The sequence below is a fragment of the Melanostigma gelatinosum genome (genome assembly GCF_949748355.1).
Source record: "Melanostigma gelatinosum genome assembly, chromosome: 4".
Classification (NCBI taxonomy): domain Eukaryota; kingdom Metazoa; phylum Chordata; class Actinopteri; order Perciformes; family Zoarcidae; genus Melanostigma; species Melanostigma gelatinosum.
The window spans coordinates 24446570-24566193 of record NC_136637.1 but is presented as its reverse complement, the minus strand read 5'-3'; the positions used below and the strand labels follow the sequence as shown (position 1 = coordinate 24566193).

Genomic DNA, 119624 nt, shown 5'->3' with positions numbered 1-119624 from the left:
GGTTTTACAGTAATTTCATTAGCAGGTGTCCACTTTCCAGCACCTCAGCTCTGGCGTGTTTGACAGAACATCCATTTAAATTGGACCGAGAGGATTCAGGTTTTCAGCGCTGAAGGACACATTTTAGCAGCTCGGTCCAAGCTGTCGAGTCTGAGGAGACATTTTTCTAATCGTTAATTCCCAAGTACTTTCTGTGACACCCTGTTCCCACTGAACCCATTAAGATGCAATCATAAGCCCTTGTCTGAGCTCAGGGCTCGTTCACCGCTATGAGCTGAAGTTACTTCTTTGCATAAAAAGGATTTCGTGTGCAGTAATTCAAAACCACTGCACTGCTTTCATCAAAAAGATGACTTCTTCATCTTTGTAATCTTGCAACGTCTGTCATTCCTGTTCCATTTATCTGTAAAGGCAGACAAGTTCTCTTTGGGGATATACTGCAATCGTGAAAAAGTTCTTCAAACGTAAAATGTAATCTTAAAATCTCACTTCCTTCAACTGCCCATGAACTGAATCAATAGCATTTGATCCAAAAACCACTTAATTGCTTTTGAAAATGTCCTTCAGTCAAGTGACATTACTTTAAACAAAGATATATTATTTGAAACAAAATACAGCTGCCCGCCCCCCCCCTTACACATATTTCTCTTTGTTCATTTTAAACAAATGCAGTCATACAATTCACTCATAAACCGTTGGCGCTTCAAAGACATGTCATTTATAGCACAAAAAATATATTTTTCTGTTTTCGATTTGCAAAATCTTTATTTTTGGTGGAAATCAAAATATGTGCTTTTATAGTTTTGGTTATTGTGATCAACTGTTCCATTACAAAAGGATAAATGGTTCACACACATTGTGTATTTTATAATCAACTAGATCACATTCCTGACAGGATCGTTCCATTTTACATCCGTTTTTCATCAAAACTCATGTTCTTTTTTTAACACCAATTTTCTTTCCCCCTCACACCAGAAACCTGCTCTCTCCATTTCCTCTCCAGCTCTCTCTCTCTCTCTCCCTCTTTTCCTCTCCCTCTCTCACACACCATTGTCACACAGCAACTAACAAAGCCAAGACAAACAGGAACTCCAGGATTATTCAGTCATTTTAATCAACATCTTCTTCACTTTCCTTCCCTGAATGGCTTCGGAAATGTTTCCACTAAACTGCTGAGTCTCCGTCAGGCCTTACGGCGGGATTAGAGCTCAAATTACTGACTCTGTGGCTCATTTAATCTCTGAATCCACAGACCTCGAAACAAAAGTTGCATGCGGACATGTCCAAGTGATATGATAATAGCATGAAATGAGAAACACATTTCAAGAGCGAGACTCTTTCCAGTGCCGCGGTGAGGCTTTCATGTGTACCGTTTGATGTTGCAACACAGAGGATGTGAAAGGCGCGGCCGCAGACAAAAGTAAAGATGTTCTGCACGTTGGACTGAGCGATCAGTGAGAGCGAGAGAAGCAGTGGCAACAGTATGACATACAGAAGTAAGTCTATTGTTATCTCCCTCTTCTGTCTGCAAAACCATGTGGTTAACAACACGCCATGCCAGTTAAACATCTTCTTAGACACTATCACTGTCTGCTGCCAGATAGCTGTCTCAGACTGACTCCAGTTGTGACCTGTTCCCACAACATCCAAACACAATGTTTCACAAGCTCACTCAAGAAATGAGGGCGACCATCAAGATATGTGATGCTGATCAGTAGCAGTGGGATCCAGGACTTTCACATCGGCAGCTGAACAGCATTGCATTCATGTGGAACTTTTGTCATTGAATGAAAGTGCTCTGTACTGAGTACTGTGTCGAGCGTACTGCGTGCAGTGGCTACAATACTACCAGTTAAAGCAAGAGACGAAGTGGCAAATACACAAAAGGTTTGCTTGGCTTTTGCGGCCGCTTTTTTTGCGCCACCAGGCAACAGCCAGCTGTTTGCTAAATAAGGTAATACATGCATAAAGCCGGCGGTCCAGTCCAATAGAGACAGAGCGCAACGCATCATACTTTAAAAACCACGCCCACCAGAGGGGAAGACGATCGCCGCCACAATATGCAACCACGGGCTGAAATAACAAAGTGCCTGTAGCTTGCTAACAACAACATTCCACCATATCACAAGTTACATTGTGTCAAACTGCTTGAGCTTAACGTATAGAAATATAGTTAGCCTAAAACTGACATTTGGACAAAACTAAGGCATTACCCAATAATTAAGAATAGAATCAATTAAAAGTCAATGGGTCTCATCCTCTGCTGGTGACTATGAATGTCTGTACAAACACTCTTGGTTTTTGGGAAATTTCCATCTGGACTGACTGACCAACTGACAGACCAACCGCCAGTTTGCCGCTATCATCTGATTTTGAATGGTTATACAAAAAGTATGAAACAAAAACATATTTAGTATATCTAGCTGCATGACTGCAAGAGAAACTAATGAGGGAGCAACGCCACCAAACACTAGACTCTGTGTCCCGTGTGCTCAAATGACTTTGTAAGTGCTACTCCGTCAGCTTCCTTTGAGACCCTACCATATCAAAACAGAACACAGTTATCTCTGGGCATGTGCCGCGTGGTGAGCGAGTGGCCGGTACATTGGCTTGGATGTGACTTTCAATCATGGTGGCGTGCCTTCGACCCAGTAGACTTCGCTAAGTTCAGCTCCGGCTCATAAATCAACCGACTGTCTCGCTGAGTTGGCGGCAGAGTTCGTAGCTCCCCCGAGTGTCATGTGTGATTTAACCCTCTGCAGTCAGAGTAGGCTGTTCTCATCAGGCCTCTGTGTATAGCCACAGTGGTCAGCAGGGTCACTGCTTTGTAATACACCTCACGTCTGTGCTGTTTAACTGTCAGCAGGTCAAGTTTAACATGCTGCACTGCTCTGTTTTCATGCCTTTGTTTTCGCAAATGATGGTTATTAATCGTCATTATGTTTTGCAAAAGATTTTTAAAAAGTAGAGCGGTAGTAGTAGAGATCTTTTCCTACAGCACCATCATCAGTCGTGATTTTCAATTCCGACCAATAGGCAATGGCCCCAAAATACCAACATTCCCTCAGCTGTACTTTGTGTTATGCACTAATTCGTAAATGTCAGCATGTTAATACTCTAAACTAAGATCGTGAAACATACTAACTCGGCCAACCTGGTTGTCGTTGTGAGCATGTTAGCGAGCTGACGTCAGCATTTAGCTCAAAGCACCACTGTGGCTATACGTACAGAATAGCTGGCAACTTTTAGTCTTGTGGAAAATACAGTTACTAAATTTAACCATGCGGGGGTTGCCTCCATGTTTGGAAATAAACCTGCAAAAGAGCCATCTCGGATGCCTCTGGTAGATAAAACGATGCAATGGCCACGATGGTGTCCTTTAAGGATAAAACATGACAAAGTGCTCTCTAATGTGCCCTTCCAGCAGAGACAATGTGATGCAGCGCCCTCTATGGTGGCTTCACAATTGGAAGATGCTATGCAGTGCCATAACGGCTGTTCTACATGCTGGTGCCCCATCGCATGCAGCCCTTTATATTTGCTCCTCAAACAGCCTCAGACACCACAGTTCTATCACAAATGTTAAGGTACTTTATATACAAAATAAGTGAAAATGTGTCTATTGATTCAGTTTGTATCTGCGTGGTGGGGCACACTGCTCCCAGTATGCCCTCCACTGGGAGCAGAGCATCAGAGCTCACTCAGACTCAGGCTGTAATTCATCTTCTATGAGGCCAGGTGGAGACTGGAGGCTGTCATCGTGATGTTATTGATGGGCTGCACTTGAGCCACAAGGAACTGAGCTGTGCTCTGAGCTTGGTTTGTTAACAGAGATTACTCTGGGGGAAATCTTGACTCAATAAGATGATAATATCTTGGGATACAATCTAAGACGATGTGTAATGATGCAGTGGAGTAGTTAATACCAAGCTAAGGCATAGTAGGTGGGTAATGATATGATCATCACACTGTACACACACATGGCAGCACAACTCATATGTCCTTTGGCAGACCAAACAGAGCTCGGGCAAGAGCATAAATAAATCTAGAAATGAAAGAGATGAAAGGTTATTTTCTTTTCTCAGTCTCAAACAGTAGATTACAGAATAAACCTTGACACATGTTCCGGATCAGCTGAAGCAGCAGAAAATTACCTCTCAAGACCTTTCATGGGCGGACTGTTTGTGTATTTCTCTCTGCGTGTGCGTTTGTGTATTCAATCATAAGGGTCATGCTGTTTGATGTGTTCTTTGTGTGTGTGTGTGTGTGTGTGTGTTACAGTTCAGTCGTACAAGCCGTGCTGTTAAATGTGCGTCGCTTGACCGATGTGTGTTTGTGTGTATTTTGTCATAGCAGCCATGCTGTTTGACATGTTTCGACTGTGTGTGCATGTATGGATCTGTGTTTATATCAGTGTGTGTGTGTGTGTGTGTGTGTGTGTGTGTGTAGCGTGGTAGCGCAGCCTGCTTCTTGACAGGCTCTGGGCCTGTTGACAGCTCCTCTGCTCCCTGTCAAGCACCAGAACAGCTCTATGTGTGAGTGAAGAGTAGCTGCAGGAACGATGCCCAGAGAGCAGAAAGAGGTCTGGAGTGTGTGTATGTGCATGTGTGTGTGTGTGTGTGTGTATGTGTACCTGTGTCGCTGTCTATGTGTGGCTGACTCCACAGCCAGGTTGTTTTTATGGAGACAGATCTTGGAAGCTCCCACCGCCTCCTCTTTCTACAAACCATTAACTTTCGACACTTGAAATATGGCCTTTAAGGCACTATATTATGTCTGCCTTCTATCAATATAGAGTCATCAATCAGACCTCATCATCTCCCTCTCTGGCATCCCTGCGTCTCTTCACATCGATTGCTTTCTATCACCACCTTTCTTTCCCTTTGTGATTCAACTCTCGTAATTTCCCTCTCCTCCCTGCTCCCTGTCTCTCTTTCCTCTGGTCACGTCTCATATTCAGGAGACTGTATATCCACGCTGACACGTGAACTTAAGTCTTTGCGTTTGACGGAGCAGACCAGCCAAGTGTTACAGAACCGCGCACTGATATTGAAAATAAACAGAGCTGAAAAGCCAAGGAGACGTGGGGGGGACAGAAAAAGAGACTCAGAAAAGAGCAGATGATGGAGAGGAAGCATGGAATGTCATATTGTGTTACCAAAACAACATTACAGAGTGGGGGGGGAAAGGGGGCTGTCACATCATTCTGGCCTCTCTCCAACGGCCTTACGCTGCTCTGACCTCACCGCCGAAGTCCAGTGTATTCATCACAGCGATCGAAGAGCTTGTGAAGGCATCACATGGTTCTCTTTGACGGGGCGGCTGAGTCAAGATGTGTGCCCTCGTGTGCCAATGCTTCTGTGAGTCACAGGAGACCACATTGACCAAAAGGATGCCAACACACAGGTCAGACATGAGAAGAGTTTTTATACTTCAACACACATATTTAAGCCACATGTCGCTCCTAAACAGCCGTTGAGTTAAATCACGAGACAGTGGCTGTTTTTCTGCTGCGTGCACACTTTGTGGGGTTCTTTGGACACCTGGCTACACAGATGTGGGTAAACAAAGCTCAAGTCAGCCTGTGACTAAGACTTCCCCCTCAAACACAATTACATCCAACAGAGGCCACAGCAGCCGAGCTACAATACCGCCACAGACACAAGTGCTAGACATACACCAAAAGAAAAAGAAAAACTGAATAAATGCAGGAAAAACACGGTTAGAGTTTCACTGCCACCAAACTGAACTCTTTACATCCGAGCAGAGGGAGCCTGCACTGACTCAGACGCAGAGCCAGGCTTTTCCTTTCTCCAGTCAGCCCTGTGAACTCACGTTACAGAAGCAAGGAAGAGCACCATGTATGAAAACAATGTGGGCAGACGGTGGCTAGACCTCTGTTGCTCTTTAAGCGTCATATCTTCATACCGAGACGAGCTTTGATGCCACGAATTTACTGTACATGTTGCATAAAAGCTGTTCGGGCAATAAGTTCATCTTCAAAGAACCTCATTAGAGCAAATGGCCATCTTCAAAAGACGGTCAAGTCCAAATCCAGATTATTCTCGATTTAAGGAAGAGCTCATCAGATCCTTCATGTGTGGTTCCTTCACATCAGTGCAGACCAGAGGCTTTGATTTAATGGTATCATAACACATGCTGCTTATACTGTGTTCCCCATCACAGCCAAGTGCCTTGCTTTTGCACCGGACGCCTCTGTTGACCCCCCGCTGGATAAACCACAAACAGGACATTGACAATGAACACCAAAAGTATTATACGGACCAACAACTATATATATATATATATTTATATATATTTCCATCATATTATGATATGAATACATCTATTGTCCAGTGCTGAGATTTGCAGCAGCATCCCAATGGCTGTTGAAATGACAAGAGGGGAAACATGATTATTTCTCCATATCTTATTCTTTCACCATTCGGGTAGCCAACAGGTAGCTCTGTTTAGCAGCAGGGGGGGGGGGGGGGGGGGGGGGGGGGGGCTTTACACTCCTCCACCTCTCCTGCTTTGGCTCTCAGGGCTAAATGGGGCAACATGAGAGGGAAGATAACAGGGGGTTCCCGATATGGATAACACAGTTACTCACAATGATCAGTGGGAGAGAACGCGTGTGCATCATGGGGTGACTTTGATGTGAGAGCATTATAAGCTCGAGAGAATAAATATAAGACGTGGCTCTCTGCGGAGGAGAGTCAGCAGGAATGTGTGTGTTTGTGCAAAAAGAGAACGCAAGTGAATAATATGATGGAAAGTGTGTGTTGGACTAAAATCTCAGGACAAACAACACCTGTCATCTGTCTGTGTATCTACTCTGCAACACATATAATCTGGTTGGTCCCAACACTGCTGAATTACAGACATACATTCTGTTGATACAAAAAAATAATAATTTCTACGCTTGAGTAAGCTACATGCACTGCTCAACACGCACGGCTTCAGGAAACACTGGTTTGAGATTTAATAGGGCAGTCCCACACACTTCATCATCATCATCACCATAGCTGTTATGTCATGCATGCAGTCCACAGTAAGGAGGTGATGGGGATATAATGTGAACAACAAGCCCCTGTCGCCATATCGCCTCATCTCATCTTTCCCCTCCTGCTTTTGCTCATTGTGGATGATGAAGACAGACAGACAGCCATCCACCGCATGTGTTGACACGCCACAGGGGACGTCACTGCAGAGAAAACATCTTAATGCAAACCTGCAGACCTGTTGCCACTGAACACCGTCTAAACCAGTGTGTGCTTCTTCCACAAACACTCGGCGAAAGCCTCAGACACAAACCTATCATCGGGGAAGAGATTCAGACTCTGGGCGATTTAGCTTTCTCCGACTTATCTCTACCTGTCTCATGTGACCGGGCTTAAACAGACTCATATCAGAACCCCTTCTGACATTATTTGACATATCCCAACCCCTAACATTACCCTTCTCCCTCTCACCTCCTGTCCCGCCCCTTTTCTCCGGGACGTCCGGAAAGGGAAAACCACAATAACATTTCACCGGAGACTCAGTCAATATTATTCCTAGACATCTTCAAAGCGTGACAGAGGATATTGGAGCCCGAGCGAGAGACGGGTGGAGATAGCGAGGGAGTGTGTGTCTGTAGTCCATCTGAGAGCAGAGACAACAGACAGAGACAGAGAGCGCTCAGTGTGGACAGCCAGTCTCTGAGGTATGGCTGCCTAAAGCTACGAGCCACTCCTTCATATCCATTAAACCCACATTCTCTTTGAAGCGCTATCTTTCTGCCCTCGGGTTCACCATCTCTCTTTGTGTCCTTACCTTTGTCCCCACTGTGCATAATGCTCATTCTTCCTCACACCACTAGGGGTCCCTGTGTGCATAATAAACAAAAGGGTTTGCACACGCTTCCAGCCTCAGTTGCCGCTATCTCTGTAGTCGTTTCACACTTCCTCTTCATGTGGTGGGGTAGTAGTGTAGCAGTGGTAGTAATAGAAGAAGCACCTCTATCATTACAGACCAATAGACAAGTAATGATGCTGAGGCAGGGAGTTAATGTTGGGGTTTTGTGGCAGGACTTCTGCACAACATCAGACAGAGAGACGCGGAGCCGCAAGGACAAGTAGACACAGGATCCTTAGTGCTGCGGGGCCACGAACATTAAGAAGGTCTCTTCACTCTCTCTTTTCCTACTCCCTATACCTCCCATCTGGGGTACAATAACGGACACACTCAGGAAAACATATACGCAAAAGACAATACAAGTGTTGGAAAGCACAAGTATCGTCAGGGTTCAGTTGCAGATATACTTTAACAATTTGAAAATACCTTTAGATCGGAATGGGCTCTTTTTCTCTCAATTGCTCCATATAACGCCTCCCCAGATGTGCGTTACTGCGGTCCGCCAACAGAACATTAACTTTAAAGTCTTCGTTCGTCCCCGGCTATACGTGCACTATGCTGTAAGCGCTGGCCCCCGGCCAGGAATCTCCTGCAGCCAGCCGCTCATGAGCCCACTTCTAACCGGCCAAGAATGTGGAAAAGCTCTTTTAAAAGAGAAGCCCACTGCAAGGTGTGGTTACAGCAAGTACCTGAGTCCACAGGTGGCCATATTAGAGGAGACGAAACCGCTAACTGAAATCCCACACCTGTCTCGGTGCAAGGAGAAGAAACAGAGCAGCGAGGGATGAAAAGATGCAATGAGATCCACGTGGCTGTGTCGTGTTATTCCTGTTGCGTGCCACTTTCACACATCTAAAAACCTCTGAGGCTGCATTCAAGTCGTCCATAGTGCAGATGTGTAAAACAAAGAAATATTGACTGTTCAGCCTTTCAGATTCGCAGCGCTTGATGAATGGCGCCCAATAAAAGAAGTCAAAGGGTCAAAGGGCAGAAGTGTCACAGTTTTACAACGTGAAACTGTGTTAAAAGACAAGCGGATCAAAGACACTTAGCAGAAACGCCCAATCCGTCATCTGAGCGGACAACACAATCAGCGTACGGGGACGGTCGGCCACTAACAAAGCTGCCCAGTAACACAAGTGAGCGCGGAGTGGTGAGAAGAGGAGTGGAGAACACGGCCGAGGACAAAGAGCTGCTTGTCCGAGGTCTGTCATGGAGGGGCCCGGTGCCACTTGTTTGAGGGGTCTCCGTGATAAATGTCCCACTACTTGACTCTGTCACACTGTCTGCCACTTGGACAATAACTGAGATCACAGCAGAGGAGTGGAGCGTTGACATCGCGGCCTGCACAGATGGAGCGTTTATTTCAAATCCGCCCGCTCCACATCGTGACTGATACAGCTTAAGAAGAGCGCTGGACTGAAAATAAATAAAACACTTCTCACAGTTGTCTTTACTTGGACTTGTTTATTTGTGAGCATTAATCACGAATATAAGCAGCAAGACACAAGTAAGGCTGCAGGGCTGTCAAACAGAGAAGGACAGAGATAAATGTAATCCTCCTGGAGAGGAAGCACATGACAACATGTGACACATTGCTTATTTACCTCTTTGGAATGACTCTGTTGAAAACCAAATAAAAGAAAACCGTGGGCTGCCAGCACTGTGTATGCCAGATACACGCTCTGCGTTGTTGGTCACAGTTTTCTTTAAAGAGCTCCGGAAATCCGGTTCAACTTTGAAAGAGATGAGGCTGAAAAGGATTGTTTCGTTTGTCTCATTATGAATAGAATTTTAAACATCTTGAAGCTGCAAGAGTTCAACAAATAACACCACAGGAACGGCAGTATGTAAAATGCATTTCATCAAGCTTAACAAGTTTAGTCACAATTGATTTCTTAATTTGTTTAAATAAAACTGAGAAAAATAAAATAAAACACGAAGAAACTCTATAAACTTCCTATTGAGTGTCTGACATTAGCCAACAATATGAAATACTATATAGTGATACCATAAGACAGGAATGAGGCAATGTCCAAACTCACAGTGCAGGACGTTAAGAACATTCATCCACCACTCAGCATTCTTTTCGGGTCTGTTTTTTGTGGTGTTTTACACACGCAAACCTGTCATCCCTCTCTGAACCTGCGGTGTGTGTGTGTGTGTGTATTGGGATGGGGTAGGGGGCTACTCGAGTCGTCCCACCTCCCTCTCTTCCAGTCAAGACGCTCCTAACTTGCAGAGCGCACTGCGCAAACTCTCCAAAGAGTTTTCAGCAGCTCCCGCTTCAGCTCTGCACCGAGTTTTTAAAAGTCAGAAAAAGTTTCAACAACTAAACTCAGCCGCGGAGAGCGTCGGGAATGGTCCTCCAGCGGCGCGGCACATGTGAGCCGAGAGGCCACCGGTAACGGTTTCTTTCTTTGTTTATTTCAGAGGAGAGACGGGGAAAGGGCAGTGAGAAGAGAGCGTAAAGGAGACATCTGAGGGCTGACTTGTCAAGAGTGTCATAAAACCTCGACACGATGGTCTGTCTGCCGGGATTCAGCTTGGTCTTCCTGAGCGCTCTGCTGCACACTGCGGCACCCTGGGGCGCACACCGACCGGAGAGACCGCGGCAGTGCGACGCACCAAAGTCGGTGAGTCGCGTTGTTGGGGGGGACTTTGTCATTTAATTGTATCATTCTACCTCTCTGTTCTCCAGAAAGTTAAGACACTCACACTTGTTGTCGACATCCTAAAGTGTTGTGTCTTTAAAACTTGCAGTTGGAGAATAACAGTGAAACGCACTTTCAGCATGTTCATTTTGGAGAGGAACTTTACGACAGGATGGCACAATCTCAAAACATTTATCATAATTACGCTCTACAACGAGGCCAAAGGTTACGACCTTTTACACATTTGAATATACTTTTTATTATAAGCTAGGATGAAATTCTAACTTTTAGTTGCATTATTAGTGAAAATGGTTGTATAGAATGTATAGCCTATAATAATATGAATAATAATAATGGATTTTCTACACTAATATTATTATTGTGCAGTGATCAAACACTGCAGACTTGTCTTCAGACGTGAAGAGATTCAGATATTTCAGAACTGGCTCATGAAATCACTTCCAAGAAGAGACGCGGGCCTCAGAATTGAAAGCAGTTGCCAAGAGAAATTGTTGAAGCTCGCCAACTGTATGGCTGTTGATGTGACAAACGCAAGAAGGGAACACCCACCGCTGACTTTACTTCATTTGGAAAAGTTTCACTGACCTTTCAGGCGTGATCGTGTTTCAGCGCAACGCACGAGCCCTTATTAAAACACTTATCTGCGCATATTGGTAAAATGATGGATGTGGCTTGAACTCCTTACCGCGAGGAAGTGCAGCGGCGCGGAGCAGCCGGCCATACTCCAGCTCAGTTCATGTGTCCGTCTGCATCCCACCGTGAATGCATCCTCTGCATGAAAGGGGGAAAGTTTATTAAAATCATGACATCCAACACATTTGCCTTCTGGGGTTCAACACGTTTTTAAATGATGACACTTGTGCGCACGGGGTCTTTTCGAGATCACAGGCTGTTGTTTCATTGGTGCATTATATCCTACAGGCGGATAATGGATCTGTTGTCAGAGATCACTGAAGACTTCGTGCTCCTTCGCTTCATGTGATTTGTAATGCGTCAGTGCAGCGGTCTCTGTTTTCTGTTAGGAGTAATTACCCCCATAAAAAGGAGCCCTTGCGCGTCAAAGCTCTCCAGAAACGTCCACGCAGCTTTAGCAGAAGTGGGGATCTCCCCTCACCCCAGGACACGACCACACTTTCCACGTCGAGAGGTCTTCTTTTCTGGGGTGTAGGCCTTTGCGCACACGTGCAAGTTAACGAATGACAAAATGCTGCACATGCACACACACACACACACACACACACACACACACACAAAAAAAGCTCTGCTCTTTAAGTTTCCGCGTCTCAGAAATATGCCGGAGAATACAGTAATGCGTTTTATGCCGCATCTAAAGCAGCGTGTACTGCTGCCTGCCAATGTGGGAATTAAGTTAGAAACACACTGTTCAAACATTTAAGTGTGGCTGCAAAGAAGACACGCTGCTCTGAAATTAAAGTAGCACTCTTGATTTGTTTTATGTAGAGAGAGATTGCGCCAGAAATGATGAATGAATTGTAGTTAATTATAAAGATATCAGGACATCCCACATGAGGACTCCACTGAGCTTTTGGCAGCAATTTGAAACGTTGTATTTGACAAAGGCAACGTTGGCAGCGTGCAGTATAATTGGAACCCATGTTGAAGGAAATCTTGATTAAATTTGAGGAGTAAACATTTTCTAAGAATAACTTTATTTTACACTAATGGGTTTCATCCCTCAAATGCCTGATTACACTGTGTCCCAGAAGCCAGGAGTTTGATGTTGTTTATAGAAGTCAATTCTTTTTTCATATTTGAATAATGCCGACATCAAAGTCATAACACATGCACAGCACATCTGCAGAGCACTTAACAGGAAACATATTTGAAACGCTATGCGGCCCTCACGCTCATTTAGAATGGCTGTGATTATTTCATTTCCATTGTGACATTGTTCTGTATGAAGATAACCGCACCAGACAAACACTTCCTGTGATGTAAACCGTAGAGGACAAAAACGTGCCGTACTTCAGGCTGTCAGCACCAGGACTCACTGAACATTTCACAAACAAAAGTATCACAGTGGGCTCAGGACGGTGAGCAGGTTTCTTTCAGCTTTTTTGGCTTTTATGAGCTCCAGTGCATGTGTATTTGCACTGCAGCCTTCAAAATGCTTCCCAGCCCGAAAGAAGCTTTGGCAACCGAGGTATGCACCTAAACAATACACGGGGGTCTGTTCACAGCGCAGAAGGCCCCTCTATAAACCTCCGGCCCGCACCACAGCAGCAAACTCCGAGCTGACTCGACTTCATACCTCCCCTGGCTGCCGTCATCTCAAAACTGTTTTTCAATCTTGAACTTGTTGACCCGACCCTGTAAGCCAGTAAACCACAACAGAGGAAAAATGTGTCCGCTTTAGTTGAATTTCTCTAAATGATGGTTCTGGTATTTTTTTGTTTCCTTTTGCTCTCTAAATCGTTACCTCCTTTTATTGTTTCTTTCCTCTGCCTCCTCCACAGCAAAGTGACATGAACTCTTTCCTGTGGAGAGTGAACCGCGCGCCTCCTCACCCACCTTCTTACTTATTTGGTACCATCCACGTGCCCTATACACGAGTCTGGGACTTCATCCCCGACAGGTCCAAGCAGGCCTTCTACAACAGCCGCAATGTGTTCTTTGAGCTGGACCTGACCGACCCTCTGACCATCTCCAAGCTGACCAGCTGCCAGCTGCTGCCCCACGGGGAAAACCTGCAGACGCTGCTACCTCGAGACCTGTACCGCCGCCTCAAACGCCACCTGGACTACGTCAAACACATGATGCCTTACTGGATGACCGCCGACCAGCGCGGCCGCGGCCTGTATGCGGACTACCTGTTCAACGCCATTGCGGGGAACTGGGAGAGGAAAAGGCCGGTTTGGGTGATGCTGATGGTGAACTCGTTGACGGAGTGGGACGTTCGGTCCAGGGGGACGCCTGTGCTGGATCTCTTCTTGGCTCAAGAGGCAGAGAGGATGGGAAAAGCGACGGGGGCGGTGGAGCGGGTGGAGGAGCAGTGTCACCCCCTCAACGGGCTGAACTTCTCTCAGGTAAGAGGAGGAATGAACGCTTGTTTATATTCTCATTTTTGCATTTGATTACCTGAGGAATAGCAGGAGAAATTGCAAGAACGGGGCACGAGTAGATGTAACTTTTATTCTGCTTGTAGTAAAGCAGGCTGAGCTCCAGAAAATGTGGGAGAAAACAATATAAGGAGAAAGAAAAGTGATCAAAACCTTTCTGCTGGAGACAGCTTTACGGTTATGGATGTCCATCCACCTCACTAAACAAACACTCAACAGCTGAATGTGCAGAGAGGGTGTCAGGCTGAGCGATGCACACGCAGAACGGATTACAGGAGGTGAGAAGAGCAGAGAGCTCTCTCTTTCATTAATGCAGACTGTATGTCTGGCGCTCTGCAGCATCGTGGCGCTCGCGCTGTAATCGGAGACTGAAAGATGAACAAAATAGTCGTATTACTTGATGAGCAAAACAGCCGACCTCAATATCTTGTCTGATGATAAATACATGAAGGGAACATGCATCTATTTATATGATTAGTCAGTTGGAGGTCACCTACGCTGGAGACCGTTTTTCCAACTGTGGGAGGTCCCACGGAAATCTGTGAAGAGCATCAACAGCACCCAGAGGATGCTCCGTTCTAATTCATGTTCTGATGCAACATTTGATCTAAATTAAAGAGGAAAAAAAACCATCTCGGTATGTGTATTCATGCAGCACTCCCAATCACGCACATGTGCAGTGCATGCACGGCACACCGCACACGAAGGCACGCTGTACGCACGCAAAGCTCCATACACGCACATTGGCGGTGGCTTGGCCTCCGTGTGACAGCTCTGAGGGCTCCGGGGCTAATTTGAGAGGCAGTGGGCTCCCAGCCTCTCCTCTTTCATCAGCACCTCCTAACTACGCTGTCAAAGTCCCGCTGCATGCCCCGCACATGCCTGGGAGCTTTACTGCCCCTGGAAATAAGCTCAGCGAGGCACACTGTGCCTCTCAGTAATACAGAGGAGACGTGCTATAGCCGTTAGGAGGGCTTTGCAATCTGTAGTCTGTTACGTCCTGTAGACATGGTTTCCTGTTATCTTCCTGAGTTGAGGGATTCATGCCTCCTGTCTTTTTTCCTCTCGTCTCAGTCCCTGACACTGATCTGTATTTATTGTGGCGTGGCACGGCAGTTGCCCCGAAAAACAACACCGTTTTAAATAACATCCTAACACGGTTGAGTAGCAGAACAGTGTCCAACTTTAGAAAGCTGTGTTTATGTTCCCTGAGAGCTTCCATTCGACGATAAGAAGCCCAATCTATTGATCTCCAGGGAAAAGAGCAGGCACAAGGGATGGTAACAGTTTTACAAGACAGGTGTTCAAATTCAGACAAGAGTTTTGTTGCCATGGAAATCCAGTCAAAATTGGCTCACGGATTACACCAGAGCACAAGGGCCGTTGGATTTCCGAGCTTCTAGCCCCCTCGTTTCCAGATATGTATGAGAACAATTCGGAGCTGAACTGAAGCTGACATGGCAACCATTATTCTCAATTATAATAATTTGTGATTTCATCTGAACACTGTGGTTGATTGATTCCCTCTACGCTCGACTGTAACAAGGATGAGGTCAGAAGGATGAATAGAGGAAGGGTCGAGGAGAAAATGCGTGGGTGGGAGACAGAAGAAAGAGAGCGAGAAAGGCTGAGATAGAGACTGACTGGGGGAAAGAAGAAAGTGTAAAGGCAGCGCAGACTGATTGTGCATCATCTCACCGCTAACGCTAATCTGAAACATGAGCAATGCTCAAAGGGAGATCTGAGTTGGGAAACGTTCCAAACCCTGGCAGCCCACAGATTATTTGTTCCCAATAAAAGTAGTTGCTTACAATATCCTGTAACTTTGACTCCGACGAGGGGCTCTTAGACACATACGTGCCGGTGATTCATCATCTGACACATTGTAGGTTTCTCATAGGCACCTGGTCCCAAGTAGACGGGTGGTCTTGAGGCACTGGTCCAGGTCTACAGGTTAGCTGTTGCCGGGGGGGGGGGGGGGGGGGGGCTGTGACCTCACTCTCTGCGGGATGGGAGGAGGTGGAGCGGGCATTTTAAAGCAGCGATCTCCAGTTAGCAGCGGTGATGTTGGTGCTAGCGTGGGAGGGGACGGAGAGACGTCGAGTGTGCCAGAGCTTTCTTTAGACCATTGTGGTCTAAAGAAAGCTCTGTCTGCCTGAGACCTTTATGGTCTCCTCAGATCACAGAGAGGTGCGGGCGACTCTGTGCGAGGCAGTTTAGAGTTTGTGGAAACAGAGGCGGGTCGCGGTGCATGGTTCTTCTCCAGTTCTTTGGAGGCCGACGCAGGTTGGACATCGGTGCCGGCCGGCCGGCACCGATGTCACAGCGAGTGGGAATGGCTGGAGAAAGCATAGTGGGCTCAGAGGGTGCGAGCTGCACAACCACAGCAGCAGGAGGTGACTCCTTTACAGCCGCTTCCCTCAAGGGCCGATCAGTGAATTACCATCATGGCTTATGTATCGACATAAATACAAATAATAAGGAATCAGAAGATGGAAGGTGCATCTACATCTTGTGATATTGAGTACATCAACAGTCTCAGTCACAATGGTACAATGCACGGTACCAAACCCCAAAGTCTTATTTGTATGTTATTGGTGTTAAGATGTGGACCAGGAACTGCTCTGGTGCAAAGTTGCTTTTGGGAAACTCGAGGGGGGGGGGGGGGGGGGGGGCTCCAGCCTGTGGGCCTCTCTCACTCCCACCAAATAAACACCCGTATTTATTTTCTCTGGGTCGCGTTGCAAGCGGAGGCCACTGGCCCATGTCGTAGAGAAATTACATCATATCGGTGGCGCCTGACTCCTGGGCAGGGGTCATGGGTCACGGCGGGAGGTGGTAGTGGAGCCGCGGAGCAGCAGAGCGGTAAGGAGACCGGCAGTCTGCTGGGGGTCAGTCTGGGCACTGCTGAGCATAGAATCTCATAGAATACCTGGTCCAACCTCTCAACAGGATGACTTTCTATTTTGCGCCATGATTTGTGCAACTGTGTGTGTGAGTAAGAGAGAGAGAGAGAGAGAGAGAGAGATGGCTGACAACGGTACACCCCACGGCTGGAGAGGGGAGCGGGTTAAGGTTTTAAGGGATGGGAGGGTGGATGTTTGACAGAATCCAGTTCCCTCTCTGCAGGAGGGCGTCCTCCTCTGTTTACAGCTTCAGTGACAACCTGACATGTCTATTTCAATCAGTTAACCTCCGCTGTCAAGCTGAGGCTTTCTGCTGTGCTGACACTGCAGCCTCATGCTTTGGTCACGCTCTCAGGCCTGGAGATGTGGCTAAAACATCACAACAGTGTATTTCTTTGTGGTAAATTAATATAAAATGTGATTAAAATTCAGTTTTTCCACAGATATGTCGAATGAAAAGAGCACGATAGCAACCACTGAATGTACACACAGTGGTCATAAAGTGAAACTTCTGTCTGTCTGGGCCAGAGACATTCCCTTTAACTGTGTTCAGACACACACGGTCTGTGTTTCCCATAAGTCGCTATTACATCATATGATATTCAATTTGATTGGCATCGGTGTTTGCTTTTCCAATTCAGAGTGGACCTCACAGAGTATATGGCCTTATAGGATACAAATCATATTTGAAAATGATTTTAAAAAACAGTAAAAGTAAAACACAGCACATATCCAGGAGGAACGTCTTCCTGGCTGTACATGCCACTTATTTGATGGGCATTTATGGTAAGCGGTGGGTTTAATATCGCGAGCCCAGCGTAGGGAATGTCTCCCGGCCGGGGCGAGGGTTGCTAAGAGTAACAGCAGCTCTGAAATCAAAATAAGATTCTCATGTGTTGAATCAAATCATGCAGAATACTTTGCGTTGTGTTCTTTGGACCGTGTTCACCTAAACAGGACATCGTTAATGGGAGGAATTAAGTAACGTCCAACCTTTACCCATGTCCAAATATTTACATTCCGTGACGGGTGTGCAAGTTTGGGTTTTGAAGCGGCGTGTTGGCCACAGAGGCTGAACTGATGGAGAAAGCAACTCTTTGTCTGCTCTCTGCTCTTCTTTTCTCTGACCTTCCCACTCCCTCTCGCTCCCTATCTTTCTCTCTGACATGTCCCGAGGCTTCTGGTCGTCCCATTGCTCATCTGCACACACGCCAACTGGAAAAAGAGGAGGAGGAGGAGGAGGAGGAGGAGGAGGAGGAGGACTACCTTTAAAGTGTGCTGGCGACATGTATCCCCCTCTTTAAGCATGACATCTGAGGGTGTTTCACATCTAAGCTATAATTACCTGTGCAAATATGTGGACAACTGCGAGGCAACACGTATCAGGCCGATCATCTGGTCCTGTCGGCAGTCTCACTGTTGCACTAATGACTTAATAGGCCCCTTAATGACCAAATAGCCCGCTGCCATCCAGAAGCACTGAGACGATTACGTGCTGGCCAGAACACTGCAGGCTGATGGCGAGATGGAGGGCGGTAGAGAGGCTGGATGTTATGGACGCTGAGAAAACAGGGGCACTGTGCACTTGACAACTGAACAAATCACAATTTCTTTTACTGGTTTCATATTTTTGCGAGAAAAAATGAGGGAGAAAAAAAAAGGTTCAAGCTATGATTGAGTTAGAGAGCAAGGCAGCAGACAAGAGCCGACAGGAAGCTGGTGCGGGGCGGCTACAAGAAATGTTCCACTTAAACAAAGTGCCACAATTTGAGCATTTCCTTAACTGGAAAACTCGAGTCAACACGGGCTATCACGATAACTCTCTCCACTCACGCCGTTAACGGAAGTTGAAAGTGGCAAGTTCAGCGGCAGTGAAGCGTGCAGGGAAAGTGGGAACATAAAAAAAAAAAAAATGGTTTCTTTATTCTGAAGACTTCTTCTGTGAACCACTAAGCCGACTGTGATCCCCGCGGTCCTCCATAAACCCGCTGCTGTGTCTCCGTTCAGTGAATCCAACACGTCCCTCGTCACACTGAGTTCTGTCCCTGAGAGACCTGAAGTAATGACTCCACCACATTGTCACTGAGCCGAGTGCCTCTGAGGTAGTGAGCTCGTGAGCGCGGCGGGTCGAAGTGCTCTTCCATACTTCAGTCTTCAATGTGCCAAATCCTTCGCCCACATTCTCCCTTTGTTGGAGGGAATGAGCGTTCCTTTCTGCTCGAGCAGCCTCGCGTCACACTGCGGATCCATCTTCACTCCGCAGTCATCATCCCTTCAAATGAGTACCAAAGCACACGCCTACACCAGCACACACACACACACACACACACACACACACACACACACACACACACACACACACACACACACACACACACACACACACACACACACACACACACACACACACTCAAACTGTACTGTTTCTGTATAATTACATTGTCATCCTAGCAGTGGAAATTGCAATAAAGTGAACGGTGTTTGAGCGTGTTTTCCTGCAGACACACACACACACATTATATTTCCACAATACATATTTGCTCATCACAACAAGGGAAGCTGCAGTCGACTGTATGGAGCTGGAGGTTATTTTCTATGGGAAGGGCAGGTAGTTTTCCAAGCAAGCTGAGGTCAATCTCAGGTTGTCTGGGCCAGAGGCTGATTGATCACAGACAGGAATGTGACTGACTGATTTCCTCAGAGACCCACTTGGCCCCTCTGGAATGCTGTTGTCTTTTGGGACGTCGTTGTTTTGTAACCTTTGCTTAACCAGGTTAGCCCCCTAAAACCTGGGGTCATCGTATGCGTCTGCGATGTGATGTGTGCGCCGCGTAAGTCCGTGCTTCTCTTTAGATGCTCTTCATCACTCATAATTACATTCTAGCTTGATATATTGTATCTAATTTTGACTTTGAGATGAGGCTTAAATTAAAATAATCAGCTCGTGAATACATGGAAACACTTTTTTTTTAAGCATATTTGTCTTTGTAGCAGGTTTTTTTAGGCTAAGTATATATTTTTCAACAATACTCGCGTAACTGTGAGGTCGATGCCCAATAAAACACACCGTCCTAAACAAACGTTTTTCCCCACGCATGCACATCAGGCAGAGATAACATTGCTGTTGTTAAGGTTTGGTTAGGCGCAGGCATAGAAACGACTTGGTTATGGAAAGATCATGGTTTGGGTTCAAATATATTATCGTGGTCTAGTTAAAAGAAATAAATTTTGACTGTTTGCAGGTAACAGGAAGTACACAGTGGGCTCCTCAAAGTTCAATATTTAGTTGATCCATCCAACTAGATTTTGTAGCTCAATAGATTGTCGCGCTGTTTCCTCCGTTGCTCCTGACAGACAGCAGTCATAATTCCTACATCCTCCAGAGGGCTTTGTCACTTGAATTCAAACAAAAGTCACTTTTGGTCATTTTTTTCTTTGAGGGACGGTGAATAATCTGCTTCCTAACATGTACTGCTTTGGTGGTTCATCATCGTGTAATCCTGAGTTCCTCTTCCTCAGGAGTGCAGTAGCAAGAACTTTACACATAAACAGACACAGACAATTGGGGCTAAATGGGACGAAGTAGTGAGAGTACCGTGCACATATTTCTATCCACACCATCTACCTTTAAAAGCATTGAGGAACCAATTCTAAGCACAAAACAGCCATAAAAATACGGCATATTAGTACAAAGAAACATAAAGAGTGTAAGAGCAGCACCAGACAAGTAACCGGACAACGTGGCGTATCAGTATCGCCCAGTGTGGGCCGACACGGAAGATTGCCAGTACGCCATGGCATGCAACTTTCCATGTCGGATGTTTGGTGGTCTGAGATGAACTCAGCGTCCCAGCCTGCCTGTGACATCAGTCACACATACTACCACACCTCACACACACACACACACACACACACACACACACACACACACACACACACACACACACACACCGGCCAACGGTCATAAATAGGGCCCAGCAGAGAACAACTGCGTGTGTGTGTGTGTTGTGTGAGCCAGGCTTGTCGGGGATTAGGTAGCATTAGCAGAGCCCTCTCACTGAACCCGGTTTTAATGTGACCCATGCGTCTTCTCTGCGCCCTCTGCCTTGTCCCCATTATATACAACCCAGTGGAGCACTTCAGCTCTCCTTTTTATACCCCAAAAAAACCCTTCACTTTCTTGCATGATCCTGCAAGTCCAATGTTTCAGTTCTGCTTTTAATGTTTATTTACCCAGTCAGGCTAATGGGGAACATGTACGTCATTTGTTTTGGCTAATTCTGCGTGTCACACGTTCACTGAGCTGTGCACATTCACACTTGGATCAGTCCTGTATAAACAACCTGTAAAAACACTCGGATTCGACTTTAGTCTCATACAAGAAGTGCTGATTTGGGCCAAATGTCGGTTTTTCATGATTAAACAATCTGACATTGAGAAGCGCCGCTTATGCCGTGTCAAGATTGTTTCAATCGAACTCCGTCAGAGAAGAGAGCCGAGAAGAACAACAAAAAAACATTGATGTGTTTTAAGTCTTGGTCTGCAAAGCAGTATTCCCAAAATCAGTATTCCGAGCAATCATAAAGGCTTTAACCACCGACATACCTGGCCCAAAGTAAAATGTTCACCTCTCTGAAAGGCTCAAGCCGTAATTACATTACACTTTGTCTCAGGAAGCAGTTGATACTCCTGCTTGGCCCTGTAAACTATTGATTTCACAGCCAGTGGTCGAAGAAGTACTCAAATCTTTTACTGAAGTAAAAGCAGCAATACCACAGTGTAGAAATACTCTGTTACAAGTATAAGTCCTGTACTCAAAAACTAAGGTGCAGTTGGTGAAGGTAATTTGAATTGTTCTATATACTACCAGGTAGCTTGTGAATTTACCCCCGGGGATCAATAACGTCTTAGTTGTTAGTGGGCACATAAATCCTGTCATCCTGCAATTGGGGCGACGCCCATTCCACGTCTCTCCATGTAAGAGGACCTCTCAGTTGAAGGAGGCAGACAGACGAAACAGCAGGCGAAGGCAAGAAAAGACCGCAGGTAGAGAGACGGGGAGGCAGGAGACAGGCTCCAGAGCCATTAACAAGTCTTCAGACACAGATGTTCTCGTGCAACCACAAACAGTTTTGCAGGGGTTAGATTACTGCACAGATAAGTGAAAGCACAAACACCCTCACAGGTCAAACAAAGCTGAGTCATGACAAATGTGTCTGTGGACACTTTCATCCTCCCGTTGCAGAAATGTTCTCGGTCACAACCCTTTGTAGCTCCTCCCTGTAACACCTAACTGGACGGGTGCATGTATGAGTCCGTCTTCATCGGGTCTAGATGTGGGTGCACATTCCTGTGATGGATTTGAATGCATTACACCAGGTTAGTGTAGATTAAAAACAGCAAAGTGTCTCTTTAAAAACGGATCCCAAAGCAGCAGCTGACCACCTGGACAGGCAGTAGCCCTCACGTTGCTGCGGCCTTCATCGCGAACCCTTAAGACCCCGGTCGATACATTCGTTTTACTCAGTAGCTCAGAGGATTTCAAGCGTTTGTGCATTCAGGCCTCTGTTTCACCTTTTCGAATTAGGGCTCCCAGAACTTTCTCTGAGCCGGATTGACAGACAGAGCCGATTGCCCTCGCCCTCTGGACGACCCCATCTCTTTGGCTGAAGCCCCAGAAGCCCCCGTCCCCCCCCTCCCTCCCTCCCCCTCCTCACCAACCCCCCACGGCACTGCGGTTGAACATGACTTTCTCAGTTCCTTGAAACGACACCGGCCTGAGTCAATTCGATTTGGAAAATTTGGCCTGAACAAGATAAGCGGTTCAGCAAATACGGATGGAGATTATTTCTAGTTGTTTTTTTTTGCACTGTAAAATGAGTTCATTATGTCAGGACAGTGACGAAGAGTACGCTAACGCAATATCCAAACACTTTACTGCACTCTTTCTGTAGTTCTATGTGAAAACTCCGATCCATCTGCCGCGTAAAAATAAATAAATGATCAAATCGGCTGCCCTGCTTTTGACATGTGACCAGGTCAATCCCGACCACGGGAGAATGGACCCAAAGAAAAAAGGAAAGAAACATAAAAAGGGATTATGAGAAAGAGAAGTGGAGGAACAGCAGCAGGGAGCGAGGAGAAGCAGAGTGACCCCCACGCCACTCAGGCAAACCGGGAAAGAGAGGAGAGGAAAATAAAATTGTTCAATTTGGTGGTACTGGGAGAGAGCAATGGCAACAATAACAGAGGAAACCTTCCACTTTCTCCACTCAGCAGTTTCCTCTGTGCCAAAATAAAAAAGACAACAATGAAAGAAAGAAATAAAGGATGCTGCTGTGAAGTTTCTCTTTCTTCTCTTTTGAGTTGTTTCTCCTTCACATCACGGTCAATTTCACCCGTCATTCACCAGCGCAGTTTTTCCCACACAGTTATTTTACCTTTCCAAAGGCATACGCTCTCTTGGCGTCTACTGGAAGAATGTAAATATAATATCCAACATATGGCAGAGTTTATGCGATGTAAATGGGATGAGAAATCAAATTTACTTCGAGAGTCGAAGCGGGACTGTGGATTCCTGAGTTGCAGCCGCTGTTTAGGGAGAGCCGAAATGATGGGCAGCTGTAATTGAAGTCACAATCTGAGTGGGAGAGCTGGAGATGGAGGGGATGGGATAGAAGTGAGAGAATGGAGGAGAAACGACGGGTGAGGTGGGGAGAAGTTAAGAAAGAGGGGGCTCTCGGATCTTTTCTCCTTTTTCCGCTTCGTTCTCTCTCGTCGGCGCGTGCATCACGGGACGACGTGTAATTGGCCTGTGGTCACACCAGAGTTGTGCAAACAGATTAGCGGGGAAATATGTCAGCCCGAAGGGGCCGCGGAGGTGAATGTGTGTGTTGTGTGGATCACAGATGTGGGCCTGTGTGGGAAATGGTTTGATGGAGTAAAACCTTTATTAATGATGAACAGCCGGAGGAGCGGTTGACTTTGTCGCAGACAAATTTGTTGTCGTGGGCACGCGGGGCATGTCTGGAGCTCAAGTCTTTATGCGCAGTTACACATGCATATTGAATATACATATTCACTCATACACCGATTTTCAACGCTTCATTTGCACTCACCAAATTAAATTATGTTTGCACTCCGCTCATATATTCCAGAGGTTCTGTGCGGTTTCATGACACTTGAGGATACAAATCCTTGTTTCTGCCACAGTGAGCAGAAGTTAATAGTGTGATCCTGGTTTTCCTAAAACCTCTTGTGGCTCACACACTGTAGCCCATCTTCCACCTTTTTTATATCATGAGGGGTACTGCTCGTTGTAAAGCAGTAGGCTGACAGTTTGGGAAATGCACTCATTCAGTTTTAAGCTTAGCATAAAAACAGCTTTCCTGGCTCTGTCAAAAGGTTCAAAAAAATCTGCCTACCAGCACCTCAAAACATCACTAATCAACACATTATATCTATAGAAACAGAGCGTAACAATACAATATGCCGTTTTAAGAGGGCTGATGTGCCGATCCATTTTCTTGGCTGGGAGAAGTGACTTTCTGAAGTCTTGCCATCGCTGCAAAGTCGCCAGGCCAACCAGTGGAGGAAAAAAGAAAATAGATATAACGTGTTAATCGTCGGGGCTCAGAGATGCAGGTCCTAAGGGTCTTACGATTCCCATGAGGATTCTTCGAGGTATTCAGAGAACAGACAAGAAAGAAACTGTCCATTGGTGTTCTCAGCTAAAGTTGACTCAGACAGATACGCGAGTTTAACTTGTCAGAAGGAAGTCGGTGTGTAAGCAGACACAGTTATTGGTTTCTGATGCCCCTGTCAGCGCTGTGCCAGACCACCTGCCTTGGGGTAAGAATAGCATCCCATAATATACCACCCAATGTGGCGGGCAACTCTGAAATACTTCAACCCCTTTATGTCTTTCACTGTTAAGAGACTTTTATTTTCAGCATGTGTTGCGTTTGGGCCACTTTTGTGTTACTTTCTAGCACAGGATATAAATATTTATACTTTGCAAAAGTATTTTTGTTAGTTTTATGGTACCAAATAGGCCCCAATACTGATCCTATTCTTATCCTGTAACACATATATTTAGATTCAGTGCGACACTTTCAGGGGATAATATTTTCTCTGATAGACATTGAATAAACATCCATAAATCTGCTTAGAAATCAGAACTTGCCTGAGAACCATCGCAAATTTTAAGTTTTCTTCAGAATCAAAGTAATTCTCTGACGGGTGTGTGTACATCTGTAGCTGCATTGTAAACAAGAACAGCTTATCGCTAATTGGGCGTACTTTTAATGCTGCTGATTGGGATAAAATAAAGAGCCCAAGTTATAGCTAACAGTCGACTCCATGGCAGCATTATGCCGTACATCAGAGAGACTACTGAGAGTTTGCAAAGTACTTTTTAAGAAGGCCCTTTTCCTCTGGTTTGGTCTGGCTGCATCCTCATAGTTCACAGTGGGATTTGTTTTTGTCATGCATGGCATCCGTCCCTGTTGTTCCACACTTAAGTATGATGAGTGTCCGCCAGTGGTGAGGAGCTCCACAAAGATATTTCCTTGCCATTTGTCTCTTGCGGATGTGGCCCTCAGCGCCTTATGTCACGCTGCAACTTTACGGCATCTGATAATATGAAAAATATGGACTGGGCGCTTCGTGAGCCAAGCAATGTTCTGGATCGCCGAGAACAAATCCCATGTTTTTGATAGGTTTTTCTGCTGTTGATTCTCTCAGGTAGTAGTGTCAACGCCTCGGGCGGCCGACAGAAGCCTGACGGACAGATGGTGAAGGTGTGCGTGCCATTGTTGACAGCCAAAAGCTGGATCTTTGTTTAAAGCTCACAGAGAGCGAGCGAGTATTGGAATGGAAACACAAGTTTATTTTATCAGCTTGCCAAAATGCGAAGGGGAGAGTGCATGAGAGAGGCAGAGAGCGAGAGAGAGACGGAGAGGGAGGCCAGGCCTCCTCAAAGCCTCTTTAGTCAGCTCTGGTGACGGCCAACCCAAGCACATGAGAGCAGTGTGAATGGCTTTTTAATGCCCGCTAACAGCCGGGGTATTTAGTGGGATGATGGGGGATTGATGAGGGGATACGGTGGAGGATGGGAGAAAGGATGAGTGATGACAATGTTTAGACACGAGGTCCCAGCTGGACAACAGTGCAACGCCGCTGCCCTCGCTATGTGCTCGATACGGCTGCAGGACCGAGCGGTCTGGGTTCCACGGCGGTATTGATCACAGTTGTTCAAGCTGCGGTCTGTTCTCTGACTCCAACCTCATTTATCTTGGTCGTGTCTCAGTATTTTGCCTGAGACTGACACAACTGTAGTCTAAATTACATGGAAATCACAGGCGTAATTGCCTTCATAGCTCTGCTGTCTATAGATGAATGTCCAGCTGGCTGCTGATTATACACTCACTTACATTGGATTTATATGCTGTTGCGAAATCCTCTCCACAAGTATAATACATAGCCCAATATCAAATCCTGACACATTTACATCCTATGGTGGCAGTGGTATGAAGGAAGGCACTAGCGTATCTTTGACTCGACTTGGACTTTTGTTTGGCCTTATTGAAGTTGATCGCGACCGCAGCGCTGATTTACATTTTCCTACAGCTGCTCCGAGACAAAAGGATTCCAGCGCAATAGCTCTGCCTGAAACCTAATACGCCTGTAAATGTGTCTGTTTGTTGAAGGAAGGCGTAGGAGTGTAATGATCACGAAATTACTTCCATTATTTATTTTTTGCGTGTCTGGAGAATTCAGTACATGTGATATGATTATATATTTCGACTAAAGACAATGGTGTGTGTGTGTGTGTGTTTGTCTGTTAGGCTTTTCGCGCTTGTAAGTATACAGATGTTGAATCTCCCTGCAAGAAAAAAATTGTATTGACCTTCACTTATAGGTTTATATAATTTTAAAAAATGGTGTGCTAGCTCTACAAAACAGTACAGTATGTAATTTGCGTGTTGGGTCACACGCGGCATGTAATGGATTAGCTTTACGCTGCATCGCCAAGGAAGCAAGTTGAGCCAAATAAAGGGAGTCAATTGCTGCTGTTGGAGAAAACAAACTTGCGTGTCCAAAAGGTTTCAATAAATGACAACAAAGGATTTTTGAAATCACTTCATTGGTCTCGGTGTCATAAAACTCAGCATATGTAATGAATAGCTATGAAAAAGAAAACTGAGGAGAGCCAGAATGCATAGCTTTCATGTTTATCAGAGGAGGAATACGAATGTAAGAAACTGCTCAGGTTGTGTAAACCACATATACTTCACTATCGTACCTAAACCCGGCTGCTGTTTACACAAAACGGCCCCCTGACTCAAACAAAAGCTGGAAGGCTCCACGGAAACTATGGGAAGAGAAGATGAGAATGATGACAGGAAAGAAAGAGAAAGGCGGTGGTGAAGGAAGCGAAAGAAAACAAACTGAGAAATTAAAAAGCGCTTTTTCATTTTGAGTTCGTATTTTTCAAAAAGAGGCTTCGTTTTACTGCCTACTGACTTTGAGATCCAGATGTCTGGTAAACTGTAAAACAAATGCCTTTCCTGAGTCTTTCTTTGTGTGTGTAATTTTATACTTTTAAAGTCTTTCAACGAGACTTCTGTTATTTGTTTTTGAAGTATTTACTTACTCTGTTACTTGTGTATGAACCAACCCCAAAGCTTGGCAAGAGAATGATCACTAATTCATCATGTATAGGCCAACACATATCAAACCTGTAGTGGTCTGCCTGAACAGAGAGACCAAACCCTGACCAAACCCCCCCCCCCCCCCCCATGCCATTTATTAAGCTGCTCCTCCTCACACCTCACCTACACCCACCACCCCAACCACAGACAGATTTCTCAAACAGTTTCTCAAAACCATCAGCAGGAGTTTTTGGGTTGGGAATGTACCAAGCTTTGGAGAAGTTTTCAGGCAAGTCTGTAGGAATGGTGGAAGTTCCCCCTCACTATGAGCGATTTTCTGGCTTTTCTTTTAAAAAAAACAAAAAAAAACGAAATGCTTTTCTTGGATTGGTTGCAGTCGTCAGTGCCCCAGTGATTGTGGATGAAATCATTTTGAAGGATGTCTGGTTTGGGTTCAGCTTTTCTGGGGCAGCACTGCCCACCCAGGAGGACCTGCTGATCTGGCTCTTGTAAAAAAGCAACTCTAGTCCACTTTCTTTCTCTCCCAGAGAAACACAAATACATTCCTTTTAATCAGCCGTGGGTTCTTCGAGGGCTCATTTGGAAGGAATGTAATTGAAACGTAAGGTAAAGTTGTTCGTAAGCTAAATGTGCTACGCTTGATTTCTCTGTCCCACAGCTGGCCTTTGATATACCCGAGAGGGATCTCCAACAGTTTAGATGAAGACACGATTAATAGAGGCGGCGTGGAGCAGGGCTTTGAAAGCGCTACGCTCTCCGTGAATAGTAAAACGCACGCAGCGCGGGAGGTATTTCAACAAGTGATTAAATACAAACTCTCCGATATCGTGAGTGGTCCTTGGCTCTCACGTCCTGTCTCTCTTCTTTCCTTCTTGTCCGCTGCTCTCTGGAATGCTGAAGGGGGAAAAGGTCCCGAGTTCAGCTCCTCTGAAAGAGGATCCAAACCGCGCGCTAACGAGAATGCCAAGCCTAACAGGGACTGACAGCTCATCGCGCTGAGAACTGCTGTGTGTAAATGTGTCTGTGAGGGTTTGGGGGGGGGTCGGAGCGTGCCAGATATCTGTGTGCATTTATTATGAGAAGGCAAACATCCCTGGTAAAGCTTAATAACTCGCTCATTTTGTTTCTCGCACGCATGCATGCAGGAATGCACCCGCATAAACACACGTGACGACGGGTGTTGAATTGCGCACAATCGCACGGACGCACTGTTCACATGCATCAATCAGTCAGTCTCCCACCATCCCCATCAGCTAACTCCATCCTAGCCGCAACCGCCAGCTCCCTCCGCTCCGTCTATCGGCGCTCAGATGAAAAGCAGATGGGTCCGAAGGGTAGCGAGAGAGAGAGAGACAGGAAGAGGAATACAATGGGCGTAAAAGTCAGATGAAGGCTAAGGGGTCGGAGTCAAGAGAGACGAGAAAGTGCTTCAGAGAAATTGTCCGGGGAGAGAGAAAGTGAGAGGCGAGAGGGAGATAAAGGCAGCTGAGGGGTCAGGCTGGGAGCGAGGGAACAGTCGGCCATTTGCACATGAAAGGAATCCCACCAATCCCCTCAATGATAAACATGTGTCACCCGTCCCAGGACTCGGCTCTATTTATGTGTGCGTCTGCGTTGTTCACCGCTACACTCTTGACTGCCGACACTGGCAGTGCCGAGGACGACACGCACTCTCAAATACGCACCGACACCTCGTCCGCCATTGTGGAAAACATCAGGGGAAAGTGTTAACTGACACAAGCCATCACACCCTCGACACACAACACCAGAGCCAGACAGCGGAGCGCTGCATCTCCTCCCGGCTCTACTCCACTTCTATCCTGCAGTGCTGTCCTCACCTGCCATCCAACGTGCTGCTCACTTACACCCTCAGAGAGGAGACAAAATAACTCGAACACCTTGTGAAATGGGAAACAGAAATGACGGAGTCTAAATTGCAAAAAGAAAAGAGTGGTGCAGGTTTGGTGACATAGTGACAGCTTGCACGACACTGCTTGTATGATCACATCCTTCCATTTTGGACTTTAAACAGGCAAGATGGTTTATAATGGTGCAATGCATCATGGGCGGCGGCCTTCTGGTTTATACGCAAACAAAAACTGCATCATCCCTGGTTGGAATCTGACTGAGGTTCTTTGCTGCACGTGCATGGAACCCTAATATATACTGTATGTGTCCCTTTGTTTGTTTGGCATATGAAGTCATCATTTTTGACAATAGTTCTTTTGACTAAATAATTAAATTTGCCTGTGCATAAATGACGTGGTCTCTTCCGAGCTTTCTTATTTGGCTCACAGTTCTTTAAAAGGTCGGCCAACATGAGCCAACATTACAATCTGGATTTCCAGGCTTCGTTTATAGCACAACTGCGACTGGCACTCAACCTAATATGACTCACATTTGAAAGAGGGTTTGCTGAGTTAATTGTCTTCTCTCTTAAGTGTTGACAGTATTTTGTCTTCTGGACGCTCCTTCCCATTTCCTCTCCACCGCGGCCCCATTCATCTCCTCTCATACAGTCATCCTGGGATCTGTGCAGTAAGGGTTGAGGTCCCCTCGCTGCCAGAGACGGCGGTTGAGAGAAGGGCCTCTGTGGCTCGCTGTTGACTAAACCACCTTCTTGGGAGTGTTGCCATAGCCACTGCCAGCCTGGCCCGAAATGAACCACGTGGGGGTGCGGACACGGAGAGCAGGGGGTCGGTGAGGGAGAGGAAATGAGGTGGAGAGAAAGGGATGGTGGCCTGAGGAAACGGGAAGAAAGAAGAGACGCTGGGAGAGGGAGCATTTTGTTTTGGCGGGATAAACATTCTTGAGCTTGTTCCTGTTATTTGAAAGATAGTGCCCCTGGCCTGTAAACGTCAGTGTGCGTCTGAGGGATTTTGTTTCATCTTTTAGGTCCGTGATGTGTTTGTATGTGTATGTAAGTTTATACCAGTGTGTGTTTAATTGTGCGTTGCTTCCTTTATGGTATTTTCACAACAATGGCTGTGGTGGACAGGGTATTTATTTGTGGGAGCTAAAGAGTACAATCATTCCTTTCCATTCTTCTGTTTAAGGCATCTGTCAGCAAGCTCTGACAGTGTGTGTGTGTGTGCGTGTGTGTGTGTGTGTGTGGCCATTGAAACCACAGCTACTCACCCGTAACCACACACTGCCGATTGGGTCACTGGCACACACTCATGCATGCAGGCGAACACATAAACACTCACAGAGACACACACACACACACACACACAGACTGTGGCACTGGTTGATGTGGCTCCATTTCTACTCAATTGCCTTTGACAGATATTGTTTTCAGTGACCCGCAAGTTGATAACATCATGTCTGTCTGTGTGTGTGTGTGTGTTTGTATGACACACAACATTCTCATTCTAACACACTGGAGCCTCAGCCTCGACTTCAGCACTTAATTACTGTCACAGTCGATGTGGAGCTGTTACTAAACCAACAGTGATCTAGTAAAATCCCGGTGTTAATTAAGATAGGCTTTGGCTCAGCAGGGAGTGTGGTGAGATGGAAACAGAGAGCTTGGTGTGAAAAACAAAAAGCACTCGCATGTTTAGACAATACCATCAGTGATACACATAAATATACACGGGAATAATGACGCGATTATTGTTTTCAGTTCAAGTTAATGCACCAAGATTAGTTTTGTTGAATTGCGGTTCTATTTTACAGCACGGAACAAAGAGGGCATCTCTTACAATCAACAAAAGAGATAAACAGCTCTGGAAACTCACAGCAGCTTTGATAGGAAATGGTTTCCTGTGAGGCGAGAGCATTGAGCTGAGGTGTGTGGATGCGTGTGTGGATATTAGTTTGTGTTTGTTTGTGTGTCTGTGGCTCCGGAGCCAGTTCAGTTCAGACAGTTGGCCTGAAGTCTCAGGGAGTGTTATCAAGAGAGAGGTAACACTGAGGTTAGGCCAGGTATGGGCACTGTGCTCACATGAAGTGTGCTGTAGCTGTTCGGTCATCTCTGTTCTGTGTCTCCGCACCATCAAACTGGCTTCTGAAAGGAACCAGACCTTCGGTTTTAATCAGCTTTTTCAAAGCTGCAGTTTTTCCAGACTCAAATGTGGAACATGGCCTGTCCACGTGTAGAGTCAATTTTCAATCCTGCGCTCTCAGTTTAAGAGTAAAGGTTTGTCTCAAAGGTGTCGTCGCACCAGCATTTTAAATGGGAAAAATTTGGTGGCGGATCCAATTAATTCCAGTGAAATTGAGGCCGTTAGGGGATTCGCTCTCGGGTGAAAGTAAATCCAAGATAATTTTTTTGCATCACATTTAATTTAAGTGTACTTTGATCTGCAAATTTGCGCCGTTGACCAATAGCAAGCTGTCCTGACAGTGCTGACCATTGAGGGGATGCAGGGGCAGAGAGTCCAAGATGGAAGTTACCATCGTTGATTTACTGTGTTGCACTAGTCTCTTTGCTTTAACCTCGGAGTATAAACTGTTCCACAAAAGAGAAACTCTTTGCAGACAGTTCTGAGACAAGAGTTGAGGGTACGAACACGTCTTTGATTAGCAAACTAGCTAATTTAACAAGCTAATGGGTTCGCTAACTCAGAGCTTTATTTTCGATTCTCAATAACATTTTATTGAAAAAAATCTTGTACAAAGGTGAACAAAATGTAAATAAGTGGAGATAAAATAGAGACAATCTACTGCATTGGACTAGCGCTAGCCCAGCCGGCTAGCACGTTAGCAGTTAGCTTGATACCGCAGTTCACCAACTATATCGCTGTTCCACTTTCTGGTGTGGCCAGGTATTAAGATTGCAGTTACTTAAAAAACTTTATTTAATGGTTTAGCAACACTTTAAAAGTGATCTTTTGAAGAAAAAGTCTCTGAAACTATATCGGTCAACAGCCTAAAATGTCTGAGTTAAGGTAAGAAAAGCATATATTCATTGAATTCCATGTTACAGAAATAGTTTCGGCGATAGACATATTACATTACATAACACTTAGCATTGTGCCGATCCCTGCTACCTCCTTTACTAGCTGTTTTTCCAAAAGGTTTTATTCTTTGCCTTCCAGTGAAGACAGACTGCAGAAGTTGTAATCTTATTTATCCGGCGCTCCTCCCGTCTGCTCCAGCATCCCCCTCAAGCCGTGTGGCCTGTTTGATGATTTGCGGCCCATTTGAAGCCACAATCATGTGATCTGTTGACCACAAACCCTCAGTATGGCTGACCAAGCCTGCCCTTGAGCTGTGTGGGTTGCACAAGCACATACACACACACACACACACACACCATATGTGTCACTGACAGACACAGGAAAAGCACAGAAATACACACATACACAGACAGATATATGTGTCCATATATGTACACCTCACACCTACTGTACACACACACACACACACACACAGAAACACTGAATTATAGGTCTTTCCCATAGGCTGATCCCCTCTGTCAGAAGCCTGTGCTGAGCTGCGGTGCAAACCCAGTGTTTTCCTTAATAGAGGGTATGGGTGCTAAAACTATTAGAGGCAGCAATCATAGTCTTAATCATATTGGATTTCTTCATACCAAGCACTTTCCCTGGGAGGCTACAGGGCTGAGAGCTCTGGGCGGTTGGAGGTTGCATGAATATGGAAGTGTGTGTGCGTCGCAAGCAAGCCAGCAAGAAAGAAAGAGGGAGAAACAAAGACAGTATAGTTAGACTTTTGCCGTAGACATCTGATTATGTATCTGCATGCTTTTGAGTATGGTAGTTGGTGGCGGTTAGCCGGCTGTGGTTCAGTTGTGTGTTTCCAGACATGGATAGGCTTCAGGTTAGACTTAAAGCATGCAGTAACATCACCACAGTCCTGATATCAAAGACAATACAGAGATAAAGGAAGAGCCAAGAATGTGACAGAGAAAAAATAAAACTGGTTCTGGAAACCATGCAGAACCAGTTTTATCGGCGCACACACAATATGTATGCAGCAAACAACAAGGGAACAGAACAACAAGGGAACAGAGAGTAAGACTACTGCTGTTCGTGTCCCGCGTAAATCCAAAAGTCAACAACAACTTACTTTAAGTTACGTAAAGTACTTCACTTTTGTAACTCTAACCCCCGAAAAAGTGGCGACCAATAGCCGACCAAGCGTCCCGACGTGTTGGGAATGAGAACGCACACAAACACGACTCAAGGTTGGAAATAAATGAAAGCCTTGGCGTAGGCTCAAATCAACAGGGCCGAGTGCCTAAACTGCAGATTTATGAAATAATGAGAGTCTTATGAAGGAAGTAAAAAGCCCCGCGTCTCTGATGTGACAGCCAGCACTGCTCATAGTCAAGGCCGGCGAGAGGAAGAGCTAATAATCTACGGCCAGCATTACTGTATCCCCTCCACCACAGGCCGTCCAAACCACTGGCAGCATAGTGGAGTTATTTCCCATGTCTATGGGCTCTCTCTCTCCGCCTTCACCGCCTCCCACTCGGGGCTTCTGTGAGTGAGTTTGTTTGTCTGTTTTGCTCTGTCTTTATGTCTATCCTGGATGCCTCTTTTTCTGGCCTCCATCTTCCTCAAACACAGACATAAATACCGTCTCTATACTCGCAAACACACTCCTGCACTTACACAAACCCCTGTTTTCTCCAACCCTCCCTCATCCAAAATTGATTTGCTCTGGTGATGCAAGCCGAATAATTGATGGGCTTCTCGTAAAAATGATTCTCAGTTCGGTTTTCAGCACAGGCCTGATGTCTGCTTTAGTTGTCAGTATGAACAGGTTCAGTTCTGAACCACAGTAATGAAGAGAAGCACATTGGAAGCCTGGCTGATGTCCTAACTTCAAAAATCTCTCTTTTCAGTTGATACATGTTTTTTGTTGTTGTCTTTTTATCCCAAATCTCTTGAAGTAGGGCTGGGTATCCTTTTAAAAATAACTATGCCGGAATCAATACCAGTGCTTGTGGCGACTGGCTGTGAGCAAAGCCATACGAATAGTACGGCAAGTGAGCAATGATGAGCAGTGACAGGTCACTGCTCGCTCCGAAAAAGAGACAAACTGCTTTGTATTTTAACGGCTTTAACGGCTGTTAGCTACCACATTCACAGCTTCGATGGAAGTTTTTTCGGATAAAGCTTCAAACGTCCTCGAACAAAATTCTCAATTTGATTAAAGTGTTTCCTCCTTTGTGTGTGGCGAGAGAAAAGAGTTTTTGATCGCAGTGAAAATGTTTGTCAACGCTAAACGCCAACAAATATGTATCGCAACAATTTTTTTGGAGAAAAGAATTTGGAGCGGATTGAGCTAAAAAAAAATCTCCTCTGCGCTCCGTACAAAGTCCTTTCAGTGTTCAGGAGCATCACGATTCCTCTAGTCAGTCCAGCACAGTGTCCTTATAGACTGCTGTGAGTCTGCTATTCATCTGCTTCTCATTCACACGGAAAGAGAGTGAAACAGAGGAGAGAACGAAATGTGTGTCTGCATGAGACGCACCGAGACGTATCTCTTTGTTATTGACAGGTCACTGCCATGGTGTCTGTCTGTTCATATTCGAACTTTAACCCTTTCACAGCCTATTTTTAGTGAACGATAGTTAATTGTAACATTGTGGTTGCCATAAAATGTCTTATCGAACATTCAGTTGTACTTGACTCCACCCTCTCGTGTTGCAAATAAAACCAAAATGGCGACGGCAAAAATGCGGAACTCGAGGCTTCAAAACTCTGGTCCACAAACCAATGGGTGACCACCACAGTCTATGGTTCACACACACACACACACACAGACACACACTCCATCCCTGAACAAAACCCAGCCTGTTCCTGAGCGTGAGCTCACCAGTAGCAGTATACAGAATGTGGCATGGCAGGGGGTTAATCTCCCACTCATTACTGTAAGAAAGGATGCAGCCATTAAACATTTTCCAACACTAAAATTACTTTTTATATCTGTCAAACACATCAGAAGTCTCTCTGGTGGTCCCACAGTTAACTGCTGGCAATAGTTGGGAAGGTTGTATACATTTGTGTGTGTGTGTGTGTGTGTGTGTGTGTGTTCTTTTCCACACTTCATCTGAGGCAGCTTGTTCTCATCAGGGAGACAATTTGGACTCTGCCTCCTCATGGATGTGCTGACAAAAGCTTTTGAAATGACAGAGCAGCGTGACCCTCACTTATAGTGTGACCCCCCCCCCACCCCAAATCTGTTATGACACTCACTCCCACAGCTATACTTCTTGTTCGCAGGCTGTATCTCGAGGTACACATTACAAGTTTGCTCCGTCTCTCCCTCTGTTTTTCTGCAGGCTGAATGTGCTTGCGTGAAATTGAACATTTCTCCCTCTGATTTGCCGTGAAATGGTGCGCTTGTGTGGGATTACGCCGCTTTCGCTTCAGTATTGAGTCTTTGAGAGGAGAGGAGAGGAGAGGGGAGGAGAGGGGAGGAAGTTTGGTCCACTTACTCCTCTTTCTGCAGCTCCATAGACAGAGCACTGTGCAACTTGGATAAACTCCTTAGTGCAGACAGACACATATGGAAACACAAACACACAGTGTCCACATGCATGCGTATACGGGCAGTGAGTTACAAGTTTGTCTGCGTGAGTGTGTACCAAGTGGAGCACAGGAGGGAGGCAGGACATGAAAGCTAAATAAACAGAGATCAGTTGCAGTGGTGGACGGAGAGCCGCCACCGAATGAAAGAGAAGAGAAGGAGGGACGGGTGGGAGAGGGATGAACGGCATACTCTGGAGATTTGTCCTTGAGAGCGCATAACCTGGGCGGGTGAAAGGGAGGAAGGCTGGTGATTGAGGGTTTGAGAATTGATGGAAGATGAGTTGTTTTTGGAGGGATGTGGACAGGGCTGAGGATGGAGGGGCTTCGGGAGGATGGAGAGGGAGGGTGGGGGGGGGTGGAGGGCATAACTGCCCAGCTGCCCAGACCTGTTTGACAGAAGAAGAGGAGGAGGGCAATAGGTCTGCTCCCTCCTCTCTTCTTTCTACCTCTCCTGGTTAACTGTAAACATCTGGCCTTTTGGACTGTTATGATACTTTTACCCCCCCCCCTCCCCCTGTGTCTCTTACATTTGCTCTTCTTCCTCCCCTCTTTTCTTCACATGCCATCTCTCATTTTATTCCATCTCTCTCACTTAACATTTTCTCTCCTCCTCCACTGAAACACACGTGCGCGACATGCAGATGTTAAGTCAAACATAAAACCTTTCAATCGCATCCCTTCAATATGAAACATGCTTCTTTTATAGCTGAGGTTACACTCAATGCTACTAAAGAGTCCACTCCTCTGCGGGGGAAATCCAGTCTGCCTGTCAAATAGCGCAAACAAGAACAATTCGGTCTTGGGTGCTGGCTGAGGTGCTCACACAAACTCACGGAGGAAAAAATCAGTTTGACAGACATTACATCATTTGAACATCGTTACGATGATGTGTGATGATCGAAGGCTGCAATCACCTGGACCAGCGCCTACTATAGTTTGGACGGTTGATGTTTCTCAATCTGGACCCAGTTTTTACCCCAATACACAATTTATGTTCATGCAGGAGATTATGTGCTGCTCTCGTGTTTCAGCCGGACCTGAAAAGAAAAGGACAAATCATTCTTTGGGAATTATTCCGTCTAAAGCCATTAGTCCGACCAAAGCAGACTGAGGGAGATAAGAGAGAGTGGTCGGACCCTGGTTAGGGGCCGTGGAGGCATGTTTTAAACATACACGGCTGTTTCTGCTCGCTCCTTTCTCATGCTGCGGAGAAGACCCAGCTCATCTGGTTTGGATAGCAGCACACATCATAATGGGAGCCGGATAAATCCGATGGAATTCAATGAGAGTTTTTCCTCTGAAAAAAAAAGAAAAGAGCAGACTGTGAAATGTGTTAGGATTAGAGGAGGCCGCGATGTGGACTCGGAGCTTTGAGGGCGATGCGGTGAGAGTGACCTGATCTAGTGTCGATCTTAGCAAGTTCTTTAATGTTACTTGCCTAAAAACAGTTGAATAAATCTGATGGATCTGAGGGCGGGTGAGATCATTTCATTTGTTTCAAGTGCAGTTTATTTACATCCGTGCTCTCTTCGAAAAAAAACCCCCAACAGATCCTTGAAATAAAGCAGATTACACCATTAAGAATGATGGAAATGATACTTGACCTAACACAAGGACTTTTTCTTTAGTTCTCAGTGATTCCAAGAGGATACTTTCACACCTTCTGCTCGTGGGCATTCAGGGCGAGGGACCAGCTGTGTGCTTTGTCTGCCCGGATCAAGTGATACTTTATTATTTTCTCTGTTTTCTGTGGCGGCAGGAAAGCTGGGATGACTGGCGCAGCGGCAGCACTGCCAAGTCAAACAGCAGGGTTTATTTGTGGACAAGTGTAGGGGCGACCCCCCCCCCCCCCCTATTCACTGGAGACTCTCATTAAGAGGAGAGACAGGAGGCTCTGGGGACTGGAGGGGCGTATACAGTATGGGGTGTGTATGGGTGCCTATTGGTCTGGTTTCATGGATGGAAAGAAGATAAACACGCAGAGAAGAGCAAGCGGAGAAAGGGGGGATGGTAACGGATAGGAGCAAACTTTATTCAGAGGAATGAAGGATGAGGAAAACACAAGGAGGAGATGGATGTTTAGAAGATTTGTACCATTCCAAGCTAAAAGTGGGATACTTCCCGTCACTAGACACTCACCCCCTGCCTCAGAGAGGGAATAAGACAAGACGGAAGGAAGCAGGAGGGGGGGGGGCTTTCTGTGGAAGCTGGGAGCAGCAGGCCTCTGCCACTGGGATTGTCCCTCTGGTAATCCCTGGATTTCCTAAACTGAGACAGGGGGTAGACCAGGCCCGGTGAGAGACTTAGTGAGACAGAGAAAGAGAGGGAATGAGAGAAGACAGAAAGGAAGTGGGAAGAGAAAGAAAGGCGGAGACAAAGGAGACACAATATTCACGATATCGGCGCTGTCTGAGATGTCCTCTCTTTCATTTTCTGCAATATGTGGTTTGTATTCAGGTTGTTGTTCAAAGAGGAATGTGGCGTGTACAAGTATTGGCGTGTGTACTTATGCGTGGTTGTATATGTGAGTGTGTATTGTGGTTTATTTACAGGGATACGTTCGAAAAAAAAGCAAGGCTCTGGCTTGCCGTAGCTCATGCCAGATGTGATAAAGTTGAAAGTGGTGCTACCTTCAAACAAGGAAACGATACACGCAGAAAGGCGCCGAAGGGCTGTAAAACTATTTTGGCAACGCTCTGACGACGGAGGTCGAGACGGATTACACGATTCCCCCGGAGAGAAATGAGAAGGAGCGAGTTGGACCCGTAGGACATCAACAGTGAAGCTATCGTGTGAGACTGTCCAGACAACTTTGATGTGGTCTTGTGTGACAACGTCTTTCCAGCCTAATGTATCCAAGGTGCTTTTCAGTGCTGGCGTGAACTAAAAGGTCAGACAACGTCGGGCTTTTAAGATAGCCCTGCCACTGCTACATGCACATCTAAGCGTGAAGTCATACTGGGATAGCACCCGGTTAACGACAATGGACACATGGGTGTTTTTTAATGAAATCTTTCATGGCTCTCGGCCTTGGCTGTGGAGGGGAAAGTACGCTCACGCAAATTGGTATCCACCCTTTTTGGGGGGGGGGGGCTGCTCTGTGGGGAACGGGGATGAGCTATCGCACTTCTCCTATTCTTGGGTTGCCCTGGATGTTATTTCAACTCCCTTTCTCCCTTTCCTTCGGTCACCCCAGGGTGCTGTGAACCCAATCCCCTCTTACCGTCTGCAGCCCAGGTGGGGGAGGCTGACTCGGCCCAGAGGAACCCAGCAGTGCGTGTCCTGGGTCAGGGGTCGAGATCCTCTCTTTTTCAGGCGATGAAACACAAGCTGCTCTCAGGGAGACGAGAGCGCTGGAGGGGAACGCACAAACCTCAAACTGTTTGTACTGTTTCTCTACATCGGGGGCTGATTGGATAACCAGAGACAAAGACAGAGAAAGAACGGAATTCCCCATTCTGTTTGAGTGGATGGAACTCAGAGATGCCAGAATATGTTTTAAATGTTCCATATACTGGATTCAGAGCATCAATATAGCAGCAAACAGCTATTTGCAAAGACGTTGTGGAGTACTTACCTGAGCAGAGAATGAAGTCTCTCTCGCTCTGCGTGTGTTGTTATCTGAGCTTCTCTGTGCTTTGTTGACATAGGCGGGCCGGCCACGGCTGCGTTTCAGTGCATGCGAGTCTCTCTGTTGTGCCCCCCCCCCCCGCGTTACACTAACCCACAGCGTATGATATGAATGAGCATGCTGACATTAACATTTAGCTCAAAACACGGCTGTGCGTAAGTTTAAAGGTGCTAAGTATGAGATTCGGAGCATTTGGACTTCCTATAGTGCCAGCCATTGTGACGATTAAAGAATTCAGTGATTTATTCCTGTCCTATGTTACCCATAACACCTGAGAGGACAAAAAGTTAAGTGAGCAAAACAAGGAGATGGATCGATCTACTGGGAGAGATATCTTGGGTAAAGCTGGGAGAAAGAGGAAGTCGTGTGAATGAACAAACCTTCTCAGATCTCCTGCCTGCTTTTAAGCACCTGACTGCCTGGTAATACCCGGTGCCCATGCCAGGCCTATCCCCGAACTGTAGAGGAATCACCTCCATCTGTACAGCACATGCTCACAGAGAACAAGGCTTTGTTTCTTTCACACTCTCACCTCTCTCCTGCTTTTGTTCTCTGCTCCTGCTCTCCTGCTATTGCTCCTCCCTTCCTTTCTTCTTTCTTTCTTATTTCTCCATCCGTGTGCAGCATTGTGTTTTAGTGTCTCATTGTTTTGCCTCCTCCAGCTGTAAAGGAAAATATAATCCTGGGTACGATATTTTCAGTGTTTGGCCTCCACAGTCTGACACTTCCTCCTGTTGTATCGCAGCTCGAAGCCCTTTAGCACTCTCCATCACTCACATTCTCCGATGCAGATTAAGGAGGTCTAAGAGGGGGTTGACGGACTCGACAAGAGCCCCTTGTCATCGGCACCTACTCATACTTCAGACCCGTTAAAGCTTGAAACAAGCCGACACTTTTGCAAGCAAACAGCCAGGATTTAACGCACTTCAAGGTGAATTGCAGCAATGCGCACACATGTTGATAAATCACATGTTCTGAAACATGAAAGATCTCTCTGATTTCTTCTTTTTTTATTTTTTCTATGTTGCTCCTGCTCCTACCCCCTTTGTTTTCCTGTGTTCTTTCCAACGCACACTAATGACTTTTTGGAGTGCTGCTCTCAGATCGCAGGTTCCAAAAGCATCCGAGTGCTCGGCTCCTTCCAGCTTTGTTCTTATAAAGCTTTTCATTTAATTACAATGGTTGTTTCTCACGCATGCATTCGAAAAAGAGAGGAGAGAGAGACCTGCAGTGGTAAACTACGTGGTGAGAGAAGTCAATGTTAGTTACTTTGAAAAGGCTGGACTGTAAAAGAGCGAGTGGACCGCTTCAGCATGAGAACACCCACTCCGTCAGCCGACACGTGCGTGCACACACACACACAAACACACATATCCACACGTGTAGATGCGAGCACGCACACACGGGGAATGTTTGCATTTTTCCCTCTCTCCCCCCTCAGCCTCTCCCGCAGTGATTGACATGCTCTTTCATTCAGCCCAGCACACACTCAGGCGCCATGGTTACAGCTGCAGAGATGTTCTTTCCCCGGGAGACGGACAATATTGAAATAACAACTCCCCTAACAACACAATCATTCACACACAACCCCTCCGCTCTCACCATGCATCCTCTACACTGCGCCCTCTTGTCTGTCATGTCTGGTGCTGTTTGCCCGTGTTAAGGGAAACTCCCGGAGCTGGGAGTAGTACAAACAGCCTGGCAGGTGTGTGTGTGTGTGTGTGTGTGTGCTCTGCCCGCTCCAGCCCTTCACTCTACCCAGGGCCCGCTCTGGTGTTTCCTTTGGAAAAAGCCTCGAGCCGTGGCAAAGAGCCCCGTGGGTCAAGGACTCGGGGCAGTGGCAACTCATTGGAACAGAATCAGCGACTGCAGAAGCAGAATTAGCTTCTGTAGCTAGTTAGCCACCAGGCAGAACGAACAGTGTTGGCTGCGCTCGGCACTGGCATCACACCTCAACCATGATTTTAGAGCTTTAAAAGAATCTGACGTGGGATGGAAATAGAAAATAAAATGAGGTTTAGTGCCATAACTCACACAGCAGGGGGGCTTCTGGGTTTGGGAAATGGTCACAGATTTGATCGAGACCCTTTCCTGGATTCCTCTGGCCGAGCGGCTCAGCGTGGCGCTGAGCATAGCAGAAAGACGTCAAAAAGAATAAATAAGATCAGACTCGGTTTTGGGTTGGACAGGAGGAGGAAGGAGCTGGCAGATGAGAAGAGAAAGTGGAGAAAGAGAGAAGATGAGAGGGGATAATGAGAGGATATGTGTGCCGTTAGCTCATCCATTGTCTCTCTGCATTATGGGGGGGGGGGAAAGCGCACTAAAGCAAAAACTGAGCCTGCAAAGACTGGTTAGCAATGACCTCAGAGAGACGGAGAGAGAGAGGGAGTCACAAGGTTGTGCTTAGAGCTTGGTTGTGATTATCCCAGCGTGAGGGTTACCTGGAGTTGAAACATTCAATATGCACGATATGGGCATTTATGATTAAGAAAACATAACATAATTGTCTGAATTACGACCCAGACTTTTGACATCGGGCTCAATCAGTTGTGCAGCTGTATCGGCCTTAAGCTGCTCCACAAATCATCTGGGCCGGGATGCTGACGTTCTCCCTGCAGTATTTTCCGAAGCGCTAGTCAGGTTCCTCGGTAATTAGGATCATAGACATGGATCAGTCGGGTGCTGTTTGAAGACGCGATGGGGCTGAGTCACTTGTTCTAATCAAGTCAACGCAAACCGTCTCACTGGGTGCAATGTAGAACTGTGTGTAATCCGTAGTGCACGCAGAGAGAAGAAACGTCTCCTGTAAGAAGAGCTTAACAGTGATTGACAACTCGGTCCCCGCCTGCTAGGCCAGTCAGAGGTGGCGTGGGCTTGTGGAGGGCGGGAGCAGCTAGGTTAACCCCTGGTGTCGAGGACAGCTGCGGAGTTGTCGGGCTGGCTGGCGGCTGCACGCTACAAATTCTCTCTAAAGAGGGTTTACTTTTGATTTTAATGGCTGCTGTAAATTTACAGCAGCCATGGTCTGGTGAAAGAGAAAGAAGGGTTGTTTTTAAAGGCTCCCTCTCTCCCTCTCCCTCTCTCTCCCTCTCTAGCCCTCCCTTTCTTCCCCTCTTTTCTCCGGCCTACAGAAGAAAGTCAGTGGAGTTTTGCCATGTCTCTTGTGGTCTGCCTTTACCTGTAGTCAGCCTGACTGGAAAGTGTATGAAAATATCCTGAAAGCAATGAAAACGCTGCAGAACAACGGCTTCATTGTGTATCAACGTCACTTTATATTTTAAAAGAGGGACACTGGCCACGCTTGCACACTTTCTCCCGCTCCATGACAAATTCCTCTTGAGCGCAGAGACGAAGAAACACTTGAGTTTGTGGATGCAGGAAGTAACAGCGGCCCTTCCTGTCTTCCTGTCTCTTTCTCCCTGCAGGTGCTGTTTGCGTTGAACCAGACGCTGCTGCAGCACGAGGGCGTGCGAGCGGGCATCCTGCAGGGCTCCTACACCACCGAGGACCTCATTACCCACTACAACTGTGGAGACCTCAGCGCCATCATCTTCAACCACGACACCTCACAGGTCGGTCTCCTCCTTTCGATTTTGGAGGACCACGGTTCATCCCAAAATAAAAACAGACTCACTCCCTGTTCGCTTTCCTTTTCGGCTACGTTTGCTTTTGCAGCTTCATTAAAAGAGTGAATTATAAAAAGGGCCAACGTGAAGATCGTAAAATGAGCGAATGAGCGTATGTGCGGCTTGCCAAACATAATACAAATGATCTAACGCCCTAGATGCACTTTGCCAAAAAATCCTTCATTTTTCACATTATCTCCCATATTTTCCTACTTACACAGTTGTATGTGGTCCAACAACAATCCGCTGTAAATGTCTTGCTCCCATCGACCTGTTTCTTCAGATCCTTTCCAAAGCGCTTCAAATGACGGCAATCAGACACATCCATACATTTTTTGTCGGTGTTGAGTAACAATAATCTGCACAAATTGACAAATACCTGAGGTGCGAGCAGCTTGGGTTAATCGATGACTCTAAATTGCCCGTTGTGATTGTAAGCGTGAATGTTTGTCTCTTAGTGTCAGTCCTGCGATAGTCTGGCGACCTGTCCTGGTTGTACTCTGCTTTCCCTTTTTATATTCACTTTACAGGAACAACCAAGAGCAGCGTTTTAGCCCCCCTTAGCTTAAGTGTTGTGAAAGTAAATCGTTGTCCAAAAAAACGTAATGGTATTCAAAAACCCAAATCTGTCAGACCCCTGATTTGAGCTGGCAGCCCTCTCATACCCACTTCTCTGCCATTACGCCATCGTCACCTCAAACTTTTAGGCTTGCACATCAATTCCGCAAAACTGCACATTGCCCTCTTAATCCCTCTCAGGCTCGGGTTACTTGATAGTCTGGCACTTTAATAGCTCTGGACCCAGCTGTAAATACGCCGCCTGACCTCCTCTAACTCTGTGCTTCCTAACATAGCCTCTGCTCCTGCAGCGACGGCCTCCTCATCGGGCTTCACACTCAGCTCTGCTGTAGCTGTCAAAAAGGCCACTCGATATATAGCGCACACTGACACACACGGTGGCGCTCACTGCGTCTGCACCCTCGAATGCAGATTTACTGAAAAGCCCTCCTCATAAGTCACTTATGCTGGTGTCAACCTCCATCACTGATCCTCAAGTGTCATTAAACCCAACACGCCATGTAACCTCTGCTCACCGCTACACTGCAGAGATTCAGCATCATTTACACGAGACACACATCTCCTCACATTTTTACCATCGCCGTCTCTCTCTGGGGGCCGTGACGAGCTTGTTAGCCACAGTTTCACCTGCAGTCGCGGCTACATTTGTCTCGTGCATGAGCGCTTTTAATCATACCAGGTCACCTCCTGGTCCTCATGTCATGATAACATGTATTAACATTCCCCAGCACATGCTAGAGCAATCAGACGCCTGACTGTGGTGCCATGTAGCCTGGTAATCTATAGCAGGTTTGTGTGTGTGACCTTCCAAGCACCATTAAAAAAGCAGGTGTTTTTTTGGATAGATAGGACCGAATCCAGCACCCCTGATGCTCCCCCAGTTCAATCTCCGTCATATTAGAAAGAGGTTGATGATGGGCCTCTGTGCAGGACAGGGTAACGCTTTCCATCACAGAAAAAAAGTCAAAGGTGGACAGAGAGAACGAGACGGAGACGAAATACGTTGAAAGGTAGAAGACAAGTAGGAAAGAAGCTACTTCAAAGAATTGCAAAAGGCTGCAATGGAATAGCTCACTTGAAGGTTGAAAGTGCAGTTGTAGCACCAAGATGAAAGTTGATGGAGAAGGAAAGGAGGAGGCAAATGAAAGGACAAGAAGGGAAAGGTATAGGAAGGGACATGAAAAGAAAGGAAAGATAAGATAAGAGAACAGAAGGACTTCAAAGAGCCAAACCATGAAGACAGTGAATTGCTGACAGAGCAGACACACTGCAAGTGAGTGCAGAGGGATACCAGCGGTGAGGAAAGGGAGGAAATATTTCCCTGTCACTCTACATTTCCTGTGCGGGTCGGGATACAGAGCAGCTAATGGCCTTCCATGTGATAAGTTATCTGCGTTTACCGCTACACTCCCACCTCGACCCGTCTCCGACCGAACACTTTTTGTACCTCGTCATGAAACACTCGCGCTATCCTCACTCGTTTAGAGCAATGATAAAGCTCCGGTTCTCTTTTCATTCCCTCTCTCAGCTGCCTCACTTCATCAACAGCTCCCTGCCAGCTCATGACCGCACGATTGCCCTGCAGATTGACAGCTACTTCCGCCAGGAGCTCATCTACAAACGCAACGAGCGAATGGCTCGCCGTGTGTCCGCCTTGCTGCAGAGAAATCCCAACCAGACATACTTCTTTGCTTTTGGTGCAGGTAAGGGAGCCTCAGATACTGCATGGGGGATGTTTGGGATGAAGTATAGCTTTAGTTTCCCTTCAAAAGGCCACGGTGGCTGACCTTTTGTCCCGCTGGTTATGTGATGTCTCTTTAAACTGAATCTCTAGTTTGCATTAAATGAGGTCTTTCCAAATACGTTGTGATTGGAGCTGAGAGTGTGTGTTTGCATGTAATTGTGAAGTGTAAGAGAGATCAGGCTTACTTTGGTCTGGAACACTGATTCTGTCAGCACTAATGTGTGTTTATGGCCAACAATTTGCTCTATTTTGTGTTTGAAAGCAAAGCTGGAGAAAAAAACAGGACAATAATAGTGTTCAATGGTTCCCAGATCTCTGGCACGAAAAACTGGGTGTCTTTGCAAGTGCGCACACACACACAGACAGACACACACACACACACACACACACACACACACACACAAACACACAGACACAGAAGTCTCAATTACAGCCAGCTCCCACCTCAGAAATGAAGAAACCATGAGCTGTTTGTTTCAATTAGCATTCCTGGCTAATGTTGCTAATGTTTCCTGAATGGTGTAGTGTGTCCTGAGGGAAGTGTGTGTGTTTACATGTAAGTGTGTTTGCCCACAAAAACAGGTGGTGGGTGGGTGTCTGTTTACTGTACTGTGTCTGTGCTTGTGCATCTGAAAATGGTTGGTACTGCCTCAAGGATGTGTGTGTGTGTGTGTGTGTGTGTGTGTGTGTGTGCCACAGTGTGTGATTAATGCTGAATTTCTTGGTCCCTCCTCTGAGCATTTATTGCTCCCTCTGCTCTATGTATTGTTTGGACAAGGCTGATGTTGCACCATCCAGCTGCTACGTGCGTGTGTGTGTGTGTGTGTGTGTGTGTGTGTGTGTGTGTGTGTGCGCACGTGCGTGCTCATGGACCAAACACTGTAAGCTAGCATATGAACTATGACTGCGATGGAGTGAAATTGTGCAATAATACTTGAATAAGTGTTCCTCTGAAGTGTGCATCACTTTTAAGATTAAGGTGTTACATTATTGTTTTATGCTTTATTATTTGCAGGATAGCATCCCTATGATTTCTATAGTAATAAGGCTAAGTTGTAAGCTTTGATGCAGCACTGTCCTGTTGTGTGCAAAAAGGTGGAAGCTCGAATGGCCCTATATCTAGAGCCAGTGTTTGGTTTGTCCGTTCTGGGCTACTGTAGAAACATGGCGGCCGTCTCCGTGATGAGGAGCTGCTCTAGATATAACTGGCTCATTATAAGGTCATGAAAACACAACTATTCAGGTGATTATACTGTAGAAAAGATAATGGATAACATTACATTGCATTTCTGCCAATAGATCCCCCGTAATACTACACACTGTTCCTTTAATACAAATGAACGTCCACATCCACATTTTGTCTCTTCTTCTCATTTCTCTTTCAAATGAGTAATAAAATAAAAGGGATTGTGTCCCGCCAATAAAAAAGTCTTCTGTGGATAAATATGTGACTGTGTTCGTTTCTGAGCAAAGCATTTAAACTTGGAATAGATGGGGAAGTGGTTGTATGCAACAGTATTTAAAATCCATGTACATAAAACTGAATGTGCATTGCTCACCTGTTGTGCCTCATAATAATTTACCATTAAAATCTGTTCTCATGCAGCCTCATGTTTTCCAGATTGCCCGTCAGTACGGCAGCTATGCGCTAGCTTTCCAGTGTGTTCTACCCGGCCTGTAGAGACCGCAGGGTGAACATGTGTGTGGGGTCACCTACAGGCTGCAGCGCTGTGTGTAACACAACTGACAGCTAGTGTGAGGTGATGGGAACCACTGCAGTTATAGCCTGCCATGCACACGCACACACACACACACACACACACACACACACAGATTCTTACATACAGTACTCGTACATACTTTATAACATGAACAAAACTATCACACACACAAACACCTAGTTAACACAGAAGTCTCAGTAAAAGCCTCAGGAACGTTCTCTCTATTTTGCGCTCACAATCTGCACGTGATTAGTGTCTGATTTATTACGACCAAGGCTAATTACACAACTGGGGCTGCCCTCTAGGTTCATTCCAGGAGAACTTTGAAGTTATAAAAAGAAATAAAAAATTTAAAAAAAGAAATGCAAATCAAATGACTTTAGGGCATTTAAAAACACTTTAAAAAACTGAAATCAAAGTATTACTTTCATTATTTACTGACCAAATGATATTCATTTTTAGAGGTATTTAAAAATACAATTATTGAAAGAACTGAAAAATGAGAAAACCGTAAGCCACTCACTTAAAACTGATCTCTTCAATGCTTTCGCCAATGCCACGTTAAGTTCAAATTTTACGACCACACACTTAAAACGTGTCACTAATTCATGGCAGATCTGGAACACAGGTTATTAAAACTGAAGCTTTTCCACCACAACGTTTCCTTAATAAACCAGCACAAATGTTCTGCCACTCCTATAGTGGATCCAGCTGAACCTGTGTCTACCACACTCATCGTGTCTCCTTCTGCACCAGTAGTTACCAGTAGACTCAGTTTGCTGATTACACATAAGTTGAGTCTCAGGGGACAATCTGGGACTCTAAGGTGTTTTGTCAGCTGACACACACACGTCTCTAGATGCAGATGTACCGAAAAACACGATGAAAAAAGGGCCTCATAAATGAGGCATGAAAAGCCTCTCTCATGCTTCAATCACAAAGCTTCCTTTCTCTCATGTCTTATTGCGGTCTTTAAGACGCTGACTCATGTCTTTACAGACCTGTAACTGTCCATGACGGTCCCAGTTTCCCATTGGCCGTAACCAGCCATGAAATTTTATCATCCAATGATGCCAAGACGTATTAAGTGACGGCCCGGCCCTCCCAGAAATCTGACTGCGCTTTTCGATATTTCAAGAAGAAGCTCTGTAAGTGGTCAGGCTCGCTCTGTGAAAGGACCTCTGCTTATAGTCTGACAACCATCTGACCGCGACGCATATTTTAGAGTGATGCAGATAAATGAAGAGGATCGGAGGTGCGAAGGTTAAGATTATCCAGACATATTTCTTTTAAATAAATACAGCCTGGGGAGACGTATAACAGCCATTTTCAGGCCAAATGTGGGCGTACATTAATGTGATCACATAAAATCCAATCTTTATGGTCAGATCTGAAAAATCACATTAATATGACGAGTGTAACTGCAGGCAGCACATGGCTGATTCTTGTGGACCATGAAATAGAACGGTCATAACTTTTGATCTCTCCGTTACTATAATTGTGTCTATTTATGTCCGTGTCAAGTTTAGTGTTTATCGGGTTACATTTCTGCCGTACAACAGATAAATATTAATGGCTCCTCTAGCTGCCTCTTCTCTTGGACCCGTCACTTCCAGCCTGAACCATGTCCAGAGCGCAGAAGGAAAACAGGGCTGTCGGGAAAGAGCCGGGGCGGCGCTCAGGTCAAGGCCCTCTAGAGTCCCCGATGTCGAAGTCCGTCCAGGAGTTTTTTCACAGGGTAATTAAACGTTACGACGTGTGTATAAAGTGGTTCAGGCAGGAAATGCATCTCTGCTCAACTCAGCACCTTACTTCCCAGCCTCCCCCTTTCCTCTCGCCATACACCTACACCTTCCTGCAGCAGAAGTACTTTTATGTGCAAAATGTATGCTTTTCTACTTGCTAACACGGTTTCTTTCTCTTTTTTCCTCCATCCTGCACACACATGTTGTAACAGACACTTTATTTTCTTCACTTTCACCAACAGGCTATTAATGCAAATTACAGACGTGAAAGAGGTCCAGCGGGCATAATTGAATTACCCCAGGCAGTATAGAAGAGACTGACTGAGCAGTATTACTCTCTCACTGGAGCTAAGATGAAGTAACTCAGTCGACTTGAGTCTCTCGGTGTCACGTGTTACAGTCATATTTCATACAACTGCATACTAATGCAGAATATATTTGGGATAGTTGAATTCTTACGCAGTGAGAGAACATTGCTATGAGCCTCAGATACATCATTAAAACTCCACCAGTCAGTGTGAGAAGGCATGACCATCGCCTCGTATTATTGTTGCCTTCGTTGGTTAGGTTGGTTAGGTTTAGGCCCAGAGTAGTGACATTAGTCAAGTTTAGGTTAAGATTATCCAGGCAAGCCAACCAGAAACATAGGGCAGGTTATGCTCGGACATGGTTGGAAAAAAATGGTGTGACCGGGAAGGTCTGGTGACTTAATTTTGCATAATAATTAGCTACAATATGTTCCTATTTGTTGCACTGAGAATTAGTTTTTTGGCAGCAGTGGACCTTCAGAACAATGGGAGTTTGTTTTCTGGATAACTGACAAATGGGCTTTAAGAGCTTTTGGTAAAAAGGGGATATTTTTCGGACATTCGGGGTTTCGATATAATGGGCCATCACAACATTGGCATGACACTACTATGTGTTAACCATAACAACTTTATAAGGTGATATTAGTGCTGCTATCTGTCTGACAGCTTGTTTGGCTAAATAAACATATTGTCTTTCTTGCTGAGAGTTTGATGAGAATATTGATACCACTCTCGTAGCTGTAAGTTAAATATTAAGCTACAGCTAGCAGCCAGTAAGCTAGCAGCCAGTAAGCTAGCTTAGCGTAAAGACTGGAAATGGGTGTAAAATGTCAAATTGTCTGTCTCCTCACAGTCTCCTTTAAAACCACTGTGGTCACGACAGTATTATGTAACAGGGACCAATCAAATGCACCCACCATGGCATGACGTTCGTGTTCTTTGTGAGGCCAAGTGAACGCATCATTGTTTCCCATTGGACAGAATGACACGGCAGCCCCAGATGATAGCGGTAAGGGAAAAGCATGCTTCCAGACACGTTGTACACACATTGGACACTTGTTTTGTTGCTATTGTAAACAGATACAAGCCTCAATGTGATGTTTTCCATCACTCCCTCAGCTAAATATCCATTCTCAATTGCCCTCTCTCTCTCTCTCTCTCTCTAAACGAGCAAACAACAAACGTACACTGTCACTTTCATACACGAACACACAGTTATCATTGCTGAAGAGTGGAGGATTGCCGCGAGGGTACGGCCGTGTGTTGTTGGAGCTCTGCGGTGTGCTTCAGCAGGTTTTCATTTGCCAGTTCCTTGGCTGCCGCTGCCCGGCCTTATTGAAAACATCCCGTGGAATTTCCTGACGCGGCCTAGACACACACACACACAGACACACACTTACACGTGTGTCTGTGGCATGTTTGGGACACAAAGTCATATGATCTTCAGGGATTTCTATCACCAAAAAGAGTCGTTACTGTCAAAAATACACATGTAGCATTGCTTGTTTTGAAGCCTGAGGCACTTTGGTTCTGAAAGTTGTTGCATGGGCCCATAATAGCCCATTGTGCAGGCGGAGTGGGCCCATGTGTTTTGCAGTCGCTTGCGGTGCTGTGGTGCTGAAGTGATGACTGAGGGAGAGAGCCGGCTTGGCTTTCCTACTGACGGTTTGGACTTAGCACACAGTTAAATGTGTTTTTAAATGGAGTGTGATTTGGGTTATTAGCAGCGGGGTGATCGTGTATATGTGTCACTGCATAGTGTGCAGTATACAGGGCTGCTTCTGTCCAGGGTGAAAATATCCCTGGATAGAATTTCAGCATAGTTGACTTGAGATGAAAGCACACATACCTTATAACTTTTGTAGCAACAGAGTTGGCTCTATCGCGGCTCCCATGTTAGGTTATCATCTTGTAAACGTTCAGGAACCTACCTGAGGTGAGTTTTCGTGAGTCTTAGCTACGCTGGTTGGATTCCTGCCTCTAATGAAATCAACACAGCTCATTAGCTTGTTCAAAGATTACACACTTCGTTAGTAACTGAAAGAACATCTCATATCCTTTTTAAAGCCAATAAGCTTCATGCTACATGTCATAAACATATGGATGCTTCGGCCTCGCTTGCTTTGATCTTCTGAGCATCAACATTGCCCGACATGCACACAGTGAAAACAATGTAGACCAAAGAATACAACGACACAAAAGGTTCACTTCTTGGGACCTATAGCGTCACATGCACACATAAACAAGATGATGTGCGTGTAAGCGTTGGTATTTTGTAAAGAAAAGTGAATGATTATTTTGACACGCTCACATGAAACCTCAATGCGTCTCCTTTAACTTTAACTGAAGGGTGGAGGAGAGGAAATGAACCGACGGTGCAAGAATGAGATGAGAAAGATAAAGGCCGCCATGAAACAGAGCTCTGTTAGGACACCACGTCTTCCATCACGTGTGTGTGTGTGTGTGTTGCTCCACTATTGACCAGCTGCTCCCTGTACTCTAATCTTGTCCAAGCAGGGAGACAAGCAGCTGACAGGAACAAAAACAAACGATGGGGACAATTTTAACTAACTTTTGTTGGCTCCGCTCAGCTCAGCTCCCTTCCTCTCTCTATTTTTGTTCCTCCTTTGTATTCCTCCTCCACTTTCCCCCTTTGCTTCCTTCTGTTTTTCCCCTCACCCCCTTTTCTCTCTGCCCACCATGATGAGCGCTCTGCAGACTGCAACGGCAAGCTCACACAGTTTAAATATTTTCCACGTGGGGAATCACTTTAAAGCTTCCAACACTGAACCGCTGAGCGCTATTCTGACATGGACCGGTGTCAGGCCCACCGCAGGCAGCAGTCGGCCTCTGGATCGGATCCCCCCCCCCTCCTTCCAGCTTTCTTGATCTCCGTATTTGACCGGAACAAGGACCAGAACTTGGACGGGAACAGCAGTCACTCGTAACACCTCAGCGTGGTGCAGGGAGGCAGACGGACGTGGTGCCGCATGCATAGGAAGTGAAGTCATTATGGAGATGAGGAATGAGTGAGAGATGTGGGAGGAATCCAGATTGCCATTATTCCCCTTCTATAAACCCACGAGCCGAGCCGAGAGATGGAATTTAACATCCTGAATTGTTAGATTTACACATCAAGTGAAAGCGGTGCTTCATTTTCAAGGCAATGGTTCAAGTATTTCCGAAGTGCCGTGGGTAGTTGTTTCTCCGGCTCTGCACTGTTAATCCAAAGGTTGTGATTTATAGAGGGATCCTAGGACTGTAAAACCTGGAAATGGAACTGCACAGCGAGGCGCGGGGATGCTGGGCCTATTAAAATCTTTGTTGCATTACTCATATGTTGTTCTAGGAAAGAGTGGTAGTGCTACGCAGGATAGGGCAGAGAGAGTCTTACCACATCCAACAGCATCCGATAATAAAAGTAGACAACAACAAAGGCTGGCAAATTCACAGGTGAGCAACTAAAAGAAAACCCTCACCACCGGATCTCAACCCAACTGACCCTCAGCAGCGCTTAGCTCTTTGTTCTTTCATGGCACATACATACGACTACAACTGTGGCAAATTTAACACTCGAAATTTGCAATATTTCTGAAAACAGTGGTTCTTTGATTTCACACAGAAGTACAAAAAAAGTAGGCTTTTCATTTCTAGCCGGCAACAAGCATGGATTCTGTTGTCCAACTGTCCATGGCAAATTGTGTCAGCTGTGGCGAGCTAGCGTAGGCTAATGCTAACTTCAGAGCTGGTTGAAAATGCAATCTCCAGCTGATGGGGCCAATTTATTTTAACATGAGAACCACGTAAAACGGTTCTCGAAAACAAAGTGCGACCCCACATGTGATGGTGATGGCATGAATAGCAAGCATGCTTTTGTTATTGCTTTTTAAAGTTATTATTAAGCATGATCCATGATGATGGCGATTGAGAAAATGAGCAAACTGTCATTATTTTAGAGACCCCCCCCACCACCACCAAAAAAAAACAAAACCTTCACGCTCTCCCTGGCTCCCCTGTAGTTAGCACTGCTGTAGCGGTATGCAGTTGCTAACAAATGATTGCTGAGTCTCAGTTTGGGGGCGGGAGTTTAGCAAATGGTCAACGAAACAACTGCGGGAGATCTCGGACTGAGCTCGTAGGCGGCTTTCTCCACCACCACCATCATCATGAGGGCATATTCTATGAAAGAATGGTGGCCATCTAGAGACTCACGGTGGTCCAATACCTTACACGGTAGTTTTTCCTTTAATTTGTCACCTACACACACAACCACATGTAGATGAGGGGCATTTCCCCCTGTCATCTCACACACCAACAATGGAAGACTTTTCCTAACACATCTAAAGAGGAACACACCCTTTGTCAACTATAAAGTTGAACCCCGCTGTTTACCGGGGTTCTCTCTTCACTGTATTCTCTCTTTCATCTGTTGTTCAAATGGCTGCAAGGCAACAGCTTGTGTTTGTTTGGACCATCGTGTGGCAACAGCACCCAGCATGCACTCTGACCGGTGGAGGATGTGCGTCAATGCAGTCCCTCTCCGTCTATCCTCCACCTCCATTCACTGCCTCAAGCTATTCTCCATATCCATCTATCTTGTCGCCGTCCTTCCTGATTTTACACACTCAATCCATCAGCGAACTCTCCTCCCTCGTGTTTTCTTACCGTTTGTGCTCTGATTGCAATTTTCATATGAGGTGGTCCGCTTGCGAGCCACGTTGGATGTTTTTAAACCGCAAGCGTGCATCAGTTGATCCATTGTTTACACAGTGTAATTGCAAACACATTTGTTTGCGTAAAACTGAAAACTAACATCATTCTCTTCCTGTGCGTTTTGGAGCAATCTCTCCAACGCTTAACATGCTCCCTGTTTCCATTACCTTTGTCTTTGCACGCTGGAGGTTGTCCAGAGGGATGAAGGAAGGTGAGTAGACATAAAAGGAGGCATGGGGAGACTAAGCCTGTGGAGGAGAGAGGGGGAGACTAAGGAGGCTAGAGAGATAGAGGGAGAGCAGGCCCAGGCTGGGTGTTAGGAAAGAGAGAGACTCGCTACAAAACCTCGTTTGCAACAAAAACGACTGCATTCATACACAAACTGACATGGAGAGAGAGAGAGAAGAGAGGAAAAACTGACAGACAAACAAATAGAGGATGGAAGACGGAGCCGCAGGGACAATCGGACGTTCGCGGACCTTTAAAAAGACACGATTGAGTCTGGAAAGCCAGACAGATAAAGAGATAGGCCCGAGACAAGAGGTGGCTACGGTAAACACAGACAGAGTACATTAAGTCGCTACAGTAGGTGGAAACCAGGATGAGAGGTTATTAAACAGAGAAACTGGGTCTTTAACTCTGCTCTCAGGAGCCACAGGAGGGGAAACACCCTGTAAGGTAAACACACACACTGCAAGAAGTCACTGTTGCTCCGGGATCTTCTTATTTTTGTTATATTTAAGGCATATCTGCTTCATTGAGAGTGATGACAGCAGAGCAGTGAGAAAGACCGGCGGGTTGGGCGATATGGGAAAGTGGTTTAAAGCCACTTTACCACAAGTTACTTAAATAACACCACACGGCACTCTGCAGATAAAACACTGTGATGCAGATGATGATGAAGACCGAAGCCTGGTCCCAATTGCGTATTACATGTTAAAGTGGCAAGTAATGCAATGGTGACTGAGTCTATGGCCCACTGATGAAGGTATTGCAATGTTTATATAAGTGCAGTACTACAAACAGGGCGCCTGTGGCAAAATCCCAGGGAAAGAAATGCTGTATTATAGTTTTTCTCCATTTTATACACACATAACACGGGACTATGCACACAATTCTGAAAAGAATAGCATGACTGGAATTTCAGGCCAAGACAAACTTAACTAAAGAAATAGTTTTTAAATCAAAATCCACATCACACAAATATTTGCTGCAAGATTGTGGTTTCCATCAAACGTTAGGAAGTAAGTCAACACGTCCTGTCTCGTGCTTCAAGTCACTTTTGACTTCGTCAATATTTAACCAAGACCGCGATGTTTCAAACCTAATCTCAACCAAAGGCTCTTAGTGAGGGCCTAAACAAAAACATAAAAAGTTAATCATGGAAATAGAGGAGTTTCTCACAGCTGCAAAACATTAAGACACAGAGCTGATGGCGGTGACACATGAGGAAAAAATAAGTATTTTGTCTTCTGAATAATATTTTGCTTTCTCATTGTTAAATTTAATCGGTAGAGGCCTTCCAAAGTCATGTGGTCAATGTTCTATTAAGGTCTGTGAGCAGAAAATAGAAAATGACTCTTGTTGTTCCTCTTCGAGGAAAAAACTATTGCTGATTTTCTGTCAAGTTAAAGAGACAATTCACCCCAAAATAATAATAAAAAAAACATTTGAAAAACTCAACAGCAATGTCTCTTTGAAATCATGATCCGGTTACTCGAGATCGTTCACAGACCTTGTTGTGAACTATAAATAGTTCCTACATATGGAAGATTTTGAAATGCGTCTCCATCACTTGATATTTAAACTGTAAAATACCAAATCGAGAGACAGTCATTTGTGTAGAAAATGTCAAACATTAGTACTTTCAGTAACTTCCACACACACAGCAGCATGTTTTGTAGTGGACTGCAACACGCAGCAGGGGAGCAATTAAGAGTCAGCTGATGCTGTGCTAATGGAGCTGTTTGTTGGGCCGGCTCTCTGGTTACTGTCTGGATATTCAAAAAAAACAAAAACACACACACAGTCATCTGTCACACACAGGGACGAACCACAAAAAACACACAGCAACAAACAAACGTGCCACTGTTGTCAGATGGAAAGCTTGTGAATGAACTTTTTTCCAAAAGTCAAAATTATCAGGAAGTCATATAAACATTTTTGTTAGTTTGACAAATTGTGCCAACTCATGGGGAACCGAGCAATCCCTCAATCAAGTTACCGACATTTTACAAGTGGTGGTTTTCACCTCGATTAGGACAGTGTGTGTGTGTGTGTGTGCATGTGTGCACAAGTGTGTGTTTGTAGCTGTGGTTTCTTCGTGTCTTGCAGACATAAGTGTTTGCATGGCTGCCGTGTTTGTTTGTGGATACGGCATGTTGCTTAAGAAGTGGCTGCATGTTTACAGCATCTTGGAAACAAAGAACGGGGTTTACTGACGGAGAGCGAACGCTTTAGAGAACACATTTACAGCAGGTGTGTCTGGGAAATGAAAAACATGTGCTGGCTGTGAAGAAAACAACAAAACAAAAACTACAATTTCATCTCACAAATGACCAAACACAAGCACACTGCTCTGTCTGAGCTATAGCATGACGGCAGAGCGGAGGAAATCAAGTCAGCACATCAAACGGTCAGCTTGACTTCACACACAGGAGGTGTTCTCTGCCGCCGGCCGGCAGGAATTAATGAAATAGCTGCTTGACACAGATATGAGGGTGGTTGAATCTGTCAGCATGCGGCCACTGAATGAGCTCTGGCCCCAGAGTCATTTTAGGAGAAAGGGATGAAAGAAAGGAGAGAAGAATGAGTAGTAATTATAAGGTATCTGTGTAGGGGACCTTTTTCATGTATCATTACGTTTTAACTGTAGTATTATAGGCTACTGCTGACTATAGAGTATATTGTTTGCAGTTTCTCTACAAGCATGGCATCACACGCTGGCGACCATATTTGACAAATGTGGTGTTAGTCAGTAAAACAAGACTCTGGGAAGCTGTACTAAGGCACTGCAATGCTTTGAGCTAAATGTTAGCATGCTAACATGCTCACAATGGCAATGCTAACATGCTAAAGTTAATCAAACATGATGTGTTCTAGCATTGGACAAATGTAATCTTTGACCTGATGGTGGCACGAGAGAAATGCTTAAAGGGACAGTGTGGATTTTTTTTTGAAGTGGAGTTGTACGAGGTGCTTATCCACAGTCAGTGTAGTAGCTGCAGAAGATGGCGGTCAGTACGCCCCCAGTTTGGAGAAAAGGATAAGAACTTAAAAAAAGAACGAACTATCTCTTTAAGAGATCACCAAAGTTATTACAATTCATCCTGATGTACAACACATCTTCATGTTGTGGTTATTGAAGGGATGCAATTTGAACTGTATCGACAAGATCACTTTAACTGTCGTACATTTCAGTTTAAGTGCACTAAACCTGAAAAAGTTCTGAGAAAGGATGAGATATGCATCCTTAAATCTGCAATTGCGAACATACTCTGCACATGTATCGCAACACAAGAACGCACACAAATACAAACTCACACCCTAACCCTCTGCGTAATCCCATCTGATCTCGCCGACACTCTGTCGTCCGCGGCCTATCCCGGCGCTGCCTTTGAACTCGGCTGCCAAGAAAGAGTAACAGCGCGTGCCTCTTTCTCTGACTCTCGGGAATGATCAGGAACATTGTAATGATAAAATTGGCAGAGGTGGGTGAGGAGCTGAGTGGGAGCAGAAGGCCCTGACAGAAAGTAAAAAAAAGTCAGTGAGAGGCTCGAATATTGTCAACGTGTCGTTCATAAGCTGCGGGAAAGAGCTGAGGTGTGTGTGTGTGTGTGTGAGTGAATTCCTGCGCGTTTGCAACATTTTTGGATGCGGATTCTTCTGTTAGGGTGTGTGTAGCGGGGTGATGTCAGGCTTATTGCCGGGTTGAGTGACACGCAGGATTATCGACTGATGGGAGAATTTTTTTTTTTTAAGAAGCAGCTTTTGTCAGTGTGGGGCTGGCGCATGCTTGATGTCGGTCTGAAGGAATCGTATACAAGGAGAGGGGACAGGAGGTTGAGTGCTGACAATATGGGGTCATTACCGAGTGCGCCCAGAAGATTCGAACAGCCCCTGTTTCTTGCTTCTGACAGGACCAGAACTGCCTCACTATATACGTCTCCCTACACCTTGGAGGGATGGACATCATCTTTGGTTTCTGCTGAATGTCTGCTGAATGTCTGGCAGTGGGTCCAATGTTTAACGACACTTAAGTTGCTGTTAAAAGCATCTGAATCTTTATTTTTCCCCAGGTTCTGTTCAGTCATTCAGACAAAATGCATGCTCAGCTGAAAACTGGCTTTAACTCCGTCTTGCTCCTCCTGGATCTGTCGTGACTTTCTGGCCTCTTGTCTTCCGTCAGGTCACTTCCTGGGGAACCACAGCGTGCTGGACATCCTGAGGCAGGAGGGCTACGAGATCGTCCAGGTGCCCCCTGATCACCAAGAGCCAGCCCCAGAGTGAGTGTGCAGAGATGAGCGTAACGGACCACAGAGCATGCCATTCGATTAAAGTGCTGTGGTTACAAATATGCAAACAAAAAAAAAATCTGTTTTTGAAACACAAGTGTAGATGATTGCTTGGGTTAGTAAATGACAAAACACAGTGATTGTTTGACATGACCGAATCGGACGAGGTTCATAATATTTTAGTATTTTATTTTGGAGGCTCAATAATTCAAACAATGTAATCACGAGCAACGGATGATTCCAATGATGAATGGAAAAAGACAACGAGGGCGTGGTCATGTGCTAGCGTCACACAGTATCCGGGAACTTGGACAGTGAAACAAAACATTTGTGCACTCTTAAGTTTTTGGCAGGCGAGCAGATAAATGTGGACATCCATCAGCTCAGCCAGGCAACATCCGTCTCATTCTCTCCAGAGTGGAGCTATTTAGCCTCGGCAGATTCATTGAAGCGCAGCGCTGATACGGTCCAAATTGGGGGGGGGGGGGGGGGGTTGTGCCTGTTCTCAGCAGCCACTGGTTGCACTGTCAACACAAACACACACTCAGCCATGTGTGTGACCGGTGAGTGGAGGGATGCACCGTGCCAAGGAAGGAGGGTTGTGCACACACTTAAACTCACGGAGGCTTAACGTCCTGCAGCAGTACTTCACAACAACCTTCCACAATCCCTCTTAATGTCTCAGTGTGCACGTGTGTGTGTGTGTGTGTGTGTGTGTGTGTGTGTGTGTGTGTGTGTGTGTGTGTGTGTGTGCAACCCCATTCCTTGGCACAAAGAAGCTCCCCTCTCACCTAAGAGTTTTATCCATGGTCCCAGTGATGAAGTAGTAAAGAGAGTTACTTGAATTTGGGCGAAAATTGGAAACAACATGGGGCACTCCTTTAAAATGCATCCATCCATCCGTCCATCCGTCCATCCATCCATCCATCCATCCATCCATGGCTTTTACTAACTTCTCCGTGCAAACTACAGTTGTAAACGCAGCCTCCCTATCTCCCTACGCTCTGTTTGCAGAGTTGTGGGCTTTAGCCAGTGGTTCTGGCTTCAAAGCTGACAAGTGGACTGACTTACTGTGGTCACGAAACACTCGTGTACGCTGCACACACACACACACGACCGCAGACTTCTACGTGTGCGCAGACACGTTTAGCTCCCTGATAGAAGGTGACTCAGACAGGCCAAGGAAAAACACCACAAGATGGCTGAATGAGAGGTGTTTAGGAAAGCCGTTAGCCTCAGAGCTGCGAGTGTTGCGGCCCGTCTGGCAAAAGGTCTTAAAGGGTGTATTATTATATGACTGACAGACGGAGTGGGCTGGAGGTGGGTTTGGCTCCACAGTAGCTTGACCGCAGGCCTGGAGCTATCATCACCCTGACCGACGGGGGGGGGGGGGGGGGGGGGTTCATGTCTGTAGAAGTAGAAGAGCAGACCATCAAATGTATGATGACCGGAGGGACTAGACCAATAATGAGTGAGCTGTAGAAATCATGACTAAAAGCCATCCCAGGATCCATACGTTAGAGAATGATTGGGTAACAACGTTTGACCCTTAGATGACGTGTGCAATAGGCTTTCATGATGTTCTAGCCTGAAACACAAAGTCACATGCGAGCCATATTTAAAGAAGGAGACGAGAGGAGACGGTATGAGTAATGGGTGGAAGGAAGAGGAGCACGGCAGAAGTTTTTCGAAGGGAGGTCGGCAATTCTGGGTGGTCTGCTCTGGGCAGATGTCAGTTTTGATGTCGCCTGCTGGATATTTCTGCCTGTCAGGGCAGCGTTTATAGAGCGAGGCGTCCACGTCATTGATTGAAGTAAAGAGATGCTGAGCGGAAAGCAGTAGTGGTCAGAAACCACAAAGGACAACATTCAAATGGTTTCCTTATTTTCCATCTAGGAGTCAAAGGTTTTAGTGATACCTTTGCGGACACTTAAGACTCATGTGGTCTAAAAAAAACCCTGAGTGGGCTTTCCATGAGTATAAACTGACTCCATCTCCTCTCCATCTGGTTTTTTTTTCCTGCAGGAGCAAACCGGCTAAAGAGCCTTCAGCGCGGTCCGGCGAGGAGGGCGCCGACAGCAGCACGTCGTCTCCGGACAGCTGGCTGACCGGTCCGTCAGAGCTGGAGCTGGACTACGCAGAGAGCATGCCCGGCCTCGGGGACGACGAGCTGCCTCACATCCTGCTCCCCGACAGCCTGAGCCAGCTGGAGGAATTCGGGCGACACAAGCGGCCTCGCAAACCTCACCGCGGCCACGGGAGGCCCCGCCTCTTCAGCGACCTGTGGGTTCGCATCGGGGACAGGTGAGATGTCGGGTTTGTTTGATCAGTTTACTGCAGTGATTTTTGCACTTAACGACACCAGAACGACCCTGATTCCTTGTCCTCTTCCCTTCAGCACGACTACGCCACCTAACGTGAGGATAATCAATGGCTACGTGACAGTGGAGCCTCCGATGACCCATCAGGAGCAGCACAGACGGGTGGAGATCTCTGCCGCAGAGCGACAACCCAGTCCGGCTCCCTCCACCCCGGCCAGCCCCGGCTCGGCCTCAGTCCACCGCGCACTCACGCCGTCTTGCATTCTAGCCTGGCTGTTAACACACATGCTGTTCACCTCCTGACCCCAGGACAGCGTTATCTCACAGACAAAACACTGCAGACACTACTGCCTCCATACCAGATTAGTGGACTGTGATAAACAAGGAATGGCCATCAACACCATTGCGGAAAGGAGACGGAGGAGCTGCCTCCGTCTACGGGGAGGGATTCGGCTCCGGCCCGCGGAAGTCTTCACCAACTCGTCGAGTGTCAAAATGTGCGAGATTAGCTCTCGGCCGCGACGCAAGCGACGAACGGACTGTGTTCTTCGAGCCCCGGGAAAGTATTACGGTAGAATAACAAACACATAGCACTCTGAAGACATTTGAGTTTGAGCGAACAGCTGTAATACTGTATCGAGAAGTAAGACGTTAACGATGAGCGTAGGACGTACTAACAGTCAGAACTCGGTGGTAGATGAGTTGAATGCATACAGTCACACAGTGCTGCGTGGGAGGTGGAGCACTCTGTTGCCACTGCTTTTTGTAAATTGTGCATTTTGTTCATAAAAAAAATCAATATTGTATATTTATTATTTCTGGAAGATATTTTTTTTGAAGACAAATGAAAAACAATAAACTTTGGAAACTTATGAATTGTTTCAAGATTTATTTTGGGTTGCACCTTCATGGCCAAATGTTATAATAAAATGTTTTATATTGATGAATCACTGCATCGATATTCCTCATGCATCATGCACATTGATGAAGCCATGTGTAAATGTGCCAGTGTTGTTAGCACAGCGTGTGTCATGCTTTGTCTAACACACTAATGATTTTATTGACTGCATTAAGAGTATACATTATGTTCGACTGTGATTTAAACAACTCCTTTACACAGTAAATTCCCATTAATGATGTACTAAAAACATAACTTACAAGTTAAAAGCACATGTGGTTGAAAGTGAGTGCTCTCAATCTGCCACCTGCTGGATAAAACTAGGGAAACACCATTCGCCTTGAGCCTCTACTACAAGTACTACAGTTGCATTCGACAAGTGCCAGTCAGGGTCACGCACCACAGACATCAGGCCACAGCTTTCCCTTCAGAGGAACAGGAAGTTGAAGAAGTCAAGGAGAGCGCTGAAGGAAAAGATCATCAGTGAGCAACAAACGGCCATGATGTTCTGCTCTTATGCACAGCTCTCTTAACAAGATCGTATCGGCTGATTTGAGTCCGCAGTCACGACACGCTGAGGATATGAGCTTTGATTGCAGTGGCTGGCTTTTCACATCGCTGATGAAAAGTGATGAAGGTTATTTGTTTTAAAGCCTCACAAACATGTGCGAGCAGGAGAAGAACATCTTCACTTTCAGGTGACTCGGCGCTTCAGAAGTGCAATGAAGAGCTTTGAAACCAGTTGAAACTTTTTGAAGAAATCTGTTGATTTTACTGTAACTTTATTGAGTCAGAATACTGTGCAATGTGAATTTAGTTCCCAGTCTCTAACAGCTCTGTGGTCAAAACCAAATTGAACTGAAGGCATAGTGATGTTATTGATGATGTCAGCTGATTGTACATTACAATATGTGATGGTCCAATATGAGTGACAGGTCGAGGACTTCTGGCTGTGATCTGATGATGAGATGCGGTTAGCTTGGAGGAGTCGCCTTTCGATGATGAACTTCATTGCAATGCCATTCATAATAAAGTTTATACATTTGCCACATGTCTCATGAAAGTTCATTACCAGAAAAAAAGCATGACGTTCCAGATTTGAGTTTGCCTTTATTTGTCTGAAGCTTCACATTAAATCAACAAGACAGCACTCTTTATGTAACTCTCCCGTTTGGTATCATCCAGCTGTCCCTTGAGCAAGGCACTTGACCCCTGAGGCGCTCCACTTGAACTACAAAGTGGTTAAAAGCAGAAAGCTCTCCTTGAATAGAATTATTACATGTGTTGAACACAAAATATAATGTCAACATAGTGACCACTCAGAGAATTGAAATGCTGCTGTAGTTGTCACGTTTTACCACTAGGTGGCGGCAGCGTCACACAATAACTTCAGCAGCAGCACAGACAGCACAGAGCCCGTGCACCGCTTTAAAGGCCTCATTATTATAGCATGAGACCTGCAGAAACAGAGGACGGTATTACTTTATGGATGTACCATATCTGAATGGAAAATATTTACGTTTAAAACCAAATATTATACAGTTAAAAATGACGTGATATTTGAACCCAATAAGTCATTTTTCATTGTACAGTTTAGATAAGCCAATTAAAACTGGACCGACTGGTCTGATTCAGAGCTTGTGTTTATGTTGTATTTTAAAGTCATTACAAAAAATAGAGGTATTAATATATATTTACAAATATTCTATGATTCCTAAATTTATGTAAAGATTTCTTTTAAATGATCTTTTGCAATGTTTATCACATTATAGTGATCACTGCCACAACATATCAGAGACACAGAAATACGATATTGTTATAGGTTGTGTTTTACAAGAAGTGTTCAATTAGACATTTATCATTTATATTGTATTTTATGCCGACTCAGTTAAAATTCCTGAGCACTTTCAAAACAAGAAAGGACATTTATGTCCGATTGCGTAATAACTCTTAATAAAAAATGGAAGGAACATTATGGCTTGTTTTAATCCCTTTTATGATCTGGGGTAAAGAGTTTTATCATTTCTGTTTGCCTGAGTCACTTAAATGCATCAGCTGAATGCAGCATGCTGAGGTCAGCCTTGAATCAAGACACAATTTACTGACTACATGTGATGAAGCAGACAAAACCATAAAAAAAATTAAAAGATCCATATCACTACATCAAAAAAATAGAGCCAACGCCATGAATAAAACACATCTCCCACTAACGGAATTGGACACTTGTGACAAAATAAATGAGTAAAAACAAAGTGCAATAAGCTAAATATGTAGTTGAACTATGTCTAAAGTACAGTGAGTCTAATTCTTAATATGCCTTAATATGTTTTAATTAAATGCTTCTAATCAATATTCATTTCAGAGCTAATTCTGTTTTAATCTCATCTGTACACGTATCTTCAGATGACGTAGCCTTCCTCTCTTAAATAGTTTCCTCTCTAACAGTGAAAAAAGGGAGCGAGGGCAAGTTTTTTAGAACAAACAGCCTTCTCGCCCCTTAAGCCGAGACGGGACAATATTTGCCTTCGCTAGAATACCATTTTCCCTGGACTTTGGGGTGTTGTTTGAAGGAGTGGGGGCCTTGACAGGGCGCTCTGAGGGCTGACCCTCACTCTGCCGGGGACACGCCGCCCGCCGCATATAAATAAAAGATTACAGTGGAAAATCAATTTCTGTGCAAACTCATTAAAAATGCCCCTCGCCTTAAATGATTCCCATTTCCTTCCATTCAACCTGTTCATGCCGGGCTGTCCCTGAGACCGACCACCACCACCTCCTCCCTCCCGCCCCTCCCTCCTTCCTTTACCCTGTTGCTCTCCCCCGGTGGTAATTACTTGCACAAGTCGTTTTTTGCCCTTTGATTTGCACCGTTTCACAAATGAAGGTTAAGTTTGTTTAACCGTGCTGGATTTGCCAGTCATGTTAAAGCATATAATGTGGCAGGTCCTTGGTTTCTCCACACACACCTCCGACACCCCCTGGCCTGCCTCCCTCCCTATCTCCTTCCCTGTTGGCCTGGGCCTCTTGGGGGGGGGACTCCAAGGTTAAGGCTTACTGAGCCTGAGGAGGCCTGCAGTGGATCAGGCTTCAGACCCATTGACTTCACTGAAAGAGGACCAGGAAGTTGTAAAAATCACCTCTGGTAACAGGATTAAGAATCAAACTGCTGTGTTTGCCCTGAGAGGATGTTAAGGTGCCGTCAGCGAGTCTCTGGGATGATGGAGAGCAAGAAATAGCAGCAAGATGAGGGATCTCTCCAAGGTCTAGGAGCTGGAAGCTATTGTGTTATACTCCTTTACAATTACTGAACAAACAAGAAATGCACAATCGTGAAAGACACACAAGTGCAGGAGTGTTTTCACATTTCAGCGCCTCGTCTTTGATCAATACCTGACAAGAGAGGGAAAGTCACCGGAGCCAAGGTGAACATTGATCCCAGGCAGCTGGAGCCGTTCATAGCATTTTAAGTGTGTGTGTGTGTGTGTGTGTGTGTCGCTTTGATTGCAGAGCTGCAGCTCACAACACGCTGAGGAGTTTGTCATCACATGGACAACACAATGCAGGACTGGCATTCACCGCGACGCATTGTCTCTCGGCTAATCAGGTCTCTTGTGGCAAGACATGCACTGGAGGAGCGTGGGCTCCGGCTGGTTGCTGCTGAGGGATGTTTACCAAATGTCTTTTCTTTTTTTTATACATTGGATCTGTAATTATGAATTACTGGGAACGTCTGTCTACCCTCACCATGTCCTGTGCGGTGGATGTCTCCCCACGTTCCACTGAGAGCTTTTATTCCCCGTCTAGCCGAGGGCAGCCGTAAAGCTTTGGGAAAACAAATGTGCTTAGCCGCGCAGATAGCGCTTCTTCCCTTTTAGATGATCCCGCTGATAGCGGAGAGAGGCCAAGCGGAAGGTGTTTGGTGAGCTTCGCTAACTCGCAGCTCACCCGTGTTTGTGCTGGTTGAGACATTATTCGCTCCCATTGTCCGAGTCCCCTTGAAGATGTGTGGCTTTGAGCCGTGGGACTGAGCTGTGTGGCCTTGTGGTGCTTCAGCACGGGTCAGGTGCAAGTCTCCAAGGCGAGACGGCATCTGGTGACGGTTTATAAAAAGCTCATAATAAAAGATATATTTCTTGTTCATTGAAACATACGTAAAAAAATGAACAAGGGACGGTAATTACAGGATGAAGCTGCTATTTTATTTCTCATTCATCAATTCCGTTTGGAAAACCAACGGTTAATTAATGTACTAAAATGATGTCTGTATAGCTACAGACTAATATAGCTCATTCATGCTAATGTTAAAAACAAACGGGCCACACTGGTGCACCGGGTGACTTATTCTAGCTACAATGAACATGACCAGCGTTGTTTGTTCTGAAGCAACTCAGCCACCGCATTGGCAATCTCTGGAGGACGTCACTGAGCATGCTCGCCGACACGGCTCCATGTTTGCACTGCCTTAGTTTAGCAGGTCACTGAAGGAATACGTCAACCAATGAGACAGTACGGCTCCTTGATGTGCTTTTAGTAGTTTGTAGATAACGAGATAGAGGAGTAAGATGCACCACGCTGTGGATATGTGACTTATTTTGACCATTTATGGTTAGTTTTGATCTTTTTCTAATGGGATTCTAACAATAAAGACAATCGTAATCATGTCATCCCCAAAGATTGTGTGTATTGCATTTCATGTGCTGCAGCAAATAGAAACTGTGCGCGTATATTAAGTCGGAAATAAACTTAAAGTACGAGAATAGCAAAATACAGATATCCTGCACCACTGGTTCTATATTTCAACATGCAGTGAGGCAAAATAGTTACTTTTGAGTAGAAGGAGCGAGTGTGTACCAAGGAGCGCAAAGTAGGTACAAAGGAGAGAGGAATACCGCGTGTGCTTGCGTGTACACGTGTGTGTACATGTGCGTGTGTGTCTTTGCGTGTGCATTGAAGGATGGTGGTGAGAGTGTTGTGTTTCACAGTTTTTTGCCATGATGCACTGCTTTATTATTCTGCACAAGGGGCACTTCACATGCGGAATGGGTTCTCTTTGATATCGACAGCAGCTTGAGGGAGAGAGTGCACTCAAAAACAGGCGCGGGCGAATTTATTCTGGGAAAAACAGATAGTTGTGTACTTCCCTGGCAGTGGTTGCCGCACATGCGAAGAACCAACCGCTTTGATGCTCCAGCGGTGACACTCCACGCGCTAATGAAATATGGTAATTACAGCCACATGAAAGCCCTTCGCACATGGAACTGGAGAAAGGGTGTAAAAAAACAACAACAAATGTGACTTTATCTAAAGATACCCACTGTGATTAATTCTCCTTTTCGTAAACATATATTTTATGCCGTTCACTTGCGACAAAGCAGTGTGGGCCATCAGTTGACCCAGGAGCTGGCGATGGGGGGAAAGGTCCGCTGATTAAGAACCCTATTGTTCCCTTTCAATCGTGGACCCTGTCTGCTGGATAGCACAGTGGGGGGGAAAAGGACCTCCAAAGCACTGCCGCTCTAATTTAGGCCCATTTCTCTACAGCAGCAGATATTTTTCCCTGATTTGAAATGGACCGAATCTGGACGGCAAAACCGAGTCTCCAGCCCAAACCTCCGGCTCCGTCGAACGCCCCCAGAAGTCCCATTTCTGGAAAGACTGGTAACTTGAAAGTGGGAGGGAGGAGATTTAAAGGAAGGTATTATGTTTAAAGTTTACACAATGGAAATTGGAGCAATATGCTTGCATTTTCCAGTCCAGCTCCAACAGTCCCAGATATCACCCAGAGAAGCAAATCACAAGGGAAAGGACCACAACTTGATATGCCGTCAGTTACTTTTTTCGGGAGGGGAAAAGGGAAATGGTTGTATGATTGTGCTGGAAGCTGGTGAGTGGGGCAGATTTGGATGGATGGTAAATGTGGCGGTCGTTTTGTAGGAGATGAATGAGGGACAATTTGGCTCTGGAGTCCTAGTGGACGGACAGAGACGTCCCATCAGAGGGACCTGGAGGAGAAGCAGAGGTGGACGTGAAAAGCACAGCATGGCTGTCACCATCGATTATATCTTTCTGTTGTTATTATAACTACATTTTTTGCAACCGTGAATAATGAATAATAAAGCTAGAATATTATAAAACAGTTTCAGTTGCCAGGTTTTGTCGGACAGCCGGAAATCTGTTGCTACAACGAAAAATAATGTATTCTTGGAAGAAGGAATATATGGATTTTACCTACAGCTATAGGTGCAATAAAGAATGACTTCATGAAGCTGTAGCCAAAGTCCACCGAACATATATTTCATTAACAATAAAAACTGAAATGTTCTTGTATACTTGACACATAAAAACAGACGGAGTGACACGACGCACTGCTCGTCTCCGAGGAGGACGGAGAGAGAATACAAGGAGGTGGAGGAGGCTGTGTGTGTTTGACCATCAGTGTTTGCTTTCAGTCAGACGCCAGAGCAGTCGCCCATCCTCTCACACACACACACACACACACACTTTCGCCTCGCTGACCCGCTCTCCCGAGGGATGCAGACCTCCACCCTCTGGAGGTCAGGGAGAAGGTGGAGGCCAAATGGGCTCTGATAAGTCCTGCTAATAGGACGGTGTGTGTGCGTGTGTGTGTGTGTGTGTGTGTGTGTGTGTGTGTGTGTGTGTGTGTCTGAATAGGGCGTTGGGGGTCTGACCAGCTAACTGGGGCTAAGTGGACAAACACAGCGATGCAATGCGCTGATCCACATGAAGACAAAATACACACACACACACACACACACACACACGCACACACACCCACGCACGCCGTATGCATGCATGCACACTCTTTAAGGTCAGAGCACAGGGTGAGAATGTTAAATGGCCAAGTTGGGGACATCAAATATTTTCCGACCCATCACTATCAGCAAACCACCTCCCTGAAATCTTCAAAAGTGTGTGTGTGTGTGTGTGTGTGTGTGTGTGTGTGTGTGTGTGTGTGTGTGTGTGTGTGTGTGTGTGTGTGTGTGTGTGTGTGTGTGTGTGTGTGTGTGTGTGTGTGTGTGTGCATGGAGGAGAAGGTGGCTGAGAAACATATATAGCTGACTGTTAGAGCACACACTGACTCAGACAGACAGGCGGGCAGACAAACAGACAGATAGGCAGGGTGTGTGTGTGTGTGTGTGTGTGTGTGTGTGTGTGTGTGTGTGTGTGTGTGTGTGAGCGCCAGCAGACAGACGGGAGTTTTTGGGGGCGGGCGGCCGCTCAGATAGGGAGATCATTCCCCACCCTGAGTTTGTAACACCCCCGGCCCTTTTTATCGCTCTCCTCCAGGTGTATCCAGGTAACTCCAAGGCCACGGCGCTCTTAAAACCCACGACAGTCAAGGTAACGGGTAATTGCGGAATGGTACTCGTAAAACGGCCTGTTTGCCTTCAGCTGAACTCCGCCCTGCTCGCTTTAGATGCCGAAAATGGAGGCAGGAAGCGACGGATCACGGGACGAGGTGCCGTGAGCGTGGTGTTGCTCTCTTTGTTATCCATCAAATCTACTTTCGTTCCCTTTTTGCCTTCAGACCAATCCTCACTCGTCCTCCTCTGCTTCCCTTACTGGCACTCTTTTGACAGCAGTTCCCTTATTTTTATTCGATTTAATTCCCCCTCTCTGCTTCTCACTGTCTTTATCTCTCCCTCTCCCCCTCCAGCGCCCATATTTCTCTGACTTTATGAGCGACTCTGGCTCCCTCCCTCTTTTAATGTTTGATTCCAGGTGATAAGAGGAGACCGGGAGATGAGTCTGACTGCGCTGGTTAATGTGGTCAAAGGGCAGAGGCTGTGCTGGGGGGCGAGGGGCCGCAGTCAGTCAGTCAGTCAGTCAGTCCAGACTGGACCGCGAGCTGTGGATGGTGGAGCTCAGCCAAGCCGCCTGCGCACAAGACAGGAAAACATACACATTGAAGTAATAGTCCATATCTGCCCGATGAGTCACTATCTGACAATCTATCAAGATATTGATCAGGAGTTTGTATGTCTCTACTGTCACATGTACTTACCCTCTGAACAGCGATAAGATTTCTACTTCTCTTTGCACACGGGCCAACAAACACATACGCGCACGCAGAAATGCATGCGTGCTGCAAATATGCCGCGTGTATATTTGTACACATAAACGAAACCCATTGTATACACGCAAACATGTACGGCACACATGAATGGATGTAGCCTCACACACACGTACTGTACAGTTCACTGTCAAACACAGTCACAGTCCATCTCCTCACTTTCAACAATCACTTGTTTGTTTCAGACCACAAACAAACAACTCACTCCCCCCACATAGTGGTCATTGACACGGACTCTCCTCCGGCTCCTCCATCTTTTGCTCTCTTGTGCTCCCTCACCCCTCTCCCTCTTTGTCCTCTCTCTCTCTCTCTCTCTCTCTCCCCATCTCTCTGATTTCATCCCTCGCCTGGCGCCGGCCATTATAAATTCATTGTATGCTGTCGTGGCTGATTGAAGTGATGGGCTGATTCCTCAGAGCTTCCTGCCTGATGGAGGGTGCTATAGCAAATAGCCCAATGGGTCTGTTTAGATAACACTGACCTCTCGCAAACCACCGCCACGTCTGCTGTGAGTGAGCTCTGTGGGACTCAGTGTCATCCATGAGTGGAAGGACGAACAAAAAAAGGGGGGGGGGGAGAGATACATAAAGAAAGAAAGAAAAATTGATTATTTACAAATGGGAAGATAGAAAGAAGAAAAGAGAGAAGGAGAGATACAGATGGGGGGGTTAAAGAGGGAGAGTAAAGGGGAGATCTCGGGTGGGTGATTTGAAGCGTATTGTAACTCCCACCTGCCCTCTCCATGAAGTGTTAGTCATCATCAGGGTGGATTGTGAGGGGAGACAAGAGGCCGCGGCGTTGGTCCCCCTGATCTGCATTCTGCCCATGGGGTTACCAGGGTAACGAGTACAGTACACCGGGGGGTGAGGGGGGTGAGGGGGGCATGGAGAGGGCACTCACCCTTTTCCTTGGAAATGGATATTCACGCCTTTGTTCTGCAGGAGGTTACGATCGCGTTGATTATGAAAAAAAAGAAAGAAGAAGAAAAATCTTGTTTCAGCGGCCCGGCCTCAGACACCGTGTGGCCGACAGATCAGCACAGATACAGCATCACCGACAACACGGAGATAATGCACAGCAGATAAATAACCAGTGAATGTAAATGCATGTCCGTCTGTCTGTCAACCCTCTGTCCAGAAGCTACAGTATATGTTGCACAAAAAATTCTCCATATATGTATTTGGTCTGGATAATATCTCTCTTGTCTATATATAAATGCACATGTTTGCTGTGTGTTCAGACCCATGGGTGCAGCATTGTATCCGAGTCCATATCTGCGGCCTTGTGTTTAAGTACCCACTTTATGATACGCATCAGAACACACATGCTCCGTCTTGAAGTGTGTATTTAAAAAATAATGGTCCTTGGCATTATGCAACGCTTTTGCACACACTGGGCCTCGTTTCAAAAACGTGATACGGAGGGCAATATTATGGCTCATCTTTTGAAAGCTGGGGGGCTGTAAAACATCATTGAAACTCCCGCACGTGACGAGATGTTTTGCAATCGCGCCATTAAAAAGCTGTCGACAGAGCACGGGCCGTGTAGAACAGAGGGTAGAGCCAGCAGTGAGTGTAGGTGGCACGCACTCCTGACTCAAGGCATTCCTCACTGCGAGGAGTGCAGCTGCCCTAACATAATGTTGTTCTTTAATTAAACTATCTATGATCTGCTGTGAAAAAAAGAGCGGGGGAGAAGGCACGGAGGTAACCTTGGGCAAAACAATGCATAATGAATTCTGAGTATTGTAGGTTCTTTGTGTGCGTGTGTGTGTGTGCGTGTGTGTGCAATTGGAAGTAGAAGTGTGTGCAGTAATAATTTGTGTGAATTTGTGTGTGTGTGTGTGTGTGTACACTTTCCACACTGACAGCCAATTAAAACAAGCCTCCGCCCAGCGAAAACATGAAACTGACTCTTTCAATCACAGTTTTGAATCAGCCATCAGGGCTCATTACAGGAATCAGGTGACCGGCCTCTGAAGCAGCTTCTCTTTACAAGATTAAAAAACGATTAAAACACCGTGCATGACCCAGCCATGGTCTCGCCAGAAATAACAGACCATCATCATCACTGAAACAAATACGCATGTGATTTTTTTTTTGGATATTTCAAATAATATTTTTCCCCCATTTAGTCTATAGGCCTTCTGCTTGTTTTAAACAATCTGCTGTATGCAAATCCGAGTAGCCCACGAAACCCTCAAAAAGGTTGAATTACATTTGGTCTACAATAATCCAATTGAAGGAGCTGATAAAGTTGCCTTTTTCCCCATACATGTATTGCTTATAATTAGTAATAATATTATTGTAGAGAAAACCTATGTGAAGTGTCACTCTTATGGAAATTAACTTTCATAAATCCCTTCATTAATAATTGATCCACGAAGCCTGAAATAGTCAAATTTGCAAATCAAATGTTGCAGAGGTTGCAGTTTTTGTCGCGGGTGTGCGCTTGGATGCAGAAGAGTAACTTGATCCGGCAGCTGCTGCCGTGTGTGATATCTCTCGGCCCGAGTGGCGGTGGGTCAGAGCGACTACTGCTGAGATTTGAGAGGAACAACTCCGCGTCGACCCGCGTCCCGCGGTTTCGTCCACGCGGCCTCAGGCTGACAGAAAGTTGGCGCGCGCGCAGCGCAGTCCGATTTAACTCGAGGAGCCCCGAGACAAAACGGGGTCCGATGGTCCGGCGTTGTCCCGTGAACACATCGCAGAGAATGAACCGCGCTACTGTTCCGTTCAGACGGGCTCTGGTGGAGGAGGCTGCTGTCCTCCTGTAGTTCACCCCGCCGTCGCGAGGGGGCGGTGTGAATGAAGAGCGAGAGAGCGAGAGCGAGAGCGCGAGAGAGCGAGAGCGAGAGCGAGAGCGAGAGCGAGAGCGAGCGAGAGAGAGAGAGAGAGAGAGAGAGAGAGAGAGAGAGAGAGAGAGAGAGAGAGAGAGAGAGAGAGAGAGAGAGAGAGAGAGAGAGAGAGAGAGAGAGAGAAGAGAGAGAGAGAGAGGACTGAGGACTGCAAACTCAGCTTCGGTGAAAATCATTAAAAGGGTGCACACTGCACAGGGACCCAAAAGTGAAAAGTGACCATATAAATAAGTGAATAAAGAAATGAATAACATGTAGGGACAAGTAAAAAAAAGTAGGGTAAGAAAATGTACATCTATATATATGTCTATAAATATGTAATCTCACCTTTGGTCTCTTCGTGAGAAAAATAATCATATTATGGAAAGGGGATTTTAGAAAAAGGGCCGCGAGAAGAAAATAAAATGTAATTTAGGATTCAAGATTTCCATTTGGCCGCCTGAAAGAGACTTAACGCCAATTGTCCCCCGCTGGTCATCTCGATAGAATGCAAATGCGGAGGTCTATAGGGCCCGGTGCTGGGGACGGCCATTGATTTGGGATGAATACAGTGGCTACTCTCAGGCCCTTCACAGTTATTAGGACTAATAGAGAAACATAAAATAGTGAGAGAGAGGAGCACGGACCCGCACAAACGCCCTAAATAGCCGGCTACTCCACAGGCCTCTCGGAGATTTTGGCTTGCAATTTGCATTCCTTTGTGTGACAACTTGTAATCCTCCCTCAGCATGCCAAGAAACACACAACAGATTTATTGTCTCGGTCAACAAATCGTTTAAGTCATCCCAAACCTATTACTGCCTAATGCAGCGGGAGCCTAGCCTGACCCCTGCCCCCCCCCCTCCCTCCAGCTCCATGCACCGCCTCGTCTCAACCACCGGAGGCTGGGAACAGACCTGTGGCGACGACAGACCTGGCCCGAGCAGGGCCCGGTGGGGGGGGGGGGGGGGGGGGGGGCTTTGTTGGCCCCTCACGGCCCTATTCAGACTCGATGCACTTATGGAGCTTTATATCATGTCGGAGCAGCTTGGGAGGTTGCTGAGCGGGACAGAGACTCGGTGGCTGAGGCTCAGACGGTTCTCAGTGTCGGGACGTGAGGTTGGGGGGGGGGGGGGGGGGGGGGCACAAGCTGCAAGGAGACTTCACACGTCTTCTAAGTGCAGGTTATGTGAACATGTCCGTCACAGCTCACCCAGAGTTTGATTTATTTTTTTTACCCTGAAATACTCTAATGTAAATTTAAATCACACAAGACAGAGATTAGTATACGCATGCAGGCCGGGTATAGTAGTTTTCTCTTTTCCTTTCATAAAACATGTGGGGTATCAAAATGTCGTCCAAATTGGGATTTATTTCCTCTTCTAACTCCTATCTTGTCAATGTCGGTGTATGTTTCATTCTTGCTATCTAAACATGAGGCATAGCCTAAGTAAATCATCACACGTCATATTGTTTTTGGGCAATAAGCATGACAGTTGTTTGCTCCTGTTATTATATTTCATGGAGCGCGACCACATCCTCACGTGTCTGCAGAAAGCCAAAACAACTCTGTATTTTTGCTGGTCTGGGACATCAGGCGTGGACTGACTGCTTGTTTGTTGTGGGAGGGAGGGAGGCAGACAGGAAGATGCTTTTGGCACTTTCATCTCCTCTGTTCTATTCCAGAGATATTTTTAGTTCACTTTAAAAAAAAATTAAAATAATCACACCAGGATTTGAGGCAGACACTATTCTCATTGACGGGAACTGAATAGAGTTATTGAGTCGAATTAAAGCGAATTCACATGAATCGAAGTGGGAGTAAAAGACATGATGAAAGAGGGAGAGCAGCGACAGAAAGAGAGACTGCAGCCCATCTGTGTGTCTCGGCCTCGCACCGCAGGACTCAAACGTGGGGTCAGCCCAGAGAGAGAGAGAGACAGAGAGAGAGAGAGAGAGAGAGAGAGAGAGAGAGAGAGAGCAGAGAGAGAGAGAGAGAGAGAGAGACAGAGAGAGAGAAGGGGGGAGGGATCTCTCCCCCACCAGTCATCTTCCCACAAACACAAACGGGCCTTTGATTCGTTTGTTTGGACACACACGTTCATGTCTAATTGTTGTCTTTCTATTTTTTTTCTACTGATACCCCACAAGGCGCACATGCATCATGCAGACAGGCCGCGCATGTGGCCTCGGTGCTCCTCTGGAACCCACAATAAAACGGCTCCGCACCGCACCGGCGCTTCCCATCGCATGCAGAGCGGCCGGCTCGGGTTTGTGGCCCGACGAGCGTCATTTTTCCTCTCTATGGAGATCAACACATCATTATAACGGAAGTCAATGTCCGTTTTAGCATCAATGAAGAAGAACCCGGCGAATTAGATCCCGCATCCGTAACGAGTCACACGCAATCACTCCCAAAATTGCACTTTTTGTAGAATATTTAAAATTGTGGCAAAGGGAGCGGATTTCGTTTCACAGGTGATGTGACACATCACGAGGGAGAGTCACCACTTCCATGTTCACTTCGAGGAAAGTTTAAGGCCAAACACAGAGCCCCACTGATCGACACTCACAGCCTGCTAACACGCTTCTGAGCCGACAGAGCAACGATGCGACCATTATTAGTCCGATACACTAATGACACGCGAGGACCTGTGAGGTAAATTACTGCCTCTAACCGTCTGCTTGTTGCCAGGGCTGCACAGGCTGCCCCCCCCCCCCCCCCCTCCCTCCCTCCCTCATTTGTCAGAACTCCACTCCCGCATCCAGCATTTCTCCTGCCAACAAAGGCTGATCTGGCTATTTAACACCCCGTTTTCAAGGTCCAGCAGAAGCCTGATTTAACTATTTTTTTCTTTTTTGCCCTAATCCGCCTTTAACCTAATTTAAACACATGTATTCATACTATAGAAGAGGAAAAACATTACAGGTTTGAAGGGGTTAAGAACATCTCCATTGTATTAAGCGCACAACTGCACTGAGAGCTGCACCAATGCAGTCAAAGCTGAAACACATGTTCTCCATTTACAGTCACTGACGCGGAGTGTGATTCATGCACCAACTCCTGCGCCACCAGATATCATCATCCATTACATAATTATTAAAGACTTTTGAAAAATACATCGGAATTTTATCAGCACACTTAGCTTGAGATAATTGATTTAAGTAATACAATTTAGATCCAAAGCGTCGATTAATGAACTATTCATTTATCTAAACAATACATCTATCATTAAATTATTAAATTGTAAGACAACATGAAATGCTGGCAATAAATAAAGGTTTAGCTTAGAGTAGAATGACAATATAACAAAACAATTGTTTTTCATTATCATAATTATTAGTAGTAGTAATAGTATTATATCATTCACAATCAAAGAACCGTTTACTGTAAAGTACGTCACATACAATAATTCTGCTGTGTGAATGGTGCATAACAATAAACAACATGAGACATAATTATAAAATACTAAATACAAACATTTACAATAAAATATGCTAAACAAAAAAATGAATAAGAGCACGTTAAAACAAGTATATTATTAAAAGTGTCAAGTGTATATTGATAGAGAAAAGATGTGCAAGGGTGTGTAACTGTAAGAAATAGTCCTGGGGATTTAAGAGTCAAATTATTATTATTATCATCGTTATAATTAGTTGTGTTGTATTAAAAAATGCAGTCCCTCTATACCAAAGAGGAAAAAGACAGACAACATATTCTACAAATGTTCTCAGAAGGAGCTACCTGACATGCTGGAGTGTGGATATTCATTTATTTTGTCTCAGTCAGGCCCACTGAAGTCTGGATTTGGAGGGATGTTTGTAGTTGAGCTTGGCGCAGAGAGCTGGCTTGTTTTCAACACGGCCTTGTGTTAAAAAAAAACTATACTTCTATGAGTTTATTTCATTTTTAGATATAATTTCTCAGCTCCAAAGCTTGGCAGGATTTCCAGTGGAGCAAAACAGAATACCACCCTCTATAAAGACCAATATTCATTACAACGAAATATTCAAAGCAGTGTCTCCTTTGATTCCCGTGATGTTTTGATTAGCAATAAATATGCCTTTAATGTAAAAAACAATTTAAGCAAAACATTTTGAACATAAGTCGTACCCCTATACTCCTCATCAGGAAGCCCAGAAACGCAAAATGAAGCGGGAGCTCAGAAGGAAAGCGTGTTATTTTGGAAGAAGCGAGGCCCTAAATGAATCTCCCTGAAGGCAAATGTGCAGCCAGAATGACCTAAGCGACGCGAGCTTCGTCTGAATACATTTGTCTGGCCACATGGCTCCTTGCACACATGCCCTTGGTTAGGTCGTCTCCTTTTTGCGAGACTTCCCACAGATTTCCCCGCGTAACTCAATCTGTCGCCAATCAATACGCTGCCCAGAGCCATATTGAATAAATACATTATTCAATCACTTGGAAAACGCCGCAGCATGCATCCTCTATTTTTTTCTTCTTCTTCAGCTCACCAGAGGAGGAAATCTGAATCAGAAATGGAGTCATGCTCTCAGTGGTGCTGCAAATGGTAAGACAATTCACTTTTACTAGACCTTTGGCACTATTTTGTACAGGTTACAATATCTGAGTACTGCCAGAAGAGTAGTGCGTGTATTCCAGCGTGTGGGGTGGCAGCAGAGAAGCAGGTGTTTCTCCTTGCTGGCTGGAAAGTCCCACCGTGAAGGACGCCGTCATCCCCGGTCCTCTGTTCTGCAGCCCTGCTTCACCTCTCCTCTCTTCTGGACGGCCTGCTGCTGCTCCCCCCCCTCCTCCTCCTCCTCCTCCCTCCACCTCCTCTTCTTCTTCTTCTTGGGCCTTTGATCAAAGCTGGCCTCTTTGCCACAGCTGCCCATCAGGGGGCTCCTCACCCTCACCTACAACAACACGGCCTGCTGCGCGTCCCTCTCTGATGCACACACATGGGTGCAAACACACAGGGGCTACAAGCAGGAACCCACACACAGATCAACCCCCCCCCCCCGCGAGTCCCAGAAAACTCTTATTAATTTCTAAGCGAGCAGTTTTAAAAACTTGAATTACTTTTGCATACGTGCGAGCGAGCTAGAGGAGAGACAACAAGCCTCTGTGTTTCTCTGTTTGTGCGTCGGTGTCCTGAGGTTTGCACACGGATTCTGTGTTCATGTGTGTTTTTGCCGAGCGAAAGAGACAGGGAATATGTTATCCAGAGTACATGCTATGCCTCGACTGAGCAAACACATTATGCGCTGGGAGCTGCGTTTTCCACATACAAACAGACACCAGAACAAACAAGCAGCACAGCTTGCTTACACATGTAGGACTGCAGTCAGTTCCACCTGTAAGCTTTTATCCGAAGGCCCGGTGCCCGAGTTACTTCCTCTTCTGTGCTTGACCTCAAAACTCCTCTCATTTAGCATGTGCACCCCCAATTATACACAAAATAAATACTTTGGTCTGCCTTCCAGCACAGCATCTTTATAAACTCTTGTGTTTTACTCGTCGCAGCGGCAAATGTTTGTTGACTTCTTCTTCTTCTTCTTCTTCGTCGTTCTCGATGGAGCGCTGTTGGTTTCTCTTTCCACTGTTCGTCTCCAGAACTGGAAGTAATCCTGTTAAAACATCTGGTGATGACTCAGGCTGCATATCAGATACACATCACATGTGATTCATTATCCTGAGGTTGGCCTGTCCCGGGAAAATTGGACTTTGTATATTTTCAGACAGTCCCATACATATACATGGGACCCGGCTGTGATGACACATCGGCCCCAATGAAAGTGTTTCCAGTGTTTGTGTCCCGGTTCAAAGGGGTCGATGGGTACCTCCACTGGTGATGTGACACAGGAAGCACCTTGGGCCAAACCTCTCCACGCTCACCTGCGGCCCCAAGGCCCGTTACTGCCCGACTCCCAACAAAACCGGGGTCAATTAACTAATTAAGTGCCAATTAAAGCACTAACTGCTTCCCGGAGGTTGTGAGGTAGCAGTGCGGTGGGACGCGGGGCCACGGGGCTCAACCAGAACAAGTTCAAAAGGGTTTGATGTCCTGAAAACATGACGACAAAGAAGAGGGTCGGCCAGTGTGGGGAGAGCGGATGACTTCAGCATATTTAACTATCACTGCCTGGTAACAGGCCTCAGGAAATAAAACACAGATTCTCTCCAACCATTTAATCAGGCTTTCTGAACGATGACTCAAAGATGACTTGCTCAATCTACAAATAAACTAATTAGGTATTGCACCAGCATTTTTCTATTCACCTGCCACAAATAGGTAAAAACAAACACTGGACTTCATAGTCCCGTCTACGTGGATCTGTGGTGTGGGTGGAGGTTACCGCGTCGGACAGTGCCAACAAGTTTAGACAAACACGAGGAAGTGTGTGAAAGTCACTTAAGTAGACTTATCTTCTCGATACCATCGGAGTCATTCTGGCTGCAACCCGTCATACCCGACACCTCACGCAGGTTAAAATACGCATTCAGAATTATTTCTGAATATTTGACCCGAGTCTCGCTGCGTTATCACTCGCACAGACACAACTACTGTTCACACCTCTCTGTGCTGAATATAGTGTTCGCTCTGTGTTTTGTTCTTTTCTTTCTCCCACGATCCCCTGCTGCTGGCCTGGACTGTGATTAAACCTTAAAGCGGTCAGAGTTGAAGGGGGAAGGGAGAGTCAGTGAGGGGAAGAGCATGACGGGCGATATCCATACCGCTGCGTACAGGACGAAGGGCGGACACATAAGTAGCAGTGCATGTCCATGTGGAGCTCAAATGTCTCCCTTGTAGAGTTGGGGTCAATTTGCACTCAGTTTAACATGTAATGTAAAACCGCAATTCATTAAACGATAACACCCACTTGATCCTAAATCGCTTCCTTATCGGTTATTGCAGCAATTTTATGGTTATTTTCAAATTTCATTTTCAAGAAGATCTACTTGGTCGGTTGACTTAGAAGTGATTTAAACTCTGCTGAGCTGCAAAATGGGATACTGCCCAACTGGAAAGTGATTTCCTGTTTGCAAGACCCCAGGTCCAAATCCCGTCTGTTACCGATACGTCCCTCGGAGCAGCTGCGATCCAACTCCGCTCCTAACGCCTGCTCCCTGCGAGCCTGTGTGAGGGTTAGCTTTGGCCCCGCTCGCTTCCCCACAGGACCAGTTATTGCACATTTTCCCTCCACGTTTAGGACCAACCGGCTGTGTCCCTGGCTCCCCCTCCGCACTGTGTTTACCCAGGCCGGACGCCACCTCCCTTTCAGCAGGTTCACATGGAGTTCTGGGGCTTTTCAACTGGCCGAGTGATGCCCGAGTCAAGGAATCACATCATCATGACACGGCAGAGAGGGTGGCGAGAGGCAACACTGCTGCTGTCATAAAGAGCGAGGCAGCTGAGTGCAAAAAAAAACAAAAAACATTTAACTTTCCATTCAGTGGGCAAACGGGCGGCTTCACAGGAGACGGGTGGGAGGAAGGAAGGGCAGGAGACGAGACTGATCAGAATACAAATCATGTCCGAGATTGTGATGACTAAATGATGCAATTCTTGCTGAGTGAGTTAAGCTTTAAGATGCAATCTATCCCACCTTTTAGGCATTTTGTTGAGACAGGGGATAACTAATGCGAGGCAAAAGTTTTCATAAGCTCAAGGCATTCGTACAAGTGTAATGCGAGACAGGAGGAGAGGGGAAAGAGACACCATGGGAGTGGAGGAGCGACACAGGACGGAGGAAGAGTTGGGGTGGAATGTCCAGGAAAACAACAACGCAACACAAGTGACTGCAACTGTTCGGCATTATCGTCCTTTTGCATGGCCAGAAATCTCTGCAATGCACATAAGCAATGCAGGGACATGCATACAAAGACACACACACGGGACAATCCAAGGAATGCTGACAGCAACTGCTCCTTTTTGCGCATTCAGTGTTGAGAGGGAATCTGAGGAATGGTGCCGCGAGGAATGTCAGATATTTAAAGCAATCTTTCACTTTCCTCCTGGAGGAGGAATTTAAGCTCTTACTGTTTCGCCAAAGCACTGAACATCTGAGACTCATTCATCATCGAACTCTGCTCCGAATCGATGCTCCGACCAAACCCAAAACAAGGACACACGCTCCTGTTCCACATGCAGGAATACGGCAGGCTCAAAGCCAGCAGCCTTCTCTGAAATATTACCCTCCTCCCTCTCTATCTCTCATCTCTCCTTGGCTGGATGTTTCTCCTGGCACTCGGCTCCCCTGTCTGTGTGCATCAACAAACACACGAGGAGGAACTAGCAACTGTATTAACAGATGGCCAGAGTCAATAAAACACACACAAATCAAGCGTCGGACACATCTGTTGTGCGTGGAGTCCGACTAATCTTTCTGTGTGGTTTTCGACGGGAGTGATGGAATCGCAGCAGCCCGGCCAGATTAGAGGGGACGGGGCGGATCACCCAAGGGGGCAGCAGGCGGCTTTGTAATGGATCGTAGAATGGAGATAAAGCCCGATAGGGGCCAGGGGGGACGTGTTTCAGTCCGATAGAGTCAGTAGCGTGGATAAGAGCCAGGAATAAATGTCCTATCATGTGTCCATTAGCTCGCTGTTGAGAAACCTCTCTTTAAAGTGTTTATTGAGCTATTATCTAAGTCACATGGCATTATTTACGAGACAGCAGCAACACGGAGAGTTACACATGTCCTTGACCACATAATAAAGAAAGAGAGGGTAGGTGGATACGATCTATCAGAGTAAATTATATTTTATTGTGTGATATCAACAAATTTAGAAACAGAAATGTCTAGAAACTGATTTTAGAAGTCGTTTAAGAAGACGAAACCCAGAGGTTATGATTCTATATGTTGCGATACTGTAAGGAAGGCGGAAAATTGGATTTTTATTAAATCTAATTTTAATTCATTCATGGCTACTCCAACAAATGACGTACTTCCTAATAAAGCTATTTCATCACCTTGATGCAAGAGTCATGTAAAGCCAATATTGCCATGTCATGCTAATAGAGCGCTTCCAAACCGGGAGATATTAAGGCGATAGCTACCGCAGTGCAAACGACATGGCACAATGTCCGACAGCATTACGACTAACAACCACATAAAACACTGAACGCGTGAAAATATGCAGCCGCTCTGGTGCGTCACGGACTCGGTGAGGATTTCTTGTGCAGCTAATGCTTAAAAACCCCAATAAACCTAAAGTGGCAGAGCAATTAGTCTCAACCAGTCCTAATGGCCGTGTCAAGTTTGTTGAACTATTTGGGACAACTAACTCGCTAACTGTGTGACATAGTGAAGCACTCTAGCTGCTGGTTGCAGCTAATAAAATATACATGAAAGACAGTGATTGAGAGAGAGAGAGAGAGAAATACGGGGAAAGAGGGAAGAAAGGACTTAGAAATACTTTACAGAAAATCATGGGGGACAATTTATTATTATTATTAAGTGTAAAAGTGTAAAATATTAACACAATCCTGATGAAAGTATTTATGGTGACTAAAAGATTCTTCCGAAGTCATTATTAGTCACCAATTTCCTGCATATTTTGTGATCAATTGTGATATTTCATTAGTTATATTGTATGCATTGTATGATTGTATGATTATTCTTTGAGAGAGGCTGAGGATTTAATCACCGTCTCCTTTTAATGCAACGCACAACCACTCGGGCAGCCTCTTGCGTCACCGGAAAGTCAAACATTACCAGTGAGGTTTAATTGGGAATGAGCCATTATGGAAAGGCCAGCACTGCTGTGAGTGGAGGAGATGTGTGACAGTTCACGGAGGGTCTGCTGCTGCTGCTGCTGCCGGTGATTAGAGGCCAGGTTAATGCTGCACAATGTTAATCCTCCATTTGTCTGAAAACACATCAAACAGAAACGTACAGCACACAGCTGAGCCGGCTGCAAAATAATGCTGAAAAACACAGCAGCCAAACATCAAACAGATGTAATCAGATGGGGTCGATAAGCATTCGGGCTCGGTTAATTCCCAACAAATTATCGAATCCAGATGTTGCACTTAGTGTAAACACAGTGCCCTGCCGAATCATAAAACAAATAAGCATGAAAAAGGTTTAAAGTTTCAAACAGAACCAAACCCCGGGCCGAGACCTTTCCACTAAAAGAAAAGAAAAATCCACACCACACACTCCCCCTTCGCTGCCTTCTTGAAACAGGAAAATGTAAATATGGTAATATTTAGCACGTGTTTTAAAACAGATCGGTTTTCTCAAGCAGGGAGCAGCACAGTGAGAGAGAGGGAGGGAGAGAGGGAGAGAGAGAGAGACGGGGAGGAGAAGAAATGAGAAAAAAAAGCGGGCCACACACGATAGAAGGCCTCCCCAGATTTGTGTGTGTGTTCCAGCCCGTGCGATGTGGACAGACTGCGGCTTCCTCTGTTTGCACACAGCTCCACCAAGAGCTCAGGCCCGGTGCTGATGGCCTTGACACACTCCAAAACACCAAACTGGATCTGTCACACTGTGAGTCTAGAGAGTCAACAACAACTTAACAAGAGGAAAACACCACTCCAACGGGTCACACCATCCATCTGTGCGCCGCAGCCATTTTTCATGGAAGGAAAATAGGAGGAAGGTGGAAGACAGAGGGAGAGGGGGAGAGAGAGAGAGAGAGAGAGAGAGAGAGAGAGAGAGAGAGAGAGAGAGAGAGAGAGAGAGAGAGAGAGAGAGAGAGCAGAGGGAGGAGCAGAAATGGAAACATATGGATGTGTTTAAGGACCACCAGGGAAGGGAAACTTGTGCATTTTCGCATAAACCCCGATAAACTCCAAATATGTAATTACACGGGGTTTAGGGCTTGTCTGTTGCCGATTCATTCAGGAATTTCTGGTTACGTCTCTCTGAGAGTTCGGGTGTAACAGGGCTCTTTATCGTTCTCAAGTGGCGGATCTGCTGAGCTTTAGTGCTGGCCAAGCCTTCCACACACACACACACACACACACACACACACACACACACACACACACACACACACACACACACACACACACACACACACACACACACACACACACACACACACTCACTCAGCCCTGGACCCGCTCAGTGTGAGAGTGCCATTGTGCCCCCCCCCCCCCCAAAACCACCTATTTAACAAGGCGCTGTGTTAAAGAAGAAAGCAGTCAAAAGAAATACCTCCAACTGCATAAAAGGCAAAGGAGTGGCAACATTGTAAAATACCTGCAGCATGTTTAAAGATTTCATCACGTCGCAATATTTATAGTTCTTCAATTCCTTGTCAGTGTTTGTAGCCAATTTGTTGAGCTCCAATAAATAGACTGGCCTATTTATCAGCAGACCACATGGCAGCCATTTATGGTGCCTAACAAGAGGCAGATGTGTTTTGTATATGTTTTCACGTGCAGGTTTGACGCGCTGACAGGCCGAGACAGACAGCCGAGATGCACAACCTCTGTCCTGACTGCAGTGTCGGCTGTAAACATCGCCTCTGATTAGAACGGGGTAAACACAAACATGCCTGTACGGCCTTCCGCGAGCCTTATTTGTCTTCGCATGACAACGGTCTTTGATTCACGCACTGGCTGAGTCACTTCGACGTGCAAGACAGACGTGCACTGAGGGAGTGTGCACCTTCCCTGCTGCCTGTGAGGCCTGTGCATGCGTGTCTGTGTGTGTGATGTCTATCCCTGAGTGTAAACACAAACTCTGCCTTACGTGTGTACGTTTAAAAGTGTCTATTTCTTTGTACTTCCTTGTGTGTGTGGTGTGTGTGTGTGTATGTGTGTGTGTGTGTGTGTGTTGCCAATTACCCCAGCTATAAATACAAGATCCCCATCCGTCACTGAGTTTCTGGGTGGCTGCAGCGCCGCCATAATTGGTTTCAGATGGTCACTCAGATCTTTCTCTCTCTCTGCTGCAGCGCCATCACACCGCCCGTGTGTGTGTGTGTGTGTGTCTGTGTGTGTGTGTGTGTGTGTGTGTGTGTGAGAGAGAGAGAGAAAGCCGCAGGGGAAGAGCGAGGCTGAGAGAGGAAAAAAAAAGAAAGATGAGTGACAGGCGTGAATAAATACAGAGCGAGCACAGGAATAAACAAGCAGACACTAAATGTTTCTTTTGTCCTGAAATCGTCCTCAGCCCGAGCGTGGGGAGCGTGGGAGGGAATGGAGAATGTTACTTGTTAACTCAGTAAACGCTCACGGTTTTGGAACCGGTGTTCTCATTTTGGATGCGATTAATTAAAATCAGATGAGGTTCGGGAGACAGGATGTGATATAAATGTTGACACATTTGTTATCCAGAACGAATGCATGTGGAAACACAAAATCATATATTTTCTGCTCATGTCAGCTCGACATTATCACAAACAATGCAATAAAGCTTAATTATTATATATTTTGAAAGCTAATAGTATTAAATTATACCACTATAACACATTAATAACCGATACTTAGTTGGACAATAATATTTAGTGGTAACATTTAGCTTCTTAATGAGGCTGTAATTTATTCATTCCGTTATAATAGCTTGGCTCGGCATGGTAATTTCACTTGATGGTATTTATTTGATGTGTTACTTCAGGATTTAGCTGAACTAGGCTGTGTGTGTGTGTGTGCGTGTGTGCGTGTGTGTGTGTGTGCGTGCGTCTGTGTGTGCTGTTTCTCCATCTGGTCCCAGAGGACACTTGATCAATGGACATATTAACAATGAATTAGCCGACTAGGCCTATCGATTAACTAAGCAGAGGACACAGCGACGCAGCGACAGCTGGTGAGGCTCAGCTCAAAGAGGAATCACAAGCCAACAGAAATATAGGCTAAGATATGGTAATGTTGTGGCGAGTAAAAAAAGAAAAAGGACGACCTGCAGTTAATAATCAAACAACATTCACCAATATAAAGCAAATTCATTTCTCATAATGCCCCATCTGTCTGTTTTTATTTCATATGCAACTTAAAGATGATGAATAAAGAATTTTACACTCCGCTGGATATTATAAAATAAAACAGCTTCAGCTTATTTAGGGCTGCACAATTAATCAAAATCCTATCAAAGTTGCAATATGGCCTTCTGCAACTTCAATCCCTCTAATATTGCAGATCATATTGCAATATCAGTCAAAATAATCGCATTCGATATTTTTTCTAAATCATTCAGCCCGACTATTTATTAGGAAAAATATGAATAGAGGATGTTAGTTTCCTCCCTATAATAAACCTGACTGCTGCATGCTAATGGTGATGCTACCAGGTAAAATACTGGTGTCAACTCAAAGCAGACTTTTGGATTAGCTGCAGAACTTCTATGGAAAACCACATCCAAATACAAAATGTGAGAAAATTACCTTCATTATGAACCCTCACGTGTAACAACGTTTTTCACATGTTCACACTGTACTCCCACAATCCTCTTCTCACTGCCCATCTGTGTTTGGCCTCGGCTACCTGTTTCCATCACGGCCGTGGGAGATGCAGTTGTCTCTCTCTCTCGCTCTCCCACTCTGCTTCGTGTTAATGTGGAGGAGGCTCACCAATTATTACAGATGTTAGTCGGCGCAGCCAAGAGCATGCGGACACGCAGGAATCCTCTGCTGTAAATCCATTAAATCCCTCTCATTAGAGCGCGAGCCTCGCCGCTGCTGAACCGGGCCTTGTGCTGTTTCTCACACCGGTGTCGCCCTCCCCTCGTGCACTCCCTCCGCACCGCACTCATTACTGGCTCGCTGTGGCTCCAACTGCCTCACTTTGCTGACAACAACAACAACACGATGTCAGCGCAACGACACACGCGAACGCTCATCTCAACGCCATTCCAACAGAGGTCGGCATAGACGGTGGCGCTGGAAGGATTTTGGCAAAAGTAGCCAAAACACCAAAGTAAAAGTTAAAGGTAAAGTAAGTCTGATCAGCAGTTGATGCTGTAAATAGAATAGTTGAATCATTTAATCTATGGAAATACATCATAATCTATAAATTTTACATAGATGTTCTGTTTAAAGTCTTAATTTGCAAAGAACAATACCACAACTATAGCTGTCAAATCAATGTCATGAGTAAAAAGTAATATTCCCCCTCGTGCAGTCAGTGCAAGTACAGTGGCATGAAATGGAAATACTCAAGTCGAGTACAAGTTCCACAAAAATGAGTTCTTAAGTTACTCAGATGTTCTTCTCATTCTCACGTTCTACCACGAGCCCCAGAAAGAGAAGCAGCGTTTAATAAAAGGATTGAGTAAACTATGACCCTGTCAAACATTCAACCATCCATTTCTGCACCGCTATATCCCAGCATGCATTGGAGTAAGGGCAGAGAACACCCTGGACAGGTCAGCAGCCCATAACAGGGCTAACGTCCACAGGTATAAACAAAAAAGTATTGTATTTCAAGATAAACATCGGTTGTTATTGTTAATTTGATAAATACTGTCGCTATCCAACTGTGTGCTAGAAGACGCATTCAAGGGAGCTATTAATGAGGGTATTTCTTTACAAGCAGCAATCTTAGGAAGGTCCAATGCAGTGGAATGCTATTTTATTATGTTATTCAATTCCCTATAATATAGTATGACACGCTCTTATTTTTTATCGTTCGACTGGAAAGCGAGTGAAAAAGGAAGCTGAAATAACACGCCCCATATTTATTCTGGGGCAAATTTATTGCAATCCAACACATCCAGCAGGATCGGTGCTGCACTTTAAATAGGAAAAGTGAGTTGCTTCTATAATAATGTGCAGCCCCAAACCTGATTTACACCCGGGTCCATAAATCCCTGTGACACTTTCAGCTGTGTCAGCTGAATCCCGTTTTTCACGGTGTGCTCTACGTCGTCTGTGTCGGAGGGGATTAAGACGTCGGGAGCCACGCAAGTTGGTCTTCAGAATGAACATTTGGATGTTTGCGTTCAACGACTGGAGGAGTTGAGAGTGTGGACAGTGGGAGTTAAAGTGGAGGAGAGTGCGAGAGGAGAAACGCAGAGAAAAGACTCCGCTGGAAGATGGAGAGGTGGTGAGGAAAGTGAGAGGGAGAGAGAGAGAGAGAGACGGGGAGGTGAAGGAGAGGACAGCAGGCTCTCATCAGGAGGAGAGCCGAGACGGGAGCGGAGGCCACGGCGTGGAGAGCGGGGCCCTTGTGTAAATGGAGATGTACTAAACCTTTGCTAACCTGGATCGCGCAAGATCAAATATTTATATATGCTGTTGTGTGACGGAGCGCCGGGGCTGAGGAGAGCCTTAATTTGTTTTTCTCCCGGGTAAATTAATTCCCTCCCCATCGTCAGCGGAGTGAACCCGGAGTGATTACCGCCCGGTCTCCCTCTGGCCCCTCCTGCAACAAGCACTTGAGAGATTTTAACGGTCAGAGTCCACCTTACAATTATACTTCATCTGCTCCACATGCATTTCCATAGATTAAAGGTGAAGCAGGAACACTTAAGGGGGGATGAACGCTGATCCCTCACTGCCTTGTCTCCTCTCACGTTTTCCCGTCGCCTCCTCCTCCCCCCATCACTCCTTTCTTTTCACCACCCTTATCTCATCGTTGGTGTCGATGGCGAAAACAATCCAAAACCAAAGTGCTCACCAATGAAACATAACCGATTTGATGCGCGACGTTTTAAATGTTTAGATGTAGAATATTGCACCAAGTGGGGATGTACACGGAAGAAAGGCGGATCATTATTAACAGTGTATATGTACGCACTGTACATCGTCTGAATGGATGTGTAAACAAGCTCGACAGAGTGGAGCCCGGGCGACATCCGTGTATGCTAACCATATGTAAAACACACATGCAGTGTGAGCAACGTTTGGCGCCCCGGCACAGATCGACACTGATTGTCATGCTATTACAGGCAAATAGCAACACTTGCTCGCCGGTCGACAGGGCGTAATCATGTGTGACTAACCGTGATGGAGAGAGCGCTACAAAGGGAAGGCGAGATGGTGGAGGTGAGGGCTCTTTGTCTCCCCTGCCATCTTCCTCGTCTCTGAGTAGCCTGGAGGGGGCGAAGAAAAAAAAAAGAACCGGGAGAAGATAAAAAGATGGAAGCCACTCAAAGTTCAAGGCAGAGATGAACCCTTTCATCTATTTCAAGACAATCACGTTGGGTTCTACATGTACATTACCGCAAACTACCAATCTTTGCGACTTTACAGAGAGAGCGAGAGGCAGGGGAGAGAAGTGAAGAGGTGGTGGCGCAACTAACTCCTGCATAATACTTCTCACTTGATCCTGAGGTGGTTCTGTCTGTGGAAAAATAAGTCAAATATAAGTCAAAGGGAACTTTTGCTGCGGTGTCATTTTAACTTTGTAAGTGTTTATACACTGAACCTGTATCGACAGAAACATAATGCCACAGGAGTTATGTTTTCAATCAACATAATGAGGAAACATTTAAATTGAAATAAAAAAAAAAGTTCCAAATGCTCTTTCCTTACAATATCCACTTGGAGCCAGAGCATTATTACACTTTGTTGTTGTTACGTTTGGGCACAACTTGGGCCGGGTTTTGGCCTTCACAGTGTGTGGACATGGTATCATATGAAGGACCTCCAGCTGCACCTCTGACTCTGTCACACGCCCCTCATGTACACATCACGTAACTCAGGTCGAGCGCTGTGAAGTAATCCTCATTCTGGCGCCGTCGTCCCTCACAAGCAGCGACAAAAAGGAAGCCGTGGTGAATCAGCGACATGGATTAGTCAGGCTGACCGCCGCCCAGTCAGACATCGGGTCGGTCAGGGAGCCAGCGAGTCCACCACATGGAGTCATTGTCTTGTCCTGCAGCATTTCCTCAGCAGCGGTGGCCCGCCGCAGCAACAAAATTACCAGCGCTAAGCCCAATTTCCTCTCCTACAGCAAGTAAGTACAGGGCCGACGGCAAGAGCCGCTTTGATGCCGCTGCATGCACCAGAACCGCAACTGGAGCTGATGGACAATTAACCTTAACTGTAATTACCCCTGAGCCAGCACTGCTGCCCAAATGAACTGGAGAAGCATTGTTGTCCTGCGTTACTCATAATGATGAAGGCCTTCGAGAGGCTATTTTAAAACCCAGAGAAGACATTTGTATTTTTCCTCCGAGTGAGATTCATGTCCCGTCTTTTGATCTTTCAGTCAGCCACCCCGGCTCATCAGATAATCAGTCATCCGGCAAAGCAAGGAGTCAGCCGGTGCACCGGGCAGGAAGTCAGACTGGACGCGGAGTTAAGTGCAGAACTGCTCCCGCCACGCAGGCTGATAACGTGTGCATTACGCGGCCACAGTGGAGCAGCAGCCCGCGGTTTAATGAAGGTAACCCGAGCTCGCCGTTAAACAAACAGGCCCAACCTGTGAAGAAAACCTGCACATCGCCCGCTCTTCATCTCTCATTAAAATCGCCTGGACCTTACAGAACCAGCCAGATTCGATGGCCGCCTTCCATTTCTTTAATCTTTCAATTACGGTTACGGTTACTGTTCTGCATATTTTCTGAAGGAAACACGAGCAGTCTGCTGCTGATGGGTTTTTCCCCCTTTTGTGAGAACGAGGGTGAATGACCTCACTGATTCATCGTGACACCAACACGGAGGGGAAAGACCGATATAAAGATCTCACTTCACGTCCGTCCGCCTCGTTCTTTGACCCTTCTCTTTTTCTACCCTCAATGGCCCCTTCAAGTTCGACCTGTTTCCCAGGAGAGGCCATCGCAGTGTTTTGGGGAGTAGCATACGTTTCCTGGCTACACACACTGCCTTTAAAACTACAGCGAAACATTTGAATTGCAGCTTCAGTATGACAGCCAAAAAAATTGCTTTGCCGCTCCAGTTTTCACTCAAGTGGAGGGAAAACATTTGCTCACTATTTGACAGTCAAGCAGGAAATCCAAAACACATCTCCAAAAAGTGGATTTTCACCTTCCTAACACCCCGACAGCTTACAGTGGAGTGTATGCTCGTTACTGCAGGAGCAAAGCCCCACAGATAGAAAATGTGAAATGTTTAGTGAACAGAGGGAAAGAGGAGCGACCATCGGGCTATGTGGCCTGTGATGGGAAGAAAAATAGGCCCCCGCCCCCTTACTGTGTGCTTTGCCCCAGCTGCCCATCAAAAACTAATATCCTCAAATTTGATGCCGGTGTTGTCCTTTGAAATTAGAAAGCATCTGTGTCTAATGCAATAAGCCAGACCAGGCTGCTGTGAACTCTAACCTCCTTCCCCTGATTTCCATCTCCCTCCTTCATCCTCCCTCCTCCCCAGCAACTCCCTATCCACTAAGTCCAAGAGGGAGACCCAGGATTTAGGGACCAGCAGTGCAAACCCCTTCTCCTCCCCACTGCAAAAATCCCCCTCTACCCAGCCTCCATCTCTCTCTCCCTCCTTCCATCCATCTTTCCTCCCCCTCTGTGCCCCCCACCCCCCCACCCCACCCTCCTGTTTCGATCGCCAGTCATTTTTAAATACAGTAACACAATCTTAGGGAAAGCTGATATAATCTTTTCTAAACTATAAAAGTCAGTCACCCAGAGAAACATCTGCACGGTCAAATTTAAAACAAACTGTCAGGGAGTCCGGTGTCCCCATAAAGAGGGAGCCGAGCGGGAGGAGAGGTGGGGAGAGAGAGAGAGAGAGAGAGAGAGAGAGAGAGAGAGAGAGGGGAGAACGTTGGAAAATAGAGAGGGAGGAGGGGGGGTAGGAGGGATGCTTTTTAGGAGGGTGTTTTAGTGCTTTCCACTTGGCCTTAACTTAACACAAAGCTCCCTCAGGCCATCCGGATGCTTGCAGGCTAAAGCTAACTCACGAGCAACGCTAGCAGGCTTCATGGCTGTTAGAATTACACAGTGATTGTTACTGTTTTACTGTCTGTTGACACGTGAAGCAGACAAACATGTCTGACGTGTTAACAGGCTGACAGCAGTGCACAGTTATGTTTATTTTGATGTGTCAGTGATGAAAGAAGTATTCAGACCCATCTCCTGAGTAACTGTACAGGAAACCACAGGGGGATGGTTTCTATGGTAACGATTGGGCAGTTTAATTTGTAGCAAATGACCTACACTAATTATAATCATAATAATAATACATTACGTTGAGTTTATCACATGTTTTGAATGTAGAATGAGAAACTACAAAGACTAGACAGTTTATTCTTAACTCAATTGTAACTATGCAAAAGAAAAAACAGAATTACTCTAAAATTAATTTGCTAAATTAACTGCAATATACACGAAAACAAGTCCCCCTTTCTGTGGCAGGTGATTGGTACAGTCCAGGCTCCAGGTGGAGGCATTTTAACCTCTCAGCTAGCTCCCTGTTAGCATTGCTACTGAGTAGAACGTGAAGGCATCATAATGCAAGTAAATGCTATCTCCTTTAACATCATGTATGGGAATGAATTACAATATATTACGTGTCTGATTAAGTTGTTCGAAATGCTTTTCAGGTGTTTCCTCTATGGCGTATTTTAGACTTGTATTTATGATCAATTACAAGCACTATGTCTTCTTCCCTCATGCTTCCACAGCAATGACGTGTGTGTGCGTGTGTGTGTGTGTGTGTGTGTGTGTGTGTGTGTGTGTGTGTGTGTGTGTGTGTGTGTGCGCGTGTGTGTGAGTTACTGTCTGTGCCGCTGTGTGTCGACGTAAAACTATCAAGCAGCACATGAGTGTAAATGTGACAAAAAGGACAAAATGTATTACTTTGCTGTCAGTACAGCAGATTCACAGTTTAAACCAGATAGTACGAGACTGAGATCTGTCATTCATGATCCAAATAATCTGGATCGACCATACAACTGTAAAAACAATGCAATGGACATATTGATATTCATCTCAAGGCCTGAAATGTAAGCGCGCCTCTACAGAAGGCATTATCCTGGAGTGAGTATAGCTAAACAATCCAACACACTTCAGTCCAATTCCCATGGGTTTTAGGTTAGAATGCCACTGAAGTACACGTTGAACAGGGGGGCACAGTGCCTGCTCCGCTCTGCCCCGTCTGTTTGGAGCTGAGTGTTGGATTGCTTTAATTGATTTAATGGGAGAGCATGGAGTCACAGTGGGAGATGGGGAACACAGGATGCTTTAGGGGTGTCAAGTGTGTCGCGCTACCTCAACTCGATCTTAGACAACCCGTGTCAGCTGGCAGACACAGCCGGCGGCGATGATACATGTAGGCAAAACACGACACGCCGGCCGCAAATCTCTCTCTCCTGTGTAAAACGCACATAAATTCACACACACACACTTGTTTCCCAGCCGAGAACACACCGCGCTCACAGCTAATGGTTTGAATAACACCCAGAGTGGCGTGATGAAGCCTTAGCGAGATGCATGTGTGTGTGTGTGTGTGTGTAATCACACACAGTGCGAGGGACACGGTGGCAGCAGGCCGTGCTAATGCCACCCTGAATGGTGTGTCTAATTACTTGGCCCAGAGATAGCTTTTAGCTAAATCACCCCGCCTTCTGAAGAGCCTGTATCAACAGTGACAAGGGCCTGGACAATTACATTAGCCCTCTCCCCATCCACCAGGTCCAGCACCAACAATCAGTGTGATTTGCAGCCGCTTCATTGTTGTCATCCCTCTCTCCATGACAATGATGTTTTCCCTGCTGGAGAGACAGAGAGACAGAGAGAGAGATGGAGAGAGAGAGACAGAGAGGGAGTGATTGCAAAAAATAAAAAAGGCTAAAAAGAGAAAATGTGGAGAAGAGGCCGATGTGAGAAGAGAGAAATAGAGAGGGAGAGAGTTGTCAGTAGAGGGCTTACTTATGTTAATGTTTTGCCTGCTGCTGTGTTGGCTGCAGAGGAGAGCTGGGTAAACCTGGGTGACAGCAGCAAGTGGAGAGAGCTGGTGACTTTAATTGATACTGGAGAGGGGTGCCACACACACACACACACACACCGAGTACAGTATAGCCACCCACAGAATGCACGTACAAGCCAAAGCTTTAGTCACATTAGCGTCAAAGCAGAGCTTTCATTCAGCTCTACTTAGTGGCTGTTACATTTGCCAACTATAATGTAAGTAAATGCAGAATAAGGCTCCTAAAGTGGCCCTTTACCTCAGGTTTTCTGAACATTCCCCCCCCCCCCTTTTTCTCACCGCCAGTGCTTCTCGCTTACACACGACGCTGCGCGCACATGGAGTGCACACAAACCCACAAAATAAAGTGAACCTAATAGTCGCCAGGGAGCAACTTCACGGTGTCTGAAGAAGAGGTCTTGTGGAGCACAGGAAGACACAAAGTCAGGGGATCTGGGGTCACCTTATGACCTCTGAACTCCAAAGCCATGTCTTAAGTACCAGAAGTTGTGGGGAATGCCGCAATACCTCTGAGAGACACTAAACATCGGCAGGAAGTTTGAAGCAACGAGAAGAGAAGAGAGGCAGGGAGTTACTATTACTGGAGGGATGTAATCGTTAGGATTCAAGCAGGCGGGTCCTTCTTCTCCTATTACCCTCTGAATACTTAATGTAATCTAATACACTGTATGTATCATATACTATTTCAAACTGACTGGATGACATGCTGCATTGTTTCCTGTGTGCGTGAAGGCAATCTGAATACTGGACTCTGCCACTAACAATGAAAACGTATATAAAGAGAGATAATTAGTGAATGTAAGAAAACTGAATGGCTAAAGCTGGAAAATGCAGATTTTAAAATTAATATCAAAACACAGGGTTCAATTTCACAAAGAAATCTTATAACTTTAAACGCAGATATGACAGGCATTCAGATTAAGACAGAGAGCCTGATGAAGCTTTAATTGAGTTAGATTTCACTTTTCAGTGCGATTTCAAGAGCTAGAATCTAGATTTCTGTTTTCTACAACGCCATAACAGTTTATGATGAGTGTAGGAAAGTTGCGGTTAGCAATCTACACCTCCTTGTCGGTTAACGGTGCGGAAGTGATGAAGAAACCCTGAGACACAGCGGAACAAAATGGGAGCGATGTTATAATGATCTCATGCTGATGAAAACTTCTTGAATAGAATTGAAAGTGAATTGAGAAGCAGCGTCGGAGGAATGAGAAGAACCCTGAGTGGGAATCGGACACTATGGGGAGCGGAGTGGTGCCAAGTGGGGTTGGATCACTCGACAACAGCCTGTCCCACCCTATTACCCTCCGAGCCCCCCCACCTCTACCCTCTCCAAACCCCCACCACCGCTTCCCCCTGCTCTGTGGGGTAACACCACCAGTCGCACCACAATGACACCATCGCTGGCTCTTACTGGTTGAATGGAGAGCGAGAGACAGGGAGGGAGAGAGAGAGGACAGTGGGGTGCTCTTCACATGGAGGGCTTTGCAATCACTGCGCATATTTTATGGTTGCGCGGTGTCATTGTAGCAGACGTCTGTGGGTGTCTATCACTAATGGGATTACGGGTAAAAAAAAAAAAATGGACCAAGAGATAGAACGTGGTTATTAGGATGCTGCACGGCCATTTCTTGCACCGCTTCTACTTTTTCTCCTCGCTGAGGATAATTGGCAAAAGGTAACATCACGCTACCAGCTCAGGAGAAGTGGAGTTTGTAGAAGGGACTTTTTTTTTTAACTCTTTAAAAATCACGTGCAAACATTAGGATGCGGTGTCTGGTCATGAGCGTCAACAAGTGAGTCTAGAGAGTCTATTTCGTACCAGCATTCAACAAGCATACTGTGCTGGGAGACAACCGTTGTAAAAGAGTCAGAAACACCAATTTCAGTGCCAGTAGGAGCCTCAATATACCAGAAAGCAAAGCATACGCCTTACACTTATATATACACTTATATCGAGAGCAGTGTGTAAGAAACGTAGGAAATCACAACCTGAAGTAATTGTAAATGAGAGACAGACAGCTTCAGGACCAAATCACCAAATATCTCCAGGAAGGCAATAAAAGAAGTCATTGATATAGGTTGGAATCGGGGTGAGCTCGGGGTCTTGGAAGGCTGCTAAGAGGAGGAGAGAGGAGTGAAAAGTGGAGCGCTTTTGGAGACACGCCGGCTCTCCTGATGGGTGCTCCCAGGTCAAAGACAACCAGTCAACAACAGGAGCTGGCCTGCCTCGTTTTCATCTCTCGCTCTCTCTCTCTCTCTCTCTCTCTCTCTTCTCTGTGCCACACAAAAGGCTTGTTGGGGGGGTTACACAGGTCGAGAGAGCGGCATGGCATTTTAATTGTGGTGGAGAGAGTGAGAGAGGAGAGGTTGGGGTGGTGGGGTTGGAAGGTGGTAGAAGCAGAGAGCCCCCCCTTTTCACACACACACACACACACACACACACACACACACAAACACACATTCGCACGAGCACGGCAGCATCATTGTCGGGGGCTTTTTATCTGAATGATTGCCCTCAATTAGATCCCTGCTCAGAGTAGGTGAGAACAGACAGCTATCTGGAGAGGGGAGGGCTGGGGGGGGTGGGGGGGGTTCAAACCAGTGGAAGGCAAGAAGGGGGAGAGGGGGAGTCAGAGGAGGACTCTTCCTCCTCACGCTGAGGGGAGAGAAAAGGGAGAGCGAGGTGAAACGGGGAGAGGGAACGCCAGTGATCGCGAAGACGCAATGAGAAAAAAAATGTGTTCTTAAAATATTATACTTGCAGTAGTACAGTAGCTGTCATGATGATGGACAAATAGACGACCATGTGTCCGAAAAATGATGTTTGCATACAACTAGTTAGCTACATTACAGTCATTCAGCAGACGCTTTTATCCAAAGAGACCTGCAATTCAAATCACTGTAGGCACGGCTACGGGAGCAATGTTGGGGTTAAGGGACAACAACTTCCTGTGTGTCTCAAAAGCTTGGACTACCCTCATTGTTTTCAATCAAAGCTATGACTATATATACACGCAGTAGTGGAAGAAGTACTCCGGTCTTTTACTGAAGTAAAAACAGCAATAACACACTGTAGAAATACTCAAACGTTTTACTTTAGCAAAAGTACAGAAGCATCAAGATATAATCAGGGTACCATTCACAGCAATACATTTCCCTACGCTGCACTGTACTGTACACTGTAGGACTACCACTGAGAGGAGTTTCAGCTCAATGACATAAACAATGAAAATTACCAGTTATAACAGTAGAAAAATGTTTGAGGGTCGGTGGCTAACTCGGTGTCACTTTATGCTTTTTACAGAAGTGTATTTTCAGTTGACTTTCAGGATTAATAACTTGGCTGAAAAAAATAAAAGCAGATTAAGATAAAAAACCTGCTTAAAGGCCCGTAGATATATAGCAACTTCAGTTTGTGAGTTGGCTGCCTGTGTGCAGGCTATTTTCATCCGAGTCTCCAGCACACACACACACACACACACACACACACACACACACACAGGATACATGCCATCCAGCCGTTCCCACTGCTGCCCACTAAAGCCCGGTGTTTACTCTGTTTTGTTTTTAATCACAGCAAGCCTAAACTCTAGATCTAATTTTCCACTCTGCATACACCTAAACACAAACACAGACACATAGAAAGACTCACATACACATCCACACACACACTCACACATACAGTACGGTACACTCGGCTCTACAATTACCCCTCAATTAGAGATAATAACATGACCACTTCCTGACCAATCACCTGCAGCCTTGCTATGACTCACGCAGCGTCGCTCTGCAATCACTCACACACACACATGTGGGGTCAGATGGTTTATAAAGTTAGTGGTGGCTGTAGAAATGGTTGGTTATTCTGTCTGACCGCGGTGCTTTGGGATTTTCTCTGTATCAGGCAGGTGGAGCAAAAGCTTTCCCTCATTTTATGGAGATAAATGTTAGCTTTCCGTGGTTTCCTGTATATGCTGACTGCTGTCAAGACACTCTCGCACACTAACACACAATACAGACACATTTCCTGGAAACGCTGAAACGAGCGTTTCTGTCTCCTTGTCTCGTTCATGGATGAGTGGGAGAATACAGCCACCTCCCACTCTATGGCTGCAGTCACAGCAGGCGTTACGTACACTCGGGTCCTTCCCTTTCCTGCAGTTTGCTCTCTCCGGCTTCTTATTTTCCCAAGCAAGGACATCAGCCGTGCTCAGACCACTGAATATAGAGGCTGCTACCTGGAGGACATAAATTGGTATTTAATAGCTAACCTTATTCCCACTGCAGCCATTTTCAACTTAAGTCATGCTCAGGCTCGGAAACCTGAGCCACAAGTAAAACCGACATTACAGCTGAAAATCTCACTTAGATTTACCGCTTGTTAAATCATCTTACAATGCTTGGAGCAGTAAACCATTGGTGCCTACAGTAATAATCTGATATTTTCAGAGGGCAATTTGTAAACATGATAGATATTTTTCTACTTTATGATGTCACACATACATTTTGCTTCAAAAGTTGGACATTGTGGTGGTTGGAACATGTATCATGTATCCACATGTTGCATGTGAAGCGTATGATTCCTGTCTGTTTCTGCACTGTCTGATAAAATACACTTTTTCCCAGCAATATTAAATAAATATTAGAGAGTGAATTATGCCTCCTTTAACTTCCTCACACTAGCTCTCGGCAGCATATAAAATATAATTAAAACCAATAATGCCAAGATTCAGTAGAAAGCAACCAGAGTTGGTGATTGTTTGATCGGCGGAAAGACTAACCAAGAGTTTCATCTCGTTTCTGTCGAGTTTGAGTTAAGTGCATTTTACAACGATCAGTGATGTCACGATTCCCACCTCCTCCTATGTGTTTTCATCTGGTTCTGCTTCTTCAAGAACTCTCCTGTCATTTCAGGTCGTCGTCTTCCAGAGACCACGCAATCAGCTTATTGCCGTCACCTGGTCTCCTCCTGTCTCCTCACCTGCAGCTCATTCTCTCGTTAGTGCTTCAGTACTTATACCAGTCCACCCACAAGGGTCGATTTCTTCATGTCTGCATGTGCTCACAAAACCAGCTGTTTGCCAAAGAGTATAAAACAATCAAATCTATGACAAATTCAAATCAGGCTACTGTATTTTGTGCCAGTAGGCCGATTTTCTTGTTGGTATTTCATTAATTGTGAGTAAATGAATCATTTAATCTATGAGTATTCTATTTACCACAGCAAATGGTGAATAAAAGGAAGAGCCTCCACTTTTAATCCAGTTGGTGTACAGATATTAAGGCATGTATATGCAGACTACACATTTCTATTTAAATGTAAAAAAAAAACAGCCTGATTGAGAGCAGGAAAATTGTTAACATGTTACAAATAAAGTTGTATTCTGTTGTCCATTAATTGATCATTTACCAGATAAAGTTGTGGAACCTGACGGTGTTTTAGTCTGCAGCCTACATTACATTCTAAATATATTTGTTCAGCTTTTATTAATCTGACGGGACAAAACCCAGGCGCCAGCAACTGAAGATGGAAAATAAAGAAATATATAGATCAAAGACATAGAGGCATGATTGGAAGCTCACAATCTGACACACAATGTGTTCGGTGATTTGCACTTGAAAAGGCATCACAGTTCAAATACATTCGATTTTAAATGATATATTATCTATTTGGATCTTGGCTCACCAGCTTTCAATGGCTTTATTTCAGCCACTTCAAACAAATGCAGTGGATTGAAACATCGTCCATAAAACACATTCAGACTGTACACAGCCTATTTAAAAAAACTCTCTTTCCAACTATACTCTGCAGCTGCACCACGATCCTGCTCATTGAGAAACATGAACACATAATCTCCAATTATTCATTGTCTCAGCTTCATATTGATTTTTACAATTTAAACAGATTACAAATTACGTGATTTTAGTGGAACTGCTGGAACAAACTGACAGCTGTATTGTGTGCACAGAGTCGCAGCGGTTGTATTCTGAGCCGAGGGTGACTTGATGCCGGGTAATATTTGAATGTGAGGGCAAAAATGGCTGTTCAAAGAAATGACCGACAGAGAATACAAGTGGTAACTTCATATTGTCCTGAGAAACAAACTAATATCCAAGCAGTACTTTGATTCTGACAGACAGCAAACCTCGCTAATTAATGCGCTTTCGATACACGCTTTGATATGGACTTAATGAATGAATGAAAGCAGCTCGTCTGACTCATGTGAGAGGGAGCAAAGAGAGGAACAAGCTGCTCAGAGAGTCAGTCTCCATGGTAACTTTAAATTACCCCTCTTTCTGGAATTGAAAACCCAGTTTCCCCGATGTCAGGGTTAAGTTTTCACTAAACCTGCTTTCTGAAACAGGGCTCTGGAAATCAAGTTTAAGGTAACTATAAGCTACAGGTGACTCGACTTTAAACAATAGAAACAATAGAAACTCTTATTGTACAAGATATTTCTTAGTTAGCCAATACCTGGCACAGCAGCACACCTCACAACTGTCCCAGCAGCTACAGTGCTGTGCTATAGCACAGCAGATAGTTCAGGTGATTCTCACACAGAATAATCTGAGAGAAAGGTTGTGAACAGGCAAAAAGAAAAGGAAGCCAAGATAAATACATCTGATAATATTGCACACACACACAATAACTCACAAACCAAGCACATGTGAATGCCTGCCGTGTGACACAATACTGAGACAAATGCTCAAAGACCCCCCCCCCCCCCCCCCCCCCGTGCTCATAGGATCATATAGTCCCGCCATAGAAAACATTAGCGGATTGACACCATCACACTGGCTATCCGGCAGAGCCCCTTTCACACTTAATTACAGGCTCTCATTTCCCCCGCCGAGGGAACAGGTGCAGGGGGAGAGGGAGAATAGTTCAGGCCCACTGTCTCCTTGGGCTTAGGGCCTTTTCCTGGCTCTGAGAGGCCTGTATTGATGGAGACGCCAGCGCCGATAAATCACTGCGAACGTGTAAATGCCACTGCACCGCATTCCGCGAAAGAACAGGAGGCCAAACGGCTACACGTTCCTTTCTCTTTCTCTTTCTGTTGTTTTAAGGCCTTCCCCCTCCTTCCACCACACAAACGATCCTCGCCTGTTTTTTTTTTCTCTCTCTCTCTCTCTCTCTCCCTCCATCTCTTGTCTCCCTCTCCTCACTCCCCCAAGCAGCTAATAGCATAATTTGAGGAAGAATGTTCCCGGAGTTTCCTGTGAATTCAACCATTAGTCATCCGAATGACCTCTCTGTTCCTCCCCTTTCCCTTCCGTGTCACCAGCACAGCGCTGCTATGGAGCAATGGCTGCCAGGGGAAGAGGGCGGTAAATAGGAACCAGAGCTGAACTGTATGTACAAGCATTTTGTGTTGTCTGTGTTTATTATTGCACATCTGCAGTCCTGCTATACATATATGTGTGTGTGGATGAAAATGTGTGTGTGTGTGTGTGTGTGTGTGTGTGTGTGTGTGTGTGTGTGTGTGTGTGTGTGTGTGTGTGTGTGTGTGTGTGTGTGTGTGTGTGTGTGTGTGGAAGAGGTGGAAGCTCCCCCACTCAGTGGGGTGCAGAGGTAGGGCCCCACTACTTACCCCCTGACACTGAGCTGTTAACTGGGAAAAGTAGAAAAGGAGATGTCCAGGGTGGAGTGGGTGGAGGATATGTGCGTGTGTGTGTGTGTGTGTGTGTGTGTGTCATGTCGGGTGTGGAAGTAGAGATGTGCAGCGGAGGGGAGGCCACTGAGAGAAAGAACTTTTGTGTCACCACCACCACGACAGTTGAAATGACTTGTTTACGTTCCCTTCAGCTCTAATAACCAAAGCAATTATTTGCTTCCACAGCGCTGTTACTACTTTGGCTGTGTGTCCATATTAGATTTATTTGGATTGATTCGACAACAAGACAGACGGAGAATGGGGCTGCTATGCTGCGCTGTTACGACAATTACACAGACATAAACATCACTGTCTGGGATAAGTCGGCCTTTACTGTGGGGAGCGTGCTATTAGCTTCGGGGGGGAGAGAAAGCGAGGCTTCTATTGAAAAAGAAAACAGACGTCGATAAATTTAACTCCAGATGATGCAATATCAGTGGATCTGGAAATAGATTTGGGAATCTGAAAGCAATTATTTATAAAAAGGGGATTTGGAGAGTTGGCTTTATAACAGATGTTTTGTGACTGGTGATTGACTCTGGATTGGATTATTATTAGCAGCTCCACTCAGGTTCTTCCAGCGTAATCCTCTGGTAATTGGCAAACCTCGTTCCATTTCTCCAAAACATGAGATGATGTTATGATGTTATGATATGTCATGATGTTAAAATCATCCGTTCATTGGCTTCATCGGGTACCAGACTGTAAAGAAACCATGTTCATATCGACCCAACACAGGGGAGTTAACTGATATGAATGAGGATTCTTCGTTAGCAGATGCTAAGCTAATATCTTATACATGTAAAGCAGTGACATCACAACCGTAGCAACCATACCGGACACCAGAAGCACTGGGCCCCTCAGTGGCCCTAAACTGGGTCTACCTATTCATACACTCCTCCCGTCCTCCATCCCAACACCCTGAGCCTCTGCACCTCCACCCACATCAAAGGCCATCAATCTCCCACAGTAGAGGGGGAAAGGCAAATATTTAGAGAAGGACTGAGCCCCCATAAATCTGTTGTAGAGGAGAGAGGGAGGGGGGGGAGAGAGAGAGCGAGAGAGAGCGAGAACGAGAGAGAGAAAATATGATACCCACCCCACTCCTCCAAACCTCCACCCCCACCACCATCGTCCCAGTCCCTCAGCAGTCCTATGTATTGACGGCTAGAGGAAGCCTTGGGAGGCCACAGGAACCGGAGCAGAAGAGAGAAGGAGGTCTGTGGCAACACCAGCGAGGAAGACGGAGAATAAGAAAAAAAAAAAAAAGAGAAAACACCCTCCCACACTCGGTAGATACATGCACAGCCAGTCAGTCAAACAAAAACACACTCTCATACACAAAAAAAGTCTCAAACACACACACACACAGCATGGAGACATGGACACAGAGGTGGGACTCCTCTTCTCGGCCTTTGATTTACTACAACTCTAAGTACGACTCGAGTGAGACTAGAATATTAGGAGTATTTATGTCCTTTCTCATTGGAAAACAATATGGCTTTCAGGAACAAAGAAAGGAACGCTGCACTGACAGGTCAGGGTTGGGAGGTCACCGGGAGACTAAATTGGGGGCAGATGAGATCCTGAACAAAGCTAGACTCGCTCCTACAAAAACTGCCCGGGTAGAGAATGGAGGCTGTTGCTCCTGAACAGCTTGAAGGGAGGCCAGGCATACAAAAGAGACAAAGCCATTAGAGATAAGGATTTCATGCTAAAAATCAAGCACAAAGCACAATGTTTCCACTGGGGAATAAACAACAATAAACAAGTTCAAGCATTAGAGGCACTTATCTCTCTTTTTTCTGAATGCCTTTGGTTCTAAGGTCAGCCAAAACCCTGTTCTGTAAACTCATTTACGACGTAAACACATCTGATGTGGTAATAAACATTAGGAAGTACAGAAGCACAGCCTGAACACATACACACATACCTACACACATGCAGTCTCTCTCTCACACACACACAAAACACACTGCATTTACTCACAAAAATCAGAGAAATCTTTGGAACAGTGTATTTTGCTACACAAGTGCAAAAGGACACCTGCACACAGATGAAAGTATACACACACACACACACACACAGGTGTCCCCTGCAGTCAGCTGTCAGAGCAGTACGAGGGGATTTAAGGAGCTTTGCGGGGGCTCTGGATGCCCCCACTGACTAAGCACGAGTCCCAGGGGTGAAGGGCATTGATCCCCGGCTAGTGTGCGTCCTGCTCCCCTGACAGACTAGTTGATTGACTTTTTAGCCCCAGTGGGAGCCGGCACAGGCAGATAGAGACGCCTGCATGCCTCAACACCAGAGGGCTTGATACAGTAATACATGCACGCGTCGGTGAGGACAGCGGACGTGTGAGGACGTGCATAATTCGTAAGTCAAGTCATACGGGCGCACAAGCAAACACATGCTTTAAGATACAGTACATGCATCACACACACACACACACACTATAGCGCCGTCACCGCTGTCACCACCACAGCTGCCATATTCATGAGTGGGATCTGCACCGAGCTGCATTACCGCGGCCCAGATCCCGCCTTTGTTCTGGCCTTTGTTGGCTCTCCTGCCCGCCTCTGCCTCCGACAAATGTCACGTCCCCGCAGACTCTGCGTTTTGAGCATCAATATCAATAATTAGACGACATCATGGGAGCCTGTAGACCCTTTGCTCAAGGCACAGTGATCATTGTCTTATGCATGTGGTTCTGTGCTTTGTTTTTACCCAGCGCATCCCGAAACATAACATCACATCCAGATCAATGTTTTTCTTTAAAATGGCTTCTTTTGTATTTTAAATTATTTAAATTGTTTGATTTCGTTGTGTCATATTTGACATTTACAAATTCCTTCTTTTTTTTCTTCCCCTTTCTCTGCTTCCTTTGTTGATCCTTCTCTTCATGTTCTTACTCTTTTTTTTACCTCACACTGTCGTGCCTACTTTCTACATAACTTGTCCAGCTGTACTAAAAACAAATAATGGAATGCAAAGTAATGCAGCTTGGCATATATCTATTTATACATTCATTTTTTTAACTCGGTGACAAAAGGATTGATTCGACGGTCACACAGCTGTATATTATTACAACAAAGCAACATTTCTTTGACATGTAATTCCGCTTTAAAGCAATCAAGTCCGGTCATGTCACGTGTCTATTTATTATTTAATTTCTGCTCTGGTAGCCCAGCTCATGACGGCACTCTGCCTTTCCCTTTTCTTTCCTATTCGTCTTTCAACACACACACACACACACACACACACACACACACACACACACACACACACACACACACACACACACACACACACACACACACACACACACACACACACACACACACACACACACACACACACACACACACACACACGGTTTTGGGATGTGCTGGGAATGGGCACCTAATTGCATCTTACTGATCCAAATAGCACATCAGAGGCAACGGCACTTCAGTGGACCTCCGAAGAGACCCGCGAGGTTGGGCCTGTTCATTACCCCACTGACCCCCCAGCTCGACCCCTCATACGCACACATATTACACACACACCTCCACCCCTTCACCTAGCCCGGCTCATTGTCTCTGGGGTTTAATTGGAGCGATGTTCTCCATTGTGAGCGGGCTCAATGGCAGTGGAGGGCTCCATTGTGGGGCTGAATGAGGGCAGGAGTGTTCATTAGGTGAGTCTCTGAATAAGGTCTTCTGGAGGTAGGGTACTGAGAGCCGGGGAGCTGCCAGAGACCTCCAGGGTGGGTGAAGCTGCATGCTCTTCTCTTCTCTCCTCTCCTCTCCTCTGTGTCCTCCCAGCTCCCCTGCTCCTCTCCTTTCCTCAACAGCCTGACGCTTGGCCCTGAAAGGCAGCGGCTGCGTTTGTTGGAGGGGCCGTCTTTGTCTGCGCCCGGAGGATGAATCGCAGGGAAAGAAGAGAGACGGGGATCAAAGACAGACCACAGAAAAAGCAAAGGACCACCTCCTCTGATGGAGGGAGAAAGAGAAGTCTCATCATTCCTCTGTGTGCTTTTGGAACCGCCGTCCCTCACTGGTGGTCCCGAGCAAAAATACTTAACGGAACACTACTGTAAAAGTGATACTTCATTGATACCTGTTGGGAATATTCTTTACATCTGTCCTCACCCGTGGAGGTCTGAGCACCGGTTCAGCTGCAGAGCAACACCTCCGGGGCCGACATGGGTTCTACCTCCAACTACTGCTGAATGCTTCATAAGCAGGCAAACTTGAGCAGAAACTTGGCAGTGAAGCAAAAGAGATGACCGGCCGGGCTGTGATTTAAATGACGGGTTATAGAAAGGGCACATTTTTATTCCCTAAAAATGGATACGCGTGCAAAATGAGCACTCATCGCATCAGCGTCTGGTGTTAATAAATATCAAAACTGAAGGAAAGGAAACAGGTGGGCATTTCTGCATGTCTCACTGCTGGAATTGGCAACGTCTACACTTGCCTGGCTCACTGCCACATGTATGCTGCCGCTCTGCAGATTACAGGCATTTACCACTGAGCTATATTTCTGTTGTTTCCTTTCGGGAGTGGGGTCGTTTTAAAAATCACAATCATTCAAAATCGACTTAAAAAGAAAGTAAATATCCAAATCAACTACATTCTAATTGAGCTTAAAATGTTCAATTTACCATAGAAAAGTACACACCATTTACTTTCAGTTTGGCCATGAGGCCATGAGGCTGAGATGGAAACCTTTTAATGTAGAAATCCAACACCAACATTTGCCGTGACTGTTACTTTTCTCTTTCCAGACTGCTGCGCTGAAACGTTTAAGCTGCCACGGAGCTGACAGGCTCTGGCAGACCGCCGTCAGCCGGTCCTCAGGCCGGTGCCAGTCACTGAGTGCTCTGTTGTGAGCGTGGCGTGCAGTCGGACGGCGTCTGTGTGACAGACTCGACGTTCACACTGACCAGAGCCCCTTCACCCGCTCCCTGCCCAGCCTCTGATGTCATCGTGCCACCGCGACACACACACACACACACACACACACACAAACGTCTCCGCTCTTCCACTCCTGCCTCAGCCACCGCCTTCCGCTGTTTACATTTCTCTTGCTGCCCAAAAAACAATACCAGACATCTTGTTCGACACATGGAATACACACACATTCACACACGTGTAAACACAGGCCCGGCCTCACGCTTAATGCTAATCTGACATCATCGGCGAGGTGTGTAGGGTTACACAGGCTTATGTGTAGACACGGAGCCAAGTCTTGGAACTGTGTTATTGCTGCCACACACAAACACGTATTACCGCTCCTTAACAAGGCTGCGTTCAGGTTTCTGAAACAGGATGGCTCGTGCGTCTCTCAACTCCACTCTGCAGCTCCCCGACTTCAAACTGACTCGCTTTCCTCTCCTCCTCTTGACGGTATTTATTTTTCCGTCTGAGCCGCTCGCATAAAGCCCTGCGTGGACAGTGTAGCGTCTGCCTTCTGCTTTTAGTTGTCACACACAAACACAAGCACATTGAAGCATACACATACTGCAGGTGTGAACACATGTTCATTTACAGCAGCGTGCATTGGCGTGCACCTTTGCCACCCACAGTGATCTGGCCTACATGTGGTCACTTATAGGTGTTTGGCCAACGGTAATGTTTGGGATTTTCATTTAGACGAGCAATGGCTAACTTGATCCACACTGAGAGGGCCTGTTGATGCGGGTCTGCATTCTGAGTCCCCAGTGACGGTCTCCTGTCCCTTCCTGTTTAGCCTGGGCGTCTGCCGCACATAAACACCCTGGGGCCTCCTCTGCTGCAGGATATGTGGACGTATTGGGGGGGAGGGGGGGGGAGGGAGGGGGCATGCGTCATGGTTTCAAGCTCTGATCACAGGGATTTGGTCAGAGATAATGAATTCAAGAGCACAAACCCAGCGTCGCCGCACCCAACTACCTCTCATCCCCGACATGGAGGGGAACTGCGATGACACCATCTGCAGGGGACAGAGAGGGACCACACAGAGCCGGAGCGCAACCATTCATCAGTGTGAACATCTAGTTTAGGTCTGAGAATGATAAGTTGTTATGGTAGACTGCGCTCTATGAAAGTCCCACTCTTGCTGCACACGTTGCTGCAGAGAGGAAGTGCTGTGAAAATGTATTGTTTGCTGTCCTATCAGGATTTGAATCCAGCCTCATAAACATTACTTCCCTGTCATCACTGTTTTCGCACGTGAAGTTTTAAAATATTTCCCGTTAGCGACTCGATAAAAAAAGAAAAATGAATAAAAAAGGCTGCCACGGGCGCTTTGGTACTACCGCAGTGATTAAATGATGCATCACAAGAGACTTTTATCATTAACTGCTGTGTATGGCTGTCATGTCACATGTTCTGCAAGGAACACAGGCTGTGGTGTGTGTGTGGGTGTGTGTGTGTGTGAATTCATGCACATGTCTGCACACTTCGATGTGTACGTGCTAGAATTACAGCTGAGGGGACTTGGCGACACTTGTCGCCTGTAGCACTGTGAGAATGTTTAGCAGGCTGTTGTTTGTTTGTTTGCTCTGCCTCGGTACCATAAAAACCTCGGGGGTCGGGCCATTGGCACCGCCCTGTTTACATGCCGAGGCTGCGACTCCAGCGAGATGAAGCAGAGTGGGTCTGGGGAACAAATTTTTTCCCAACAAATGTTTCCCACCGCAGTGGAGCACTGATTAGGGCGGCCGTGGGCAGTCTGACGTGTGAACCACTGGCTGTGGTGGGACCGGGGACGGGTACCAGAGAGTCTCGGGATCCCAGAGCATCAGCGAGGGTCTGCTGCATGACACGGCAGCTTCATCACTTATCTCTTCTCCTCCTCGCTTAGCCCCACTTTGTCCTTGGGAAGCCGAATCCTGACTGCCGCCACATCACATGACCACCACGCATTCTGACGAGAGCAGAGAGAAAGACGGGGAGGAAAGGAAGGGGGGAAAATGTAAAAAAGGAAAAGGATACTAAACACATCCTCCAGCAATGTTCTGCCTGAAGGAGTGCCATCTGGGGCTGAATGTTGAAAAGGAGAGAGGAGAACAGAGCGAGGAGAGCTGGGGTTGGGGTCCGTAGGAGAGGGAAGGTGGGAGTCCAGCTGGGTCCCATTAGGGCCGGACCACATGTGCCTGCGGGGGGGGGTAGTGGCGGACCGAGGGGGCAGGAGGGAGCAGAGAGGGCAGCGGGGAGGAAGTGCTGAGAGCGATGGCCTAGACCCTGTGAAGCTTTATTAGGCCCGTCGTCTCGACGGGGCTGCTCACACCCGTCACCCTACCTCACCCCCCTCCTCCCAACCACCCCCCTGCCCTCGGGCACCGCCAGGGCAGAACAGTATAAAAGTATTAGAAGGAGGGAGACGGGACTAGACCACCCAGACACATACACATTACGCACACACACACACAAACACACCCATAATGGCTACCAGGAGGAGGCCCCAGCATGAGAGCTGCAGCTGGAAAGGGAGAGGGACATCCACACACACACACAAATAAGAGTGACACAAACTACACACACTGAAGTGGGGCGCATGTGCAACCGGGACCGTTCAGCCTTCCATTCAAATGACGCACGTGTGGCCGTTCATTTCCTTCATTTCATTTTGATTTATTTAAGACAGTTTGAGATAAAGTATGAGGGACATAAGTGTGGTATTTGCATCTGTATTAATAATGTTTGTGCGAAAATGTGTTCCTGCAATGACCACCTGTGGCTCTTCCTCCCCTGTGTGTGTGTGTGAGTGTGTGAGAGTGAGAGACAGAGACAGAGACAGAGAGAGAGAGAGAGAGAGAGAGAGTGAGAGGACAGTCAGAGATTGTTCTCATGCATACTCTGTGCATGCCATTATTTGTGTATGTGCTTACATTTCACAGTCCTGGCATATCCGACATGCCTGTAGGGTCATCTGCCTCCTGCCCTCCTACCACCCATCCCTCCATCCCTCCAGCCGTCCCTCCGTTAACCCCCGGGGGACGCGTGAGAAAAGCCCGCCTGGAATCTGAGCCCCCTTCCTGAAATGTTGACCAGCACTGTGAATGGATGGGCCTGCTTTGTTGGGAGTAATGACGGTGATCACCCTACAGGGCAGCAGACGGATAATGAGCCTCGTGACGGAGGGCTGACGGTCTGGTATGTCAACATTAGCATACCGAGTTCAACGTGTCTGAGTGCTGGAGGAAACCTCAGGTTGGACTGGATGTGTGTACCTGTTGGTGCCCCACAGTGGCCGTGCTTCAAAGCGCCTCTTTTTGCTACGAAGCAGTTAAAGAATTACCGACACGTGAGAACGGCAGGAAGATAATATACTTTAAGAAATGATTAGTTGCTATGCAGATTAAAAAAATAAAAATCCCTTTAAAGCTTCTCCATTGTGCACTAAATATATTCCTTTTTTAACTTCTGTCAGGAAAGTGAAAGATGTCTGAAAATGCAAGATTGGTACGGTATTGAAACTCGTTACATTTTTATATTACGGCAAATAAAAAAGCAAAGCAAAACAAAAAGGCTCAAAAGGTGTTTGAATGTTCAACATGAAAATAAATATCAGAGGCTTTTTTTTTCTCCTGAATATCGTGTTGTGTTTAAAGAGTGTTCATTCAGAAGTAATTATTAAACTGCGTAATCCGCTCCAACATAAAGATTGACGGAGGCAACTCCTCTGCCAAGGTAAGTGTAAGGGTCGTGTGTCACTAGAATTTGCTTGTTGATGTGTGTGTGTGCGTCTCAAAGTGTGTGCACAGGTCAGGACCCCACAGCCACAGTTACAAGGTTTAATACTTCAGCCATTCAATCATTAAGGCGTTTTATACAGCCCGTCCCCGGACTTCTCTCGCTTGTAAAAAAAATTATATTTGTCTTTCCAACTGCACTGTGAACCACAAAGTCCTCATGTTTTACTTTAGTCAGAGCAGTAAAACCCTGTTCTTCCTCCTGCCAACCTGCTTCCACAATAAGCTGTTGTTCTTGTTCTGTAACTGTACGAGTGTGTGTGTGTGTGTGTGTGTGTGTAGCTACAAGAGGAAGCACAGAATTCCAAGGTGGAGGTCAAGGCTGCTTGAGATTTTGACAGTGGCTTTTTTTAAGTTCGTTATTTCTCAAAAAAGGCTGAAGCCTGAAGAGTAGAAGGGAAATCTTACTGAAAGAGAATTATTCCTTTCTGTGTTCTATCGTTTCTATCTGTTCTACTTCACAAACAGTCAGGTCCATGTGAAGGCAGCATAAGGTGTTTAAAATGTATAAACCCGCATCGTATGCATAGAGAACAGAAGCCGAGATGTGAAAGCCCAGTTCAGTGTGAGGTAGACGTTACATTATTTAACACAATTATTGTTACTGATGTTACTTGAGGAAGCTTCTGTCATAGAGGTCTGCTCTGCCACATCCACACTGTCGGTAAGTCATTTATCTCCCTTGTTTTAAGTTCATTTTTAATTAAAATGAGATCCTGATGTTAGTGACCCTAAAGGAGTAAGCAGGATACTTTTCAATTCATTTTTTTATAAAAATCCCAACTAACGCTAACCTCTCATGCGATGCCTCTGTGGCAGCAACAGAGGAGGTTTCAGCTGAACTGAAAAGTGATATAAACTAATGATGCAACGGATCATAAAACGAATGGTTTAGCTCGTATCACGGATCAGATCAGCACAAAAGAAAAAAGGGAGCAACTGTAACTTGACCCTGATCACATTTTTTTGCCACTGATAGTAATTGATCATTGATGAGCCATATTGGCAGATACAGATCCCTTTGTGGTTTGATACAGCTGGTCTACAAGGCTCCATACTATTATTTATTCCTCAAAAATCATTTCAACCACTCTGAAGTCAGTGTACACCATAACTAATTCTTAATGTTACGTTATCCTTTGTTATAGTCATCTATAGTGGCTTTTTTTCTTCATAAAAACACACAATTCAAATAATAAAGAAATAAAAGACTATTTTTATGGACTAAAACTAGTTGTTTTAATGATGTGTTATAAGCTGCTTAGAGGTATTGTAAAGCAGTCATATATACCGTCTAAAATCTATTTATGTTGTTATGAAAACATCTTCAAACAACATTATTATGTAACAGAACGGAACCTTTGTTACAATGTAACATTATCAGAGATCAGCGGCTAGAAAAGCATGAATGCCGATGTGTTGATCGCATATTTTACTGAATATTGGCCGATAACGATCGTCAGTTAAACTATATTTCACACTGTGATGGTTAACGTTAAACTGTGTAATTAATCCGTACGGATCACGGATCGACAGTGGTCCGTTACACCACCAATACATACCGTCTGTGTTGGTGTAATTGACAGCAGGGCTGGGCAATCATTTAAAATGATAACTTATTGTCTTTTAATGGAACATCAGAATGAAATCATATTGCGATATCATGATACATAATTGAATTGTCACAATTGAATTGTCAAAATTGATAACAAAAAGGGCAAACCAACTCAAATTACTGATCAAACTCAAATCAAACTATTTTCTTAAACTGATTACTTTGTATTTGTGTGCATACACATAAATGTATATCTGGAAATTTAAAACTTTAATTTCACTTGAAACTGTTAAGTTCATTTCGCACTAAAGTTCTTAATCAAATGAGAAAATACTCATTCGTACTTTTCACTTGTCAAGTATCTAATTCACACAGGAGTAGACAACAATAGGTGATTGCCATGTAGTTATTTCATTTATAGATTGATATTCTGGGCGCTATGCTTTCGTGCCAACGCTGTAACCGCTGTGTGAGAGCAGTGCAGAGCTAGCTCATGAGCTAGCATGTGGGGCACGCTCACATGCACGAACATGCACTAAAAAGACACACGTGGCAGAGAAGCTCGTATTTCCCACAAACAGAGAAGGAGAGTGACTTCATCCTCTGCTCAGGTAGACATTACTACATCTTCACATGTTTGCTGCTATATTGATGCTCTGAATGTGGAACAGAGAACCTGTAAGGAGATCGGGGAGAACGTCGTTGAACCAGTTGTGAATGGAGTCTCCTGTCTCTCAGCAGAACCCAGAGCCAAGATGAACAGTGAGATAGAGAGAAAGAACCTCCTCCTCTGTCCTCTCACAGGTAATCACCGCTGTGAGCACGACACCACTGAGTTCAATGACCCCACTGCTAAAGCCTTGTTATGTCCCCGTCACTCACACCTCACTGTGTACATACAGTGGGTATTTATTTCACTGTAGTGCAGTTTAATGTATTACGCAACATTATGGCTTGAGAATTTGTATAATTCAATTCGGAATTTAGACAGATAATCTTGTTTGACTCTAAATGTTTGATCAATTTCATGTTTTTTTGAAATCTCCTTCCTTAATCACTAAATAAACTGATTTCACAAAAAGCAATCGAGCTGTTCCCTCAGCTGCATGCAGAGTATTTATGCACGACACCACATCATTAGCCACAAGTGCACGTGTAATGCCGCCTCATTAGCAAATCAAACCAGAGTCTCAGACATGCGAGGAGAGATGCCTCATTAAGCAGAAGAGGAGACGGTGAGATGAGGGAAGAGCCATCTCGGGGATTATCTTAAACTGTGCAGTTATGCGTTTCGCTCCATGCCACACACACACAAACTCAAGCTTAATGAGTGATCAGGATTCTCATGAACAAAATCACCTGCGGTCACATTTCTGATTTAAAAGAGATTTTCAGAAGCGTGAATGTCTAATTCACTGGTTTGAATTATTTTTTCCCAACACTTACATACAGAAAATTGTTGACCTGGTTTTAAATAGATTCACTATCGGCGATCACAGCAACCCCATGTTTTTGTACATTTAAATGAAAAATGAAAAAGCAGGGACATGTTGACGGAGTACGTCAGGCGTCGGCTTTGTTATGGGTTTGCTTTTGAGAGGGCTGCTGCACATTAATGACCAATGTTTCATCCACTTGTGTGTTAAAACATAAAAGTACGGTCACATAGTGGGGAGCTCAAGTGTTTGTATCCGGGTTTTAAATATCACACGAGTCATAAGAGTACATTAGGAGAATGGGGGGGTTTTTTGGAGTGCAGCTTACAGTATTGATTATTTCATCACTTAGACTGGAAGAGCAGAGTTACAGCTCATTGTGAGAAACGTAAACGTTATGCAGCGCGTTTGTGCTGTGTCTGGTGTCTATAATGATGGGGAGATCTAGAAGAAAAGTCTCCAGCTATTTTAGATTAAACATTAACTCATGTCTTTGCTTTTACCACCCAACTTTAACAGCACTAAATTCCTTTTGTTTGCCTTTTCCTGTTCTGTCCTTCCCTCCATCCTCCTCATACATCCTCCCTCCTTCTGACCTCCTCTTCAGCTTAGTTTATTCAAAGAAGGCCAATTCATCTTCAGATGCTTTAGAAACAGGAAGTGTTAAAACCTTCATTTGAGTAAATATTTAGCAAGCCAAGTCAAATTGTTTACAGGGTTCGTTTCTTTATAATAAAACTATAAAAACTGAACTTGTTTCTTTACAGGGCTTGTATAAAGGCAATACAGTAGTTCATGCATATGAGATATGAGTTTACAGATGATTACACTCCCTCCTCTGCCTTGTGGAAGTTGGTTTACGGTGTTCTGACGGTTACATCTACAGTCCATACACATATAGTTATAGTTGTATATATATATATATATATGGTTATAGTTGTTGTGTTTTTGAATCCTCACAGCTCATTTTGTTTGTACGCCCTCTGGTGTTTCGGAGAATAATGCAGCGCACAGAGTATAAACGGCCCCGTTCATGCTCTGAGCTTGCGCACCTTCTGCGGAGGCTCGTACTACAGTAGTAGTACAAACTAAGTTTTACTCTCCTCCTCTGTCCCGATCTTCAACTTCCATCTCCGTCCTCACTCCTTGCATCAGCTCACAAAACATGTAGGATTCAGTGCGCGCACACACACACACGCACACACGTACACAAACACAGTCAACCACGATATGAAGTGTTATATTTCACACCTTATCAGATTTTGATGCTGCAAACAGTAATCTGCAGCTACTGCAGAATAAGACGCAAAGCCTGGCTGACTCTTATCAGCCGTTTACGGTGCCAGTAAACATAAATCATTGCCACCATTTACACCTTCACAACCATCACCGTCCCCATCAGCCATCAAAACACAACGCTATATAAAAACAGTGAAGGTGGCAGAACAGGGAGCACCGAGCTGAGTGTCGGTGACAGAACAGCGCCCACTGCAGCTGGTTAGGATGCACTGACTTCTTCAGTGTCTTCCATTTAAACACTTTGTGTCTCAACGTCATTCTGCTGCCTTTTACACTACGCACTAAGTTGGTTGTCTGACAGCATGTTCACTGTGTGAATCTCGGTGGCAATGTGCACACCTGTCTCCATTCCCTCTGAGGGACAATAACTCTGTGTGGACAGGAATGAGGAGCATCTGAGGGGAGGGCTGTGGAGTCATCTTTCCCTTTCCAGTCAGACCGGAATGTCACATCCATCTGTTTGTCTGTCTGTCTACCTATCCATCCACCCATCTATCCTGCCTACCAATGACCTACACCAAATGGGCATGTTCATCTTCTAATTTCAAATGCTTTGCAGTCTTATGATTTAGTGATTAAAGGTTATACAGCATTGGTTTTATGATGGTGCAAACTGCTGAATAAAGTGACAGTGACAACCGACAGAGCGAGAAATCATGCAAGTAATACAGAGTTATGAATTTACAGTGAACTTTGGTGTTTCTTTTCCTCCAGCTGAACACATCATTATCAATAAAAGACTGAACTTGAGCCAAGAGACAAAAAGAGACAAAGAGCGAGAGGGCAAGACAGACAGCTACGGGGGGGGTTGATGTTTGTGAAGGGGAACGTGAAGTGGCGGACTGAGTATTCAGTGTCAGGGTTGGGTTAGGTTTCCAGCTTCAGCGTTGTCAACACTTTCACTCCTTTTTTTCGACTGGCTGCGTTGCTCTGCGGCCCACCATGCATTGGGGCAGGATGGGGTTCGCCCTCAGAACAGGAGCCGGCGTCGGCCCCCCTGTGCCAAAACCACTCCGACTTTACAACACATGGAACCTGCGAATATGACACCGGCGCTCGGTGGAAAGCAGCATGCAGGACCAATTCTGTCACGGCCCGGGCCATCTGAAATGAATGTTCTCGCCCCACATCGCTTGATCTTGTTGATCCATCCCCTTTACTCCTGCCAGGTTTAGATTTCCGCCCTCACAAACACATTTTGTCACACATGAGCCCTCTGGATCAAAGCCTGATACATGTACAATGCTTCACTTTTGACTGTGTTTAACTTATGCAGTCCTACTTGCCATGTGTGCATTTGACAGAGATATCCGCTTGAGAGACAGCAAAGTGAAAGGAAATCAGAAGATCAAAGATGTGGGGTGTGGACAGCATAAGAGAAAGAACTGGCTGGGACCATATGAAGAAATATTTCTGAGAGTAATACCGAAGGAGCAAGAACATGTGTGCTTGTTGAGTGTTGGTGTGGGAAGCCGAAGTGTTGCAACAGTGTCCGAGGGAATAGGGTCTGTGGCTGCCAGTGTTTGGGTTTAGCAGCGTTTGATGACAGCTAACTGTTCTTGAATGTGGCTTGAAGCCGCCCACACTGCTGCTACAGCCTGACTGACAGCTGACTTGATGGATGATGAGTTGAGCATGCAGCGTTTCCACTGGTAACGTTTGGCTAACCACAGGAAAAATACAAAATAAATCACGAAGGAATAATGGTGGTTACTGCATGTAACATCACTTCTATGAGTCGGAAAATTTAAAAAAGAGAAATGGCCCGGTTGGCGAAATGGTTCATGCCCCGATACAAACTGTTTTCTCGATTAGTGGTGAACAAATACTTGAGTTAATGGCTTCATCTTTTGTGAAGTAATTGAGACAGAACAAGGATACACTAGCTGTGTTTCCATTCAAGTGAATTTTAAGCAATCTTTTGAAATGTCACAAAAAAAGGAATGGGAATTAGGCCAGTCTAGAGGGAATACACTCGTAGTTGAGTCAGAAGTGGGCTACACATGCCTGTAATTCTCTGGTAAACAGAGAAGATGGAGGGGTTGTGAACCCAAAACAAAACAGTTTGGCTATCTAACCAATCTATAAGAGAAAAAGAGAGACAGGTCTTCACCAATTAGTTTCCATTGTTCTTTCATGTCAGCTCGTATTGTCTCATGCTGTCCAGAGACAAAGACAAGCATTCAAATATAAGACAGTGAGTGGTGTCGAGCTTCTCATCTCTGCAAGAAAGTGAAGAAGCACATTTCCAAAAAGCATTCCTTTCGTGGCATCATCCCACCTCTCGACCGAACATAGTTCTCTGCCTGCTGAGCGCGAGTCCGTGTGAAGTGAAAACACTTGAGCTTTCAATGCTTGATGCCTTTTTTTATTACGCCTGGATGTGTTATGTTGGAGAGGAATGAGTTCTATTGGCTAAATGCAGTCTGTTGTTTTAGGACCCGTGCTGCTACTCGATTAGAGTAGTCATTTTGGTCTACACCTCATTCTGCAGCCCATAAAGAGCGAAACCTCAGAGAATGTGCATGTGTAAGCTCCGCGTGGAATAACAATGACACGAGAATGGAAGCAGCAGTGTGAGGGAGAGAAAAGTGATTGAAAAACAAGAATAGAAAAACAGGATCAAACGGCCTTGAGGGAAATATCAGATGCTTTTGATTACTCCCACAGTTGGATACTTAGCATACGGAACTCCTTTCTCTTTCCGACTTTCCGCTATTAACACACACATAAGCACACACAGTTCGCCGATCATGCTGACCACCCAGCCGGTGCCCCCTGGCCCCCACCTCTCACCTCGCTCAGGGGTGCTATAGTTGAGAAAAACTACACCATCCACTTCCTCCCCTCCGTCCCTCCCCTCCTCCGCTTTTCCTCCCTCCGTACCTAGTTCCTCCCTCCTTCCCTCGCTCAGTGCTCCCATTCATGTTGTAACAACTCGTAAAAGGAAGGAGACTTTGACCCCCTCAGTAAAAAAAGTTCCCAATCTCTGGCGTTCATCTGCTGTGTGTAGGAGGGATCGGCAAATGACGGCTGTGTACCGACTTCCTGTTCAAAGTTCCATTGTAAAAAGTCCTGCTAAAAGTGGTTTTGGTGAAATAAACTACCGACTATATATATATATGTATATATATGTATATATATATATATATATATATAATTCTCATGCGACAATCATTACTGTGGAATTACTGTGGGAAAGCAATACCTCATTTTTTATGTCTAAATGCTTTGACACAATAATTGTATAAGTACAATTATCTTCAATTGACCAAATGACGCATTGAATCTTGGTGATCAAAATGAGTTTTACTTCCATTCATCAACACGCTCGTTTTGTAAACAGCACACTGATTTCCCATGTTTTACCAATCTGCTCGTGTCACAATGTTAAAAGAATTGGTAATAAGGTCATTCTCAACATGACCATGATGGATTCTGCATCACACCGTTTAGTATTGTTGATGTACGCTTACTCTCAAGTCAAAAATACCTCTGCTGTGACATTCAAACTGGATGTTATTCAGCTGAGGTATTGGAGGAGGCCGTTTGTTTTCAGTGTATGTCACTGTGGTGTGGTGATGAGATGAGATTTCATTCTTCAAGCCTGCAGTGAATGAAGCTCCAAACCCCAAAGTGTCTGCCATCGGCTGTACGCGAACGCAGAAGATTTGATGAAGCACATCCGACTTTAGCCACAACCCTCTGTCAAAACTCTTCATTTTCAGGGATGTACAGTAATGTCAGACATGCGGCAGAGCAGCCGATCCCGGTTGGGAGAAATATTTTTTAAAAACACACAATGCAGTGTTTCCCAGACATAGAATTTACTTGGGCGGGCCGCCCAGGTTTATTAATGGCCCCCAAGTATGTTTGGCAAGATATTTTAGCCTTTTTTTTTTTTTTATCCATCCAAGAGAATGACGTCATTCACAATCGTTTAACCAGTGGACAATCTCCCTTTGCTCTACCTGAACCCTGCCATCGTGAGAAGGCTCTCCTGACATCACACATACCTGCTGTACACATTTCTTCTGAAATAAGGTCCCATGGAGGTCCACCGGAAGAGGCGGGACTTTGCCTCTCTATAGAATCTAATTCAGTGGGAAACACTGCACACACAATTATTTCAGGGTAATAAACAACCATTAGCACGTTAAAATAGAGCACTACCGGTCAATGTTGCTGATGTATGAAAACTGGGAGCCTGTACTCAAGTAGGCATTTCAAGTAGAAGTAGTTCTTATTTTCAGTATCAGTCGGTACATGTTGGATGTAAAACACTGAACACATGCACACAGAGCTATCAATAGGGACGGGGGAAAAAATAGATTCGTCGCATAAAGATGGCAGAGAACTCTGCCACAGAGACCGACACTGTGCCCTGTAAACAAACCACGTACCAATCAGCTGTGCACTCAAGATCAGACTGGAGTGGAGACGTAACCATACTTATTCTCTTCAGTCGTTTGTTCATTTTAAGCAGAAAACATGTTTCGTATTGTGATATTTACAGGATATCAGAGGCAATACAGCAACAGCAGGTTTTCAGGCGAGCTTCTCGTGTTCTCCCTCTAGCCAGCTGCCACCTTATTTTGGTTTTTGTAGTGAAATGAGGACGTATCGCATAGATCCTCATTTCAACTTCACCACTCAGCCATTCCTTGTCCATTGCAACGCTTTTGTAAGAGAGGAATAAATAGAAACAGGGCATCAAACAAAAGGTCTGAAATGGTCAAACAAACGCTGTTCATTTTAACTTTGGAAGGCGAGTGAAAAGAGAGACACACTCATTCACAGCTAGACAGGCCAACAGACAGACAGGTCCGGCAGTCGTTCAGTCAGTAAGACAGACAGAGATAAACAAAAAACATGCATGAAGAGAGTCAGCCAGACAAGACAAGTCAGGCAGTCATTTAGTAAAGTATGCAAGAGCCATGTGTGGGAGCAGTAGCAGGGGAACCAAACAGGGGTCAGAGGTCATGGGATTTGGGTTTCCGGCTTCTAGACCCCAGTGGAACTCAAACATGTTTCCCTCGCCTCAGAGAACCATCATCTCTGTCTGGATCTCTTCTGCTCCATGTGGTCGACGACTAACACACCTGTGTTTCTCCGTTTAGACTTAGACGTCATCCAGAGCTGCTACTGCACCTGAACGATTTCTACATCGTTTGGTTTTTTTGGCGTAAAACTGCCTAAATGCTGTGACTGAACTCAGTGAACACACGGCTCAGCCAGAGTAATGGTTTGTAATGAGGACACATATCTTCAGCTATGGTTCAGGTTATCATGTTACAGGGTAACAGCTCACAGTAACAAAACGGTAATTACACTTCTCGCTGTGTTAACGACTGCCCAACTTCACAAGCGCAACGAAATATGAAAAGCATTTTAAATGTGACATAGTGAGCAGTTTGCATTAGGGATGTTAACTTGTTTTTCTGACAGATAGCCGACCCTCGTTAACGGCTCATTAACCGACAAGATTAGTCCTTTGCATGCAGGGGTGCTGTGGTTAGAGTGCTAAAAAAGAAAACACCTGGCCCAACACTAACCGATGAACAAACAGGTCAAATCAGCATCTACCGCCAGCTGCACAAAACAGGCAACTGTCCCCAGTTCACCCGTACGTGAGAGTTAGCAGCCATACTTTTGCGTGCATTGTCGTGGATGCAGCCACTTTCCCAGGAAGCCTCCACCGCATCAATTAGTTTCG

The 119624-nt window shown here is 45.6% G+C and overlaps 1 protein-coding gene across 1 annotated transcript; it reads left to right on the top strand.

Moving 5' to 3' along the window:
• The first annotated feature begins 10250 nt into the window (after window positions 1-10250).
• On the top strand, window positions 10251-61485 carry trabd2b (TraB domain containing 2B). The gene is made up of 7 exons (XM_079267133.1): window positions 10251-10535; window positions 13052-13621; window positions 42803-42949; window positions 45111-45285; window positions 58222-58318; window positions 60353-60631; window positions 60726-61485. The coding sequence occupies exons 1-7, from the start codon at window positions 10422-10424 to the stop codon at window positions 60949-60951; spliced, it is 1608 nt and encodes a 535-aa protein (XP_079123259.1). The 5' UTR covers window positions 10251-10421; the 3' UTR covers window positions 60952-61485.
• The last annotated feature ends 58139 nt before the right edge of the window (window positions 61486-119624 follow it).

What these genes read in the sequence shown, in the direction of transcription:
- trabd2b (XM_079267133.1), top strand. Translation starts at nt 10,422, where the DNA reads ATGGTCTGTCTGCCGGGATTCAGCTTGGTCTTCCTGAGCGCTCTGCTG. An exon ending in ACGGGCTGAACTTCTCTCAG is followed by an intron (nt 13,622 to 42,802) that starts GTAAGAGGAGGA and finishes TTCTCCCTGCAG; the next exon opens with GTGCTGTTTGCGTTGAACCA. An exon ending in CACCAAGAGCCAGCCCCAGA is followed by an intron (nt 58,319 to 60,352) that starts GTGAGTGTGCAG and finishes TTTTTCCTGCAG; the next exon opens with GAGCAAACCGGCTAAAGAGC.